This window comes from Polypterus senegalus, chromosome 4, assembly GCF_016835505.1.
Source record: "Polypterus senegalus isolate Bchr_013 chromosome 4, ASM1683550v1, whole genome shotgun sequence".
Taxonomy (NCBI): domain Eukaryota; kingdom Metazoa; phylum Chordata; class Cladistia; order Polypteriformes; family Polypteridae; genus Polypterus; species Polypterus senegalus.
This window is the reverse complement of record NC_053157.1, coordinates 217,891,765-218,035,831: the sequence shown is the minus strand read 5'-3', so window position 1 is coordinate 218,035,831 and position 144,067 is coordinate 217,891,765. Positions and strand designations below refer to the sequence as shown.

The 144,067-nt window shown below is 38.8% G+C and overlaps 5 gene segments (V, D, J or C); all 5 read right to left on the bottom strand.

Moving 5' to 3' along the window:
* Positions 1-12,648: 12,648 nt before the first annotated feature.
* Positions 12,649-13,128, bottom strand: LOC120528817. The segment is given in 2 exon segments: positions 12,649-12,956; positions 13,073-13,128. Coding segments are annotated over 2 exon segments (357 nt in total).
* Positions 13,129-52,066: 38,938 nt separating this feature from the next.
* Positions 52,067-52,790, bottom strand: LOC120527981. The segment is given in 2 exon segments: positions 52,067-52,509; positions 52,742-52,790. Coding segments are annotated over 2 exon segments (357 nt in total).
* Positions 52,791-62,882: 10,092 nt separating this feature from the next.
* LOC120528816 lies at positions 62,883-63,369 on the bottom strand. The segment is given in 2 exon segments: positions 62,883-63,190; positions 63,302-63,369. Coding segments are annotated over 2 exon segments (357 nt in total).
* A 26,053-nt stretch (positions 63,370-89,422) lies between these two features.
* Positions 89,423-90,313, bottom strand: LOC120527980. The segment is given in 3 exon segments: positions 89,423-89,745; positions 89,898-90,062; positions 90,209-90,313. Coding segments are annotated over 2 exon segments (354 nt in total).
* Positions 90,314-105,191: 14,878 nt separating this feature from the next.
* Positions 105,192-140,141, bottom strand: LOC120528815. The segment is given in 2 exon segments: positions 105,192-105,502; positions 140,071-140,141. Coding segments are annotated over 2 exon segments (357 nt in total).
* Positions 140,142-144,067: the final 3,926 nt, after the last annotated feature.

Below are 144,067 nucleotides of genomic sequence, written 5' to 3'. Positions count from 1 at the left end.
TGCCTCTCCATTTCCTTTTCACCAGATTGAACCGTGCATCATCTATAAAGATGTATTCATGGGACCTTTCCATAGACTCCAGTGGAAACACTTGCTATAGAAGTAGATAAGTAGCTTAGTACAGTAAGTGATACAAAAAGGCAGACCTCTGCAGTATATGCACTCCAGATTTACATACATTACAATATAGTTAACAGTACTGTAAAGGTAGCAACTGCAACTACTAGCCTACAGTAACAGTAGGCCTCTGAGCATAGAATTGGACTGGAAGTATCAATGCTGAAAGTGTGTGTAGGTTACACTCACTTGGACATACTAATATCTTAGATCTTTGACTCTTGCAGAGTTGTGCTCAAAGGTTACTATGTACACTTGTTTCATGCTAAGTCTGTTGCGTTGGAGGACACGGTCAATAGTTGAGAGAGACACACTGTTGATTCCATCAGAGTTGACATTGTCTTCAATCACTCTCTGCTGGATTTCACAATTTCACAATTTTCGGATAGCAATATTTTGAAGCACTATGTCAACAATGAGTGCTTCTTGTTGTTGGGAGAAAAGAGTAGTCCTTCCACCCTCATTTGATCATGCTTCAGTTCTACAGCGGTGACAATGCACTTACAAATGTAAACAGCCAGTAGAAACAGTATTGTAAAGAACCTTACAGTACTTACAGTATAGTATACTGTATGTCAAATGTTGCACAGCAAGGAACAATTACCTGTTCTCTTCTCTGAATGTCCTGATGATGAAGGCCACAGAGAACCTGCTCAAATTAGGTTGGACTCTTTGTCCAGCTTCCCTCATTGTCATCCCATGAACAAGGACATGGTGTACAACAGTTGCCCAAATTTCATCAGTAATGATTGTTCTTGGTCTTCCATATCCCCTTCCACCTTGTCCATCACCTCTCACACAAACTTTTCCCTCTCTGCCTCTGTATGTTTCTCTCCATTGTAAATGGATGCACATGTGCCACCTGTGCACCATGGACTGACTTTTACCCTGCCTAATTGGTCATTAGAAACATGCATGTTCAATTTTGAGTTCACATTTTGCTGCCAGTGTTTACAAATTTGCAACCCAAGTGTATCACAGTGTGGAATGTGTTTAGTGACTGGGAATATGTTTAAAGTTTAGTATAAAAGAACGGATGAGTTTTGCAAATTGTGTCTAAGTCTTAAGGTTTGATTCGAAAAATGAGTTCAGGCCATCGAAAATTTGGTTCAGAGAATGATGTTTAGTGTTTTACCAATTGAGAAAAACTGTATTAGCCTGCATAATTCAATTCCGTTTGGGATAAAGAAACACATTCACTCATTCATAAGAGACTTGAACTTGAACTTTAAAGTTTCTCTGACGCTCTATGTCACTCGATCGACTTCCTTTTGTTGTTTATACCACTGTTTAAACCAACAAATTGTACTTTTTCCTTGCCTCCACCTGGTATTTGCTGAAATTATTCTATTTTCCCCCGTGCTTTTGCCATTGTCTTTTCACAGAATGCTGAGCTTAAGGGCTATTTATACTGATTTGCATGTGCGTAATTCTGGGAGGAGTTGAGGAGTGGCGGCAGGTGCGGGCATGTGCGTTACTTTTCATGATGTCTGGGATTTATGTAGCGGAAGAAAGTGGAAGTTGGTGTACGCATACATTTATGCATCTGGATTTTTTTGTGCATACACACATTTCCGCTTTTTCCCATATGCCATGTTATAGTGTGAATTCTATGCACAGCATTATGTATGAAGCCCCTGGTGTTTCTGCTATCTCTCGATAGGTTTGTTTTGTTTTATCTGGCGAATGATTGCCTGTTTTTACTTCCATGGACATCTCTTTGGACTTCATATTGAGAATTCACAGTGACAGCTTCCAAATACAAATTCCCTACTTGGTATCAATGCGCGAAAGTGCAAAGAAAAATACTCAGTGGATGACATTCTGCGTATATTTTATTATTTTGACTTGGACACTGACATATCGGACTCCGAATTTGGTGCAAGTAATCTGGAAATGAAAGTGAGGTACCAGTAATTGCTGATCAGTAGTTGATGCGCCTACGGCAATGTTCACCTGGAAGAACTGCCGCATACAATGATAAGAGGTACAAACCAGATTGCATCGCACTAAAACCTTCGCCGCCACTGCAGATTTGACCAGATTTAGCGAACGCTCAGCAAGGGTGGCCATACAACCAATAACAGATATTGTATGTATGTTTAAGTACAAAATGATTGCTATGTGTACCTTTCAGAAAACAGCCTGACAGCTGCTCACCATACCCACGTGCAACTACGAACGCAGCAGCCAGAGGCAACTAACACATAACGACAGCACACTGCACACAGCAAACAACGCTTTAGATTCATTTTTGTGAGAAATTATTTCTTTACAATTATGTCTCGTGTATAATGTGCACCCTCATTTTCAGCAAACTAAACTGAGTAAAAATTGTGTGCATTATACACAAGACTTTACAGTATTAATTTTTAATAAAATAAACATATTCTGATTGTTAAAAGTTATTGTATGTTTAGTGAAGTGTAAGTCAGAAATTTGTTCTAAATGTACAATTTATCTATAGCCAAAATCTGAGCTAGTTTATCTATTTATGCAATGCCGCATCTTCTAACAGTGCTCAGAGGGGATTTAGTTTACATCTACTGGTTCAACTTAATGCATTTTTCATTAGCTAGTCAATAGCACTGAAAAGTACTAATTTAGGGAAATGAAGAGAACTCCCTTTTCCAATGGAGTAGAAAAGTGTACTTAAACACGTTCTGTTTTTATGAGAACAAAAAATGTATTGAGAAGAGCCAGTGGCAGATTTTACAAATTGGACTTTAATTCCCAGCAGTCAGCAGGAATACCCAGTGTCTGATTGTCGAAAGCCTTTGGCACACAGTTCATCAACATTCAGCAGAAGGCCAAGAGGCACCAAATGGCAGCAAAGAAAGCTGTTAGATCTGGGAATAATGTGGTTGTCAGTTCAACTAAAAGCATGTATATGATAAGGAGCGTCACCCTCTACAGTTAATGTGGAAACTTAGTTTAAAATGTTAATTGCTTTTACTTTTGTATGTTGTAAGTTGTGCTTATCTTTACTTTGGATATAAGAACAAAAAAATTGTTTCAGTTAATGAAGGTTTCATTTGTTGTGTAAATGGGAAGCTTACATTTTAATGAAGAGTCTTTGAAAGCAGAGAATGAAAGAAAGTCTGTGGCTTTCCAGCAGATTGTTAAAATAGATTTAGCAGCAATAGAGCCAAGGAAAAATAACCACTGTTGGAGAAGATTCAGTGACAGGTAAGAGCAAAAGAAAATGATGAGGCAAATAAGAATAGTAATAACAAGAATAGGAGACAGAAAAGAGGAAACCCTGAATGAAAAAGTAGCTATGGCAGAAAATTCTTAAAGCATTTGAAGAAAAGAGCCTACTGTTCCAGATAGAATGTCATAAAGGCCAGAGGCAAAATTCAAAACTAATCTTTTACATGGAGAGGAATATAAAATGTATACAGACTTAAACTGAATATTTTAGAGATTAGGTTTCTGCCAGAAATAGTAGTGTTTTTAAAAATAACAGACCATTAGAGAAGAGAGGCCATGGATGGATCAAATCACGAAACAGATTAGAAAGGCAGAGTATGATGTGAGGTATCTCACAAAACTTCATATCATGCTGGCACTGGATTCACAGACTGAGATATCCAAGTTTTTATTTTGGATAAAAAGAACAGTAAAGAAGGAATGTCATATGGAGCTTAAGGAGTTAAATGAACAAAAACCAGACTCATAAAGATGTCTCCAAAAGTGGAGAAACCTTTCTCAGACCACAGTGAGAAAGACATTGGGTTTCCTGTAATACACAGAGCTGGAATTTGAAAAATATGAGTTGGAAGATGCCAGGATGAGCATGAATCCACTTGCCTTTCCACCTTTTGTCAAATAATGCGTAAGAGCTTATTGGGCCAATGTGTAATTTCTAAAATTTGAATTTTAGTAAAATGGCAGACAGATTAGAAAGAGGTCTTAGAACAGCAATGCTGCATTCAGTGAAAAACCAAGTAGACAAATTACTAAGGAAAGATTCCCAAAACAGACTTAGACCATCCCATAGTAATAAATAAAAATCTGTACAAATGTCAAAGCTGCTCCACTCTACTCTTATATTAAAGAAAGTGTCATCTAAATCACATGCAGTATTTACACTTTTTCTGAGTAGAAATTCCCTTTCTTGCAGAAGGTAAGACTAACATTTATAATGTTAACTCTGCCATTTCCTGCTCCTTTCCATTTCAAATATACCTGACAAATAAATAAACAAATAAATGGCTGCTTGAAGTAGTATCTTATGTTTATATATAGTAGATTTCCTCCACATTGTTCATTTTCTGTTCATTGCTCCTCTTTGCTTTTCTCTTTTTCCTTTAGTTTCACACCTGCAGACATGAAAACAACTCAGTGAGGTTTTTGTACGACTCTCTGTCACTGTGTGAGTGGATAGCTGCTGCCCTGCAAACAGTAGTAGTGACCAGCGTCTTCAGGTTGGACTCCACTGATAGTCAAACTGAATGAAGTTCCTGACCCGCTGCCACTGAAGCAACTCGGGGTGTCACCATAGCGAGTGCTTGCACCAGTGATCAGCAGTTTAGGACGTTCTCCAGGTCTCTGCTGGTACCAGTACATGGAGCTACCCACATTACTCCCAGTGGTACAGCTGAAGGTGACTGACTTTGGTGCTGATGGTTGAGTCACAGAAATCTGACATCTCGAGTCTGTAGAAATTACGTGAAAAACAGAGATGAAATAAGACTGCTAATCATAAATACAAACTAGAACTTTGCATGAGGGTTTTAACTTCTTGTATCTTAATTCAAATAATGTAGAAATTCTCTTACCCTGAATACAAAATATGAGGAAACAAAGAAGAACCAGTGGTGTCATTGTGGCTGTGGCTGCCAGAGCATCTCAGTCAAGAAATTATAAAGTCTGTCAGAGTGCAGAACCGAGACAGACATCAAGAAGGGGCGTCTCTATGCAAACTAAACAGCTAACTGCACCTGCATGAACAAAAGAACTGATTGTAGAAAATGTAAAAAGTGACCTCCAGAAACTTGTCTCGTGCTGGACTCTCACACACCATCAGCCTGGGATGTTCATGGCTCTGTTAGTTTTCAGTGAAAATGAGCAGCTGATACAGGGTGCTATAAGGTGGCCTTGTGGTTAGCTTATTGACTCAAAGCTGCAGAAACTCGAGTTCATTCCTTTGTCTACCCTTTGTTTGTGTGGAGTTGTTGTATTCTCCTTGCGTCTTCATGTGTTTTCCTCCACAATTTAAAGATCTTTCTGTCAGGTTAATTGGAAACATTGCAAACATGGCATCTCATCTAAGCTGGTTTGAATTTTGCACTCAGTGCTTTGGAACACAGAATGTATTTCTGTGCAATTAAGAAACAGAATAAAAGTGGACAAAGTGCTCTTCAAATTTACAAACAAAAGATGTTAAAAAAGCAAGTGAAAGCAAATCTTCAAAATCATAAAAATGAATTACAAATGGTAATTATTAATACCTCTCAGAGTGTGAAGCAACAAAGGGTGAAATAATGATGGCAGATTCCTGATGGATTATAAAAACTGTGAGAGACTCCAGAACCAGAAATTTGGGGTGCCTACCCGGCCATCCACATTTACTTTAAGTCTCATTGCAAAAACAAATTCAAAAGCAAACAAAAATAGTTGTCACATAAAGTGAGGGGTAGCCATTAATCAGTCTCTGTAGTCTGGTTCAGCAAATTCATGGAGCTCCTTAGCTCTGTTCTACTCTTGCAGAAGTGACCAGAAGTGACCTAGGGACTGAAAGGGGCGGAGTCAGTTGCCCTCACTGGGCGGTTCCTGTGCGCATTGGAGGAAGAAATGGACAAGACAGTTAGCAGCAGTGCCCACTCTCAGCCCAGAGTGGTATTGCATACATGGGAAGAGCTTGCAGGGTGATGATCCTCAGACACGCACACGTGACAAACCTGAGAAATCTCGTAGCAAAATGCCAGGCAGCATTGCCATTTATATTAGGCACAGGGACCCAAAATACCAAATGAGTGTGTACAAAAAAGCAAACGATTTGAGTGGCGTTCTGAAATTCAATTCATCTTATTTTTGTATAGTGCTATAGACAAATTCAGTTAGATATAAATACATACTTTACAAATTACTAATTACACAATGAATACACATAAAGGCACAACTTTTTTAAACAGACAGAAAAATAAAACTACTTTGAAACATTAACCTAAATAGAACCTACCAACATCTGTGAATTAGTTAAATGTTAAAATATGACTTATACTTCATTATAAAGGGAAGACCAGCCAATGTGATTCTCATCAGTGTGCCGTTTTGGAAACTGAGCATGTGAGACAAGAAAATTACATTTGCATCAGCTCTGAACTTCTGTTTCCTCAGGTTATATAACTCTGGAACAAATGAAAGGGAATTCATCTGATGAGAACACAGCTGCCAAACGTCTGCACTCACTCAAATGGACAGTTGTTCAGTTTTAAATAACCAAAGATTATTGGAATCATTTGGCCTTAAATTAATTGCAAGGTTAGGATGAATTTCTTAGGCTTATTTTTAAAAAGATTTGCTTCTGATGTTTTCTGGATGTCTTTGTACACTGCAAAAAATGAAATCTAAGCAAGTGAAAAGTACTTACATCATGATGTTAAATCTTTTTTTTCTTATTGTAAGAATTATTGACTTGTCAAAAAACTTGTATTTACAATTATTTAGCATGTTTTGAGAAATCTTGTCAAGTAAATTTTGCTTACCCCATTGGCAGATTTTTTTGCTAAATAAAAGCAAAACAACTCTCATTTAAAGTTTTTTTGTCTAGTTTTTGCATATGCATTTTTTGCAGTGTAAAAATGTGCACATTAATGTAGCAGACCCCAGGTTTATTATCACAGGGGTAATATTGAATCTGATAAGAGATTGTGGGGTTTGCTGCCTGTCTTTTTTGTATTTCCTGACATTCACTTAAGTGATGACTAATCTGTTTAAGGGCCATATTTTGTCTCATTGGATGAAACTTCAACTCTGCCTTATGTTTTTGGCTCAAATTGTGTAGAAAAAAGAATAAATTTGATGGTGCAAGGAAAAGACTTGTTGCCAAACTTGTCTATGTTTCTTTTCTATGTATTACATAATTTGTATTTATTATTTTGTTATTATATATAACTTTAGTTCAACATTAATAAATTCTTAATTATTATAAGGTTTAACTTATTATTTTCATGCTATCATTGTAATAGATAATATTTATCCTCATGTTCTTAAGGAAGCTAGTGAGTACATATATAAACCCTTGACACATATTTTTAGGAAGTCACTGCACACTGGAGTGATTCTGAAGGATTGGAAAATGGCAAATATCATCCCATTATATAAAAAGGGTGACAGGGCAGATCCAATCAACTATAGGCCAGTAAGCTTAACATGCATCACAGGAAAATTAATGGAAGGAATTATTAAGGATAAGATTGAGCAATACATGGCAAGGACAGGAGTTATTCTGAACAGGCAGCATGGGTTCAGAAGAGGGAGGTCGTGTTTTACTAACATGCTGGAATTCTATGAGGAGGCAATAAAAGGATACTATCAAAGTGGAGCTTATGATATTATTTATCTGGACTTTCAGAAAGCATTTGATAAGGTGCCACATGAGAGGTTGAGCATCAGATTAAAAGAAGTGGGAGTTCAGGGTGATGTTTTCAGATGGGTGCAGAATTGACTCAGACACAGGAAGTAGAGGGTGATGGTGCGAGGAACCAAATGAGAATTGGCCGATGTTATGAGTGGTGTTCCACAGGGGTCAGTGCTAGGGCCGCTGCTATTTTTAATATATATAAATGATTTAGATAGGAATATAAGTAACAAGCTGGTTAAGTCTGCAGATGATACCAAGATAGGAGGATTAGCAGATAATTTGGAATCTGTTATATCATTACAGAAGGACTTGGAGAGAATACAGAATTGGGCATATATGTCGCAGATGACATTAATGTCAGTAAATGTGAAGTATTACACATAGGAAGTAAAAATGTTAGGTTTGAATACCCAATGGGCGGTCGGAAAATCAAGAGTACACCTTATGAGAAGGATTTAGGAGTCATAGTGAGCTCTAAGCTATCAACTTCCCAAAAGTGTTCAGAAGCCATTAAGAAAGCTAACAGAATTTTAGGATATATAGCACGATCTGTGGAGTACGAGTCCAAGGAGGTTATGCTCAACCTTTATAATGCACTGGTGAGGCCTCATCTTGAGTACTGTGTGCAGTTTAGGTCTCCAGGCTACACAAAGGACATAGCAGCACTAGAAAAGGTCCAGAGAAGAGCGATTAGGCTGATTCCAGGTCTACAGGGGTTGAATTATGAGGAAAGATTAAAAAAGCTGAGCCTTTGCAGTTTAAGGAAAAGAAGATTAAGAGGTGACATGATTGAAGTGTTTAAAATTATGAAGGGAATTAGTACAGTGGATCGAGACTGTTATTTTAAAATGAGTTCATCAAGAACACGGGGACACAGTTGGAAACTTGTTAAGGGTAAATTTCACACAAACATTAGGAAGTTTTTCTTTACACAAAGAATGATAGACAATTGGAATAAGCTACCAAGTAGTGTGGTAGACAGTAAGACGTTAGGGACATTCAAAATTCAACTTGATGTTTTCTTGGAGGAAATAAGTGGATAGGACTGGCGAGCTTTGCTGGGCTGAATGGCCTGTTCTTGTCTAGAGTGTTCTAATGTTCTAATTAATCTAATTAAGGCTGCAATGGTATAACACTGTTCTATGGACACTTTCTGGAATTCAGCCGCTGAAGTTCACAATCTGAATATTCACGGAGGAAAAGCTGAGGGACCAGATGGAGTTGGTCTCTGAGTGCCTAAGGCCTGTGTTGACCATCTTTGTGGTGTCCTTTGCTACCTGCTCAGTCTGCCACTAAGGCTTCCAATCATATCAAATCAAATTTTATCCCTCACATATAATTTATACAAATTTTTCCTATAGTACAAGATATACGGAAATGTTTAAGAAAATGCCGCTGCAGTAGAACATATTCAGTTTTATGCCAGTTTAAAGAAGGCAGACACTTCTCCACCTAATGACTATAGAACAGTAGACCTTATGTCACACTTCATGAAGACCTACATGAGGCTGGTCTGAGCTATTTGAGTCCTCTCGTGATAGACCACCTGGACCTACTGCAGTTTGCCTGTCATACAAAGACTGGAGTGGAGGATGCAATTGTCTACCTGCTCCACAAAGCTCATTATCACCTGGACAAATCTGGAAGCACTGTGAGGATTATGTGTTTTGGTTTCGCCAGTGCCTCAAAAGCCATGCAGCCATCACTCTAAAGATGTAAATTTGGGGATATGTGGGGTGGAAGTGACTATGGTGTCCTTGATAATGGACTAAGTGTCAGTTAGACTGCGGTCTGTGAGACTCAAGGACTGTGTTTCTGATATGGATGTGAGAAAAAATGGAGATCCACAAGGAAGAGTCCTGTTTCCTTTTTTCTCACTCTGTACACCTCTAACTATAAATATAATACCAGGTCATGTCACTTGCTAAAATTCTCTGATGATTCTTCACTTATGTGGTGTATTCCTAAGGGGAATGAGATAGAGTACATTGAGTCAAGTGAAGAAGTTTGTTTCTTGGTGCAGAAAGAATTGTCTGCAACCTAACATCAGCAAAACCAATGAATTGGTTATGGAATTTCACAGAAACCACAGAAGAACTACACCCGGTCACTATTCAGCAAGTGGATGTAGAGGTGGTGCACTCCTACAACTACTTGAGAGTCTACTTCAATGATAGCAAAGAGTGACCTCAGAGGACAAAGTCAGGCCAGAGCAGACACTTCTTTCAGGAGGGAGCATTCCTTTAATGTGAGTAGTGACATCCTTCACATCTTCTGCAACACTGTGGTCTGCTGAGCCAGTAACATCACTTCAAGTGAGATGCACCAAATCAACAACCTGCTTACAGGCAGGTTCAGGGGTGGGACACACTTTTGACCCCCTGGAGTTAGTAGTGGAGGAGCAAATAAAGATAAAACTGAGTGCCATTTTCAACAATGCTGCACATCCTCTCTCCAACACACTAACATTGAGGACTTTCAGTCAACAAATTATTTAGCAGAAGAGTGTCGGGAATCACTACTGGGGTTCCATTATACCAACAGCAATGTCTTTATAATGCCTCACTGTGTCTGGGACTGTTCTCTAATCTTTGGCAAAGCCAGAGGTTCTCTTTTGATTTGTAATTCTTGTGTTTTTTAGAGGGCTGTTGAAGTTATATTTTTTTATAATAAATTATTGTATTTCTTTGGAAAGATCTATCTATCTATCTATCTATCTATCTATCTATCTATCTATCTATCTATCTATCTATCTATCTATCTATCTATCTATCTACAGTATCTAATGTGTATTCCTTAATAGTAATGTCTTAGATTATCTATATCACACATGTTACATACATAATATTTTAAAAAAGTATTTTAGTATTAAAAAGTAGTACTAGAGTGTTGTACCGTGTTAGCCATTATGAATGTAGAGAAAAGCCAAGCAAAATGATACCTTTTATTGGCTAACTAAAAAGATTACAATATGCAAGTTTTCGAGGCAACTCAGGCTAGTTCTTCTATTAAAAAAGAAAAGAAAAGTAAAAGAAGAAGAAAAAAAAACTCTTAAAACTCATGCTAGGGAAATTTCATTTAGCTCTTCAGAGGTTGCATTATTTATTTATTAAGCTGTTCAGTCTCTGATGTTTCTTTAGAAAGCTCATTATGAAGCAAGTTCAGTAGTACTTAACCTCTGATGTGACATATTAAGAGCCAACTACTTGCCATTAATAATGCTAATAAGTTGAGCTAACTCAAATATTATTATAACTAGTAGCTTATTTCATAAATACATCATTATTCTATTAGACAAAACACAGTAATTTGGACTCATATCAATGGTACAAGCTCCTATTCAATTGCTGGCAATGAGATGTAAATTGTAATAAAGCTTGTTTAGCAGAAAAATGAACATCAGTTTAATCTCATAACCAGTAAAACACGTACAATCGCTGTACTGCCAAGATACGGTGGGACGACTTAGCATGAAGAGGTGTGGGGTACAGCTTTAGTTTTTCATGATGTCCTCCTAGTTGTAGAGTACTTGATATACAACATGGGTGACCAGTCACTGTCCACCAGCACAGAAATCTAGGAATGAAGTGATGACAAGGGATGACCTGAAAGGTGGAGAAGGCCAGTGTTAATAGAAAGGCTACTGTGCTAGGCGTGTTATGAACAACTGCTGGACTTTATTTTTTTAATATTTTATGTCACCCCAATTGTATTCCTTCATCTGTGTTTTTATTTTGCTTTAATAACTCTTTAGTTTGCTTTAGCCTCATGCTTTTCAGGATTTACTATCATCTTGTGAGCACCAGCACTGGCCACAACAAACATCATTCTTTATTCAATCTTTTAAGCATTGCCAGACACACTTGCCCGAAGATCACTTTATAAGTTCCTGACAACTAGCAACAAAAGAGAAGGGTGAGGGTGCAACACAGTTCTTAAATCCATTTCCTTTTATGTCTCCCAGTGGACAACAACTTTCAGTTGTTCCTCTTTATAGCGCAGATGGCTACCCTACATCAGGTTTCATTTTAGGACCAGCCTTAGGCAAGGATGAACCTCCTATTCAGACAGAAACCTTTTGAAGTTGGCACAAAACTCATTCCAGTGAGACTACTTATTTGTTGTGTGAATTGTGCAATAAACTGTCTTCTGTTAAATTGGGTTTTCCTAAGTCTACCCAAACTCTTTTTCTGACTCTTTCTGCTTTTATTACAATATCAACAACTTAAAAGATTATTTTTGTTAACTTTTGAAATTAGCAATATGTATTTTTCTTCTGATATGTTTTGTTTATTATAATTTCCCAAGAGAAATTAAAGGAGGTTCAAACAAACCTTTAAACAAATCAAAGTACTATTAAAATTAAAATATTTAAAATTATAAATGTGTGTTTTGTGACCTGACGTGACATAAAGAAAACAAATAATGCATTTTTGACTTTTTACCTGAGACTTGACATGAAGTTGCTTGTGCAGGATTTGGATTGAGATGTAATGACTTTAGTCTACTGTGCACATTTCAAGTCTATGAATTAAACCATTTTATTCTAGTAAGTGAATGCATAGTAATGTCACAGCTACCCCATTGTTCTCTTAAATTGAGAAAAATGTAATAAAAGTCACATGGAGAAAAGTATAATAGAAATCAATACATGCTGTATTCATTCTTCATGACACCATTTTTGAGCAGTTACTCCTATTCTTTCACTAAGATGAAAATTCTGTTGCATTTGAACCATTGACTCTGTAATTTCCTGCTCATTTCCTTTTGGAACAGGTCTTAATAAAAAAAATAACTGCTGGAGGTAGTTGCTTGTGTTTTTGTAACACAGATTTCCTCCACTCTGTCCATTTTCTATTCATTGTTCCTCTTTGGTCTTGTTTTAGTTTTACACCTGCAGACATAGCAACAGCTCAGTGAGGTTTTTGTACGAGTCTCTGTCACTGTGTGAAAAGGTAGCTGAAATCTTGCTGACAGTAGTAGTGACCTGCGTCTTCAGACTGGACTCCAGTGATAGTCAGACTGTATGAAGTTCCTGACCCACTGCCAGTGAATCGACTTGGGGTGTCACCAAAGCGATTGTTTGCAAAAGAGATGAGGAGTTTAGGTTTTTCTCCAGGTCTCTGCTGATACCAGTGCAAGTAGTTACTCACATCACTCCCAGTGGTACAGCTGAAGGTGACGCTCCCTCCAATAGAAACTGATTTTGGGGCTGATGGCTGAGTTACAGAAATCTGACATCTTGAGTCTGTAAAACAAATAAAAGAAATAAAGCTGTTAATGTATTCTGAAGTATAAAAAATACTTTATAGTACATTTTAAACTCATTTTGTCTTAATTCAATTAATGTAGAAATTCTATTACCATGAAGGCAGAAAACAAGTACAATAAGGAGGACATTGAAAGGAGTCATTGTGACTGTAGATTCTGAAAATGAGTCTCATTCAGAAAGTTTTAAACTCTGTCAGAGTACTGAACCAAGACGGGCGTCACAAAGGGGTGTCTCTATGCAAACTGCACAATCCTGTAGATGCAAAACAAACAAGAACAGCAGAATGTGTGTAGAAAAACTGAAAAGTGACCTCCATAAAGAAAATGTCTCTGACCTTGGCCTGTTCTGGCCATTGCTTTTGTTCCACTCACCATCAGAATTGGATGTTCAAGGCTTTGTTATGATATAAAGTGGTAAAATAGTTACATCATTCATGGTCTTCACTCCATTGTCTGCCCTTAGTCTCTGTGGAGTTGTTGTTTTTTTTTTTATGTTGTTCCCCAGGGGGCACATAAAGTTCTATCTATCTATCTATCTATCTATCTATCTATCTATCTATCTATCTATCTATCTATCTATCTATCTATCTATCTATCTATCTATCTATCTATAAGATCTTCATGTCAGTTTGACTGGAAATCTACAAGCATGGCATCTCATCTAGGTTGGATTCTTTACTGCACTTGATGCCTTGCAACACAGAAAAAAACAGTTTAGAAGACAAACTGCACTTCACATTTATAGACAAAACATCTGCAAAAGACAATTGGAAGCCATTTTTCAAAACAATAAAAATGATTTTAAAAATGTCAAATGTTAGTACCACTCACAGTATGAAGCAACAGATGATGAAAAAAGTAACAGCAAAAATTTGAATACAAAAATTGTTATATGAACTGTAACATCTTTATGGATGATTCCTGGTAGATTGCACAAACTGTGATACAGGTGAGAAACAGACTGTTCACAATCAGAGTTCAAGCTGGTTGTCCAGTGGGACTCAAAGTGTTCAGAGAGGTTTGTAGGACACTTTAAGCTGCAGATGAAGCTTCACTGTGACCCGAGTGTCAATAGTCTAAAAAAAACAGATCTTTTAGAGTGTTCAAGTCTTGTTAAAAGCTTACTGAAGAAGCAGCTATTCAATACTCTTTGCTCAGGTGATTAACCTAAAGAAAGCTTCATTATTTTAAAGTAGCTATTACAAATTAGTCTTTTCATATCAAGACAGATTTTTAAAAAATATTTTAAGATTATAAGGTCTGACAATCTCATATTTCAATAGTGTTGAAAAATGGTAAAGTGGGCAATGTTACTGCGTCAATGATCTGGTGTTTTACATTCATTATTTCATGCTAATTTGTTGTCTTAGTGGAGTTTGCATGTTCTTCTCATGCATACCTGGGATTTCATCCAACATCCCCATAAATATGCAAATGAAGTTAATTAGTTGTTCCAAATTGTCCCTGTTCAGGTGTGATTGTGCTTTGCACCCAATGCTACCTGGATAGGCTCCCTAAAGTTTTCATTAAAAACTGGATGAAGAATTTAAGATGACAGCCTCTTAAAGATTCCAAGGATTAATTACTTTTTTTCATTTTATTGATTTTATTATAATCATTCCATATAAATAGATCAATTTTTACAAAAAAAAAGATTGAAAACAAATCAACCCCACCCCAGAGAAAGAGAGCATGGCCAATGGAGTAAAACTTAAAGCTAGTAAAAATAAATAAATTGATGAGTTTAATAGGCGAATAAAGATAAATGGGGAAGAAAAAGAAAATGGGAAGAGAATCTGCTTCCTCAGTGCTTTAAGAGCTTATTCTAAAATGAGAATTAATTTTTTTCCAATTTCAAATAGTATAAAACATCAGTTACCCACTGAATTAAAAGAGGAGAGTTAGGATTCTTCCACTTTAGCAAAATAAGTCTGCATGCCAGCAGTATAGTAATGGCAATCACAATTTGTTTGTCCTTCTCCACTTTAAGACCATCTGGAAGAACATCAAACACAGCTGTTAATGGGTTAGGAGGTATTGTGACTCCAAGGCTGTCTGAAAGGCACTTAAAGATATTTGTCCTGAATGATGTTAATTTGGTGTAGGCCCAAAACATGTAATCCAGTGAGGCTGGGACTTGATTGCACCATTCACAGGTTGGATCTTGCCTTGGAAACATTCTGGACAGATTTAAGCGACACAGGTGTGCTCAATATATAATTTTGAGTTGAATAATTGCATGCTTTGCATATATGGAGCTCAAGTGAATTCTGTGCACGGCTACCTTCCACTCCTTTTCTGAGATGTTGAGTGAGAGATCCTTTTCCCATTGTCCTCTTGGATCTTTGAAAGGGAAAGACTGTAAAATAATTTTATATATTCCAGAAATGCTGTCTGAGTCCTCTAAACTGAGCAATATTTTTTCCAGCATAGAGGAGGTGGGACATGAGGAAAATTGGGCAGGTTCTGTTAAACAAAGTTTCTAATTTGAAGATAGTGAAAGACATGTGTTGTTGGAAAGTTCATTTTGGAATGTAATTGTTCGTAGGATGCAAAGATGTTGTCTATATAAAGATCTCTAAGTAATTTAATCTCAAATGTTTTCCAGATATAAAAAACTGCATATGTTTGCGAGGGTTTAAAGGTGGTTCTCATGCAGAGGCGCCACAGATAAAAGATTCTCCATCTTAAAATGCTTTCTACATTGGTTCCATAGTCTGAGTGAGTGAAACACAATTGGGTTATTAGTATATCGGAGATAACTTGCATTTATTGGGGCACAAATCAGGAAATATAAAGAAGTATTGCAGGATTTTATTTCTATTGCGCACCAAGCCTGTGTATGTTCATCTATTTGTGTCCTGGGGCCTCATGTATAACGCCGTGCGTAGAATTCGCACTATAACATGACGTAAGCACAAAAGCCGAAATCCAGATGCAGGAATCTGTGCGTACTCCAACTTCCACGTTCTTCCGCTACATAAATCCCGATCAGCGTGAAAAGTAACACTCGTGCACACGCATTATGTAACGCCCTAACTCCTCCTAGAATTACGCCTCTTTGAATATGCAAATCAATATAAATTGCCCTTAAGCTCAGCCTTCTGTGAAAAGACAATGGGAAAAGCACGGGGGAAAATATAAGAATTTCAGCGAATACCAAGTGGAGGCAAAGGAAAAACAAACTATTTGTTTAATTAAACCGTGGTATAATCAACAAAAGGAAGTTGATCGAGTGACATAGCGTGTTGGAGAAACTTGAAAGCTCACGTTCACAAAGTCGCACAGTGACGGAAATAAAAAAGAAGTCACATATCAAAGTCGCCGTGAAAAGCCGAGTTGTAGCCCACTGTCTGAGTGTCATATGAAAGCTTATTAGGGTACAGAGAAAAAAAGGCACACAGTGGGGAAAAAGCACGAAATGTCAACTTCAATCTCGACATTTCCACTTTAATCATGTAGTTTATTTTGTCATTAAAGTAGAACATCATAAACTTCATCTTAAAATCTTTAATTAACCAGTTTCTCAAATCACGTCGTAATTAAAGTAGCACGTTAAATGCTTTGTTTTGTATGTGATCTTCTATGTGCTCTGTGTGTGTGAATCACTACTTGCTTCTTAAACTGGATCTCTTCCTCCAACTGGACACAGAATCCATTACATTCGTGATATTACAGCTCTCTGAATAACTAAAATACTGAGATGTATACGTGATATCATTTTCATGATGATAGTTAAAGCACGTTATTAAACATGGGTTTCACGGCGCAGTGAATGTGTGCGACCTTCGATGAAATTATTTATTGCAGCAGTACTCAGGGGCGGCTCTAGGCTTGTGGCTTTGGGCAGAGGAAGAATCGGTGGCCCCTTCACCCGCCAATGTCAATATGGTATCTTATGCACGGTGGATGGCCACGTTCGTTGCGGACACTGCATAGCCACTTTGTGCTCATGACACAAGCATTTAACATTTGCCGAAATTTGTCGCTGCATTTTTAGCTGTGTCATTTTCTATTTCTGTTTTATATTCAAAATATATTGGCGTAGCTGCCCCTGCAGTCCTTGCTTTTCTTTCTCCAAGTAACCGATCGCCACACAATCAGCTCTGTAATAGACGTTAAGCCATCTGTAAGCTTAGAGCGCCGATTCTTCAAAACGTTTAAGGAACATTGAAATATCTTCGTAGTACATGTTTCATTATTCTATCTTTCATGACAGTCCCAGTGAAGAATATAGATTATTTAAATGAAGTTAAAGTTTTATCTGTATAATATAATAAACATATTTTGCTGCATTTCATCTTAAAAATGATATCGTCATCATATGTAAATACGCGCTTTATAAAGTGGCTCAGGTTGTGTAATATTATAACTGTAGTGCAAGTTTACAGTGAGGCAATTGTACTTATAAGTACAAACAGTTCTACAAGGAGCAATTGATTAAGTGCGTTTAAGGTTCTTGGGATGAAACTGTTTCTGAACCACAAGGTCCGTACAGGACAGGCTTTGAAACATTTTTCCATGGCTGAGACAGCGTGTGCTTGAAGCTGTGTACCGATAATTCTCTTTCCGATCAGCTGCTGCTGTGATTCACACTCAGATACAGTGATATAAATACTCCAAGTGGTGCAGTGAGAGTAATATGGAAAAAGATGATCCACTGTGGCAACTCTGAACGGGTGCAGTTGAAAGAAGAAGAAGAAGAAGGTGCAGTGAGAGTAACAACGCTAAAGCATTTATGGTATTTGGAATACTATGGCTATTCCCTGGACCATTATATTGTTACAAGTTAATTACAATCAGATGCATTACACTAATAAACAATATGCGGTTAGTTTCAGTGTATTTATAAAGCCGCGTCAGGGAAATAAGGTGTAACCACATAGGAACAGTAGCATTTCTTTGACGCTGGGTGCCGCCAGTCTGCAAAACAGAGCAGAGAACTTGTGTACGACAAGGTATGAGGTACCGTGGAAAAGTGCGTGGATTTACGCCAAGTGTAGGTTTTATACATCGTGATTTGAACGTGGAAAAGTTCTTACACAACATTTTTGTGCGTACGCACCATTTATACATGAGGCCCCAGGTTTTTATAGCTTGTATGTTTGCTGCCTAGTAATAAAACTGAAAGTTGGGTAGAGCCATGCCACCTTCTGCCTTAGGTCTTTGTAGGGTTGCTCTTTGAATATGTGGATGCTTTAAGTTACAAATAAATGAGGTTATGGTTGAATGTAATTGCTTAAAAAATGATTTATTGATATACTGTATATTGGAATGTTCTGAAATAAAAAGACAAGCTTAGGAAGGATATTCATCTTAACAACATTAATTCTTCCAGCTAGAGTGAGCTGAAGGGTTGACTATCTATGCAAGTCCTGCTAGGAAGGGTATCCGGTGTAAAATTTGCCAAATCAATATGTGGACAACAATACAAATTTCCATACTTGTTCAGTCGAACCCCAGGTTAACAACGACCGCCACCAGTACTGTTAGCCAACAGGGTGCTGGCGGAAATTGGGCTACTGTTGGCAGAAGAAGAAAAAGGAGAAGAAGAGGGGGGAGACGTTTTCCGCAGGCAGGAGGAGAGGAGGAAAGTAAAGAGAGTGGAACTGAGGGTAGGAACTTTGAATGTTGGCAGTATGACTGGTAAGGGGAGAGAGTTAGCAAATATGATGGAGAGAAGAAAGGCTGACATATTGTGCTTGCAAGAGACTAAATGGAAGGGGAGTAAGATCAAGTGGATCGGAGGTGGATTCAAATTATTCTATCATGGTATGAATGGCAGGAGAAATGATTAGGGGTTATTTTGAAGGAACAATATGTCAAGAGTGTTTTGGAGGTTTAAAGAGTGTCAAGAAGAGTAATGATTATGAAGCTGGAAAATGGAGGTGTGACGATGAATGTTGTTAGTGCATATGCACCGCAAGTTGGGTGTGCAGTGGGTGAGAAAGAAGATTTTTGGAGTGAGTTGGATGAAGTGATGAACAGTGTACCCAAGGGACAAAAAGTGGTGATTGAAGCAGATTTCAATGGACATATTGGTGAAGGGAACAGAGGTGACGAGAAGGTGTTGGGTAGTTATGGTGTCAAGGAGAGGAATGAAGAAGGTAAGAGGATAGTGGGTTTTGCCAAAAGGATGGACATGGCTGTAGTGAATACGTATTTTAAGAAGAGGGAGGAACATAGGGTTACATACAAGAGTGAAGGAAGATGCACACAGGTAGATTACATCATTTGCAGAAGAGATGATCCGAAGGAGATTGAAGACTGCAAAGTGGTGGCAGGGGCAAGTGTACAACAACAAAAACAACATTTATTTATATAGCACATTTTCATACAAACAGTAGCTCAAAGTGCTTTACATATTAAAGAATAGAAAAATGAAAGACATAATTATAAAAAATAAATCAACATTAACATCGAATAAGAGTAGGGTTCAATGGCCAGGGGACAGAAAAAACAAAAAAACTCCAGACGGCTGGAGAAAAATAAAATCTGTAGGGATTCCAGACCATGATACCCCCAGTCCCTCTGGGCATTCTACCTAACATAAATGAAACAGTCCTCTTTGGATTTAGGGTTCTCACGGAAGGGCTTGATGATGATGATGGTCACGTAGACTTCTTCCTTTTAATCCGTCCATCATTGTTGGAGCATCATGAAGCTTTGAGTAGGTGGAGGTGGCGCAGGCCACCACCACAAAGAAACCGGAAAAAGAAACAGAAAAGAGAGTAGGGGTCAGTACCGATTTTAGAGCCACCATGAATAGTTGTTATGATGAATTGAACATACAGAGTATCAGGATTAAGTTAAATTACGATTAAAATGAAGTTATAAAAAGGCCATGTTAAAGTAATGTGTTTTCAGCAGTGTTTTAAAGTGCTCTACTGTATCAGCCTGGCGAATTCCTATTGGCAGGCTATTCCAGATTTTAGGTGCATAACAGCAGAAGGCCGCCTCACCACTTCTTTTAAGTTTTGTTCTTGGAATTCTAAGGAGACACTCATTTGAGGATCTGAGGTTACGATTTGGAATATAAGGTGTCAGACATTCCGATATATAAGATGGGGCAGATTATTTAAGGCTTTATAAACCATAAGCAGAATTTTAAAGTCAATTCTGAATGACACAGGTAACCAGTGTAGTGACATAAAACTGGTGTGATGTGTTCTGATTTTCTTTTCCTAGTTAGGATTCTAGCAGCTGCATTCTGCACTAGTTGCAAACGATTTATATCTTTTTGGGTAGTCCTGAGAGGAGTGCATTACAGTAATCTAGTCGACTGAAAACAAACGCGTGAACTAATTTCTCAGCATCTTTCAGTGATATAAGAGGTCTAACTTTACTTATGTTTCTTAAGTGAAAAATGCTGTCCTAATGATCTGATTAATATGTGATTTAAAATTCAGATTACAGTCAACAATCACCCCTAAGCTTTTTACCTCCGTCTTGACTTTTAATCCTAATGTATCCAGTTTATTTCTAATAGCCTCATTGTATCCATTATTGCTGATCACTAAAATTTCAGTTTTCTTTATTTAACTTGAGAAAATTACTATTCATCCATTCTGAGATACTAGTCAGACATTGTGTTAGTGAATCAATAGAATCGGGTCATCAGGTGCTATTGATAAGTACAGCTGTGTGTCATCAGCATAGCTGTGGTAGCTCACGTTGTGCCCTGAGATAATCTGACCTAACGGAAGCATGTAGATTGAGAATAACAGCGGACCCAGGATAGAGCCTTGTGGAACACCATATTGGATATCATGTGTCTTCGAGTTGTAATTCCCACAACTAACAAAATATTTTCTCCCTGTCAGGTAGGATTCAAACCAATTTAAGACACTGCCAGAGAGGCCCACCCATTGACTAAGGCGATTTCTAAGAATGTTGTGATCAATGGTGTCAAATGCAGCACTCAGATCTAAGAGGATGAGAACAGATAAATGGCCTCTGTCTGCATTTACCCGCAAGTCATTTACTACTTTAACGAGTGCAGTTTCTGTGCTGTGATTTGTTCTAAAACCTGACTGAAATTTATCAAGAATAGCATGTTTATTTAGGTGGTCATTTAACTGCATAATGACTGCCTTCTCTAGAACTTTACTTAAGAAGGGCAGGTTAGAGATGGGTCTAAAATTTTCAAGAGCGAGGGGTCAAGATTATGTTTCTTAAGTAGGGGTTTAACTACAGCAGTCTTAAGACAGTCTGGGAAGACCCCAGTATCTAGTGACGAATTTACTATGTCAAGAACATTATCAATTAGCACGCCTGATACTTCTTTGAAAAACCTTGTTGGTATCGGGTCAAGGACAGGTGGAGGGTTTTAATTGAGATATTATTTTTGTAAATCAGGTAAATCTATCCTAGTGAAAGAGTTTAATTTGTTTATAACAGGATGTTGGGGTTTAGGGGATCCTTAGTGTTGGGGAGATATACTATGTTATTTCTAATATCATTAATTTTTGATTGAAAATACAGCGACAGCCTCACAGGTTTCACTGGAAGCACTTAGGAGGCATTCCTTTGAGCTACCTGGGTTTAGTAGGCGATCAATTGTTGAAAATAAGACTCTAGGATTACTAGCATTGTTATTTATAATCTTGAGAAATAGCAGCGTCTCTCAAGACGGACAGTGTTATTGTATTCTGTTATTTTGACTTTTAATATTTCGTGGTGGATAGTAAGTTTAGTCTTCCTCCATTGACGCCAGCTCTACGGCATGTTCTCTTTAAATCAGACACTCTTTGGGTCTTCCATGGTATACCAATGCTAGAAGATTTTTTCACTGTCTTTTCAGGTGCAACTATGTCAACAGCAGCTCTCACTTTAGAATTAAATCTTTCCACCTTACTATTTACATTGTCCTCGCTATTATAGCTGGCACTATAAACGGACTGATTGCTTAAAATGTTTGTAAGTTTTAAAGCTGCTGCCGAATCAAAGAAGCGTTTTTTAACAATATGCTTCTCATGAGTGTTTTTATCATTATTTCTATATTAAAAGTAGAAGAAAATGGTCTGATAGACCAATATCAATGATCTGTTTTATATCAACTTTCAGTCCTTTAGTAATCACTAAGTCTAACGTATGACCTGCTTTATGTGTAGGCTGATTTATGAGTTGTCTCAAATCAAAAGAATCCAGGAGGTTCATAAATTCTTTTACTTTTAGATCACACTGATTATCTATATGAAAATTAAAGTCGCCAACTATTAGGAGTGTGTCATAGTTAGTAATTAAAATTGACATTAAGTCAGAGAATTCCTCAAAAAACGACGCGTTATATTTAGGAGGTCTATACACGGATAGTACTAGAACTTGAGAATCTCCATGAATAACAACGGCGAGATACTCAAAGGACTTGAACTTACCAAAACTGACATCTTTACATTTTAATCGGCTCGAGTAAATGTTAGCCAATCCGCCCCCCCTTTTTCCCTGGCGGTTTGCATGAGTAAAACTGTAATCCGGAGGCGCAGATTCGATTAAAACTGACGCGGCATCTGAATTCAGTCACGTTTCATTTAGTGCAATAAGATCTATTTTTATCACTAATAAGATCGTTGATAAAAAACGTTTTGTTAGTTAAAGCTCTGACATTTAATAGTGCCATATTTAATGTTTCGGAGGTGCAGAGATGAGTACTATGTGCGTTATTGTTATTTGGAATAGGAACTAAATTATTCTTATTAGCGCCGCTCTGTGTGTATTTTTTGTTTAATCTGTGATCTGTTTTTATAGTTTTAATACATTGTTCCTCTAAAATAGTGATTTTAATTAGATTAAGTGTAGTTAAGCAGTTTAGGATGGTGGTCTGTAGGATGACATTGGTGATCAAGAAGAGGAAGAGAGTGAGGGCAGAGCCAAGGATCAAATGGTGGAAGTTGAAAATGGAAAACTACAAGGTTGAGTTTAGGGAGGAGGTGAGACAGGCACTGGGTGGCAGTGAAGAGTTACCAGACAGCTGGGAAAATACAGCAGATGTAAGGGTGACAGCAAGAAGGGTGCTTGGCGTCACATCTGGAAAGAGAAAAGAGGAAAAGGAAACCTGGTGGTGGAATGAGGAAATACAGGAAAGTATACAGAGGAAGAGGATGGCAAAGAAGAAGTGGGACAGTCAGAGAGATGCAGAAAGTAGACAAGAGTACAGAGATATAAGGCGCAAGGTGAAGAGAGATGTGGCGAAGGGTAAAGAAAAGGCGTATGATGAGTTGTATGAGAGGTTGGACACTAAGGAAGGAGAAAAGGACCTGTACTATTGGCTAGACAGAGGGACCGAGCTGGGAAACATGTGCAGCAGGTTAGGGTGATAAAGGATAAAGATGGAAAAGTACTCACAAGCGAGGAGAGTGTGTTGAGCAGATGGTAAGAGTACATTGAGAGACTGATGAATGAAGAGAACGAGAGAGAGAAGAGGTTGGATGATGTGGAGATAGTGAATCAGGAAGTGCAATGGATTAGCAAGGAGGAAGTAAGGACAGCTATGAAGAGGATGAAAAATGGAAAGGCCATTGGTCCAGATGACATACCTATGGAAGCATGGAGGTGTTTAAGAGAGATGGCAGTGGAGTTTTTAACCAGATTGTTTAATGGAATCTTGGAAAGTGAGAGGATGCCTGAGGAGTGGAGAAGAAGTGTACTGGTGCCGATATTTAAGAATCAGGAGGATGTGCAGGACTGCAGTAACTACAGGGGGATAAAATTGATGAGCCACAGCATGAAGTTACGGGAAAGAGTAGTGGAAGCTAGGTTAAGAAGCGAGGTGATGATTAGTGAGCAGCAGTATGGTTTCATGCCAAGAAAGAGCACCACAGATGCAATGTTTGCTCTTAAGATGTTGATGGAGAAGTTTAGAGAAGGAGTTGCATTGTGTCTTTGTGGACCTGGAGAAAGTATATGACAGGGTGCTTCAAGAGGAGCTGTGGTATTATATGAGGAAGTCGTGAGTGGCAGAGAAGTACGTAAGAGTTGTACAGGATATGTACAAGGGAAGTGTGACAGTGGTGAGGTCTGCGGTAGGAGCGACAGAATGCATTCAATGTGGAGGTGGGATTATATCAGGTATCAGCTCTGAGCCCTTTCCTATTTGCAATGGTGATGGACAGGTTGACAGATGAGATTAGAGAGGACTCTCTGTGGACTATGATGTTTGCTGATGACATTGTGATCTATAGCGATAGTAGGGAGCAGGGTGAGGAGACCCTGGAGAGGTGGAGATATGCTCTAGAGAAGAGAGGAATGAAGGTCAGTATAAACAAGACAGAATACATGTGTGTGAATGAGAGGGAGGTCAGTGGAATGGTGAGGATACAGGGACTAGAATAGGCCAAGGTGGATGAGTTTAAATACTTGGGATCAACAGTACAGAGTAATGGGGATTGTGGAAGAGCGGTGAAAAAGAGAGTGCAGGCAGGGTGGAATGGGTGGAGAAGAGTGTCAGGAGTAATTTGTGACAAACGGCTATCAGCAAGAGTGAAAGGGAAGGTCTACAGGACGGTAGTGAGACCAGCTATGTTATATGGGTTGGAGATGGTGGCACTGACCAGAAAGCAGGAGACAGACCTGGAGGTGGCAGAGTTAAAGACGCTAAGATTTGCACTGGGTGTGAAGAGGATGGATAGGATTAGAAATGAGTACATTAGAGGGTCAGCTCAAATTGGATGTTGGGGAGACAGAGGCAAGATTGCGTTGGTTTGGACATGAGCAGAAGAGAGATGCTAGGTATATTGGGAGAAGGATGCTAAGGATAGAGCTTCCAGGGAAGAGGAAAAGAGGAAGGCCTAAGCGAAGGTTTATGGATGTGGTGAGAGAGGACATGCTGGTGATGGGTGTAACAGAACAAGATGCAGAACAGAACAGAAAGATATGGAAGAAGATGATCCGCTGTGGCAACCCCTAACGGGAGCAGCTGAAAGAAGAAGATCATCTGCATATAGAGACATTTTCTGTTCAAGTCCTTCTCTGATAATCCCCTTTATCTGATAAGCATTTCAACAGTGAACTGCTAGTGGTTCAATAGCGATTGCAAATAGCAGTGGTGACAAGGGGCATCCTTGTCTGGTACCACATTCTAGTTTAAAGTATACTGCATTAATGGTGTTAATACAAACTGCAGCTTCTGTATTTCAACAATTAATCAAATAACTTTGCGAGGCCAACGTTTTAATTATAGCTGTGGAACTGTCTGCCTGCTTATATAAAAGAAACACCTTCAGTCTCAGCCTTTAAATCCATGCTGAAGGCATACCCTGACTAGAGCTGCTGATTAGCTGTGCATGCTGCATCTCAGTTTGTTAGTCTCTCCAAAAAAATCTAAGTACTACTATAACTTTAAATTGTTGATAATTCATCTTTAATCAAATGTTCTTTTTTTGAATCCTAACGGTGCCACTGCTCTACTTCTAAAATTTTGTTCGGGCCATAGGAAAGACACCAGAAATACTGGGAGCCCTAAAATCAAAGGATGAAAGAATTATTTCATCTTGCCCAGTGTGACGATGCCGGTCCCATACAGACTCCTTCTTCCCACATGGGAGTCGGCTGAACTAACACCGTCGATAGTTATGACCGAGATGAGCTGACAAATAAGGACAATTCTCTGATGATGCCAAAGGATGGTGGAAAAAGTGCCCAAGTGCTTTTATTAAAAAACAGTCAAAAACAAAAGTAAAACCAACAAAAGTGTCAATTGTGCAGTGTTCTAAAAACAGTACATAAATAAACCCATAAAAATCCAGTGAAACGTGGGGATAAAAAAAAAAATCAATAAATAAATCTGTTAATAATCTGAGGTTAAAAATTCAGGCTAACTCCTCTTGATCTCAGCCCACCTCCTTCTCATTGTCATTGTCCCTGGCTCACCCATTGCTCGCGCAGCCAGCGGAGATTCAGCAGCCACGAGCTCCATTATGCCGACCCCCATCTTGAATGCCTCCGGACATCGCAGCCAGACCCCCTCTGTGCCGGCCCGTATATATATATATATATATATATATATATATATATATATATATATATATATATATATATATATATATACACACACACACACGTCTCGCCACCGTGCCACCCTATTAAATTTATATTAAGGTTAATTTTTTTCTATTGTTGTGCGTATGGAAGCACATTTATGGAAAGGTCTGTTGACAAGATGTCTATAAAAAACTGAAAAGAAGACAATGCTAATAACAATGATAACAGTAAAAATACCAAGCCAACCCATAAAGTTTGCTCTGTTAAAAAAGTTAAGAATGGAAACTGTCTGAGCAATACATAGGAGGGAAATGCTGACTAGACCTCAGGCCCTGTTGAGGTAAAATTTAGGTAGAAAGAAGAAGAGAGCAAACGCAGTCACAAGCCATCCTGCTCCACAGAGGTTGCAAACAGAGTACACCATTTTGTAATGTATGAGAGAACAGCAGAAACCTAAACAAGGATACAGACTCACTGGACAGATAAACAGCCAATCAAGTCATTGATTGATTGATAAGTAAATAAATAAATAAACTTAACGGTTAAATTGGGTGGAAGCATTAAATTGCCTGATAGCGGTGGCCATAAAAGACCCTAGAGGTGCTTTCTAGCACTCCATGGTGGAATGAGCTTGTGGTTCAAACTTTTTTAAGATAGCACCACCTAGATGGGATTTTTCAATGTGGCATCCAATTTTGCCATTATCCTCTTTTCCACAACAGCTCCCAGTGTGCACAGGGTTTGGCCTTTAATGGTGCAGGCTTTCCTGGTATGTTTGTTCAGGCATTGTGCTTCTTCTGAGCTCAGGTTGCTTCCCCAGGAGACCACAGCATAGAACACCACACTGGCTACCGTTGACTGATTGAACATTTCTAGCAGCTTGCTGCACACATCAAAAGGTCTGAGTCTCCTGAAGGAGTCCATTCTGTTATGGTCCTTCTTGTACAGTATCATTATGTTGTCAGACCAGTCCAGTTTGGAGTTCATGTGAACCCCCAGGTACTTATAGCTCTGCATCACTTCCACATCGTCTCCCTGAATGGTGACTGGTCTCAGAGGCTCCTTCACATGCTGAAAGTCCACCACCAGCATTTTGGTCTTGCTGATGTTGAGTTATAGGTTGTTGCCCCTGCACCACAAGATAAAATCCTCCACAGCCAACCTGTACTCTGACTCATCTCCATTAGTAATCCAGCCCATGATGGATAAGTCATCTGAAAATTTCTGTAGATGCTGGTATTGTGCTGGAAGTCTTTTATGTAGAGTGAAAACAGGAAGGGAGACAGGAGAGTTCGCTGAAGTGCTCCAGTATTACACACTATCATTTCTAACACTCAGTCTCATAAACTGCTGTCTGTTGGTCAAGTAGCCCAGGATCCTGGAGGCTGTGGTGACATCGAGATGCAAAGCCTTGAGCTTTTTCCCCAGTCGATGAGGCAGAATGGTGTTAAAAGGACTCGAATGCTCAAAGAACATTCTCCTTGATCCTGCTTCTCTTTGATAGTAATGGGCACAACAAAAGCACATTTAATTGGTCAGGTCATCTGATCTTTTGGAGAGGTTGTTTTCCTTTTGAAGCTTAAATATTTTGAAGCACTTACTTCATCAGTACCTGTGCACTTTTCCTATTGTCTTCTTTACATTTTTGAGAATATTTAGCTTTTGTGCTCTTATCCTTTGTTTAGATCAGGTATTTTTTGTTTAAATAGACAGGTACTGACATTGACAGCACAGAATGAGGGTTGAAGCAAGCGGTTTGTTTTCCATAAATTCATGTGTAAAAGCAACCAAGAACTAGCCATACCAAGAAAAACTGATTGGCAATTTACCATTTGTAAATAAATAGACTTCTAGGGTGAAAAATGAAAGGATCGTAGATAAACATCTTTGGATTGGCTTGCTAGCCCAAATTAAAAAAAAATATTACAAAAAGCGGACTGCTCTCACACCGGTTACTGTTTACCTAAGTACATATAGTTAGGACTATCTATTTTGCTTTGACTTTATTTTTGTTTTTGTTATTTATTCCAAATTCTTTAAGATTTTTTTTGTCTTTTGTCTGTTACTTTATGTTTATTCACATTCCCGACCCCTTATTTTCTTTCTTTTGTATTTTATTAATTAAATTATTCATATTAGTGTGGCATGGTGGCGCAGTGGGTAGCGCTGCTGCCTCGCAGTTAGGAGACCCTGATTTGCTTCCCGGGTCCTCCCCGTGTCTGCATGGGTTTCCTCTCACAGTCCAAAGACATGCAGGTTAGGTGCATTGGCGGCCCAAAATTGTCCTTAGTGTGTGCGCGCCCTGCGGTGGGCTGGGATTGGCTGCATCAGACCCCGGTGACCCTGTAGTTAAGATATAGCAGGTTGGCTGATGGATGGGAAATTATTCATATTTTTTCAGAAACGTTGCAGTACTGCACTTGGTACCTTTCACTGAACTCAATGAGAAATTAAGAAAATCGGGGACAGAACAATCTGTTTTATAGAGTCAAAAAGTGAATTGCCTAAACTGCAATTCTCTTCAGAATAACAAGAGACTAGTTGTAACCATGCGGTCTACTCACTCGGAGGACAACATCCAAATGTGGGCTGATTTTGACTGGAAAGAAATGGCTAAGTGTGAAAGTCATTGTGGAGAAGAGGAGGTGAAAGGGGTCTTCTCAAAACTGTTGACTGTCCTTGTAGTTGGTCAATGGCTTCAAGGCCATTAAGTTAGCAGACTTGATGGCTTTTGGATGAACATTTCTGGCATCACTGAAGGTGTTGAAAATGGATTTAGCGTAATGACCACATTACATGATGCCTTAGTCTAAGGCAACTTACAACAAATTGAAATAGTTATGTTTTGTTCCAATTGAACCCCAGGAAGGTATGGACATCCAGTGTCAGTAATGGTATTCAAACCCACAACCTGAGGGCTTCAAGTCTAAAACCTTAACCACTACACCATAGCTTCCAGTGTGAGTACTAATGGCATTAAATAGCTCAGATAAAACGTCTAGTTTTTATTTCCTGCTTATGTGCAAATTACTAATAGCCACACAGTTTATAACTACAATTTACTGTAGAAACTTTTATTTGCTATCCTTCTGTTAAAATATCTGTGTGCAAAGTGAAAAAAATGACAACAGGGCATCTCAGTGGGGCAGTTTAGAATTAATTGGCTGGCAGCAAATGTCCACTTTATTAAAAAAAAAAATAAGTAGTAGCATAAGAGTAACATTTATTTTCATGTATTACAACATCAAAAGCTTTGTAAATTAAAAATTTTATTTTAGATTTTAAATTAAGTAAAACTGCAAGCATTTGGGTTAAAGTCCACACATTTGAGATTAGCTTAAATAAAGTTGCCCCTTTTAAATTGTTTTAATGTTGCCTCTGATTAATATTTCGTAATGCATTGTAATGATGTTTCATTTATCAATTGCCTTGTGATAACTGTTCTTCACTCACCAGCCTAAAACTACTGTAAATGGAAAAGACTCAGATATCTGGATGCTAATGATCCTCTCAAATAGATTTACGTACTTTACTTAATTGCTTCTATGTTTTGGGGTGTCAGTTGTGGTGAGGACTGTGCCATCAAGATAAACAGAGCTAAGGGAAACCATTGTGTCCATTTCTACAATTGCATCAAAATGCACTAGTTTTACAACAGAAGACTTCTGTGACTCTCTCAAATATGCAAATTAGCTAAAGTATGCAAATGAAGGTCAATGAACAGTTAAGGGGTGCAGAACGGAAATGTCACACAGTTGAGTTGAACCACAAAAGAGAAGATGTCCTAGACAGATACATTAAGGGTTTCTGTAAACAGGGAACTTTGGAAAAAATATTACATACAAATGTTTGAGATTAGAATTAGATTTTTTTTGGGGGGAATGAAATTATAAATAAGAGGAAACAGAAACTCATGCTGGCTAAAAAGCACTGCAATACTGTGTTTCATTGCCCTATGCCTTATATTATATTGATAAGTGATTGGTTTTTTAATTAGATTATGCATCTTTGTGATCAAATTATTTTAAAGTAAGCCATCATGTGGAAAGTTAAGATTGACAGGTGAGGTTTTTCTCTACTTTATTCGCTTTTATTCCTCTTTTCTCCTTATAAAGAAACTGTATCTCTTGGAGCAAAATAGAATTTTCAGATCATTGATTAGATAGATAGATAGATAGATAGATAGATAGATAGATAGATAGATAGATAGATAGATAGATAGATAGATAGATAGATAGATAGATAGAGGCATTGTAAAGATGTATTGGTGTTGGTATAAAGGAGCCTCAGTTTTGTTTCTTGACACACTTTTACTGAATATTGTGAAGAGGGAGGCTGAACGCACCCCTAGAAGATGCGGTTGCTCCTCCAAAACCCCCTGTTAATACGAGAATTACCAAAGCCTATGAAATAGCATAGAGAGAAGTGTGTACAATGCAACAGGTACACATGTCGTAAATGTAGGAAGGACGGTCCTTGGGTGTGTTGCATCTGTTAACATTTGAATCTGATGATTGCATATAGCGTTGAACTGACTTCTCTGTGCTATTCTTTCCTCTGCATGTCCTGGAGTACAAAAGAAACAGCACCATGCACCGAAAAGTGGAGACTGCATGGGCAAGATCGGAAAAACAAAAAAATAACACGTGGTTACTGATTACAACTGCAAGATGGTATGCAAATGAATATGAATAATATGAATAATGTTGCATCTGTGCCACAATGTTTTCCGAAATGTACTATACAGGTCATAAAATGAGTTATTCCAAATATCATATATATCTGTGTCTCTGTTTTTTGTCAGTGTGGCATTGGCATCATGAACCATAAGATGGATATTAATTCAGCGTAAGCAGGAACACTCAATAAAACTGAATAAAAAAAAAAATCAAGTGACAGTGAGATACGAAGAAGTCAGATTCACCAGCTTTTGTTTGTCAGCTTTTATCCATCCAGTTAAGAGAATGTCCAGTTCCATTGTCTCAAAACACCACTCACAGCTACTGTTATTCCCAGTTTCAAATAAAAACTAACAGCGTCAGATCCCTGGGGGGCCGGTAGTATGTATCGTGATCATGACTGAGAGAATAAAACTGAAAAATAAAACCACTAACTTTTATAAGTACTATAAATGTACACTGGCTGTTACAGATGCAAACCAAATGTATGTGCTTATTGTATAATATTAACATTAAGAGCAGCTCACTACTCAAAACGGTAAATATACCAGGCAGTCACTATTGATCCGGGAGACTCTTGATTACAAATCAGCAATTCTTACTGCTACGCCACTGAAGCTTTTGTCGCATCCTTGAACTTTTTGTGAAAGTGTTTATTTGATCTTTGGACTTCAGGCTTTACACATTATATAATTTATGTCTGCATTTTGTCATTTATTACTGAAAGTTAAGATAGATGGATAGCTCCAGAGGGGGCTTGGCGGTCTCATGATCTGGAACCCCTGCAGATTTTATTTTTTTCTCTCCAGCCGCCTGGAGTTTTTTTGTTTATTCTGTCCTCCCTGACTGTCGGACCTTACTCTTATTCTATGTTAATTAGTGTTGTCTTATTTTAATTCTTACTTTGTCTTTAATTTCTCTTTTCTTCATCATGTAAAGCACTCTGAGCTACGTTATTTGTATGAAAATGTGCTATATAAATAAATGTTGTTGTTGTTGAAATATGAAAAACTTTTCTGTTTTAACAATGTCTTTACACAGATTATTGTGGAAACGGAACACACATGAAATGTATGTATTCCAAAAATCGATCTATTATTTCTACTCTAAAACTCCAGCAATTCACTCCCAGATAATCAAGACTGGAACTGGAAGAACTTTGTGCCCGTTCTGCGGCAGTGGGGGGATGGAATAATAGGCTGCTTGCTGCTTGTCTTGATTGACACATTTACAAGACAAAATATGCCGACAGAGAGGTGTGAAGGGATTTCAGGTGGACTAGATTTGCGAGTTTTTTCAAAGGCTTTGGTAATTATAGTGTTAAAAGTGATACAATGGGAAACAAATATAGTTTTTTACCTCCTCTTTGCTCGATTAGCTGCTGTCTTGCTGCTGCTGTGACGCATGATCTGCATCTCGCGCACTGCTTTGAACATTTAAAAGCCTGTACAGCAGCTGTCCTTTTCTCTTATTGCCTTGTCTCTCTTCTCCCCCAGACATCCTCTGCTTTATTCTTTATGCTATATCATGCTGTTTGCAAATAAAGCTTCTGTTTTTTGATAACCCTGAATGAACCTGTGCAACTGTGTGACCCAAGCCTGACAATATTTTGTTGGCTGAAAGTTCTCAGTGTTAGTGAGTAAGAGAGAGGATGTGCAGCATTGTTCACAATGACACTCAGTTTTGTTTTAATTTTCTCCTTTCTCCTCCAGAGGGTCCAGATTGCTTCCCATAACTGTACCCTACTCTTTGAATTAGCTTGTTGATTAGGTGGCCCTCTCTTGAAGTGATGTTACTGGCCCAGCTGGCTTCATTTCCTGACAGAATGGTTTGGAGGCAGACCTGATACCCAGCAGCATTGGGTGAAAGGCACCCTAAACTGTGGAATGGTCTGCCTGCTACTATAAGAGATGCCCCATCAGTCTCAGCTTTCAAATCCCGGCTGAAGACTCACTACTTCAGTTTAGCATATCCTGACTAGAGCTGCTGATTAACTGTACAGACTGCATCTCCGTTGTTGGTCATTTGCACTAAGACATAAGTAACATGACAGTTCTAATTTGTTACTAACCCTCACCTATTCTGTTTCTCTTTTCAGTACACAAATGTGGCACTTGGTGCCACTGCGCACCTGCCAAGTTGTTTTGCCTGCCTAAGGTAAAGTCATCTCTGATGGAGGATTGTAGGAAGCAATTTGAGTGAAATTCTGAAATTAAATTCAAGTCATCTCATTTTTGTAAAGTGCTCTAGACAAATCCACAGTTAGATATAAATACAAACTTTACAAATTACTAATTACATAATGAGTATATATAAAGGCACAACTTGTTTAAATAGACAGAAAAAGAAAGTACTTTGAAACATTAACCTAAATAGAACCCAAAAATATCTAATAATTACTTAAATGTAACTATCTTATAGTTTATTATAAATGGAAGACCAGCCAATGTGATCCTCATCAGTGTACCTTTTTGGAAATTGAGCATGTGAGAGAAGGAAATTACATTTGCATCAGCTATAAACTTCTGTTTCCTCAGATTATATAATGCTGGAACAAATGAAAGGGAATTCATCTGATGAGAACACAGCTGCCAAACGTCTGTCCTCACTCAGATGGACAGTCGTTCAGTTTTAAATAACCAAAGAATATTGGAATCATTTGATCTTAAATTAATTGCAAGGTTATGATGAATTTCTTAGGGTTATTCTTAAAAAGATATGCTTCTGAAGTTTTCTGGATGTCTGTAAAATTGTGCACATTAATTAAGCAGACCCCAGGTTTATTATAACAGGGGTAATATTGAATCTTGATAAGAGATTGTGGGGTTTGCTGCCTGCCTTTATGTATTTCCTGACATTGAGTTGAGTGATGACTAATCTTTTTAAGGGCCAGATTTTGTCTCATGGGATGAAATTTGAATTCTGCCCTATGTTTTGGGCTCAAATTGTGTAGAAAAAAGAAAAACTTTGATGGTGTAAGGAAAAGACTTGTTGCCCTATCTTTCAGACTTGGCTATGTTTCTTATGTATTACATCATTTTTATTTATTTTTTTGTTATTGTATATAATTTTAGTTCAACATTAATAAATTCTTAATTAATATAACATTTAACTGATTATTTTCCTGCTATCATTGTAATTAATGCTGCAGTGGTATAGCACTGTTCTCTGGACACGTTCTGGAACTCTACCGCTGAAGTTCACAATCTGAATATTCACACAGGAAAAGCTGTGGGACCAGATGGAGTCGGTATCTGAGTGCCTAAGGCCTGTGCTGACCATCTTTGAGGTGTGCTTTGCTACCTGCTCAGTCTGCCACTAAGGCTTCAAATCATCTGAAATCAAATTTTATTTGTTACATATAATTTATACAGATTATTCATTCAGTACAAGATATACGGAAATGTATAAGAAAGTGCCGCTGCATTAGAAAATATCCAATATTATGCCATTTTATAGAAGGTAGACACCTCTCCACCTAATGACTACAGAACAGTAGACATTAGGTCACATATCATGACGACATACGAGAGGATGGTCCTTAGCTATTTGAGTCCCCTTGTGATAGATCACCTGGACCTGCTGCAGGTTGCCTATCAGACAAAGATTGGAGTGGAGGATACAATTGTCTACCTGCTCCACAAGGCTAATTTTAACTGGACAAATCTGGAAGCACTGTGAGGATTACATTTTTTGGTTTCCGAAATACCATCCAGCCATCACACTTAAGAGGTAAGTTCGGGGATATGCGGGAGAAAGTGACTATGGTGTCCTGGATGAAGGACTGGGTTTCTGATATGGATGTGAGCAGCAATGGAGATCCACAAGGAACAGTCCTGTTTCCTTTTTTCCTCACTCTGTACACCTTAGACTATAAATATAATACAAGGTTTATGTCACTTGTTAAAATTCTCTGATGATTCTTCACTTACATGGTGTATTGATAAGGAGTACAGGACTCAGGTAGAGAGGTTTGTTACTTGGTGCAGAAAGAATTGTCTTCAGTTAACATTAGAAAAACCAACAGACTGGACCAAACCTAAGAGGCTTTACACACCTATTCAGCAAATGGATGTAAAAGTGATGAACTCCTACTAGTACTTAAGGATCCACATCAATGACAGCTTAGATTGATCTCAGAAGACAAGTCAGGCCAGAGCAGACTTTCTTAGGATGGTGTATTCCTTTAATGTGAGTAGTGACATCCTTCACATCGTCTGCAGTGCTGTAGTGTGCTGAGCCAGTAACATCACTTCAAGTGAGACGCACCAAAATCAACAACCTGCTTACAGGTCGGCTCAGTTATGGGACACACTCGACTCCCTGGATTTAGTAGTGGAGGAGTGAATGAAGATAAACTGAGTGCCAGAGGTTATCTTCTGTTTTGTAATTCTATCTATCTATCTATCTATCTATCTATCTATCTATCTATCTATCTATCTATCTATCTATCTATCTATCTATCTATCTATCTATCTATCTATCTATCTATCTATCTATCTATCTATCTATCAGTCTGTCTGTTCATATTTGATGTGTATTCCTTAATAGTAAGGCCTTGATTATCTGTATCACACATAATGTTAGATACCAAATATTTAAAAGAGTATTTTAAGAAAGAAAAGAAAAAGAAGAAGAAAAAAAAACATTAAAACTCATGCTTGGAAAATATCACTTTGCTTCAGAGGTTGCTTTTTTAATTTATTTAACACAAGTTAAGCTGTTAAGCTGTTCAGGCTCTGATGTTTCATTATAATGCTCATTATGAAGCAAACTTAGCCTGAAGAGGTGTAGGGTGCAGCCTCACTCTTTCATGATGTCTTCCAGGTAATAGAGTACTAGATATACAACATGAATGACCAGTCACTGTCCACCAGCACAGAAAGCTTTGAATGAATTGATGACAAGGATGACCTCACAAGATGAGAATGTCAGTGTTAATAGAAAGAGACAGAGGTTGAAAAAATTGACTATTGTGCTAGGCATGTTATGAGCAACTGCTGGAAAAAAGCCATACATGGTCTTATTTTGGTGTAGTTATGCCTAGAGGGACTTTATTCTTTGTTATTTTCTGTTTCATTCTCATTGTACTCCTACATCTGTGTTTTACTTTGTTTTAATAACTGTTTCGTTTGTCTTAGCTTTATGCTTTACTGGGCTTAGGATCATCTTGTGAGTACCAGTACTGGCCACAACAGAGCATTCTTGATTCAATCTTTTATTTTAAGTATTGTCAGACACACTAGCCTGGAGATCACTTGAGGAGTTCCTGACAACTAGGAGCCAAAAGGAAAGGTGAAGGTGCAACACAGTTTTTAATTCCAATTCTTTTTATGTCTCCAGAATAGAGAAGGATGTCCCAGTGGTCCTCTGATATTACTTTCACCCCACAAATTTCAGTCCATTTTCGCTATAAAGCAGATGGTTACAATAAGTCAGGTTTAATTTCAGAACCAGCTTTGGACAAGGATTAAGCTCCAATTTAGAAAGCAAAACCTTTTGAAGTTGGCACAAGTATTAGTCCAGTTAGTTTACTTAATTTTTGTGTGAATTGTGCCTTCTGTTAAATTGGGTTTTCCTAAACTCTACCCAAACTCATTTTCTGAACTGTTTCTGCTTTTATTACAATATCAACAAGGTAAAGGATTATTTCATTAACTGTTCAAATTAGCAGTCTGTAGTTTTCATGGATAAAGAAACAGTAATGCTTGTGTATTCTAATTTTCTAAGGTGAAAAAAAATATGAAACAGAAAAATTAAAGGAGGTTCAAACAAACCTTCAGACAAACCAATTTCCTATTACAATTTAATATTTAAAATTATAAATGTGTGTTTTGTGACCTGACATGGTGTGAGAACTATACTTTATGAATAGGCTCAGATATTTTGTCATTTTTAGCAGAGACTTGACATTACTTTACTTGACAATGACTTTAGTTTATTGTGCACATTTCAATGCTAAACTATTTTATATTAGTAAGTGAAATACACACTAATGTCCAAGCTTCTCTTGAATTGAGAACAATGTTATAAAATTCACACAGTTAAAAGTATAATAGAAATCAATACATGCTGTATTCATTCTTTATGGCACCTTCTTTGAGCGGTTACTCCTATTCTTTCAGTAAGAGGGAAACTGTGCTGCATTTGAACCATTGACTCTGCAATTTCCTGCTCATTTCCTTTTCAAACAGGTCTGAGTAAAAAAAAATAACTTCTGAAGGTAGTTGCTTGTGTTTATGTAACACAGATTTCTTCTACTCTGTCCATTTTCTATTCATTGTTCCTCTTTGGTCTTGATTTAGTTTCACACCTGCAGACATCACAGCAGCTCAGTGAGGTTTTTGTACGAGTCTCAATCACTGTGTGACAGGGAATCTGTAATCTTGCTGACAGTAGTAGTGACCTGCATCTTCAGACTGGACTCCAGTGATAGTCAAACTGTATGAAGTTCCTGACCCACTGCCAGTGAATCGACTCGGGGTGTCACCAAAGCGATTGTTTGTTTTGTAGATGAGGAGTTTAGGTTTTTCTCCAGGTCTCTGCTGATACCAGTGCAAGTAGTTACTCACATCACTCCCAGTGGTACAGCTGAAGGTGACGCTCCCTCCAATGGAAACTGACTTTGGTGCTGATGGCTGAGTTACAGAAATCTGACATATTGAGTATGTAAGAAAAAAATAAAAGAAATAAAGCTGTTAATGTGTTCTGCAGTATAAAAAGAATAATTTATAGTACATTTTAGCTCTTTTTGTCTTAATTCAGTTAATGTAGAAATTCTATTACCATGAATGCTGAATACAAGTACAGTAAGGAGGACATTGAAAGGAGTCATTGTGACTGTAGATTCTGAAAGTGAGTCTCATTCAGGAAGTTTTAAACTCTGTCAGAGTGCTGAACCAAGACGGGCGTCACAAAGGGGCGTCTCTATGCAAACTTCACAATCCTGCAGATGCAAAACAGCAGAATTGGATGTTCAAAGTTCTGTTATGATATAAAGTGGTACAAAAGTTACATCATTTATTGCTTTCACTCCTTTGTCTGCCATTTGTCTCTGTGGACTTGTTGTATTTTATATGTTGTCCCCCAGGGGGGAAACTAAAGTTTCTACTATCTATCTATCTATCTATCTATCTATCTATCTATCTATCTATCTATCTATCTATCTATCTATCTATCTATCTATCTATCTATCTATCTAACTGTCTATCTATCTATCTATCTATCTATCACACCATAAAGATCTTCATGTCAGTTTGACTGGAAAGCTACAAGCATGGCATCTCATCTAGGTTGGATTCTTTACTGCACTTTGTGCCTTGCAACAAAGACTGTACCTCTAGCAATTATGAAGCAGATTAAAAGTAAAGAAAAAAAAAAAAGATTAGAAGACAAACTAGACTTTACATTTACAGACAAAGCACCTGTAAGAGACAATTGGAATCCATTTTTCAAAACAATAAAAATGATTTAAAAAATGTCAGTACCACTCACACTGTGAAGCAACAGATAATAAAAAAAGAAAAAGCAAAAACATTCAAAAAAAAAAAAAATGAAATTGTAACAACTTCATTGAGGATTCTTGGTAGATTGTAATAGCTGTGATATAGACGACAAACAGACTGTTCACAGTCAGAGTTCAAGCTGGTTCTCATTCTGGGACCAGTCCAGCGGGACTCAAAGTATTCAGTGAGGTTTGTAGGAGGCTTTTACTCCGGTTGAAGCTTCACTGTGACCTGAGCATCAATTGTCTGAAAAAGCTGAAGGTTTAGAGGTTTGAGGTCTTGTTAAAAGCGTACTAAAGGAGCTACTGTCAACTGTTCAGTAATGTCTGTTCAGCTGATAAACCTCAATGAAGTTTCATTATTCTAAAGTAGCTATTACAAATTAGTCTTTTTAGGTCAAGAAACATTTCTTTAAAACCTTATATTTCTAAAGTGCAGAACAATGGTAAAGTGGACAATGCTACCGCGTCAATGATCCGGAGCTCTGTGTTCATTATTCCATGCTGGCCTGGTGTCTTTGTGGAGTTTGCATGTTCTTATGATGTCTACCTGGGATTTTCTTCCCACATCCCCAGAGATAAGCAAATGAATTTAATTGGTTGTTCCAAATTGTGCCTGTTCAGGTGTGTTTGTGCTTTGCACCCATTGCTGCCTGGATAGACACCCTGGAGCCTTTCATTAAAAACTGGATGAAGAATCTAAGATGCCAGCCTAATAAAGATTCCAAGCATTAATAAAATAATAGTGGCAGGTCTGCATTTTAGCTGTACTGTAGCTGCTTATATAAGAGAGACACCTTCAGTCTCAGCCTTTAAATCTGGGCTTAGACTCACAACTTTACTTAGACATACCCTGACTAGATCTGCTGATATGTTATGCATGCTGTAACTCAGGTTGTCAGTCATTTCAACAAAAATACAAGTACTAATATAACTTTAACTTGTTGTTAATTCTTCCTTAATTAAATGTTCTTTTTTTGTATCCTGACGGTGCCACTGCTCTACTTCCAGACTGTTATTCTGCCCATAGGAAATACACCTGAAATAGTGGGAGCCCTGAAATCAAAGTATGAAAGAATTATTTCATGTTGCCCAGTGCTGGCTTATAATGCAGAATTCCTAGGAAGGTGTGAACAGCCTGTTGGCAAGGTGTCCAGGACTGTGACCATCTCTGACTCTGCCTTTGACTTTATAACCAAACATGGCCAAAGGGGGGTTATTTTCTATGTGGATACTCCTGACTGGAGCATTTGTTTCCTGTCTTCCATAGAAAAATGTCACTAATGAGCAATAAATGTATATTTAAAAGGAGTAGGAATTTGTGGACTGAGAACTGAAAATACCAAAAATGACTAATTAATGATTGTTGCTTAACACACAAACATCAGAATCAAGAATAAAAAATCACAAGCATAAAAAACTAATACATTATTCAAATATCAAAGGTCAGAAAATCAAAGCCAGAAGATTTCTGACTGTTTTATAATTCCGTTCCCTGACTATCTAGTCTTGATGTGTTATAATCTGTATACTTGGACAAAGTTTTTACCACAGCATCATCTTAAATAGAAGCATGGCGTCAGCATCACCCATCACATAAAGTAGAAAGGATAGAAACGGTTATAAAAAGCAGGAAAAGTGTTTTATGGGTGGAGAGTTACACAGTGAATACGTTTTGAGGTCTAACCATACAAGCAAAGACATTACAGTGCAGTGCCTTAGCCAAAAACAACATATGACACAATGCTTAGCATCAAACTGTAAGAGTAAGGCTCATTGACTTCTTTACAAATAAATTTCTTCAGTTCAGCTAGATGATTATTAGCTGCCAAAATGTTTTATGCCACATCCAACCCAAACATTGCTCCTCAGACATACAATATCCAGCTTTAATGTCCATGACAGGGACTGATAATGAAAAGTCAGCCTGCTCAGTTAAAGGGGCCTTCCTCTATGGCAGCCGTCAAGCCAATAATCTCATTGTCACTTGAGAAACTAACATAAAATCCTGCCATCCTAATATTGTTGGTCCTGTAATATTTGTCTCTGACGTTCTGTTGCTTGCTTAGCATGTGAATAATTTTACACACAAGTGTTTTGACTTTTTTTACATTATATTATTTCTCTTATACATCTCACCCAATTAATTTCTGAATTAAGTAATTTGGTATATCCAGCTGTCTAATGACAATAAAATCTCACCTCATAGTTTTAAAATGTAAAGTGCTGCATCAAAGTGCTCCTCATGTTAATTAAAATGGTTTAATGTACTAGCAGACTGGCTTCAAGATCTTTGTCTAATTTTCCTGTGTGTAATATTTATTTATTTCAAGTGTCTGTGTAGGTTCAGTATGGGTCACTAGAAACTACAAATTGACCTTCTAGTTGTGAAAGTTGTTCTCTAGTGTCCCATTTGGAAATGGTTCATTATTTGCTAATGAGATAGACTTTTACCACCACCACCACAGCCCTTTAAAGAAATCAATACACCCATTATAAATTAGAGAGTTCAGTAATCCATGTATGGATGGATGGATGGAAGGCTAGAAGGAAAAGTGTCTTGCTAGGTGGTTCACTCAGGGTCACAAGGACACATGAATAAGGGTGAAAACACCTTCTTTACAGTGCAATACATTAGCAACGATTTGGGCACACTGTTCAAGAGATATTGTGATACTTCCTACTGCAGAAAGACCAACAACTTCACCAAGTGATGTTTTGCAATGAAAAATGCTTTCAATTACAGTATAAGCTATAAATACACCCTTCCTATTGCCTTTTAATTTAATTATGATATTTTAAATATGTGGCTTAAATAGCAGCCTCCTTAGAAAGCATCAGCCTCCTTTTTGTGGGTTGTAGTCATACATACAGAAGGCAAATAGCATCTACTGAGTTTGCTGGTCGCTCTTTAAGTATGTAGTCTTGTAGTCTCAGTTTTGTCCACCCAGTAAACTTGGCCTGAGTGAGCTATGTGAATACTCCAGTTATGAATCCACGTCCTTATTAGGCCAGTCCTTTCCATTATATACCTAAATAAATTAGGACTCCACCATCAACGTTAATTTATGAACTATAAGAAACTTGTACTTAGTGAACACCTTCAGTGCTATCACTGACTGACATCTTCTCCCTTTTATTCACAATTGACATCATTTCCTCTGACGTTCTGAAAGCCCTGATCCTTCCACCCAGTACTCCATAGAGGCACACATAGAATTGAAAATTGACATTCATTATTGGACCAGTGCCTCACAGTAATGGAGCATTTCTATAAAAGTGCTAAATCCTGTAAAAATAACTGCCTTTTCTTTCCATTAATAGCACAGACCATTCTACCATTTTGTTCTTTAATTTAACACCCTCTTTACCTGGGGTTATATGATGGATGTACTCCACCCTTTATTTGTGCTCTGTTTCATCATTATAAAACATAAAGATGTTAGCAGCACAACAAACCACAATGTAAATGAATTTCTAGATATTTTATTTTCCAGTTCCTTAGCTTGCTGAGTGTTAAGGTAGCATTTAGATCACAACAGTCTGACTGCTTAAGCATTTTACATTGTGGAGGAGGAGGAGAAGAGGGCTTGTGCCTCCTCCAGACCGCGAGGGGGTGTCCGTCCTGGTTATGTTGGGGGTACCACGCCAGGGACCCGCCAGGCAGGCGGCGATGCCGGTTTACCCGCGGTGGTCTTTGGCGGGATGGAGCCCGGCCGGGACGCCTTGGAGGACCAGAGGAGGGCATGTGCCTCCTCCAGACCGAGAGAGGGCGTCCGTCCTGGTTATACAGGAGGCCTCGGGTAGAGGGCTTGGAAGCCCAGCCCTGTAGGGACCCATGGCCACCGCCAGGCGGCGCCCAGTGCCTATTGATCCCGGCGCCACTTCCGCCACACCAGGAAGTGCCGGGGGGAAGACGACAGGGGACACACGGACGGCTTCCGGGTGCGCAGCCGGCACTTCCGCCACACAGGGGTGTGGCCAACATTAAGTGCTGGGAAGCAGCTGGAGCCCATCCGGGTTCCCATTAAAGGGGCCGCCTCCCTCCAGTCATTGGTGGAAGTCGGGAGGCAGAAGGACGGAGCTTGAGAGAGGACAGGAGGCAGCCAAGAAGGAAGGCACAAAGACTGTGGGCCCTGGACTTTGGGGGATTCAGTGCCAGGGGCACTGGGGTTGTGTGAGTGCACGTGACTTTTTATATTGTAAATAGTGTAAATAAACAGTGTGTTGGGTGCAAAAATGTTGTCCGTCTGTCTGTGCCGGGGCTAGCGTTCACAACATCAATGCATCTATTTTCAAAGCAAAAATAAAACTGATGCATGTTATGTTGTTTTAATTAGGCATACTACTTTTTGGTCACGTTCTTTTTTAATGCACAAATTACACTTTTAGATTATGCTTATCTTGTGGAGGAGGCCTCTGTCAGAGTTTGAATAGTTAGAAGTGGTATAGAAGTAATAGAAAGATGGCAGAGATCACAACTGTTGTGTCAAATTTTTCCCAATTTTTAGTAAACCACAATAATGGACAGGAAACACTGGACTTGCCTGGATTTTTAACAAAGTTTCTGGTCTAGGGGTACAGACACACTGGAGCTGCTAGATGGAGCTCCTGCAGAACGGTCAATGGGTTTTCTGACCCCAGAAGTGAATCCTAGGAATCATCCTAATGATTTTGACTGGAATAAAAATGGCTAAGTGTGAATGTCATTTTGGAGAAGAGGACGTGAAAGGGGTCTCCTCAAAACTGTTGACTGTCCTTGTACTTGGTCAATGACTTCAAGGCCATTATTAGTTTATCAGGCTTGATAACATTTGGATGAACATTTCTGGTATCACTGAAGGTGTTGAAAATGGATTTAGTGTAATGATCACTTTGCATGATGCCTTAATGTAAGGCAGTTTACAACATCTAAGATAGAAATAGTTATGTTTTGTTCCACTTGAAGCCCAGGCAGGTATGGACATCCTATGTCAGTAATGTGTTCAAACCCACAACCTCAGGGCTTGAAGTCTAAAATCTTAACCACTTCACCATAGCTGCCAGTTTGAGTACTAGTGACATTAAATAGTTCAGAGAAAATGTCTAGTTTTTCTTTCCTGCTTATGTGCAAATTGCTAATAGCCACACAGTTTATAACTACAATTTACTGTATAAACTTTAATTTGCTATCCTTCTGTTAAAATATCTGTGTGCAAAGTGAAAAAAATGACAACAGGGCATCTCAGTAGGGCAGTTTAGAATTAATTGGCAGGCAGCAAATGTCCACTTTATTAAAAAAAAAACTTAACTACTAGCATAAGAGTAACATTTATTTTCATGATATATTATAACATCAAAAGCTTTGCATTTTATTCTGTATTTTAAATTAGGCAAAACTGCATGGATTTTGTTCAAAGAGCACATGTCTGAGCTGAGCTTAAAATAAGCACATTGAAATAGTTTGAATGTTGCATCTTATTAATTTTTGGTAATGTATTGTAATGATATTTCATTTATCAAGTACTTTGGGGTAACTGTGTTATCTAAAATAAAGATCATGTAACTTATTGTACGTACTGTAAGTATATTCTGTTCAGAACACCATCAAAAACAGCTGAGACCGATATTCATATTCATGTGACAATAATGACTCCATAACACTCTATTCTTAGATTAGCAGCACAGGCAGCTCAGATGAGTACCCGCCACTATTTGTACCCGTGACTGGTACTTTTATATCTTGTTATTTACTCACCAACCTAAAACTAAATGGAAAAGTCTAAGAAAATTTGAATGCTAATGTTCCTCTCAAATAGATTTACGTTCTTTACTTAATTGTTTCTGTGTTTTGGGGTGTCAGTTGCAGTGAGGACTGTGTAAAAGAGCCCACGTGATACTATTTCTAAATGTACTGTACCTGTAAATAAAAAAAAAATGTTTGTTTTGCAATACCATCTTTTTGTGTCTGTGCCTCTCTGTCTGACATCTCCCAACTCTGATCTCGATCGGTCCCAAACAACAAGATGGCCAAAATTTAGTCTGGTACCATCTTTCCCACTGCATGTGGTGTCACATGCTGTGCTGATTGCTTGTTGTAATTTTTCCCAGTAAGTATTCTCATCTTCAGTGCAATTTCATTGTGTTAGGTTTACACTTGCTGACATGACAAGAAGTTTTTGTGTGAGTATGGTAAGCTGCTGTAGTAATGACTGGTGTCTTCAGAATGAACTCCACTGATAGTCAAACTGTTATGATGTTCCTGACCCGCTGCCACTGAGGCGACTACTTACTTGGAATTTTGGGGATTCTCCAGGCCTGCCTTACTACAGTTTGATGCATTTGTATACATCACTCCCAGTGGTACAAATGAAGTGATACTCACTCTAATGAAAACTGTTTTCAGTGCTGATTGTTAATTCACAGAACTCGAATGTATAAAAAAATCTCAGTGTATTAATCATTTTGTCAGAGATATGAAACTGTTCGTTTTTTCTTTCTAAGTGTAAAAATGTAACATTAAATAGTAGTTCACATCTTTTTGTGTGTTATTTCACTTTAAATATTGTAAAGACACAAATAAGGCAGAAAAAGGACTGGGGAACTGCCCCCTATGTTGTACAGCATATAGTGCAACAAAATTCACAAATGCAATAAATGGCTCCAGAATAACGTCTGGTTCTGTAGTCAAGAAGGAAAGGTGCTGGGCTTTTATAGTAGCCAGGAAGGAAGAGGTGGGGTCCAGCAATTGAGGCTGGAAGTGACCTCGGTAGGAGGCGTGGTTAGGAAAGGAAGGCAAGGAAAGGAAGTGGGGATTTATGCTGGTTTCTCTTCGGGTGATCTGTAGGAGAAGGGGAAGAAAGGTTAGTGCATTTTGATAAAACCTTGTTTTCCACCCTCAGTTAAGCCCTTAGCCTGCCTCCCAAGCGCATGTGTGTGACAATATTAAGTCTTTTACACTGACTGAGGACTATGAGGACACACAGCGCGACCAATGCTGTTATTGTGGCTGTCAATTCTGTGAGTGAAACTCGTGCAAGACGTTTTAAACCTCCAGAATGTTAAATCAAGATGGCCATTTGCTAAATGATTCATGGCACAGACAGCACAAACATCCTGCCTCATTCATTAAACCTCTCAAGCTCCATTAGACTGGAAAGGAATTGTGTGTAAACTATCATCTTCAGGCCTTTTCACAGATGTTCTATGGTATTTTTGTGTAGGCTTTGACTGGGCCACTCAAGGACACTCAGAGACTTGTCCTGAAGCCACTCCAGTGTTCTCTTTGCTGCATGATTTGTTTCATTGTCATGCTAAAAGGTGAACCATCACCCAAGTTTGAGGTTTTGTGCACTCTTGTAAAATGTCCTTCAAGGACTTCTATGTATTTGACTGTATTCACCCTCCCTTCAATTCTGACCCGACCTTTTTGTGTCTGCTGTTGAAAATCATTCCCATAGCATGATATTAAAGAAATGGTATTAGGCAAATGGTGAGCAAAGAGTTCAATATTTGCCGCATTAGACCAGAGATTCTTCTCCTCATTCTCTAAGAGTCCATGAAGGCTGTTATATTCCTTTTTTTCAAGAGATGCGTCCGTTTAGCAGAAAAGCCTGAATGAAGGAGTGCTGCTAAGATGATTATGCTTCTGACAGGATCTTCACATCTCTGAAGCTCTGTTGGGGTGACCACTGGGTTGGTCACATCCTTTAATTGTGGGACCTGATATACATAGTGTGGACTGTAGGGCTCCTCAGGCACCCAACACAGACAGGCTCGGACACAACTATAAAATGAAAAAGATGATTTATTGTGGCAAACTCTTCACTGGTTCATGTATTTTTCACAGCGTTTACCACCACAGCCACAATACAGTACAAAGCACAAAACAATTCTTTGTTTTTGTCTTCCCCTTTTTGTCTCTCTCTCTCTCTCTCTCAGTCACTCCCTCCATTCCTCTCAGCAAACTTTCTCCTCCTTCCTCCTGGCTCTAGCTACCCAAGCAGTGGCAGACAGCTCCTTTTATATTGTGCTTGGAAGTGCTTCTGGTGTTCCAAAGACATGGCCAGGGAGAACTTCCAGGTAAGGATGGAGTCCCACGAAGTAGGTCCCCCCAGTCCCCATAGCACCATCTGGTGGAACACATGGATCTTAACAGGGTTGAGTTGAAGAACTCTCTGTGAATCTGGCACACGGCTGCAACCAAGGGAGGCTACAATCTAGCCATTTGGGGAAAACAATGCCCCATATATGCTGTCTTATTCTATCCTTCCATCTTGAGGGCATTTTGTCACAACTGATACACTTGTGTCTTTCTAAATGATGTCCAATCAATTCAGTATGTTATAGATGGACTCCTATCAAGTTCTAAACACATCCACAGCTTGAAAAATTACATACTTATTAAATCTGATCTTACTTCTGTAAAACATGCACAACACTAAAAGAACAAAATCTGAAGTTTAGAAGGGATAATAATATACAAATAATAATAATAATAATAATAATAATAATAATAATAATAATAACTTAAATAATGTTAATACCATAATACTGCCAAAATGTGTTGTTTATGTGGTGTATCTTGAAGCATGGTGAGATATATAATCCAATGTCACAGTTGGGACAATATTAGCATGATTCTTTGCAAATTTTCTTTCCAGACTGATCAGCTTTTGAACATTTGGATTTATCTGATTCACTTTTGATTTCACTGTCCGTTTCATTTTCACTGCCTGACGACAGATTCACTTCGTCATCACTGGATAAGGAAAAGACATGTATGCACCATTGCTGGGGTATGTCGTTTATACAAGACATGACCCTATTGTTTCCCGAGCAATGCTCGGCACTAACATTAATGGAACTTTTACAGCCCAAGTAATCCTCGGGTTTAACACTTGCGCGAGACGTGTCTATAAAGTTGCCCGAGTGACTCTCAGGACTAACACTTTCAGCACTGATTTTACAGCCTGAGTGGCGCTCAGGTCTAACGCTAAGGGGGTTAAATCAAACAGGATGCAGATGATCACAATCTGCAGTGCCACTGCAAAGGGTCTGAATGCTAATAGGAATGAGAGATTTCAGTTTTTGATTTTTAATAAATTTGTAAACCTTTATGAAACCATGCATTCATTTTGTCATTATGGGTTATTGAATGTAGATTGATGAGCAAAAATGGCAACTTTTTCTATTGAAAATTAAAGATTAAACACAAAGTTTTTAGAAAGTGAATTCTAGATAACTGCTGATTTGATTATTACTGTTTCAATATTAATTCTCAAATTCTCAATTTTTGAATTAGGCCTTTTGGATTAATTTTTTATTTTGGAAAAATGAAAATTAAATGGATGTATCACATTCAATTTAATTAATTTTTTTACAATATTAAAATACACTTCAGGTGCCATACACGTTAAATCAAATATGTAATGGGTATAATAGATGGGATGCTCAAGAGATTTGTGTTTTATTTTCTAGTGAGGTCTTCATATTTCTCATCTGACTTTTGAGGTTCTGTTTGACTTTCCAAATTGACTTACTGGCCTTGTGGAAGTGGAAGCAATAATACCCAGCATCCCATTGCCTGTTTCCAGTGTTGATAGAAAAGATGCTTACTAACACAGAGTTTTATTGAAATAATGATACCTTTAATGGAAGATAATACATACATATATGGATGGATGGATGGATTTAATGATTCTTTGGTAAAGGCTGTAACATGTGTTAACTTTGCAATGCATAGCAACTGCTTAAGAAATATTACGATAATGTCTTCTGCTGATAGTCTTGGGGTCTCAGGAAGGACTGTCTGACTTTGTTTTCTGGGAAGTAAGCAGATACTAGAACATTAAGTATGTTAGACCATTAAAAAACTTGAAGAAGACAGGCTCTTCAGCCAAACAAAGCTTGTTAATTCGATCCCCTAATTTCTCCAAAATAATATTTAGTCAATATTTGATGATCTTTAAAACCCTACTTTCCATGACACTAATTGGTAATTAAAGATAAACATTCTAAAATTAGTGCAAATGTAACTTTTACCAGCACCTGTATTTTTGTTGAACTCATTTTAAAGTAACAGTCTGGATCCACTGTAGTAATTCCTTTCATAATTTTAAACACTTCAATAATGTCACCACTTAATCTCTATTGTTCTATTTCAAGTATCTCCCAATTTTGTAATTCTTTGCATTTGCGTACATTAAATTTCATCTATCACAAATCTGTTCAAGTCTATATACTATCCAGGTCCCTCTGTAACAAGTTAGGTGATTTTATATTATATTCTTGTGCAGATCATTTACGTATATTTGACAGAGCAGTCGTCCCAGCATTGACTTCTGCTGGACACCACTTTTAACATCACCCAATTCAGATAACATTTCGTGGGCCATAAGCTTTTGCTACCTGTGTTTCTGCACTCATCTACACACTACTAGTCTCTCAAGTGGGATGTTAGCAAGAATTTTTTGAGGATGAGGATAAAATGAAAAGATGTTTTAATATCAATGACATTCATGTTACAAATTATTTTATGCTTATGCACTTACTCTTTTATGAAGTTGAATTATGGTCTTTGGAATCTGTGGACTACATGGTAGTAATATTTTCACAGTTTATCTGGTAACACTTGTCACAAGAATAGAGAGGAGACATAAAAATGGTTTGGGGCAGCCAGCCGTGTATTATACCCTGGCTGCAAGGGGTTAATTATTTAGTAGTTATGTCTGGAAGTGACGTCATCACAGGTGCCGGAAAGTGACGTCATTTGGCAGGAAGTGATGCCATCACGGCCGCCGGAACCCTGTGGAATTTGGATTAAAAGAAAAAGTCAGTGCACCTCGCCAGCCCCTGGTCAGACATGGAATTGCCACTAATCGAGCCGAACAGCTGCCTCCCAAGCACATGTGTGTGACACACTCTTTTGTGTTTTTTATTTGTGCATAAGTATAAAAAAAGGAAACTAAACACTGCTACTTGGTCCTGTGCCATTCAATTTTGAGGTCTTTTTTGCCCACCTACTCAACACAGCCCAGTTAAGCAAATTATAAAGCCAGCTATTAGAATATTCAAGCTACCAATCAGGTCTGGCTTATTACAAAAGCTGACTAACTGTGGTTGTTATTATCAGAGTGTATTTATCATTTAGGTTCAGAACGCATCATGCCACAATGAAAATACATTTCTGGACTTTTCAGTTTCCAACCCCTTGGTCAGGTGAGTGTCATATATCCAGCCATACTAGATGAAGGTAATTTCAACTGTCAAACATGCACACTTAGGGAGCAGCCAAAGGGGGTGAAATAGCAAGAAATAGGGAGTTGGAATACAGCACAAACGCCTTTTGTCTTCCAATAAACCAGAGGAAGAATATTCCTTTTCTTTCATCCCAGTCCCAGTCACCAGCAACATTTCTGGCTCCTTGTAAGAACACTGCTTACGACTCACCTGAGATAACATCACTTCCGGCTTCTCATGATGACGTTACTTCCGGCTCACATCGGTGACATCATTTCCTTCAACATCACTTCCACTTCCTTTCTGTTCCTGATTTCCTTCCTGTCACGATTGCATAAAAGACCCGTATGAACCGCTCATGATAGTCAAATGTATTTTTTTCATTTTTTGACCGACAAATTAGTCATCTTTACTTCTCTGTCTGCTGGACATTATGCATAAGTTTTCTGTGTTTGTTCGTCACATTACCTTCACTCTCAAACTCCTCCACTCTGAGCAGATGCTTCTACCTCAATTATATGACAGGTGTCTGGTCACACTTACAGGTAATCTAACTTAGACACCGTTAAAATATTCAACTATACCACCCAGTTTTATTAAGAGACTGGGAACTCCTGAAATTTACCAATAATAGCACACATGTTCCTTTAAATTGGGCGGTGAGCAAACACACAATGAAAGACACAACAGTAATTTCAGGAAAAGCAACTTCTATTACACCAGACAATAATAAGTACATGAAAAAGATAAATGCACATAAACCAAATCTTAAAATATCAAGAATGAATTTCTTTTTTTTTTTTTCAGTCAAAAACAAGGAATGGAGGGTACAACCTTTAGTGGTGCAGAGTCAAGTTTGTACACTGTGTTACCCCAACACTTAATCGTTCAACTGTCCATGGATGCACTCTGTTCACCAGACACTCATTACCCAACAGAAGTGTCAGCGTCTCTTCGTCGTTCCTTTTTTTCCACTCTGGGCTCCTTGTATTAATATTATTAATTAATTAATTAATAGTATTAATAAAGTATCTATCTATCTATCTATCTATCTATCTATCTATCTATCTATCTATCTATCTATCTATCTATCTTGTGTTGCTGTATTCTAAGCACGCCTCATTTATCGTCTGCCAGCTTTGTTCGGCCCTTTAATGCGGTTTCCCACTCTCGCTGGACCCACAACTGGCGTCTCCTTGTGGAGCAGTCTCTTCCTCCCTGGAAGTAAGTGTTGCCGTCCTTGTGCCTCACATCGTGCCAGCCACGTACCCTTGTCAGCCTGCGAGCCCCTGTGCTCTGTCCGAGTGTCTTGGCATCGTTCTCAGTGGACCGTCCCTCTCTCTGTCTTCTCCTGGCCAGAGCTTAAATCTCCTTCAGTCCCTGCAATTATCAGTTCTTGACAATCAGATTAAACAATGGCGCATCTAAATTTCCTGGGTTTAACAAATAATGAAACATAAGTTAACAAAATGTATTGTTACCAACCATTAATGAATACAGATCTGCTGTTTAGAAACCAATATTGTCCAACATGTTAATTGTCAAGTCAGGTAAATACAGACATCCTCCAAGAAAGGAGCAGTTCTGTTATCACAGCTTTGTATTCTTTGTAATATCAACCAGCCAAAAACTTCAAAGTGGTGACTCTTTTGCAAGACAGTAAATACCGATATCCTGAAGACAGCCATCACAATAATTAGTTACAGGATAACCCAGGAAATTTGCCTTTAACTTCTCGCCTCAGTCCAAGCAATGGGTGCCTATTGCCTGTTCAACTGCTAGGTTTTAAATGTAATATTGACATGCTTCTTTTCCTAAGAGAGAAATGGAATGACTCAGTGTACCCTCTGACACACCTGTAGACAGCAAGCTATTCTTTCATAAGGTTTAACTGAGACCTTTAATTTGGAGGGGTAAATCTCATCCCAGTCGTATCAGACTCAGACACAGTATGCCCCTTTCCAGTGAGCCAGAGATCTCAGTTTATTGATGCTTAGGAGGACAACATAATTCGCTAAAAGCAGTGAATTAACACTTTGATTCCCAAACTGGATACTGTCCATACCTCTGCTGTACCTTGAAATCTGGATATGAGTATGAACTTTATGGTGTTTGATTCTCATCACATACACTCATGCCTATGTGTCTTCTGCCACTACCATTCCATTACAGGCTTGGGGTGCCATTCAGAAAAAAAAATCTCTTCTTTTAGATAGAAATTGATACCTTTATTTATTGAAATACCATTAAATTATTTTAAGAATAATGCATTACTAACATTAGCTAAGGTATTACTAGTGTTGCTAATGGTTGTTACTGCTTAAAATGACATGATTTTTAATCTATTATTCTTAAACAATTCAAATCAGTTTGTTTACTTGGGCTTGCTGGGTACTGTCATTCAAAATTGTTCAGTTTTTTTTGGTTGTTTTTGCAGAATGCATGTTATTCCATAAGACAGATTGCCACGAAACTGAACATTTCATAGAAAGGTGTCTATCGCTGTCTTGAGACACAAGGTCAAACTGGATTGACCCAATGCAGAAAAGGAAACAAATGTCTTACACATCCTCAGTTGGCTTCAAATACAAGCCAAATACCAGCATTATCTATAAGAGTGAAGAGACGACTTCTGGAGAAAGGAAAATTTCAAGCCAATATCTCTCACCATTCTGTATTTAGAATATAATTAAGTAGAGACTGGAAGACTGCAAGTTTTGAGGTGAGGTCTGAAGATTGTCAAAAATGCTCATTTTTGAGTCAATTCAAGCAAAGGATTTCCTCTCCCTGAACACCTGCATGTTGACATTTATTTTGAGCAGGTTTTTGTACGACTGTGTATCACTGCGTGAAAGGAGAGCTATAGTCCTGCTGACAGTAATAATGTCCTGCATCTTCAGGCTGGAAGGAACTGATTGTTAGGGTGAAGCTGGTCCCAGAGTACTGGCCACTGAACCTTTCAGGAATCCCAGACTGCCGGTTAGTACCCTCCCATATTAGGAGCTGTGGAGTCTGGCCAGGTTTCTGAAGGTACCAGTTCACTTCATAGCTAACGTGGCTAGCCGCATTACAGTTGATGGATACTCTTTGTCCTAAACTCACAGACTGGGCTGATGGAGACTGAGTCAGAAAAATCTGACAGCTTGAGTCTGTGGACCAAAAACAGAGAAAGTTTCTGATAAAAAAACATTTCTGAATTAAGGTTTATTTTTACTGAAAATGGTACAATTAAAACTTTCTGTGCAATCTTTAAAATTCCTGTGATTTTCTTAATGATAATTTATTTTTTAAACTGGGTTAAATTTCCTCCTTTAATCAAGCATTATATTTAAGTTCTACAGCGCACTTCTTAGTATCCATATGTTTTCTTAGCAAACTCACCTTGTAAAAGGAGCAGTGCCATCCATATAAACAGAGCCAAGGAAACCATTGTGTCCATTTCTACAAGTGCAATGAACTGCACCGATTTTATAACAGAAGACTTCTGTGACTCTCCTCACATATGCAAGTTAGCTAAAGTATGCAAATGAAAGTCAGTGAAGAGTTATGGGTGTGGAACGGAAATCTCACGCAGTTGGGTGTAACCTAACGATATAATGTCCTGCACAGATTCACTAAGGGTTTCTATAAACAGAGAACTTTGGAAAAAATATTATGTACAAATGTTTGAAATTAGAATTAGATATTTTTTTGGGAGTGAAGTTATAAATATGATGAAACAGAAACCCATGTTGGCTAAAATGGTTCAAGATATTCACATGCTAAGCAGCACTGCAATATTGTATTTGATGGTCCTATGCCTTTTATTACACTGATAAGTGATTGTTTTTAATTCAGATTCTTGATTATGCATCTTTATGATCTAATCATTTAAAGTAAACCACCAAGTGGAAAGTTTTAAAGATGAGCTTCTTCTTCACTTTCTTCAATTTTATTGTGTTATTTTCTCCTTATAAAGAAACTGCATCTCTTGGAGCAAAATACAATTTTCAAATCATTGATTAGATAGATAGATAGATAGATAGATAGATAGATAGATAGATAGATAGATAGATAGATAGATAGATAGATAGATAGATAGATAGATAGATAGATAGGTACAAATACAGCAATCCCAGTCCCAGTGAGGCGTTGTAAAGGTGTATTGCTGTTGGTATAAAGGAGCCTCAGTTTTGGTTCTTGACACACTTTTACTGAATATTTTGAAGTGGGGGACTGAACGCACCCCTAGAAGATGTGGTCGCTCCTCCGAAACCCCTTTTTAAATGATGATACAATGGGAAACAAATACAGTTTTTTACCTCCTCTTTGCTCCATTAGCTGCTGGCTTGCTGCTGCTGTGTCACGTGATCTGCATCTCGCGCAGCGCTTGGAACATTTAAAAGCCTGTACAGCTGCTGTCCTTTTGTCTTATTGCTTTGTCTCTCTTCTCTCCCAGGCATCCTTTGCTCTATTCTTTATTTTTTATTATACTGTTTACGAATAAAGTTAATGTTTCTTGAAAACCCTGAATCAATCTGTGCAACTGTGTGATCCAAGCCTGACAATATTTTGTTGGCTGAAAGTTCTCAGTGTTAGTGTGTCAAAGAGAGAGGACGTGTAGCATTGTTCACAATGACACTCAGTTTTGTTTTAATTTTCTCCTTGACCTCCAGAGGGTCCAGATTGCATTCCATAATTGTTCCCTACTCTGTGAATTAGCTTGTTGATTAGGTGGGCCTCTCTTGAAGTAATGTTACTGGCCCAGCAGGCTTCATTTCCTGACAGAGTGGTTTTGGAGGCACACCTGATACCGAGCAGCACTGGGTGAAAGGCAGAAGTCTGCTCTTGACAGCATGAAACAAACATGCCCCATATTTGCCCAGCTTGGAATTCAAGATCCAGGAGTTGGAGACTTTGCCAATCCTGCTACTTTAGAATCATCTGAAGTGAGCTAATTAGTTAAGCTTCTTTCTACTGTAAATCACTTGAAAACCCTGCACTGGATTTTGAAGAGGACCAATTTAATTTTCACTTAATTTGAAACAATTTCCTTCCACCATAATCTTTAATTTTCTCTCTTTTAGACAACGTCTTTCATACAAACACTCTTTTAATTTCCATTAGTTTAATCTTAATCACTAGCCTTTCATAAAGTACCTTATCAAAAACTTTTTGAAAATTAAGATAAATAATTTCATATGCACCTCTATTATCCATCCATCCATTTTCCAACCCGCTGAATCCAAACACAGGGTCACAGGGGTCTGCTGGAGCCATTCCCAGCCAACACAGGTCACAAGGCAGGAACCAATCCCAGGCAGGGTGCCAACCCACCGCAGGACACACAAACACACCCACACACCAAGCATACACTAGGGCCAATTTAGAATCACCAATCCACCTAACCTGCATGTCTTTGGAACATGGGAGGAAACCGGAGCGCCTTTATTATCGAATATTTTAAATGCTTACTCATGAAATATTTTATTTTATATATATACTGGAGTTAGACACAGTATGTGCTTCTCTGCCTTCCCTTTAATAATAAATGCAGTATTAGTAAGGCAGAGCCAGTTAAGGTTCTCATCATGTCGTGCAAAAGCACGCACAGCATTGTGGGATGTCTCTTTAGTTTACATAAACACGTGCAGTTATTTCTATGTGGTGTTTATATTTAATTTGTCTTTATACTGTGCAGATATTCAGTAGAACTGTACACTAATGACAAAATATTACGTTTATTTATATTTTTATTCCCTTATTACCCTTCTGATAACACTTTAATGGTTTAAATAGTAATTTTTTTGAAGTGTAAGACTTAGCATTTAAGTAGTAGATACAGATAATACTGTTAACACAATGCCTTACTTTTTGTAACTATGAAGTAATTTACATTATCCTTAATTTGTATTTATTCATTTAACTTCATTGCAGGCACAATTGGTAACTAAATTCATTTGTAATACAATGCTGACCTCTGTAATTGCTGATGTTTCTGTAATTTACTAATGTCATTTGGTATCATTGCTTTGTTTGGCAGACAACACAGATATGACCCTACTATATATATATATATATATATATATATATATATATATATATATATATAGTGGAGGTTGACCCGGACACAGACAGGCAGACACATTCATGTCACCCACAAACACGTTTATTTACAAATATATACAATAATAATTGGTCACTCAGACCCCAAATTAGTGCACAAACCCCAAAGTCACAGTCCTGGCCACAATGCCTTACTTGGGGCTTCCTCCACTCTCCTCTCTTGCCTCGTCCTTCTTCCACCCGACTCTAGCCTCGAATGAAGGGAGACGGCCCCTTTTATACAGACCCCGGATGAGCCCCAGGTGTTCCCGGCATTCCTCTTCTGGCCGCGCCCCAGCATGGCGGAAGTGCCGGCTGTCCTCCCGGCAGCTCTCCGGGCGCCGTCCTAATTCTTCCCCCCAGCACTTCCTGATGTGGCGGAAGTGCTGGGGTAACAGGTCCCCAAAGCATTGGGGCGCCTCCTGGCGGTGACCACGGGCCCCTACAGGGTGGAGCTTCCATGCCCTGTACCTGTGGCCCCCAAAGCAACCAGGAAGGCGACCCCCACGTGATCCAGGGTGGGCACAGACCCACATCCGGTCCCTCATGGCGTCCCGGCGGGTCATGGCCCCTGGCATCCCTGACAATATATATATATACTACCACCTTAAAATCAGATATATCTCTGCATGTTCTACCAGTCCACCTTCCAATAAGCCATTCTAAAATCGCTACTGTGCCACTGCATGAAGTGCTCTGAATTGTCTGCAGTGTCTTCACTGGCACTCAGGTTCAAACACTACTTTTTGTTCTGGACTTGCCTTACAGTCCTACAGTCCCCCACATTTCTATTAAATTATTAATGATGCACATTAAGCTTACAAGGCCTGTATTTCGCTAGAGCAGACCATAACATTTTTGATTCTTGCAAACGTTTCTGAAAGTATACATTAATCATGTACAACAGCAGGCACAAAACATTTCGTCTGATGTCAAGAAGGATCATCCATATCTCAGATGTCTGAGATTTCTCTGTCTGTTCTGATTAACCTCTAGAGGAGCACAGTGCAGTCTGTCCTAACTGGCTCTATAATGTCTCAGAATTGTTAAGAACTGTAGAGGGTGGCGCCAAATTTTACAAGCAATGATCTGCATTCTGTCCAGGACATAAATAACACACACTACCTTAAAACAATAAGCACTATTATTAAAGATTTAATTTTTCACCACTGCTTTTCTCACTCCTCACTTTTAGTAACTTCGACAGGACCACTGGCACTTGTACCTGGAGATTCAAAGACAAGTTCTATCCACAGATAGTCAGGTTACCAAACAGACAGACAAAGTATATCTCCCTTAGGGTTGAATATACAAATATGTCTGTCTGCACTCTGATGTTTTAGTGAGACAACTGAAAAAACGAAGTGTCCACAAGGTGGAATATCGAGTAGAGAAGACTATCAGGTACAGAAGAAAGGAGCACAAACCAAGCAGGGAATCAATATGGGAATAACAAAAGATACCAGCATTTAAGTCAAAGCATAGTCAAAAAACTGAATATGAATTTGATCCCAGCAGACCAAAGTCATAAATCATTATAATGTTCTCCTGTCACTTTGAAATGACTTTAGATCTCTGTCTACTCTTTCATCCTCAGACACTACTATTGCCCTAAGAGTTTCCTGTCGACTCATCATTTGTTCAATCTCACATGCCCTTCTGCATTCACTGCCCGATCATCTACAACTGCCCATCTTTCCATCTTCTCTCAGATACTCATCAGGTCTTCCTATCTAAATGAGAAGTGCTGCACAAGCTCCTGTACTCCAATGAATGCCAAAAGCCTAAAAGTCATTAACTTCAGTGGCATTAGAAACCATCTGAATTCTCAATTCACAGACAAATCCCATTTTAGAACCTCCAACACTACAGGGAATCAGTTCACAAGCCAAGGGATTTCTTTTATCTAGAAAATGATCAGAAAGGCAGTCCTCAAGATCCTGTTCAAAACTATCAACTGTACACCCTGAAAAAAAAAGAAAATTCTTCTTATGGTGTTATGCTGTGGTTAATCATTAATGCGATATTGCAGTTTATAAGCATTATGTAATTTTTATACAAACACTGAAACCGTTTTTTTTAGAAATACTACTACTATATATAATTAAATGCCGCTCCCTGCATGTGTTTGACTGGTTTCTTAGCAATCTGATTGGTTGGTTTTCTTTGTACTGATTGGTTAATTTGGATTTGGTTGCTCAGTGGTCGGCTTGATAACATAATACTTTAGTGTTACAAAGTTTAATTCCTGATTGTGACAAATTTATCTTTTTTTTTTTTTTCAAAAAAGGAGTTAAAGTGGAGCATTTCAATGACAACAAAATAGGAGTTAATGTAACACATGAATAACATAAAGAGCAATGTTGGGTCTCTAAACTCTAATGAGGTCAAAGTGAACTTTATTGTCATTTCAACCATATACAAGTATACAGATAGACAAAATTGCGAAGCTCAGGGTCTACAGAGTAACAACATGAGGTGTAAATAATAAATAAAAAATAGAATTAAAATTAAAATGTAAAATTAAAATACAAACAAGACATTGTTCAAAGACAAGACAAAGAAGTAGCAGCAATATTGACGTATAGTTTGTAATATGAACATTGATGCAATGTTATGGTATTTGCAACCTCGATACATAAATATAGTCAATAGGTATGTAATATAATAAATAATAGATATAGATAATAAAGAAATGATCAGTGTATTATAATAGTTGTTTAAGACACGTGTAAACAATGACAGATCAGAATGTTTCACAGCAGAAGGATATCAAGAGTGTCCAAATACTTAAAGGTCAGTATGAGATTTTCAGCTCTTTTCTACACGCCCACTCGTCTTTGCAGGAAAGTGGCTTGCATGTACTGTATAAAGGTTCTGTTTTTAGAGGTGGTTGAAGTAGTGTGGAAGATCCCAGGGGGTAGCATGGTGTTAAGGAGTCTGATAGCTTGGGGGTAAAAACTCTCCTGCAGCCTGGCATATCTGGCTTTGATGCTGCAGTATCTTCTCTTGGATGGCAGAAGTGTGAAAAGTCCATGTGAGGGGTGTAAGGGGTCCTGTACAATGCTGCAGGCCTTGTGGACGCTGTGTTTGTAAAATATGTCCTGTAGTGAATGGAGAGGCACCCCAATAATGTTCTCTGCTGTCTTCACTATCCTTTGCAGGTGCTTGCGGTCGGATATGTTGCAGTTGCCATACCAGACAGTGGTGCTGCTGGTCAGAACACTCTCAATGGTGCCTCTGTAGAACATGGTGAGGATGGAAGGGGGAAGACTTACTCAGGAAGTGTAGTCTCTGCTGGGCGTTCTCGATTAGTGATGAGGTGTTATGTGTCCACGTAAGTTCCTCAGTTATGTGCACACCGAGGAACTTGGTACTCTTAATAGTCTCCACATCTAAAACGTTGATGCTGAGTGTGATGTGAGCAGGATGTGATTTTCTGAAGTCCACGATTATCTCTTTCATCTTGTCAAAATTGCGAGATAGATGGTTGTCTTCACAACATTGAGACATCCGTTCCACCTCATCTCTGTATGCAGTTTCATAATCCCTGCTTATCAGTCCCAGCACCGTCGAATCATCCGCAAACTTGATGATGTGGTTGGTGTTGTGCATGTCTGTGCAGTTGTGAGTCAGCAGGGTGAACAACAGTGGACTAAGCACGCAGCCCTGTGGTGCTCCAGTGCTCAGGGTGATGTTGCTGGAGGTGTTGCAGCCCATCCGATCTGACCCTGGCCTCTCTGTCAAGAAGTCCAGGATCCAATTGCAGAGGGTGGTGTTCAGGCCTAACCCGCTCAGTTTTACAACCAGCTTTTGAGGGATGATTGATTTGAAGGCGGAGCTAAAGTCTATGACTAGCATCCTGACATATGTGTATTTTTTATCCAGATGTGTCAGGGAGAGGTGAAGGGCAGAGCATATGGTATCCTCAGTTGACCTATTTGAGCAGTATGCAAACTGAAGAGGGTCAAGGGGCGCAGGGAGATTAGTCTTTATGTGTGACATGACTAACCTTTCGAAGCACTTCATTATGATTGGCGTGCAACTGGTCGGTAGTCATTCAGGCATGTCACTGATGACTTCTTCGGCACTGGTATAATGGTGGTCAACCTGAAGCATGCTGGGACTGATGACTGGCTCAGAGATGTGTTGAAGATGTCTGTGAGGACACTAGCCAGTTGACTGGCACATTCTTTGAGCACACGACCAGGTATGTTGTCAGGTCCTGCAGCCTTGCTGGATTGACTCTGAATAGTGTCTCTTCACGTCAGTTATGGAGAGACGGAGTACCTGGTCAGTGCGGGGAGGTGTTGCTTTTCTCTCAGGCTCTTTGTTCTACACCTCAAACCTTGCGAAGAAGTTGTTCAGCTCATCCGGAAAGGAGGCATCACCATCGCTGCTGTGTGCTTTGTAATTGTTTGAACTCCCTGCCACATATGACGTGTGTCTCTGGTGCTTCTGAATTATTTGTTGATCCTCTGCACGTACGCTCACTTAGCTCTCCTTATAGCGCGAGACAGATTGGCTCTGGTTACCCTGAGGGCAGCCTTGTCTCCAGATCTGAAGGCTACATTTCTGATCTTGAGCAGCTTGAGCACTTCTCTCGTCATTAAGGGCTTTTGGTTGTCTCTTGTGGTAACATTCTTGATAACAGTAATATCCTCTGTGCATTTGGAGATGTAGCCAGTCACAGAGTTTGTGTACTCCTCCAGATTGATGGAGTCACCATCCATAGCAGCCTCCCTGAAAATGTCCCAGTCTGTCAATTTGAAGCAGTCTTGGAGAGCTGAAACAGCACCAACCTGCCACACTCTGATGTTTTTGCAGGCTTGTTTAGTGCACTTCAGCAGGGACTTGTATGCAGGAACCATAAAAATGCTGATATGGTCTTCGCAGCCGAGCTGGTGTCAGGGTATGGCCTTGTAGACGTCAGGAGCACTTGTGTAAACATTGTCCAGACAGCTTCCCCCTCTAGTAACAAAGTTCACATTCTGGAAGAATTTTGGGAGAACTGACTTCAAGTTGGCATGATTGAAGTCTCCAGAAATAATGAAAAATGCCTCAGGGTGCGTCATTTGCAGTTTGCTGATGATCTCATAGAGTTCCACCAGCGCCTGGATAGCATTTGCGAGGACTTGGGAGCTCTGTAAGCCGCAGCCTTCATGGGCACCGCCATATTGTCACCCAAGTTGCCTTCCAAATGGAAAGTAATTTCAATGATGTTTACACAGTGGGTAATGGGGGGCATCTACCATTGATAGCTGTCAAAAAGCGGACAGGAGGTGAGCGAGGAACCTCAGAATGACAAAGTCTGTCAAGCAGGCTTTATGGGAATGCAATCAAAAGAAGAAGTGTTGGGCTGCCTAGAAGAGGCATAGGAAGACAGCTTTTTTTGCATTGATTCTGTTACTTTGACAGGTAAATGTCGCTTGTAAGATATAAGTATTGTTTTGATTTATTTTTTGGTTTATTTTATGTTTTATTCTGCTGTTAATTAGTGTTCTTTTCTCTAATGTGTGGAGCCCAAGGAGGCAGGGCCACATGATTAGACAACTGGCATTCGTCAGTACTTAATTAAGCATGGCATCTCGGTTTTTGGACTCCAGATTTTAATTAATGATTTTTCCATTATTGGAATTCCAGGTTTTGACCACCTCTTTGCTGTTAAGGTGCTATTAGTGGTTTGCTGATTCCTGGATTTGTGTTTGTCTTCTTTTTTATTTAAATAAATCTTGTACTCAAGGCACTTGGGTTTTGTTTTTGTTATATTTTGTTTTTTATTTTGTTTTATTTTGTTGGGCTAAAGGGTTTGTCCATTTCTGCAATCTATCCATTGGATATTTGCAATTTTAAAAAAGAAATTTTATTTTGAGTACATACAGAACAGAAAGCCTGCCTTTTGAGTTTGGGATTGGGCTGCCTGGGCTGTAGCCATTTTCTGGAGCCCAGACACGTTGGAGTACTGTCCTGAATTTTGTAAATTTGTGGTTTAAAACTCTTCTTTGTCATTTTTTGGTGCTAAATTAAAAAAACAAACAAAAAAAAAAACATGTACAGCTACTAAAATGTTAAAGGAAAGCACCATAGAAAACATTAGGAAAATAAAGAGCTGCAATAAGTCTGGAAATTTATTTGAAGGTTTTAAAATGTAAAGATTATACAATATGACATAAAACTGGAAATCTTTGCGTATAATTTGAATACACTGTATATATGGTAGTTCAGCTTAATATAAATTCTGCTTCACCACACATACTTACTTCATTAGTTAATTTCAGACAAAAACTATCAGAGAGTAATAATGAGATCCTAAGGACAAGAAGCCTACTAGAGAACAATAGCAATATGAAGACAATGTGATTCCACTCATTGCTTTAATTTATAAGGGGGTTTCTCAGTAAAGTCAACTAAAGGAAACAGAGACTTCAAACTTTTTCATCAGCATCTGTTTACCAATTGGCTTCTTTTGGTTGTTATTCCTGTAATCAGCATTAAAAGTGCAATTCCTTGTTTGGCTGCATAGAGATTTATTTTGTGTTTATGTAATTGTATTTTCTCTTTTACATGTTGAAGGCATGTTGGATTGCTTGTTTATTGGTTATTCTCTAACAGTCCTAAGCACCCCTACTGTGAACAATTGTACTGACTGCAAAGGGCTACGTTAATTAGATCCAGGAGATGGAACAAAGGCAAAAAACTAGCTGAGGATATCAATAAGAAGTTAAAAATCCTTTCAATAATATCAAAATTGTTGAAAGCTAAAGTGAGAGCTTGAGAGACCAGAAAAGTTTCATATACAGTGCATCCAAAAAGTATTCACAGCGCATGTTAGGCTGTAACATAACAAAATGTGGAAAAAGTGACTATTGTTAAGTTGTAACATAAGTAATTTTCTTCGGGATTAATAAAGTTTTTTTTAATTCTGATTTATGAATAGGCTCAGATATTTTGCCATTTTAAGCAGAGACTTGACATGAAGTTGCTAGTGCAGGATTTGGATTGAGATGTCGTGACTTTAGTGTATTGTACACATTTCACAAACTAAACGATTTTATTATAGTAAGTGAAATACATACTAATGTCCGTAGTTCTCCTGAATTGAGAACAATGTAATAAAATTCACACAGTTAAAAGTATAATAGAAATCAATACATGCTCTATTCATTCTTCATGGCACCTTTTTGAGCAGTGACTCGTATTCTTTCAGTAAGAGGGAAATTACGCTGCATTTGAACCATTGACTCTGCAATTTCCTGCTCATTTCTTTTTCAAACAGGTCAGAATAAAAAATAATTGCTGGAGGTATTTGCTTGTGTTTATGTAAGCTAGATTTCCTCCACTCTGTCCATTTTCTATTCATTGTTCCTCTTTAGTCTTGATTTAGTTTCACAACTGCAGACATAGCAGCAGCTCAGTGAGGTTTTTGTACGAGTCTCAGTCACTGTGTGACAGGGAATCTGTAATCTTGCTGACAGTAGTAGTGACCTGCGTCTTCAGACTGGACTCCAGTGATGGTCATACTGTATGAAGTTCCTGACCCACTGCCAGTGAATCGACTCGGGGTGTCAGTGTAGCGATTGCTTGTATAGTAGATGAGGAGTTTAGGTTTTTCTCCAGGTCTCTGCTGATACCAGTTCAAGCTGTTACTCACATCACTCCCAGTGGTACAGCTGAAGGTGACGCTCGCTCCAATGGAAACTGACTTTGGTGATGATGGCTGAGTTACAGAAATCTGACATCTTGAGTCTGTAAGAAAAATGTAAATGAAATAAAGCTGTTAATATGTTCTGCACGTATAAAAAGAATACATTTTTAACTCTTTTTGTCTTAATTCAATTAATGTAGAAATTCTATTACCATGAATGCAGAATACAAGTACAGTAAGGAGGACATTGAAAGGAGTCATTGTGACTGTAGATTCTGTAAGTGAGTCTCATTCAGGAAGTTTTAAACTCTGTCAGAGTGCTGAACCAAGACGGGCGTCACAAAGGGGCGTCTCCATGCAAACTGCACAATCCTAGAGATGCAAAACAAACAAAAACAGCAGTATGTGTGTAGAAAAACTGAAAGTGACCTCCATAAAGACCATAGATTGTTCTGGCTGTTGCTTTTGTTCCACTCACCATCAGAATTGGATATTCAAGGCTCTGTTATGATATAAAGTGGTAAAAAAGTTACATCATTTATGGCCTTCACTCCTTTGTCTGCCATTAGTCTGTGTGGAGTTCTATCTATCTATCTAAAAATAAAAATCTAAAAATACAAGTACTACTGTAACTTTAAATTGTTGTTAATTCTTCTTTAATCAGCTGTTGTTTTTTGTATCCTGACGGTGCCACTGCTCTACTTCCAAACTGTTGTTCTGCCCATGGGAAAGATGCCTGAAATACTGAGAGCCCTGAAATCAAAGTATGAAAAAATTATTTCATGTTGTCCAGTACAGGTTTATAATGTAGAATTCCCAGGAGGGTGTGAACAGTCTGTTGGCGAGGTGTCCAGGACTGTGACCATCTCTGACTCTACCTTTGACTTTGTTTGTTTAAACCAAACATGGCCAAATGGGGTTTATTTTCTACATGGATACTGCTGACTGGAGCTTTTGTTTCCTGTCCTCCATTGGAAAATGTCTATAATAAGCAATAAATATGTATCTAGAAGAATTAGGAATTTGTGGACTGAGAATTGAAAATACCAAAAAGAATTAATTAATGATTGTTGCTTAAGCTTTTCAGAATAAAGAATAAAAAATTACAAACCTCAAAACCTAATACATTATTCAAACATCAAAGTTCAGAAAATCAAAGCCAGAAGATTCCTGACTGTCTTATAATCCGTTCCCTAACAATCTAGTCTTGATGTATTTTTATCTGTATACTTGGAGTTTTTACCACAGCATCATCTTAAATTGAAGCATGGCATCAGCATCACCCATCAAATAAAGTAGAAAGGATAGAGCACTGAAACCATTATGAAAAGCAGAAAAAGTGTTTTATGGGTGGAGAGTTACACAGTGAATAAGTTTTGAGGCCTAACCATACAAGCAAGGACATTACAGTGCAGTGCCTTAGCCAAACACAATATACGACACATTGCTTAGCAGCAAACTGTAAGACTAAGGCTCATTGACTCCTTTCTTAATACATTTCTTCAGTTCAGCTAGATGATTATCAGCTGCCAAAGGTTTTATGCCACATCCAGCCCAAAACATTGCTCCTCAGACATACAAGATCCTGCTTTAATGTCCATGACAGGGACTGATAATGAAAAGTCAGTCTGCTCAGTTAAAGGAGCCTTCCTCTATGGCAGCCGTCAAGCAAATAATCTCATTGCCACTTGAGAAACTAACATTAAATCCTGCCATATTGCATGAGATTTTAACTTGTTGGTCCTATAATATTTGTCTCTGACTTTCTGTTGCTTGCTTAGCATGTAAATAATTTTACACACAAGTGTTTTGACTTTTTTACATTATACTATTTCTCTTATACATCTCACCCAATTAATTTCTGAATTAAGTAATTTGGTATATCCAGCTGTCTAATGACAATAAAATCTCACCTCATAGTTTTGAAAAGTAAAGTGTTGCATCAAAGTGCTCTTCATGTTAATTAAAACTGTTTAATAGTACGCACCAGCGGAGTGCCTTCAAGGTCTTTGTCTGATTTTCCTGTGTGTGATATTTATTTATTTCAAGTGTCTGTGTAGGTTCAGTATGGGTCAATGGAAAGTACAAATTGACCTTCTAGGTGTGAAACTGATTGTTCTCCAGTGTCACGTCTTGAGATTGTTCATTATTTGCTGATGAGATAGACTTTTACAATGACAGCCCTTTAATAGAATCAATAAACTCTGTAACAAAAGAGAGTTCTTCCATCATGGATGGATGGATGGATGGACGGATGGATGGATGGATGGATGGAAAAGTGGCTGGTTAGGAGGTTCACCCAGGGTCACAAGGATACATGGATAAGGGTGAAAACAGTTGCTTTACAGTGCAATTCATTAGCAATGATTTGAGCACACTGTTCAAGAGATATTGTGATACTTCCTACTGCTGAAAGACCAACGACTTCACCAAGTGATGTTTTATAATGACAAATGCTTTCAATTACAGTATAAGCTATAAATACACTCTTCCTATTGCCTGTTAGCTGGATTCTGAAATTCGAAATATGTGGCTTAAACAGCAGCCTCAGAAAGCATATGCCTCCTTTTTGTTGGTTGTAGTCATACAAACAGAAGGCAAATAGCATCTCACAGGTTTGCTGCTCGCTCTTTAAGTATGTAGTCTTGTAGTCTCAGTTTTGTCCACCCAGTAAACTTGGCCTGAGTGAGCTATGTGAATATTCCAGTTATGAATCATGTCATTATTAGGCCAGTCCTTTCCATTATATACCTAAATAAATTGGGACTCCACCATCAAAGTTAATTTATGAACTATAAGACACTTGTACTTAGTGGACACCTTCAGTGTGATCACTGACTGACATCTTCTCCCTATTATTCACAATTGACGTCATTTCCTCTGATGTTCTGAAAGCCCTGATCCTTCCACCCAGTACTCCATACAGGCACACATAGAATTGAAAATTGACATTCATTATTGGACCAGTGCCTCACAGTAATGGAGTATTTCTATAAAAGTGCTAAATCCTGTAAAAATAACTGTCTTTTCTTTCCATTAATAGCACAGACCATTCTACCATTTTGTTCTTTAATTTAACACCCTCTTTACCTGGGGTTATATGATGGATGTACTCCACTCTATATTTGTGCTCTGCTCCCTCATTATACAGCATAAAGATGTTAGCAGCACAACAAACCACAATGGAAATGAATTTCTAGATATTTTATTTTCCAGTTCCTTAGCTTGCTGAGTGTCAAAGTAGCATTTAAATCATAACAAACTAACTGCTTAAGCTTTTTACATCAATGCATCTATTTTCAAAGCAAAAATAAAACTGATGCATGTTACGTTGTTTTAGTTAGGCATATTACTTTTTGATTACATTCTTTTTTAATGCATAAATTACACTTTTAGATTATGCTTATCTTGTGGAGGAGGCCTCTGTCAGAGTTTGGATAGTTAAAGTGGTATAGAGCTACAGAAATGTTGTAATAGAAAGATGTCAGAGATCATAACTATTGTGTCAAATGTTTCCCAAGTTTTGGTAAACCATAATAATGGATAGGAAAAACTGGACTTGCCTAAATTTTTTAACAAAGGTTTCTTCTCTAGGGGTACAGACACACTGTAATAATCAGTCTCAGTGTAATAATCAGTTTATCAGAGATATGAAACTGTTCATTTTTTGTTTCTTAGTGTAAAAATGTAAATGTAAAAAAAGTGTTTAAATGATAGTTCACATCTCTTTGTGTTTTATTTCACTTTATATATTGTAAAGACATAAAGAAGGCAGAAAAAGGACTGGGGAACTGTCCCCTATATTGTATAGCATGCAATGCAACAAAATTTACAAATGCAATAAATGGCTCCAGAATAACGTCTGGTTCCATGTCCAAGAAGGAAAGGTGCTGGGCTTTTATAGTAGCCAGGAAGGAAGATGTGGGGTCCAGCAATTGAGGCCGGATGTGATCTTGGTAGGAGGCATGGTTAGGAAAGGGAAGCCGGCAGTGGAGCTTTATGCTGGTTTCTCTTCTGGGTGATCTGTAGAAGAGGGAGAGGAAAGGTTAGAGCACTTTGAAAAAACCTGCTCTTGTTTTCTGCCCTCAGTTAAGCCCTTAGCCTGCCTCCCAAGCGCATGTGTGTGACAATATTAAGTCTTTTACACTGAGTGAGGCTATGAGGACACACAGTCGACCAATGCTGTTATTGTGGCTGTCAATTCTGTCAGTGAACCTCGTGCAAGACGTTTTAAACCTTCAGAGTGTTGAATCAAGATGGTTATTTGCTAAATGATTCATGGCACAGACAGCATAAACATCCTGCCTCATTCATTAAACCTCTCAAGCTCTATTAGACTGGAAAGGAATCGTCTGTAAACTATCATCTTCAGGCCTTTTAACAGATGTTCTATGGTATTTTGGTGTAGGCTTTGGCTTGGCCACTCAAGGACACTCAGATACTTGTCCTGAAGCCACTCCAGTGTTCTCTTTGCTGTTTGATTTGTTTCATTGTCATGCTAAAAGGTGAACCATCACCCAAGTTTGAGGTTCTGTGCACTCTTGTGAAATTTCCTTCAAGGACTTCTGTGTATTTGACTGTATTCACCCTCCCTTCAATTCTAACCTGACTCCTGGTGTCTGCTGCTGAAAATCACCCCCATAGCATGACATTGCAGAAATGGTATTAGGCAAATGGTGAGAAAAGAGTTCAATATTTGCCACACTAGACCAGAGATTCTTCTCCTCATTCTCTAAGAGTCCATGACGGCTGTGATATTCCTTTTATTCAAGAGATGCTTCTGTCTAGCAGAAAAGCCTGAATGATGGAGTGCTGCTGAGATGATTGTGCTTCTCACAGGTTGTTCACATCTCTGAAGCTCTGTTGGGGTGACCACTGGGTTGGTCACATCCTTGAATTGCAGGACCTGATATACACAGTATGGACTATAGGGGGGCACTTCAGCTCCCGAAGCACCCAACACAGACAGGCTTGGACACAAGTATAAAATAAACAAAATGATTTATTGTGGCAAACTCTTCACTGATTAGCGTTTACCACCACAGCCACAATACAGTACAAAGCACACAACAATTCTTTGTTTTTGTCTTCCTCTTTTTGTCTCTCTCAGTCACTCCTTCCACTCCTCTCAGCAAACTTTCCCCTCCTTCCTCCTGACTGGCTTCCCAAGCAGTGGCAGGCAGCTCCTTTTATATTGTCCCTGGAAGTGCTTCTGTTGTTCTGATGGGTTGGCCTGGAAGAACATCCAGGTAAAGATGAAGTCCCACGAAGTAGGTCCACCCAGTCCCCGTAGCACCCCTTGGTGGAACCCACGGAACCTAACAGGGTTGATTTGAAGAACAGTCTGTGAATCTGGCACACTGCTGCAACCAAGGGAGGCTACCATCTAGCAGTTCAGACAAAACAATGCCCCGTATATGCTGTCTCACCCTATCCTTCCATCTTGAGGGCATCCCGGCACAGCAGATAAACTTGTGCCTTTCTAAATGATGTCCAATCAACTCAGTATGTTATAGATGGACTCCAATCAAGTTCTAAACACATCCCAAGGAGAATTAACCTCCTTAGTGTTACATTATGTAAAAAGTGTTGCACTTTTTTGCTTGAAAAATTACATACTTATTAAATCTGATCTTACTTCTGTAAAATGTGCAAAACACTAAAAGTACAAAATCTGAAGTGTAGAAAGTATAATAATGATACAAATAATAACAATAATAATAATAATGCTAATACCGTAATACTGCCAAAATGTGTTGTTTATGTGGTGTAACTTGAAGCATGGTGAAATACACAATCCAACATCACAGTTGGGACAATATTAACGTGATTCTTTGTGGATTTTCTTTCCAGACTGATCAGCTTTTGAACGCCACACTAATCATGTGCAATTGACACAAGCTTCACAATTTAGATTCATCTGAGTCATTTTTGATTTCACTGTCCGTTTCATTTTCACTGCCTAAAGACAGATTCACTTCGTCATCACTGGATAAGGAGAAGACATGTATGCACCGTTGCCCGGGAATGTCGCTTACACAAGACATGACCATATTGTTTCCCGTGCAATGCTCGGCACTAACACCAATGGCACTTTTACAGCCTGAATAACCCTCAGGTTTAACGCTTACACGTCTATACAGTTGCCCGAGTGACTGTCAGGACTAACACTTTCAGCACTGTTTTTACAGCCTGAGTGGCTCTCAGGTCTAACGCTTACAAGGTTAAACCAAACAGGGTGCAGCTGATAACAATCTGGAGTGTCACTGCAAATGGTCTGAATGCTAATATGAATGAGAGATTTCAGTTTTGATTTTTAATAAATTTGTAAACCTTCATGAAACCATGCTTTCACTTTGTCATTATGGGTTATTGAATGTAGATTGATGAGCAAAAATGGCAACTTTATCTATTAAAAATTAAATCTTTAACACAAAGTTTTTAGAAAGTGAATGATGAAATTTTAAAGATGGCACTGTTGTCCAGTTAACTCAGTCTGTTATAGATGGGCTCCTATCAAGTTCTAAACACATCCCATGAGAATTAACCTCCTTAGTGTTACATTATGTAAAAAGTGTTGCTTGAAAAATTACATACTTATTAAATCTGATCTTACTTCTGTAAAATATGCACAACACTAAAAGAACAAAATTTGAAGTTTAGAAGGGATAATAATATACAAATAATAATAATAATAACTTAAATAATGTTAATACCATAATACTGCCAAAATGTGTTGTTTATGTGGTGTATCTTGAAGCATGGTGAGATATATAATCCAACGTTACAGTTGGGACAATATTAGCATGATTCTTTGCAAATTTTCTTTGCAGACTGATCAGCTTTTGAACATTTGGATTTATCTGATTCAATTTTGATTTTACTGTCCATTTCATTTTCACTGCCTGACGACAGATTCACTTCGTCATCACTGGATAAGGAAAAGACATGTGTGCACCATTGCTGGGGTATGTCGTTTATACAAGACATGACCCTATTGTTTCCCGAGCAATGCTCGGCACTAACATTAATGGAACTTTTACAGCCCAAGTAATCCTCAGGTTTAACACTTGCGCGAGACGTGTCTATAAAGTTGCCCGAGTGACTCTCAGGACTAACACTTTCAGCACTGATTTTACAGCCTGAGTGGCGCTCAGGTCTAACGCTAAGGGGGTTAAATCAAACAGGATGCAGATGATCACAATCTGCAGTGCCACTGCAAAGGTTCTGAATGCTAATATGAATGAGAGATTTCAGTTTTTGATTTTTAATAAATTTGTAAACCTTTATGAAACCATGCTTTCATTTTGTCATTATGGGTTATTGAATGTAGATTGATGAGCAAAAATGGCAACTTTTTCTATTGAAAAGAAAAGATTTAACACAAAGTTTTTAGAAAGTGAATTCTAGATAACTGCAGATTTGATTATTACTGTTTCAATATTAATTCCCAAATTCTCAATTTTTGAATTAGGCCTTTTGGATTAATTTTTTATTTAAAAAAATGTAACTTAAATGGATGTATCATTCAATTTAGTTTATTTTTTTTACAAAATTAAAATACAATTCACATGCCATACACATTAAATCAAATATGTAATAGGTATAATAGATGGGTTGCTCAAGAGACCCGTGTTTGATTTTCTAGAGTGAGGTCTTTATATTTTTCATCTGACTTTTGAGGTTCTGTTTGACCCTCGGAAATTGACTTTGGAAGTGGAAGTGATAATACCCAGCATCCCATTGCCTGTTTCCAGTGTTGGTAGAAAAGATGCTTACTATCACAGACTTTTATTGGAAAAAAGATACCTTTAATGTAAGATAATACATATATGGATGAATCGATGGATCGATGAATGGATTCAATTATTCTTTGGTAAAGGCTAAAACATGTGTTTTACTTTGCAATGCATAAGCAACTGCTTAAGAAATATTACGATAATGGCTTCTGCTGACAGTCCTGGGGTCTCAGAAAGGACTGTCTGACTTTGTTTTCTGGGAAGTAAGCAGATACTAGAACATTAAGTATGTTAGACCATTAAAAAAATTGAAGAAGACAGGTTTGTTTATTCGATCCCCTAATTTCTCCAAAATAACATCAAGTCAATATTTGATTATCTCTAAAACCCTACTTTCCATGACACTACTTGGTAATTAAAGATAAACATTTTAAAATGAGTGCAAAATGTACCTTTTACCAGCACCTGTATTTTTGTTGAACTCATTTTAAATGGATCCACTGTAGTAATTCCTTTCATAATTTTAAACACTTCAATAATGTCACCACTTAAACTCTATTTGCTTAAACTGAAAATGCTCAATTTTTTTAATCTCTTCTCAGACCTTACAGAACTTAAATCATTTAGTTCAGCTAGCTGCTCCCCTCTGGACTTTCTCAAGTGCTGCTATGCTTTTTGTTTTTGTAATATGGAGACTAAAACTGCACGCAGAACTCCATGGGGGTATTTTTCGTACGTCGCTTAAATCATCCAAGGTCAGATGCCTCATCTTGGTTGAGTTAATGCTAGTGAAACTCATCCGGGATAAGTCGGTTTTTCAAACACAGCCGTGTAGTAAATTAGTTTAGTTGGATCTAATCATCCGAGATGATTGCGCGCGCCCACACTGAATGAAAACCCATATATAATGAGTCTAGAAGACATGATGGGCAAGTCTTTGATAGGCTGCAACAAAATGACAAAAGACCGGGCGCATTTTTTCCACACAAGTTGTGTGTGTGTGTGTTACTCAAAGGATTTCAAGATTTAATATGCACAATGGGTAACACTGCAATAGCAGCCAAAACCAGAAAAGATGGCTGGCAAAAAGTGACCGACAGGTACAGGATGGTCATTGCATATATTTGTCCTCAATGTGTGCCTTAGGTATGTTCCATATAGCCCTCTTTTTTTTTTTGTTGGGTTAGTTGAAGGGAATGTCATATCCCTAGAACCTGTGTCTGACCAACGAGATATTGACGAAGGTCAAATATTTGATGAAGACACTGTGTCTGATTATTCATCAGGAGGAGAGGTACATTTTACAAATAATGTTTGATTAAACTCCACTCTGATCAGTCCCATGTGCCCCAATCACATTTGGAAATCCTGGGTAATGAGATTGTTAAGCTGATTGTGAGATTCTTTATGGAACTGTGGGTGTTTTTGCCTGTGTATTACCTACCTGCAATGGCATGAAACGCCTCTTTTGTCTGCACACGCAGGTGTCCAGGAAACACTATGAAAACCCGAAGGAAATATTTCAGAGCCAAACAGACTTTATGAATTGCCTCGCAAACTGCACTTTTAGATAGATTTTTCACATCGCCTACAGTATATAAAAAAAAGTACCGCTTGCAAAAAACCTCAAAGCAAATCTGTGTGGTTGTGAGAGCCCAACTTCGCCTAGTTTGACTTTGAATATAAGGTTCTAATAAATCTTTTAGGTACAATATCCCCCTCCCCTCCGACTAAAGCGGTATCTTTCGAAAAGAATTTCCTCCGGGAGCAATAAAGGATCTTGCCGATTGCGCAAAACCCTTTCTATATGAAATTTTTATAATTTGCGCACCGATATCAATTGGTCGCTCATTTATGAACGGCGAAGCTATGACTGAATGAATTCCATGCACGGACACTGATTAAGTATGTGAGCTAATCCTTGTTTACATAGAACAAACCTTCTCCATTAAGAGTTTCGATAAAACCGACAGATCCAGGATCATGCCAAATCGTCAACAATTACATTCGGCTAAACGAGTAATCCACGTACGAAAAATACCCTCCATGTGTGGCCTCACAAGTGTGTCATAAAGCTTTGACTTGTACTCTGCATATCAGGGCACTGTTTAACTTGTCATCCTATTAGTCTTCTTGATTGCTTCTGTACTTTGTCTGGATGAAGACAGTGGCAAATCAATTTGACTCTTATGTCCTTCTTTTAAGGGCCACTTTCAAGTTTCAGAACTTTCAATAGTGTAATTCTTTGCATTTGTGTACATTAAATTTAATCTATCACAAATCTGTCCAAGTCTGTATGCTATCCAGGTACCTCTGTAACAAGTTAGGTGATTTTATATTATCTACCCTTCCACCTAGTTTGGCATCATGTGCAAACTTTATAATAATATTCTTGTGCAGATCCATCCATCCGTCCATTATCCAACTCACTATATCCTAACCACTTTACATATATTTGAAAGCAGTGATCCCAGCATTGAACTCTGCTGGACACCACTTTTAACATCACCCAATACTGATAACATTTCGTGGGCCATAACCTTTTGCTACCTATGTTTTTGCACTCATCTACACACTAGTAGCCTCTCATGTGGGACCTTATCAAGAACTTTTGGAGGATGAAGATAAATTGAAAAAAATTTTCAATGTCAATGACAATCACATTTTATTGTATGTTACAAATAATTTCATGCATATGCACTTTTTTATGAAGTTGAATTATGGTCTTTGAAATCTGTGGACTACATGGGAGTAAATAACATTTACACGGTTTATCTGCTAACACTTTTCACAAGAATGGACAGGAGTCATAAGAAGCTTATTATACCCTGGCTGCAAAGGGGTTAATTATTTTGGAGTTGTGACTGGCTCAATGTCCAAAACAGAACTTATGACATGTGGCAAAGATGTTGGCCTTAAAGGTCTGGACAGGAAGTGACGTCATCATGGGCAGAAAGTGATATTTTTGCGGGTGCCAGAACCCTGAGGAATTTGGAAGAATTTGGAAAAATATTCCTTTAGAATAGAAAGGTGTCTATTGCTGTCTTAAAACACGAGGGCAAACTGGATCAAACCAATGCATAAAAGAAAACAAATGTCTTACACATCCTCAGCTGGCTTCAAATACAAGACAAATATCAACATTATCTGCAACAGTGAAGAGACAACTTCTGAACTTCTTTATTTAGAATATCATTAAGTAGAGGCTGGAAGGCTGCAAGTTTTGAGGTGAGGTCTGAAGATTGTCAAAAATGCTAATTTTTGAGTCAATTCAAGCAAAGAATTTCCTCTCCCTGAACACCTGCATGTTGACATTTATTTTGAGCAGGTTTTTGTACGACTTTCTATCACTGTGTGAAAGGAGAGCTATAGTCCTGCTGACAGTAATAATGTCCTGCATCTTCAGGCTGGAAGGAACTGATTGACAGGGTGAAGCTGGTACCAAAGTGCTGGCCACTGAACCTTATTGGAATCTCAGACAACCGGACATTATTAAGAGCTGTGGAGCCTGGCCAGGTTTCTGAAGGTACCAGTGCACATCATCACTAACAGAGCTAGACGCCTTACAGTTGATGGACACTCTTTGTCCTAAACTCACAGACTGGGCTGATGGAGAATCTGACAGCTCAAGTCTGTGAACCAAAAACAGAGAAAGTTTTTTATAAAAAAAGCAACATTGATGAATTAAGGTTTATTTTTACTGAAAATGGTACAATTAAAACTTTCAGTGCCATCTTTAAAATTTCAGTGATTTCTTAATGATAATATATTTTACATTGGGTTAAATTTCCTCCTTTAATCGAACAAGTATTATATTTAAATTATACAGAGCACTTCTTGGAATCCTAATGTTTTCTCAGCAAACTCACCTTGTAAAAAGAGCAGTGCCATCCAGATAAAAAGAGCCAAGGAAATCATTGTGTCCATTTCTACAAATGCAATGAACTGCACCGATTTTATAACAGAAGACTTCTGTGACTCTCCTCACATATGCAAGTTAGTTAAAGTATGCAAATGAAGGTCAGTGAAGAGTTAGGGTGTGGAACGGAGATCTCACGCAGTTGAGTGTAACCTAAACAGATGATGTCCTGCACAGATTCACTAAGGGTTTCTGTAAACAGGGAACTTTGGAAAAAATATTATGTACAAATGTTTGAGATTCAAATTAGATTTTTTTTTTGGGAGTGAAAGTTATAAATGTGATGAAGCAGAAACCTATGCTGGGCTTAAATGGTTCAAGATATTCACACACTAGCAGCACTGCAATATTGTGTTTCATTGTCCTATGCCTTATATTACACTGATAAGTGATTGTTTTTAATTGAGATTCTTGATTATGCATCTTTACGTTTTTTTCTCCTTATAAAGAAACTGTATCTCTTAGAGCAAAATACAATTTTCAAATCACTGATTAGATAGATAGATAGATAGATAGATAGATAGATAGATAGATAGATAGATAGATAGATAGATAGATAGATAGATAGATACAAATACAGCAATCCCAGTCCATGTGAGGCATTGTAAAGGTGTATTTCTGTTGGATTAAAGGTGCCTCAGTTTTTTTTCTTTACACACTTTTACTGAAAATTGTGAAGAAGGGGGCTGAACGCACCAATAGAAGACACGGTCACTCCTCCGAAACCCCCTCTTAAATGGTGATACAATGGGAAACAAATACAGTTATTTACCTCCTTTTTGCTAGATTAGCTGCTGCTGTGCCACGTGATCTGCATCTCGCTCAGCGCTTCGAACATTTAAAAGCCTGCACAGCAGCTGTCCTTTATTGCCTTGTCTCTCTTCTCCCCCAGACATCCTCTGCTTTATTCTTTATGCTTTATTATGCTGTTTACAAATAAAGTTTATGTTTCTTGAAAACCCTGAATGAATCTGTACAACTGTGTGACCCAAGTCTAACAATATTTTGTTGGCTGAAAGTTCTCAGTGTTAGTGAGTCAGAGACAGGATGTGCAGCATTGTTCAGAATGGTCCAGATTTCATCCCATAACTATACCCTACTCTTTGAATTAGCTTGTTGATTAGGTGGGCCTAATGATGTTTCCAGCACAGCAGGCTTTATTTCCTGACAGAGTGGTTTGGAGGCACAGCTGATACCGAGCAGCACTGGGTGAAAGGCAGAAGTCCGCTCATGACAGCATGAAACAAACATGCCACATATTTGCCCAGCTTGGAATTCAAGATCTAGGAGTGGTGACTTTTCCAATCCTGCTACTTTCGAATCATCTGAAGTGAGCTAATTAGTTAAGCTTCTTTGTACTGTAGATAACTTAATTACCCTGTACTGGATTTTGAAGAAAACCACTTTTATTTTCACTTAATTTTAAACCATTTCCTTCCACGATAACCTGTTGTTTTCCGTCTTTTAGACTTCTATACAAACACTGTTTTAGTTTACATTAGTTTGATCTTGATCACTAGCCTTTCATAAAGTACCTTATCAAAAACTTTTTGAATATTAAGATAAAGAATTTCATATGCACCTCTATAATTGAATATTTTAAATGCTTACTCATGAAACATATTCACAACATGATATTTCATAATATACTGTAATTAGACGCAGTATGTGCTTCTCTGCCTTCCCTTTAGTAAGAAATGTAGCATTAGAAAGGCAGAGCCAATTAAGGTGTTCATCACAGCTTGCAATAGCACACGTAACAATCTGGGATGTTTCTTTAGTTTACATAAAAACGTGCAGTTATTTCTATGTCTATGTCTTCTTCTTCTTTCTGCTGCTCTCATTAGGGGTTGCCACAGTGGATTATCTTCTTCTATATCTTTCTGTCCTCTGCATCTTGTTCTGTTACACCCATCACCTGCATGTTCTCTCTCACCACATCCAAAAACCTTCTCTTAGGCCTTCCTCTTTTCCTCTTCCCTGGCAGCTCTATCCTTAACATCCTTCTCCCAATATACTCAGCATCTCTCCTCTTTACATGTCCAAACCAACACCTCTCTGTCTTTGTCTCCCAACCGTCCAACTTAAGCCGACTCTCTAATGCATGCATTTCTAATCCTATCCATCCTCTTCACACCCAATGCAAATCTTAGCATCTTTAACTCTGCCACCTCCAGCTCTGTCTCCTGCTTTCTGGTCAGTGCCACCGTCTCCAACCCATATAACATAGTTGGTCTCACTACCGTCCTGTAGACCTTCTCTTTCACTCTTGCTGACATCTGTCTGTCACAAATCACTCCTGACACTCTTCTCCACCCATTCCACCCTGCCTGCACTCTCTTTTTCACCTCTCTTCCACAATCCCATTACTCTTTACTGTTGATCCCAAGTATTTAAACTCATCCATCTTTACCAACTCTTCTCCTTGCATTCTCACCATTCCACTGACCTCCCTCTCATTTACACACATGCATTCTGTCTTGTTCCTACTGACCTTCATTCCTCTCCTCTCTAGAGCATATCTCCACCTCCCCAGGGTCTCCTCAACCTGCTCCCTACTATCGCTACAGATCACAATGTCATCAGCAAACATCATAGTCCACGGGACTCCTGTCTAATCTCGTCTGTCAACCTGTCCATCACCATTGCAAATAAGAAAGGGCTCAGAGCCGATCCCTGATGTAATCCCACCTCCAACTTGAATGCATCCATCACTCCTACCGCAGACCTCACCACTGTCACACTTCCCTCATACATATCCTGTACAATGCGTACATACGTCTCTCTGCCACTCCTGACTTCCTCATACAATACCACAGCTCCTGTTGAAGCACCCTGTCATATGCTTTCTCCAGGTCCACAAAGACGCAATGCAACTCCTTCTGGCCTTCTCTAAACTTCTCCATCAACATCCTCAGAGCAAACATTGCATCTGTGGTGCTCTTTCTTGGCATGAAACCATACTGCTGCTCACTAATCATCACCTCACTTCTTAACCTAGCTTCCACTACTCTTTCCCATAACTTCATGCTGTGGCTCATCAATTTTATCTCCCTGTAGTTACTACAGTCCTGCACATCCCCCTTATTCTTAAATATCGGCACCAGTACACTTCTTCTCCACTCCTCAGGCATCCTCTCACTTTCCAAGATTCCATTAAACAATCTGGTTAAAACTCCACTGCCATCTCTCCTAAACACCTCCATGCTTCCACAGGTATGTCATCTGGACCAACGGCCTTTCCATTTTCATCCTCTTCATAGCTGTCCTTACTTCCTCTTTGGTAATCCATTGCACTTCCTGAGTCACTATCTCAACATCATCCAACCTCTTCTCTTGCTCGTTCTCTTCATTCATCATCCTCTCAAAGTACTCTTTCCATCTGCTCAACACACTCTCCTCGCTTGTGAGTACGTTTCCATCTTTATCCTTTATCACCCTAACCTGCTGCACATCTTTCCCAGCTCGGTCCTTCTGTGTAGCCAATTGGTACAGGTCCTTTTCTCCCTCCTTAGTGTTCAACCTCTCATACAACACATCATATGCCTTTTCTTTAGCCTAAGCCACCTCTCTCTTCACCTTGTGCCTTGTCTCCTTGTATTCTTGTCTACGTTCTGCACCTCTCTAACTATCCCACTTCTTCTTTGCCATCCTCTTCCTCTGTATACTCTCCTGTACTTCCCCATTCCACCACCAGGTTTCCTTTTCCTCCTTCCTCTGTCCAGATGTCACACCAAGCACCCTTCTTGCTGTCACCCTTACTACATCTGCTGTAGTTTCCCAGCTGTCTAGTAACTCTTCACTACCACCCAGTGCCAGTCTCACCTTCTCCATAAACTCAACCTTGCTGTCTTCCTTTTTCAACTTCCACCATTTGATCCTTGGCTCTGCCCTCACTCTCTTCCTCTTCTTGATCTCCAACGTCATCCTACAGACCACCATCCTATGCTGCTTAACTACACTTTCCCCTGCCACTACTTTGCAGTCTTCAATCTCCTTCAGATTGACTCTTCTGCATAGGATGTAATCTACCTGTGTGCATCTTCCTCCACTCTTGTATGTAACCCTATATTCCTTCCTCTTCTTAAAATACATATTTACCACAGCCATGTCCATCCTTTTGGCAAAATCCACTATCCTCTGACCTTCTTCATTCCTCTCCTTGACACCATACCTACCCATCACCTCCTTGTCTCCTCTGTTCCCTTCACCAACATGTCCATTGAAATCTGCTTCAATCACCACTTTCTGTCCATTAGGCACACTGCTCATCACTTCATTCAGCTCACTCCAAAAATCTTCTTTCTCCTCCATCGCACACCCAACTTGCGGGGTATATGCACTAACAACATTCACATAATTATTACTCTGTCTGACACTCTTTTCACCTCCAAAACACTCTTGATATGCTGTTCCTTCAGAATAACCCCTACTCCATTTCTCCTCTTATCCGCACCATGATAGAACAATTTGAATCCACCTCCAATCCACCTGGCCTTACTCCCCTTCCAATTTAGTCTCTTGCACGCAGAATATATCAACCTTCCTTCTCTCCATCATATCTGCTAACTTTCTCCCCTTACCAGTCATACTGCCAACATTCAAAGTTCCTGCCCTCAGTTCCACTCTCTTTACTTTCATCCTCTCCTCCTGCCTCTGTCTCCCCCCTCTTCTTCTCCTTTTTCTTCGGCCAACAGTAGCCCAATTTCCGCCAGCACCTTGTTGGCTAACAGTACTGGTGGCGGCTGTTGTTAACCCTGGGCTTGACTGATCCGGTATGGAAACTTGTATTGTTGTCCACATTGATATGGTAAAATTTTACACCAGATGCCCTTCCTGACGTAACCCTCCCCATTTATCTGGGCTTGTGATCAGCACGAAGAAACACACTGATTTGTGCATCCACTATGGCTGGGTTAGTTATTTCTATGTGGTGTTTGCGTTTATCCATCCATTATCCAACCCTCTATATCCTAACTACTGGGTCATGGGGGTCTGCCAATCCCATTGTTTAAATTGTCTTTATGCTGTATGATATTTAGTAGAACTGTTCACTTAATGACAAATTATTATGTTTATTTAAATTTATATTCCCTTATTACTCATCTGATAACACTTTAATTGTTTATTATTTTTTTTTTTTGAAGTGTAAGACCTAGCATTTAAGTAATAGATACAGATAATACTGTGAACAATGATGCCTTACTTTTTGTAACTATGAAGTAATTTACATTATCCTTAATTTTTATTTATTCATTTAACTTCACTGTAGGCACAATTGGTAACTAAATTCATTTGTTATGCAGTGCTGACCTCTGGTGGAATTTTCTGCAATTTACTAATGTCATTTGGTATCATTGCTTTGTTTTGCTGACAACACAAATATGTCCCTACTCATACTGTATATATACTATGTGACAGATAGAGACTATACGCCAGACACCAGATAAAAGGCCAAAATAATGACTTTTTATTAATACACAGTGCACAAAGCACCCTCCTCTCCACAATGCTCATAAATCACAATAATAATCAATAAACAATCCACCACTCCCAGATGTGTTGTCACCCCTCCACCCAGCTCAGCTTGTCGTCTGGGGATTTCCCACAATCCTTTATAGTCCTGGACCCGGAAGTGTTTCTGTCACTATCCATGTGACTAGGAACACTTCCGGGTCAGATAAAAAGTCCTTCTTCTTCAACCCGGAAGCACATCATTCCTCTTGTCCATGTGACTCGGATATATTTCCAGGGTATAGGGCAAATAGTTGCCTCTCCTCCCTGCAGCGCCTTCTAGCGGTCCCCGTGGCATCCAGCAGGGCTGTGGATAAATACTCCATTGTCCATAATTCCCTGCTGGCATTCGGGGCCCCTCCATGCTGCAAAGAGGGCTCCACCTGGTGGCCTGGGGGTATTGGCCGGGATGACTGATCGGCCATATTCCACAACTATCAGAGTAAAACCAGATATATCTCTGCATGCCCCACAAGTCCACCTTCCACTAAACCATTCTAAAATCGCTACTGTGTACTCAGGTTCAAACACTACTTTTTGTTCTGGACTTGCTTTATAGTTCTACAGTCCACCACATTTCCATTAAATTAGCAATGATGCATGTTAAACGCACAGGGCCTGTATTTCGCTAGAGCAGACACTAACATTTTTGATCCTTGCAAACATTTCTGAAAGTATACATTAATCATCTGCAATAGCAGGCACAAAACATTTCGTCTGATGTCAAGAAGGATCACTCATATCTCAGATGTCTGAGATTTCTCTGTCTGTTCTGATTAACCTCTAGAGGAGCACAGTGCTGTCTATCCTAACTGGCTCTATAATGTTTTAAAATTGTTAAGAACTGCAGAGGGTGGCACAACATTTTACAAGCAATGATCAGCATTCTGTCCAGGACATAAATAACACACACTAACTTAAAACAATAAGCACTCTTATTAAAAACTTTCAGACATTCTGCACCACTGCTTTTCTCCCTCCTCACTTTTAGTAACTAGGACAAGACCATTGACACTTGTACCTGGAGATTCAAAGACAAGTTCTATCCACAGATAGTCAGGTTACTAATCAGATAGTCAAAGTATATATATACAGTGCATCCGGAAAGTATTCACAGCACATCACTTTTTCTACATTTTGTTATGTTACAGCCTTATTCCAAAATGGATTAAATTCATTTTTTCCTCAGAATTCTACACATAACACCCCATAATGACAACATGAAAAACGTTTACTTGAGATTTTTGCAAATTTATTAAAAATAAAATGACTGAGAAAGCACATGTATATAAGTATTCACAGCCTTTGCCATGAAGCTCAAAATTGAGCTCAGGTGCATCCTGTCTCCCCTGATCATCCTTGAGATGTTTCTGCAGCTTAATTGGAGTTCATCTCTGGTAAATTCAGTTGATTGGACATGATTTGGAAAGACACACACCTGTCCATATAAGGACCCACAGTTGACAGTTCATGTCAGAGCACAAACCAAGCATGAAGTCAAAGGAATTGTCTGTAGACCTCCAAGACAGGATTGTCTCAAGGCACAAATCTGGGGAAGGTTACAGAAAAATTTCTGCTGCTTTGAAATTCCTAATGAGCACAGTGGCCTCCATCATCCGTATGTGGAAGAAGTTCGAAACCATCAGGACTCTTTCTAGAGCTGGCCAACCATCTAAACTGAGCGATCGGGGGAGAAGGGCCTTAGGCAGGGAGGTGACCAAGAATCCGATGGTCACTCTGTCAGAGCTCCAGAGGTCCTCTGTGGAGAGAGGAAAACCTTCCAGAAGGACAACCATCTCTGCAGCAATCCATCAATCAGGCCTGTATGGTAGAGTGGCCAGACGGAAGCCACTCCTTAGTAAAAGGCACATGGCAGCCCGCCTGGAGTTTGCCAAAAGGCACCTGAAGGACTCTCAGACCATGAGAAACAAAATTCTTGAACTCTTTAGTGTGAATGCCAGGTGTCACGTTTGGAGGAAACCAGGCACTACTCATCACCAGGCCAATACAATCCCTACAGTGAAGCATGGTGTTGGTAGCATCATGCTGTGGGGATGTTTTTCAGCGGCAGGAACTGGGAGACTAGTCAGGATAAAGGGAAAGATGACTGAATCAATGTACAGAGACATCCTGGATAAAAACCTGCTCCACAGCGCTCCTGACCTCAGACTGGGGCGACGGTTCATCTCTCAGCAGGACAAAGACCCTAAGCACACAGCCAAGATATCAAAGGAGTGGCTTCAGGACAACTCTGAATGTCCTTGAGTGGCCCAGCCAGAGCCCAGACTTGAATCCGATTGAACATCTCTGGAGAGATCTTAAAATGGCTGTGCACCGACGCTTCCCATCCAACCTGATGGAGCTTGAGAGGTGCTGCAACACTGTCTGAAGGTGGTTGTGCAAAGTCTACTATGAGTCCTAAATCCTTCTTATAAGGTGTAGTTTTGATTTTCAGACCTCCCATTGTGTATTCAAACCTAACATTTTTAATTCGTCCATGCAATACTTCATATTTACAGACAGTAAATTTCATCTACCACAAATCTGCCCAATCTGTCCAAGTCCTTCTCTAATGATTCGATTATTCCAGATTATCTGCCAATCCACCTAGATTGGTATCATCTGCAAATTTAACCAGATTGTTACTTATATTCTTATCCAAATCATTTCTATATTAAAAATAGCAGCGACCCTAGAATTGACCCCAGTGGAACATCACTCTTAACATCAGCCATTTCTGACACGGGGTTCCTCACACAATAACCCTCTGCTTCCTGTGTCTGAGGAAATTTTGCACCCATCTACAAACAATATCCAGAACTCCCACTTCTTTTAGTTGGATGCCCAGCCTGTCGTGGTATTTTGAAATTCTAGATAAATAACATCATATGCTCCACTTCGATCATGCCCTTTTGTTGGGTCATTGGGTGTTCAACACTCAGGAAGAAGTACTTCAGGCAATTGCTACCTTCTCCTTCATTGGCACGTTCTCAATGTAGCCAGTCCTTCATTGGTTTAATATGCTATTATGCAACAAAGCTCCTTTTGAGAAATGTTCACTCAGGTTAGTCCTTCTATTTAGGACACATTTCTCTCATGTCTTATGTTATTGTATTTCTGAGTGACTGATCTTTGAGCGTGAAATGCTTTTTTGTTTTACAGTTGACAGTGGGCTGATCTCTTTGTGCTTTGTTTTCTGTAGCATTTACAGCACCAGGGGCCTCATGTATAAACGGTGCATACGCACAGAAATGTTGCGTAAGAACTTTTCCACGTTCATATCGCGATGTATAAAACCTACACTTGGCGTAAAGCCACGCACTTTTCCACGGTACCTCATGCCTTGTCGTACGCAAGTTCTCCGCTCGGTTTTGCAAACTGGCGGCACCCAGCGTCAAAGCAATGGTACTGTCCTTGTGTGATTACTCATTATTTTCATGACGCGGCTTTATAAATACACAGAAACTAACCGCATATTGTTTATTAGTGTAATGCATCTGATTGTAATTAACTCGTAACAATATAATGGTCCAGGGAACAGCCATAGTATTCCAAATACCATAACTGCTTTAGCGTTGTTACTCTCACTTCTCCTTCTTTTTCTTCTTCTTCTTCTTCTTTCAGCTCCTCCCGTTAGGAGTTGCCACAGCGGATCATCTTTTTCCATATTTCTCTCACTGCACGACTCGGAGTATTTATATCACTGTATCTGAGTGTGAATCACAGCAGCAGCTGATCGGAAAGAGAATTATCGGTATACAGCATTAAGCACACGCTGTCTCTGCCACTGCAAAATGTTTTAAAGCCTTTCCTGTACGGACCTCGCGGTTCAGAAACAGTTTAATCCCAAGAACTTTAAATGCACTCAATCAATTGCTCCTTGTAGAACGGTTTGTACTTATAAGTACAATCACCCCACTGTAAACTTGCACTACAGTTATAATATCTCACAACCTGAGCCACTTTATAAAGCGTATTTACATATGATGACGATATCATTTTAAGGTGAAATGCAGCAAAATATGTTTGTTAAATTATACACATAAAACTTTAACTTCATTTAAATAATCTATATTCTTCACTGGGAGTGTCGTGAAGGATAGAATAATTAAACATGTACTACAAAGATATTTCAATGTTCTTTAAACGTTTTGAAGAATCGGCGCTAAGCTTACAGATGGCTTAACGTCTATTACAGAGCTGATTGTGTGGCGTCGGTTACTTGGGGAAAGAAAAGCAAGGACTCTTGGGCGCGCAATATATATTGAATATAAAACAGAAAGAAAAATAACAACACAGCTAAAAATGCAGCGACAAATTTCGACAAAAGATAAATGCTTGTCATGAGCACGAGGCTCATGAAACACATGTTTAATAACGTGCTTTAGCTCCTATCATCATGAAAATGACATCATATACATCTCAGTATTTTAGTTATTCAGAGAGCTGTAATATCACAAATGTAATGGACTCTGTGTCCAGTTGGAGGAAGAGAGCCAGTTTAAGAAGCAAGTAGTGATTCACACGCACAGAGCACATAGAAGATCAAATACAAAACAAAGCATTTAACGTGCTACTTTAATTACGATGTGATTTTGAGAAACTGGTTAATTAAACGATTTTAAGATGAAGTTTATAATGTTCTACTAAATGACAAAATAAACTACGTGATTAAAGTGGAAAATTCGAGATTAAAGTTGACATTTCGTGCTTTTTCCCCACCGTGTGCCTTTTTTCTCTGTACCCTAATAAAGTTTCATATGACACTCAGACAGTGGGCTTACAACTCTTCTTTTCACGGCAACTTTGATATGTGACTTCTTTTTTCTTTCCGGCACTGTGCGATTTTGTGAATGTGAGCTTTCAAGTTTCTCCAACACGCTATGTCACTCGATCAACTTCATTTTGTTGATTATACCACGGTTTATTTGAACAAATAGTATGTTTTTCCTTTGCCTCCACTTGGTATTCGCTGAAATTCTTATATTTTCCCCGTGCTTTTCCCATTGTCTTTTCACAGAAGGCTGCACTTAAGGGCGATTTATATTGATTTGCATATTCAAAGAGGCGTAATTCTGGGAGGATTTGGGGCGTTACATAATGCGGCGTGCAGCGTTAGTTTTCACGCTGATCGGGATTTATGTAACGGAAGGACGTGGAAGTTGGAGTACGCACAGATTCCTGCATCTGGATTTTTCTGTGCGTAAGCACATTTTGGCTTTTGTGTTTATGCCATGTTATAGTGCGAGTTCTACGCACGGCGTTATACATGAGGCCCCAGGTGATAACTCCAATCTCCTCCTTCATGGATTTTGAGTAAAATCATATCACACATTTGTAACTGCACTCATTTCTTTTTCTATTTCCGTATGTGTGCTTGTCCATGGAAAATGATAGGGATGGCAAGGGATGGATATTCCAAGGTTGTCTTCTGTTTTGGTTTTCCATCATCCACTTGCTCCGGGCTGTTATGGAAAGGGTTCTGAGAAGTACCTCATGTCATTTTTTTTAATTGTCTATTGTGGTGACTGTAAGCTGCCTTTACAGTGTTCTCGTTTGCTCTGTCATGGAAGTTTCTGGGCCTGGGGCTAAATGTTAAGAAAAGGAGCATCCTCAATTATCTTTCACACAAAAAAGTGGATGTTGCTTTTTTTGCAAGAATCAGTAACTTAACTTGGTTTGTCTTTTTTATTCAATATACTCTTTAAGAGCTCTACAAATATACAAATGAGTTGTGAGTGGTTTTACACCTGAAAATCCTCAGTTCTGCCTAAAGAGGTGAGATGTGCAGTGAACTGTGATGATTCTAGCTTTGTACATGATGCTATGGAAAGCAGGCTTCCATAGTTATTATGCAACAGAAGTAGAAGAAAAGAAGAATCAGAAAATATATCAATGGGCAAACTGATCTTTTTTACATTGAAGAGCAATAAAATATGTAAAGGCTTGCTGGAAACAAAACCCTCAAGTAATAAGATTTGATATATTAAAATGAAGGTTTAAAATACACTTGAAGAATGACATTTAAAAAATCAAGAATCATAAAAGAAAAAATGTCTGACAATTATTATTATTAAAAAAAATGTGTTGATGCTGGGGGATCTTGTCCTGCTGACCAAGCAACAGAATTGTATGAAGTACCATAAACAGTTCAGTGGGCTTCTTTGTCACCATTGCTGTCTGGAAAGGCTTGCTGGAGGGTCAGCTAAAGATCCTCTGTGATATCACTGTCTCACCTTCTTTAAACATAAACTACACGAGATATGACTTAAGCTTTTCATGGATCTTGACTGTTCGGTGCTCTACTCTAATAAGTCATGGAACCCTGTTCAGTTTAACATGTCACAATTATATAAGTAAAAATATCCTGTAACCCAACATAATGTAACGTAATATAATATACCATAATGTCCAAGTAGCACTAGACACAGGCTAGGAAACAAACCTGGATATAGCATCAGTTTATTGGAGGGCCTATAAAAATAACATATTAAAGCATTCCTGCTGGATTTCACTTAAATAATTAAATTTATTATCGGTTTGTGATGGAATCCAACTGTACCCATCACAATTATCCCTCCTCAGAGATTCAAACTCAAAAACATTCAGTCAAGACTTCACAACAAAGTTTACAAATGACAACAGCGCTTCTGAGGGGACCCCAGTATGACGGGTGGCTTCCACCGCTGATGACTTTGGGCTGATTGGCTCTCTTACAATAAACAGCAAAGAATCAGATGTTATCTGTGTGGAGTTTTATTGGGATCAAAACCTTTGTCTGTTGCTGGGATTTGTTTCTGGGTTTTGGCATTTAGGATTACATAATTAAATGCTGGATTTTTTGGATTTTGAGGCTTGACCATGCCTTCAGTTCTAAGTTATTTTTTGCTTTTGAAATTTTTATTATTATTATTATTATTATTATTATTATTATTATTATTACTATTAAAGCCCTTAAAATGCTTTTGTTATTGATTACATTCTGTTTTGATAACTAATGTTCTTTCATGTTTTTCTTTTCATTGATTAAATTATTTATTAATATTTTCATTTGTTATTCTGTATAAATGGAACTTTAATTATATCCTTAATGAAATAAGACAGACAGAAAAAGATTTTGGGTCCAAAGGGAAACCTTGTTTACAGGCCAGAAGCCACATGACTTGTTCTGCATGGCCAGAAATCACATTGTGTTTATTAAACGTATTGCTCAATAAATATATAAAGAAGTTATGTATTTTTTTTTTGTTTTTTACTAAGCTTTTCACCTTCCTATTTAAGTTAATCACATTGCTGGTATTGGCTAGTGCTTCGTTTGATTTCAATTTCTTGTGATGCTTTTACTGTGTAGTTTAATTATTAAGACCTGATAATATTTTAGAAACTTGTTAGTTCTGAACAGCACCTTGTGAATGCACACACTGTTAATGCTGCTAATTAAAATAAGATTGTATAATTGACCCCCTGTAATGGACTAGTTGCCTGTCTTTGACTGTTTTTTATCTGTTTTCAGTGTTGCAGAGATCTTCTCCAGCTCACCCACGACCCTCATCTGGTTTGATTGTATTTGAAATTGAGGATGAATAGAGATTAGGTGGGTTTAAGGGTGAATTAATAAATAAATGGAAAATGATTCCACTAAACTCCACATGGCCAGAGTCCATCTAAGGAACATAAACTCTGAGGCAGTAGCACTAAGAACTAAATGTATCCATTTTAAAATGATAATCTATCCGTTTGCTTCATTTTTATTAATTTTCAATGTATTGTTAATTAAATGTAATACAATAAAAATATGTAATTGGTGTGTCATTGCCTGATTAAATCATTGTTACATTTGCTTTTATTCCTGTCAGTTAAGTTAATTCGTGTGAATAATTTGACTGTGACTGTTAACCAGTGAGTTTAACTTTCAGATTTATTCATGAAGTTTCAATATAAAAAAATGAGCACTTAACAAAGAATTCTGTCATTCATTGTTTTATGAGATAATGAGGAAAAATTATTCAAACTGGCAGCTTGCTCTTCAACACGGGTTCTCCACAGGGTAGTGTGCTGTGCCCACTTTTTTACTCAATGTTCACGTCTGAATTTGTGGCCAGTCACAGCTCCAACTCCGTCATTAAATGCACTGATGACACCACACAACAATAAGACGGTTTACAGAGAAAAGGTGCCCTGCTGACTCAGAGGTGTCAGATCAATAATCTCACCCTTAATGTCATTAAAGCTAAGGAGCTGCTCAGAGACTTGAGGAAACAGGAGACGGACCACACATCTCAGAGGATGCTGGCAACATGGTGAACAGTTTTAAATATCTTGAAATAACCATAACGGATGAAATGGAGAAGACAGAACAATTTGTCTCCTGTCAGTAAGGATGAGCAGTGCCTCTACATCACCAGATATCTGATGGCAGTTTGCATTTCTCCATCTGTCCTCATTTCAGTTGGACAGTGGAGTCTGAATTGTAATACAGATACATGACAATAAACTTCACTTGACTTGACTGAAATAAGTTGGGATTCACAGCTTAATTTACATCTCATTATTTCTTATCCTGATCTTAATATTATTTTTCACTAACTTTTCAACCACATTTATTTTTGTTAAATGTTCAGTCAAATATACTGATCCTTTTACCTTTATACAATTAGCAGCCAGTTTTTAATAAAAAAAGATTTGTGTGAAAAAAAAATCTACCAATTTTTGCTTTTTACTTTCCTGTAGTAGTCCCTGTATGTTCCAAAATTAAAAAAAAAACTTTAAACCAAAAAGCTTTGCGGAGACTGCAAAGAATCACAAATGCTGCTGTCCTACTTGGTCTGACTTATGGACACTCATATTGTTACATGAGGAGTGCAGGGAGCACAAGTGACACCAGGCCACCATCTGAACCTGTGACTGTGCAGCTGATTCCTTATTCAGTTGATCACACTAAACAAAATTAATCTAAAAAGAGGAATCACAGATTTCTCTAAGGTAGATTTTCTCTGTTCTGCTATGTTTTTTTTTTTTTCATTTTAATTTTTCAGTAAGGATGTTCTTCTTTGGTTTTGCTGTCAACTCACATTCAGTTGTTTCAGTTCACTGGTTTTTGCATTAAGTCTCATCTCAGTGTTTCATTTTCACACCTGCAGACATCACAGCAGCTCAGTGAGGTTTTTGTACGAGTCTCAATCACTGTGTGGTAAGTTGCTATACTGCTGACAGTAGTAGTGACCGGTGTCTTCAGACTGGACTCCACTGATAGTCAAACTGAATGAAGTTCCTGACCCGCTGCCACTGAAGCGACTTGGGGTGTCACCGTAGCGAGTGCTTGCACTACGGATCAGAAGTTTAGGAGTTTGTCCAGGTCTCTGCTGGTACCAGGCCATGCTGCTACCCACGCTACTCCCAGTAGTACAAGTGAAGGTGACGCTCCCTCCAGGGGGAACTGACTTTGGTGCTGATGGTTGATTCACAGAAATCTGACATACTGAATCTACAGAAAAAAGAAAAAAAAAATCAGATATATAATCAGGTAAGTCAAGAATACAAAAATAGTAATTATATGTTTTTAACTGTAAAACTTAGATTTAAAACTTCTAATTCCTTTTCTTGTTGTTTTTTTCACTTAATATAAAAGTTGTTTACCCTGAATGAAGACCAAGAAGACAGAAAGCAGAACCAGTGCAGTCATGGTGGCTGTAGATTCTGAGTGCGTTTCCTTCAGGAAATTATAAATGCAGTCAGAGGGCTGAACTGAGACGGGCGTCACTAAGGGGGGCGTCTTTATGCAAACTGACCACCGCACTGCACCTGCAGACAGACAAGAGAGGAAAACGGTTGCTGAGCTTTGATGAATGTGCTCACTTGACCAACATATATATTACAAATTGACATTAAGGTTCAGCTCAAAGTCCACACACAACCTTGTTAGTTGTCAATGAAAATTAAAAACAAACCCTGAATGCTTTTAGTTCTCTAGGTGGCCCAGATGTGAGTGTGCTGATTCACAACTTGAAGGACTCGAGTTCCATTTCCAGGTGGTCTGTGTTAAGTTTTCACTTTCTCCTTGTGTTCTATTAGTTTTCCCCAAGCAGCTGAGGTTTACACCGACTGCCCAGTTACACTGACTGCCAAGTGTAAATCGGCTGACATCTTGATAGAGGCTTGTTACTTCTTTAATGTATTGCATTAGGAAGCAGACTTCAGCTCCTTGAAAACAAGAAACAGACAACGGAATTGGGAAATGGATAGACTGGTAAAGTGCAGGGGATACAAAAAGGTGACAAAAAGCTAATCTCTTAAATTATAAATAATAATTATACAAATGTTGGTATATTTCACAGCCTGCAGCAGCAGCAGTAGGCAAACATAAATAATAAAAAAATGTCACAATGATTCTAAGCAAAGTCAGGGAACAACCACAATAAAAGTGTAAAAGAGGTCAGTCAGAGATCAGACGTGACACAAGGATAATTAAGTTTGTTCGATCTCATCAGCCTGATGAAACAACCGAAATGGGTGAAATACAGCGACTAGTGCAGTGGAGCTCTTTGTGACTGTCACTGTTAACTCATTTCTGTAGGAGGGTCTCGGGTCCAGTCAAAATTCTGGAACAAGTTTATATTCTTGGCATGAGCTTTAGTCATTTATTCATTATCCATAGAATTTGTGTTTGTTGCTGACTTTTTCTCACTTGCGTGTGTTATTGACCTTACATGTAAACACTGAGACACTGAACAGTTTAATGTTAGTGTTAAAATGTTTGTTCTGTATGTTTGAATTAGATATGTGAAATGATCTAACATCTACTGAAATTACATTTCACCATATACTGTAAAGCTAAAAATTATATTTTCTTAACTGGTAGAAATTTTCTATGCTCAAAAACATCTCAGTTTGCTACATGAGCTACAGCGCAATTGTTTGTTTATCATGAACAACAGAGGGCAGCAGAGTGGCACCTATGAAATGTTTAGTTAATATATAATCCTTTACAATTTATTAAAAGTATATACAGTACGTATATGAATCTGTAATAATAAATTATTACAAGTAAGGAAAATGACTGAAAGTAACTCAAGTGTCAACTAAATGTGGCTTAAAGCTTAAGCACGTGAAGTCTCTGATACATCTTAGAGAAACCAGCAGCTTGATCATCTAAAGTTAGAATGAGGTAAATGAGTAATTCAACACCCTCCTAGAATGCAAGGTTAAACTAATGGGAAGTCCAAACACCCCTCCTATGAAGCAGTGCTAAGATCAATAGGAGAACATCCTTATCAATGACACAGCATTCAGATTAATGGGAGAGTCGATAGTATTCTGAAAATACTAGCGGCAGTAGTTGATTGGATGGGATAATAAAGTTGTGCAAATTAAGAGTCAGATGATGTGATGTATGAGATGAGGTTATGGTAATAGTAAAGTATTGAAGAAGATGAATTGTTTAATTGATTGCTCAATCCATGGACTGAAACATTTGCTCATACTCTGTGCAAATAAAGAAAATTTCTGCATTCTCAACTGAGCTCCATGATTGTCTTCTTTAAATATGGAGGGAGGTTTTCACTACAACACACAGCAGACAGCGAAACCGCCACACTGCTCCTGGGGTCTGTTTGTTTTTTTACCAACATTAAACGTTCCTTCCACAATCTAAAGATGTTCAAACTAGGCAAAATTGCAGCATTTAAGCCAACTGTTGGGGTGTCAGTAAGTGCTTCCAGTGTCCCAATCAAGATGTATTTATATCTTGTATGCAGTTGTGCTCAGATAGGCTGAACTATCACAGTCTTATAATTGATTAAATCAGTTCAGACAAGAATGGGTGAAAGAAATCATTTTTCACTGAAACACATGGTATCCAATAATTAAGACTGAAAGACTTTCACCCTCAACAAGAGATGTTTAATCTCATAAACAAATCAACAATGTACTGGAGCTCTGGCAGATCTTTGAAAGGAGAAACCAAATTGTTTCAGTATTTTTGGAAGATATCTGTGCACTTAGGGTGTCCATGGCCAGTTTAAGCAAATCCTGTGCTACAGGGAAAGACATCTCTGTGCCTCCTACCCCTGACCGTGTTTGGTAAAATAACATAAATTAGGGAATAACTACTGTATATAATAGGATTAAAAAATCAAGCCAGTAACAGCGATATTACAAATGAAACCAATAAACAGAGAGTGCAGAGCCAAAATCTAAACAAAACTAAACATGAAGGCCTGTTTCATGTTGTCTGTGATGGCATTTTGGTACTTCTGCTCTGAACACTCCATTCTTTTCAACCCATCCTTCTATTTAATTCTCAAAGATAACTACTTTATTATTGTAATGGAATATATTACTTATCTGACAGCTGTGCAAAATGCCGTATTCGGCATACAGAAGTCATTCAGATACTTTCGAATCACAAAAAAAGTCCTCACAGTTTCCAGCAGATGTCATTGAGTCCTGTTCTTCATATTGGGAGATAATGAAAGATCTCCTTATGGATCATATAATCTCACTGAATTACTCAAAATAATCTAATTTTACAGGAATGTAAGTAAAAATCTCCAGTATTAAATCAGATCAATCTCAAGTCAAAAAGGAACTATACTGTCTTCACTCCACCTATTTTCATCATGGTAACAAAATCAGAGCATTCTGCAAAGAAATTGCAGCATTTAAATTAAATGTAATGGACCAAGGAGATAATGGGAGGCACAAAAATTTATGAAGGTAGGTATGCCTCAAAACTCATAGAAAAACTATATAATTACTTTATTTATTGAAAAGTATGCCCAAAATTCCAGGTTTAATTAGCACTACTTTTAGAATCAAAAGAGTCCAAAGAATCTTCTTGGCATATGCCAACATGATCAAACCCCACATTCTCGTCAACCAGTACTTAAGGTAAATGAATAACAACAACAATAACAACATTTATTTATATAGCACATTTTCATACAAATAATGTACCTCAAAGAGAATAAAAGCAAAATAAATAAGAATTAAAATTAGGGAACACTAATTAACATAGAATAAAAGTAAGGTCCAATGGCCAGGGAGGACAGAAAAAAAAAAAAACTCCAGACGGCTGGAGGAAAAAAATAAAATCTGCAGGGGTTCCAGGCCATAAGACTGCCCAGCCCCCTCTAGTCATTCTACCTCACATAAATGGCCTCAATCAGTCCTTATTTTATTCAGGGTTCACATAGAAGAATTTGATGATGATGGTCATTTGGACTTCTGGCCTTTAATCCATCAATGTAGGAACATCATGGTGCTTTCATCAGGTGGTGGTGGTGCAGATTGCCACCAAAGAAAAACAGAAAAAGAACAGAAGAGAAAGTAGAGGTTAGTTCCGATTTTGTAGCCACCATGAATAATAATGATAATTAATAGAATATACAGAGCATCAGGATTAAACTAAAATGAAGTTATGAGAAAGCCATGTTAAGTGATGTGTTTTCAGCAGTGTTTTAAAGTGCTCCACCGTATTAGCCTGGCGAATTCCTATTGGCAAGTGTAATAAAAAGACAAATACGATTATAAAGGTTTGCGGTTTCCGGCCCCATATACTGTAGAGTTCAGGCAACAGGTCAATGTTTTGCATTCAAGCGGTACAACAGATAACAGCAATGGCAGAAGGGAAGAATTTATTGAGTGGGACCGGAAATAAACAGATGGAATGTTGGGAAGGAACCGAGGTGATGTATGATGTCATCAGAGATGGACCAGAGGGAAGGAAAGAATGTGGAAGTGGTAGTGCATGGTTATGGAGTCCGGATGTTTTCATGACGGCATTGCTTTGGTCTTTCTGTAGAGATAAAGAAAGAGAGGGTAGTACCCCGCCTTTGTCCCTTGGCATGAAATACTGTGCTGTGCGTCGGGTCTTTACGTGGCTCCCTATGCGCGCGTGCGTAACATGTCCCCCCACCAGCCCAGACACATCGGGTAAGGGTAGACCGAACTGAGAGTTCGTGAACCCGGGAGAGAGCATTAGCGTTGGCTTGTAGGTTACCTCAGCGATAAGTGACAGCAAACTTATACAACTGAAAGGTCTAAAAACCACCTGGTGACTCGGGGGTTCGACTCCTTGTGAACAGCCATCCACTGGAGGGCGGCATGGTCCGTCACCTGGGTCAATTCTCATCCCAACAGGTAGTACCACAGATGTGTTACCACCCACTTGATAGCCAAAGCTTCCCATTCCACAGCTGCATACCTTGTTTCCAAGTCAAGCAGTTTCCGGCTTAGATAGATCACAGGGTGTCCGAAGCATCGGTCTGGATGATAAAGGAAGAGAAAAATCAGGAGTTATCAATATCAGTGCCGTTGTCAGGGTCGATTTAAGGTCACTGAATGCCTGTTCTGCTTAGTCATCCCATACCACATATAAAGGAGCCCTTTTCTTTGTTAGATTCATCAAGGGTGCGGCCCTCTCAGTCAACCTAGGTACGAACAGGCTGTAGTAAATCGCTTACCCCAAGAAAGCCTGTCTCTTGGTTATCGAATGGAGCCATTCAAGGATGTCTTTAATTTTAGAACATTGTGGTTTCACCAGTCCTCCCCCCACCAGGTAGCCTAAATATTTGGCCTTGTTAAATACAAAGAAACATTTTCTCGGATTAATTCAGAAGCCTGCCTTCACTAGCGTTAAGAGGACGGTGGAAACCTCCAAGATATGTTCCTTCCATGTGCTAGAATAGATGACCACGTCATCAAGGTAGGCGGCACAATAGGACTGGTGGGGCTTTAGCACTCTGTCTTCCAGATGCTGAAAGGTCGCTGGCGCCAAATGCAGCCCAAATGGGAGAACCTTAAATTGAAAATGTATGCTAGAGGTACTGAAGGCTGTTTTAGGGAATTTGCCAATATCCCTTAGTCATGTCAAGAGTAGTCAAGTAACGGGCCGTCCCCAGGCTCTCAATGAGCTTGTCCACATGGGACATGGGGAAAGCATTAAATTTGGAGACTTGATTCAGAAGTCTAAAGTCATTATAAATTCTCCAAGAGCCATCTGGCTTAGAAACAATGATGATGAGACTGGACCACGGGCTGTGGCTCTCTTCTATGATATCCATATCCAGCATTTGTTGGATTTCCAGCTCCACCTTCGCACGTTTTGCCTCCGGGAGGCGATTGGGCCGTTCCCTAACTACCACCCTGGGATCTGTTATTATCCATCCATCCATCCATTTTCTAACCTGCAGAATCCGAATACAGGGTCAACGGGGGTCTGCTGGAGCCAATCCCAGCCAACACAGGGCACAAGGCAGGAACCAATCCTGGGCAGATTGCCAACCCACTGCAGGATCTGTTACTAGGTCGTGTTCAATCAGTGAGGTGCGGCCAGGTGTGTCACTGACTACCTTCGGAATTGACAGGATCACATTTTCTAGCTCCTGTTGCTGGGGGGATGTCAAATTGGGGCCAAGGTTAAGATCCAATTTTGCAGAGAAAAGGGAGAGGGTTGTGTTGGTGCAAGGGCGGTCCTCCCGTTTCCTCTACAGTTTCAACAAGTTCACGTGATAAACCCTCTCACTCGGTCAATGATTCGGCTACTTCACCAAATAGTCGACGAGCCCTTTTCTCTCCTTAACCTCGTATGGGCCCCGCCAATGGGCTAATAACTTTAAGTGGGAAGTAAGCACAAGCACCATCACATGGTCCCCTGGCTGGAATTCCCGGTGGGAGGTGTTCTGGTTATAATTCCGCACCTGCGCTGCGTGAGCTTGCGACATGTGTTCTTTTAGGAGGGGTCAAATTTTATCTAGTCTATCATGTCATTGCGCGATGTACTCCAAAATATTGGTGGAGGGAAGAGCCTCCCCTTCCCAGCCTTCTTTGAGAATGTCCAAGATGCCCCAGGGTTGGCAGCTGTAGAGAAGCTCGAAAAGGGAAAAACCCATGAAGGCTTGTGGCACCTCCCGATAGGCAAAAAGCATGAAGGGTAAAAGCTGGTGTCAGTTCCTACCATCCTCGCTGACTACCTTGTGGAGCATCTGTTTAAGGGTTTGGTTAAAATGTTCCACTAACCAATCCATCTTAGGGTGGTAAACAGGTGTCTTTAGGTACTTAATACAGAGTACCTTGGCAACCTCCCTGAAAATATCCAAAGTAAAGGAAGTACCTTGGTCCATAAGGACTTATTTAGGTATTCCCACTCGGGGGAAAAAAGGCCTACCAATTCCCGTGCGATATTTTTCTGGGTATTGAGTTGCGTAATCTACCATAACTAATATGTATTTATGGTCACGATTCGAAGTTTCCAGGGGTCCTACAACATCGATACTAATCCTTTCAAAGGGTTAGGATTAGGGTAGGGGATATCACCAAGGTGATACGCACGGGTTCACTGTTTACAGTCTTTTTATCAATTATTTTTATTTTAATTTTAATCCCATAATTCCTCACAATAACATTTAATATTTAAACTGCCCGGATCATCAATTATCTTTCATTTAGTCCATTAGGAAAAATTGTATCCAATGCAGTAATCCACTCACACTCCTTCTTAAGCCTTAGGGTTAGGGTTACCACCTGGATAAGAGGGGGGCTTGCTTATTAGTTCCTCTCTTCGCACTTGACATCGACTCAGGAAATGTTGGTAGTTTTCCAATTTGTTAAGAAATAATAAAAAAAAAAGGCACAAGCCTTTTTATGATTTAACCTTTGCTATACTAACGTGCATTAAGACATAAAATGCTTGCTCTCATACATACATTATGATTCTCTTTGAGTATATGTAAATCATCAATTTTTAAAATATGGTTTTAATATACGTTTCTGTACTGCATGAGGCCCATAAATACCCCCAAGATAATCCATGAGGAAGTTTATACTAAGTTTTTTTCAAACTTCTTGACACCCCTCTAAAAATGGCAATGAATCTAGTAATTAGGAGAGCAAAACACGTTGGTTTACAGCCATATTTGCTTTATCCTGAACCCTTAAAGTTCTGCTTTGGTAACTCTCATCGGGTGTTTAGCTCTCAGGAAGTAGTGCTTCAGGCAGTCGATACATTCTCCTTCATCGGAACATTCCAATGTAGCCGTACTTCATTGTTTTCATATAGCCTTATGCAACAAAGCTTTTCTTTAGAAACATTCAGTCAGATTAATTCTTCTATTCAGGTCACATTGTTTTCATTACTTCTGTTATATTTTTCACTTAAGAAACATAAGTAAAGTTAGACCTCTTATATCACTGAAAGATGCTGAGAAATTAGTTCACGCGTTTGTTTTCAGTCGACTAGATTACTGTAACGCACTCCTCTCTGGACTACCCAAAAAAGATATAAATCATTTGCAACGAGTGCAGAATGCAGCTGCTAGAATCCTAACTGGGAAAAGAAAATCAGAACACATCACACCAGTCTTAGCGTCACTACACTGGTTACCTGTGTCATTCAGAATTGACTTTAAAATTCTGCTTATGGTTTATAAAGCCTTAAATAATCTCGCCCCATCTTATATATCAGAATGTCTGACACCTTATATTCCAAATCGTAACCTCAGATCTTCAAATGAGTGTCTCCTTAGAATTCCAAAAGCTAAACTTAAAAGAAGTGGTGTGGCGGCCTTCTGCTGTTATGCACCTAAAATCTGGAATAGCCTGCCAATAGGAATTCGCCAGGCTGATACAGTAGAGCACTTTAAAAACTGCTGAAAACACATTACTTTAACATGGCCTTTTTATAACTTCATTTTAATCGTAATTTAACTTAATCCTGATACTCTGTATGTTCAATTCATCATAACAACTATTCATGGTGGCTCTAAAATCGGTACTGACCCCTACTCTTTCTGTTTCTTTTCCGGTTTCTTTGTGGTGGTGGCCTGCGCCACCTCCACCTACTCAAAGCTTCATGATGCTCCAACAATGATGGACGGATTAAAAGGAAGAAGTCTACGTGACCATCATCATCATCAAGCCCTTCCGTGAGAACCCTAAATCCAAAGAGGACTGTTTCATTCATGTTAGGTAGAATGCCCAGAGGGGACTGGGCGGTCTCATGGTCTGGAATCCCTACAGATTTTATTTTTTCTCCAGTCGTCTGGAGTTTTTTGTTTTTCTGTCCCCTGGCCATTGAACCTTACTCTTATTCGATGTTAATGTTGATTTATTTTGTTTTATAATTATGTCTTTCATTTTTCTATTCTTTAATCTGTTATTGTATTACTGAGTGATTGCACTTTGAACGTGAAATGCTTTTTGTTTTTCAGCCCTACTTCTTCAGGTGATTATTGTGAGGATTTACTGACACAGTGGGGTGTTTTTTGTGCTTTGTGTTTCATCACATTAATAGCTATAGATGATAACTCTACTTTATGCCTTCATGGATTTTGAGTTAAATTATTTCACACTTTTGTAATTGCCCGCATTTCCTTTTTTGTTTCTGTATGTGTATGATTGTCCATGTAGTATATTAAGGAGGGCAAAGGTATGGATTTTCCAGGGTTGTTTTCTGTTCTCTTTTTTTATGATCCCCTTCCTCTAGTGCTATTAAAACCCCTTATCAAGCGGGGTCATTTTTGCTAAATCGCTTGTAATTCGACCTCTCCAAATTAGAATCATTGCTGTTATTGAACTATCTGGAGTATAAACACATGTTTGGTCTCTTTGTAAAGGTAACATTCTCTAGTTTCACCCTTAGTAGTCAGAATCACTGTAGGTGTGACTGATCAAAAGTTATGCACATTAGAACTCACAAAAAACAGAATTTTTTTATTCTTAAGTTTTTTTATGAAAATAAAGGAAAATAAAGCTGCAGTAGGTAGGTGGGGACAGAAACACACTATGTACCAACAGAATAACTTGTTGACTACTCACATTTCAAATTTGAAAGGAATACCTGTAAAAATGACATTTTTTACACCAGTTTTTATGTGGGCATGCCCAGGGGCTTTTTAGAGGGACCATTATCCACATTTTGGAACATATGGAAAAAGTGTAATAACTTTTGAATGCTTCAACCCACATATATCAATGAGGGCTCTACTGAAAGCTTACACCTAAAGGAATCTATATCTACACACAGTGTCACTCTATTAGTTATAAAAATAATAAAAACAATAAAAAATACACATTTCTATGTAAAAATAGTCAATACAAGTCTTATGGGCCAAAAATATATTTATATTTTTTTTTTACTTTTTTTTTTATAAAATGCACACAAACTATATACATTTCTTTTACAAACTGTTACAACACAGCTCAGCGATTTTCCATGTGCCACTTGATGGCAGCAATCACTAGCAAGCAGAAAGCACAAGAGCGTGGCACATGTCGCTCTCTGCCATTAGAGGTCTCCTGGGCCGATTGAATACTTTCACGCCGCGTACATGCATCTATTATTTAATCGAGAGTGTATTTACGTTTAAACTTCTACTTTTATTCATATTTAAAATGCGAAAAAACTTGGCGAAATCACAATAAACAACCACGCACCAACTCTGCAGACTGGCACAAATGCCACCTTCGCAGCTCCGATCGTTTGTTTACAAGTTAGTATGGCAAGTTACATATCAAAATGCTCGGCTGCTCATTGGCTGTAAGTTTTGAGTGTCAGTCACAGTGTCCAATCAAACTGGTAGATTCTACCAGGGTTTGGAGTTGTGCGTCATCGTTCAGCTGTCTGTGACACTCGTTGGCTATACGAGGTGCCAGTCAACCCCAGACCCGTCGTAATTGGCCAACTTAGGTGTCGATCAGAAGCTAACACTTCCGTGTTACATGCGGTAGCATGGTTATCGCCGACAGAAACAAATTACGTCTGATATGATCAATAGAAATGAAAAAAAATTACGTAGCTAGTCTCAAGTTATGAAACGTTTTCTGGAGTTTTTGTCCCTTTGAGGATATATCGTGTGTTTTGGACCTAATCGTTTTACTGGATTATATTCGCTGGAGCCTTACGGACAGAATGGGATCAATACTGCTCGGAAATATTGATGTTTGACTTGCAGGGGGTCTTCAAAGGTAGGGAAAGTCAACTCTTAAAAGTATGTACTTCTCTGTAAAAAAGGCTTTAGTGTCAGTGCTGTGGTTGTTGTGTGTCAAAATGGTTTATATCATCGGTAAGACGAGACTTTGAAGTTTCATTTGATGGGTAGTATGTTGAGATGCATGGCAGATGGGCATGCACACATTACTGTAACGTTTTTAAAACGCTGTTATGTCCCAGGACCGGTACGTGTGCGCGTTAAGGGGAAAGGGTTCTTGGAGGTAACCGATGTAATGTTTCTTTTACTTGCCTGGGTCTCCCCAGGTTTGTGTGGTGGCCATAAACTGCCTTTGCAATGCTCTGGTTTGTTCCCATATAAAGTTTCTTTTGTCAACCTTATATTCTTGTATTGTATAATCTCTATATATAATCTTCATTTGGATCTTGATCTTTGTTTGTCCGTGAATGAATTAGAAGAAGAAGCACTAGATGGCAGTAGAGAGACAGCTAAAACATAGGCATTGCATTAGGCTTATACTACTGAAGACTGTAGTACGCCAGTCACACCTCAAAACACAGACATTCAAACTAAACAAATTGTTGTGCTATAAATTGACTAAAGAGATCTTGATCTTTGTTTGTCCGTGAATGAATTAGAAGAAGAAACACTAGAATTCCACGCATGCATAGACCACCTTCCAGTTTAGTACGTTGTTGTTACTCACGGATGTCAACAATGTACCGGAATAATGAAAGGGGTGGTGGACAGTGTTACGCTGGTTAGCTCCTGAGGCCTGGTTAGAGAATGAAATTGCCGAAGATAAAAGGTACAAGCCAGCATTCGGGTTTTCTTTTGTAATTTTGTTTCCCTTATAAAAAATCATAACATAGTTGGGCGCACATGGCTAGTATATTATATTATTATTATATTCTTATATTCTTTTTCTTTTGTCAACCTTATACACGATAGACACTTGGAATAAGCTACCAAGTAGTGTTGTAGGCAGTAAGACTTTAGGGACTTTCAAAACATGACAATGTTTTTTCGGAAGAAATAAGTGGATAGAACTGGCGAGCTTTGTTGGGCTGAATGGCCTGTTCTAATCTATAATGTCCTAATGTACTATTGTTCTATTTTTATTTTTGGGGCATGGGTTTATATTTTTAAAAGAAAGAGCATTCTTGATGGCTGTTACATTTTTGTAAAAATCAATAACTTAACTTAGTATTTATTTATTTTATTTTATTTTATTCAAACTGCTCTAATAGAGATCTGCAAAAAATATTAAATGACTTATGAGTACTTTGACACTTCAGAATCTTCAGTCCTGCCTGAAGTGGTGCAAAACAGCGAGTGGACTTCTACAAGATGTATAAATATCCCCACCATGGACTGTCTTTCCATCCTGTGATGAGTCTAACTTTGTTCCCAATGCTTTGGAAAACAGGTTTCCATAATCATATAACTGAAGAAGAAAAAGAAGAATCAGAAAATAGTTCAATGCGCAAAACGTTCTTTTCTATTTACAACAACAACATTTATTTATATAGCAAATTTTCATACAAATAATGTAGCTCAAACTGCCAATTCCAATAGAATTTATAAATGCAATTGGAAGCAAATCCTTCAAGTGATAAGTATTGATACTAAAAATGGTGGTTTAAAGCACACTTGAAGAATAACCTTTAAAAAATGAAGAAACATTAAACAAAAAAATTCTGACAGTTCTAAACAAGTGCCAGTGATAAAAATGTGTTAATGTTGGTAGATCTTGTCATGCTGACCAAGCAACAGAATTGGATGAAATTCCATAAACAGTCCAGTGGGTCTCTTTGTCACCATTGCTGTCTTGATATGCTTGTTGGAAGGTCAGCTAAAGATCCTCTGTGATATCAGTGTGTAAAAGTGACATCACACTACATTCAAACTTTATGCACTCTGTTAAGCATAAACTACTCAAGATATGACTGAAACTCTTCACGGATCTTGGCTTTTATGTGCTGTTCTCTCTAAGTCATAGAACCCTGATTGGTTTAACATATCACAATTATGCAAGTAAAAATATTCTAACCCAACATAATATAATATAACATACCATAATGTCCAACCAGCACTAGAGACAGGGTAGGAAACAATGCTGGCCGTGGCATCAGTTTATTGCAGAGCCTATAAAAATAACAACATGTTAAACCAATCCTGCTGGATTTCACTTAATATAATTAATTTATTATTGTTTTTGGTAGACTCCAACAGTGCAAATTAAAACAATTACAGGTTAGACCTGACGATCCAGTGTGAAAATTAGAACATCCCTTCTGAGGGGACTCCAGTATGACTGGTGGCTTCCATCGCTGATGACTTTGGGCTGATTGGCTCTCTTGCAACAAACAGCAGAGAATAAAATGTTGTCTGTGTGGGGTTTTACTGGGATCAAAACCTTTGTGTACTTCTGGTATAAGTTTCTATTTCTGAGTTTTGGCATTTAGGACTGCATAATTAAGTGCTGGATATTTTGGATTGTGAGGCTTGACCACTCCTTCAGTTCTAAGTTATTTTTTGAATTTTTTTGTATTATTAAAGCCCTTAAAATGCTTTTGTTGTTGATTATGGTCTGTTTTGAGAACTAATATTCTCTTTGATGTTTTTGTTTCTATTGATTAAATTATTTATTAATATTTTCACTTGTTCTGTATAAATGATTCTTTAATTATATCCTTAATGAAATAAGACAGACAAATAAAGAGTTGGGGTCCAAAGGGATACCTTGTTTACAGGCCAGAAGGCGCATGACTTGTTCCACTGGGGCAGAAAATCATATTGTTATGTATTATGTTATGTATTTTGTAATATTTTTACTTTTTTTCTTAAGCTTTTGGCCTTCATATATAATTTAATCGCTGAACAGCACCTTGTGATGGCACACGCCCTTAATGCTGCTATTTAAAATAGGTTTGTGTGATTGACTCCCTGTGATGGACTAGTTGCCTGTCTTTGACTGTTTTTTACCTGTTTCCAGTGTTGCAGGTATCTTCTCCAGCTCACCTGAGACCCTCATCTGGTTTAATTGTGCCTGAAAATAAGAATGACATGAGATTAGGTGGGTTTAAGGATGATTTAATAATTAATGGAAAATTATTCCACTGGACTCCATATAGTCAGTGACTGTGTAAGGAACAGAAACTTTGAGTTGCAATAAGGATTAAGTGTGTTCATTTTAAAATGATAACCTTTCATCTGTTTGCTTCATTTTAATTTATTTTCAATGCATTGTTAATTAAATGTAATACAATAAAAAATATGTTATTGGTGTGTCATTGCCTGATTAAATAATTGATAAAACTGTGTTTATTCCTGTCAGTTAAGTTTGGGAAGACAATATAAATGTGAATACTTTGACTCTGAGTGTTGACCAGTGAGTTTAAGTTATAGGTTTATTCATGAAGTTTCAATATAAACAAATGAGCACTTAACAAACACACCTGTTGTTCAATGTTTTATGAGAGGTAGTGAGGAAAAAATTGTGATTTCAAAAGACTTGTTCAAATTGGCAGCTTCGCATCCTCCACGCAGACTCTCAACACAGGCACTCCACAAGGTATTGTGCTGAGCCCCCATTTGTACAACATGCCAGTCATTTTCCAACCTGCTATATCCTAACACAGGGGTCTGCTGGAGCCAATCCCAGCCAACACAGGGTACAAGGCAGGAACAAATCCCGGGCAGGGCGCCAGCCCACCGCAGGGCACACACACACCAATCACACACTAGGGACAATTTATAATTGCCAATGCAGCTAACCTGCATGTCTTTGGACTGCGGGAGGAAACCGGAGCACCTGAAGGAAACCCACACAGACACGGGGAGAACATGCAAACTCCATGCGGGGAGGATGTGGGAAGCGAACCCAGGTCTCCTTACTGCGAGGCAGCAGCGCTACCCACTGCACCATCATGTCTCCCTCTACAACATGTTCACATCTGAATTTGTGGCCAGTCACAGCTCCAACTCTATCATCAAATGCACTGATGACACCAGCATCATCAGCCTGATTACCAACAACAATAATATGGTTTACAGAGAAAAGGTGTCCTGCTGAATCAGTGGTGCCAGGGCAATAATGTCACACTTAATGTTGTCAAAGCTCAGAGACTTGAGGAAACAGGAGACGAACCACACATCTCAGAGGATGCTGGCAACATGGTGAACAGTTTTAAATATCATGAAATTACATAAAGAATGAAATGAGTAAGTAAGGATGAGAAGTGCCTCTACTTCACCAGATATCTGAGGGCAGTAAGCATTTCTCCATTTGTCCTCATTTCAGTTGGACAGTGGAGATTGAATTGTAATACAAAAACGTGACAATAAACTTCACTTGACTTGGCCTGACTTAAGTTGGGTTTCAATGATTAATTTAAATCTCATTATTTCTTATCCTCACTTAATATTATTGCTAACTAACTTTTGAACCACGTCTATTTTTGTTAAATGTTCAGTCAAATATATTAACCCTTTTTACTTTATACAATCAACAGCCAGATTTACAAAAACCTTTCAAATTTTTCTTTTTAGTTTCCTGTAGTAGTCTGACTCAAACCAAAGAGTGTGCAGAGAGTGTAAAGAATCACAAATGCTGCTGTCCTACTTGGTCTGACTTATGGACACTCATATTGTTACATGAGGAGTGCAGGCAGCACAATTGACACCAGGCCACCATCTGAACCTGTGACTGTGCAGCTGATTCCTTATTCAGTTGGTCACACTAAACATAATTAATCCAAAAAGTGGAATCACAAATTTCTCTAAGGTAGGTTTTCTTTGCTCTGCTATGTTTTTTTTTTTTATTATTTTAAATTTTCAGTAAGGTTGCTCCTTTTTGGTTTTGCTGTCAACTCACATTCAATTGTTTCAGTTCATTGGTTTTTGCATTAAGTCTCATCTCAGTGTTTCAGTTTTACATCTGCAGATATGACAGCAGCTCAGTGAGGTTTTTGTACGAGTCTCAATCACTGTGTGAGAGGGTGTCTGTATACTGCTGACAGTAGTAGTGACCAGCGTCTTCAGGTTGCACTCCACTGATAGTCAAACTGAATGAAGTTCCTGACCCGCTGCCACTGAAGCGACTCGGGGTGTCACCGTAGCGAGTGCTTGCACTATAGATCAGGAGTTTAGGAGTTTGTCCAGGTCTCTGCTGGTACCAGGCCATGTAGCTATACACGGTACTCCCAGTAGTACAGCTGAAGGTGACGCTCCCTCCGGCAGACACTGACTTTGGTGCTGATGGTTGATTCACAGAAATCTGACATACTGAATCTACAGAAAAAAGAAAAGAAATCAGAGATATAATGAGGTAAGTCAAGAATGCAAAACCAATAATCATTTGTTTGTAACTGTAAAACTTAGATTTAAAAATTCCAATTCTTTTTCTCCTTCTTTTTTCACTTAATATAAAAGTTGTTTACTCTGAATGAAGACTATGAAGACAGAAAGCAGAACCACTGCAGTCATGGTGGCTGTAGATTCTGAGTGTGCTTCCTTCAGGAAATTATAAATGCAGTCAGAGTGCTGAACTGAGACGGGCGTCACTAAGGGGGGCGTCTTTATGCAAACTGACCAGCACTGCACCTGCAGACAGACGAGAGAGGAAGATGATTGCTGAGCTTTGATGAATGTGCTCACTTGACCAACATATATATTACAAATTGACATTAAGGTTCAGCTCAAAGTCCACAACCTTGTTAGTTGTCAATGAAAATTAAAAACAAACCCTGAATGCTTTTAGTTCTCTTGCTGGCCCAGAGGTGAGTGTGCTGCTTCACAGCTTGAAGGACTCGAGTTCCATTTTCAGGCCGTCTGTGTTAAGTTTTAACTTTCTCCTTGTGTTCTCTTAGTTTTCAAACCAAGCACTGAGGTTTCCACCAACTTCCCAGTTACACTGACTGCCAAGTGTAAATGGGCTGACATCTTGACAGAGGCTCATTACTTCTTTAATGTATTACACAGACAGACAAAGGAATTGGGAAATGGATAGACAGGTAAAGTGCAGCGGATACAAAAGGGCGACAAAAAGCTAATCTCTTTAATGATAAATAATGATTGTACAAATGTTGGTATATTTCACAGCCTGCAGCAGCAGTGGACAAACATACTGTATATAATAAAAAAAATCTCACAACGCTGCTAAGCCAAGTCAGGGAACAACTACAATAAAAGTGTAATAGAGGCCAATTAGAGATCATACTTGGCACAAGGAGACTTAAGTTTGGTGGATCTCATCAGCCTGATGAAACAACACAAATGGGTGAAATACAGCGACTAGTGCAGTGGGCAGTGGCACAGTGGTAGCGCTGCTGCCTCCCATTTAGGAGACCCGGGTTTGCTTCTCGGGTCCTCCCTGTGTGGAGTTTGCATGTTCTCCCTGTGTCTGTGTGGGTTTCCTCCGGGTACTCCTCTTTCCTCCCAAAGACAAGCAGGTTAGGTGCATTGGCAATTCTAAATTGCTTGGTGTGTGCACCCTGCCTGGGGTTTGTTTCCTGCCTTGTGCCCTGGGATTGGCTCCAGCAGACCTCTGTGGCCCTATAGTGGGTTGGATAATGGATGAATAGTGCAATGGAGCTCTTTGTGACTGTCACTGTTAACTCAGATCTGTAGGAGGGTCTTGGGTCCAGTCAAAATTCTGGAACAAGTTTATATGCTTGGCACGAGCTTTAGTCATTTATTCATCATCTACAGACTGTGTGTTTGCTGGTGACTTTTTCTCGCTTGCTGTGTGTGTTATTGACTTTACATGTAAACTGTGAGACACTGAACAGTTTAATGATAGTGTTAAAATGTTTGTTCTGTATGTTTGAATTAGATATTATATATATAGATATTACTCTTATTCTATGTTAATTAATGTTGACTTATGTTTATCTTTTATTGTGTCTTCTATGTTAAATTCATTTTGTAAAGCACTTTGAGCTACATTTTTTTTGTATGAATATGTGCTATATAAATAAATGTTGATTGATTGATTGATTGATTGATATGTAAAATGATCTAGCATCTCCTGAATTACCATTTACTGTAAAGCTAAAAACAATATTTTCCTAAATGTTAAAAATTTTCTAAGCTCAAAAACATCTCAGTTTGCTATACGAGCTACAGTAAAATTTTGTGTTTTTACTATGAACACCAGGAGGGTGGCAAAGTGGCACATATGAAAGTTTTACTTAATACACAATCCTTTACAATGTATTACATGTATATACAGTAATTTTAATGCTAAATTGAGAGCTGCTGCTGACATAGTCACTCCTGAAAAGACTTAAAGTTAAAGATTCTCCAGCACTGTTACACATTGGAAGACCAAAAGAGTGTGTGATCTAAAGAAATCACGCCAGGCAGCTGTGTAAATGAAGAAAAAGTAAATTGATTGTTCACTATGAAATACTGAAGGTAAAATAACAGAATACAACAACATAATCCGTCTTGAGAGGTGGTGTTACTTTTCTAAAATTATAAGTAACAATGCTGGTAATCCAAGATTTTTATTCTCTACTATTGATTATTTGGTAAATACAGGTCACTCAATGGAATGCCTCAAAAAAAAACTTCCTGGAAAATTAATGATATTAGAAATAATATAGTACATCCCCCCAAATTATGATCCTATTAAATCCCGGTATTCCATTTTAAACAAATAAAATTCTTTCACCAGGATCAATTTACCCAATCTATGTAGAATAATTTCTCAAATGAAACCCTCCACCTGCATCCTTGACCCAATACCAACAAGCTTTTTCAAAGAAATATCTGGCATGCTAATTGATAGTGTGCTTGACATTGTAAACTCATCATTAGATACGGATGTCTTCCCAGACTGTCTTAAGACTGCTGTTGTTAAACCCCTGCTTAAGATAAATAATCTTGTCATCTCTGTTTTTGACGATTTTAGACCTATTTCTAACCTGTATTTCTTAAGTAAAATCCTAGAAAAGGCAGTCATTACACAGCTAAATGATCACCTCAATAAACATGCTATTCTTGATAAGGTTTAGTCGGCTTTTAGAAACAGAACCTGCACTCGTTAAAGTAGTAAATGACTTGCGGGTAAATGCAGACAGAGGCCATTTATCTGTTCTCATCCTCTTAGATCTGAGTGCCGCATTTGACGCAATTGATCAGAATATTCTTATGAATCGACTCAGTCAGTGGTGGGTCTCTCTGGCAGTGTCTTAATTTGGTTTGAGTCTTACTTAACAAGTAGAAGAATCTTTGTTAGTTGTGGTAATTATATCTCAAAGACACATGATATTCTATATGGTGTTCCACAAGGCTCTATCCTGGGTCTGCTGCTCTTTTCGATCTCCATGCTTCTGTTAGGTCAGATTATCTCAAGGCATAAAGTGAGTTACGACGGCTATGCTGACGACACAACTGTATTTATCACTAGCACCTGATGACGCCGACTCTCTTGGTTCACTGACCAAATATCTTACTTGACTTTCTGAGTGGATGAGTAGTAATTTTCTCAAACTACATAAGGAGAAAACAGAAATCTTAATAATTGGCAAAAATGGATATAGCGAGGGTATTAGAAATAAACTTGACGCATTAGAATTAAAAGTCAAGTAAAGACTTTAGGGGTTACTATTGACTGTGATCTGAATTTTAAATCACACATTAATCAGGTTACTAGGACAGCATTTTTTCACCTAACAAAGCACAGCAAAAGTTAGATCTCATATAACCTTGCAAAATGCTGAAAATGGGCTCACGCTTTTGTTTTCAGTCAACTAGATTACTGTAATGCACTCCTCTCAGAGCTACCCAAAAAAAACATCAATCGATTGCAACTTGTGCAGAATGCATCTGCCAGAATCCCAACTAGGAAAAGAAAGTTCTAGCACATCTCTCCAGTTATATTGTCATTACAATGGTTACCCATGCCATTCAGAATTGACTTTAAAATACTGCTTATGGTTTACAAAGCCCTAAATAATCTCGCTCCATCCTATATTTTGAAAAGCCTTTCACCTTACACTCCAAATCTGCCATGTTCTCCTATCTCTGTGTGGCCAGTCACAATTCTAACTCCATCATCAAATGCATTCATGACAACACAATCATTGTCCTGATTCCCAACAATGATGAGGTGAAAAGTGTCCTGCTGACTCTCGTGCCAGGTCAGTAATCTCACCCTTAATGTCGGTAAAACTATGGAGCTGTTTAGAGACTTGAGGAAACAGGAGACGAAACAAAGTGACACCTACATCTCAGTGGATGGTGATGAAATGGTGAAAATCTTTAAATATCTTGAAGTGACCACAACACATGAAGTGAAGTAAGCAGAATAATTTGTCTCCTGTCAGTAAGGATGAGCAGTGTCCGTACTTTACCAGATATCTGAGTACAGTTTGAATTTCTCCATCTGTCCTCAGTGACTTCTACAGGTGCACAATGGAGTCTATCCTCACCGGCTGAATTGTAATACAAAAACATGACAATAAACTTCACTTTACTTGACCTAAAATGATGACTTTTTAAGAGTTAGTTCAAATCTCATTATTTCTTATCCTGATCTTAGTATTATTTATAACTACGTTTGCACCCGCATTTCATTTTTGCCGGCGGTGGGTTGGCGCCCTGCCCAGGATTGGTCCCTGCCTTGCGCCCTGTGTTGGCTGGGATTGGCTCCAGCAGACCCACGTGACCCTGTGTTCGGATTCAACGGGTTGGAAAATGGATGGATGGATTTCAGTTTTGTTAAAATGTTCATTCAAATATAATCGTCTTTTAATTTTTATATAACAAATAGCATTTAAAACCAAATAGATTGCCTGTACAAAAATATTTGTACAAAAAAACTACTCGTTTTTGCTTTTTAGCTTCCTGTATTAGTGCCTGAATGTTCCAATGTTAAAAAAAAATGATTTAAACCAAAGAGTATGCAGATTGCAAAGAATCTCAAATTCAGTAGTCCTTCTTGGTCATAATTAATGACATACAAATTTTTATGTGAGGAGTGAAGGGAGCACAAGTGACACCAGTCTGACATTTGGACCTCATTCTTTATTCAGTTGGTCACATTAAATCAAATAAATCTAAAAGGTGGAATCCTGTAGAAAAGATTTTCCCTGCTCTGCTATGTTTTTTTGTTTCCTTTAATTATTTAGTAATGTTGTTCCTAATTGGTTTTCCTGTCACTTCACATTCAGTTGTTTCAGTTCACACGTTTCTGCTTTAAGACTCATTTCAGTGTTTAAGTTTCACACCACCAGACATGACAGCAGCTCAGTGCGGTTTTTGTACGAGTCTCTGTCACTTTGTGAAAGTGTAGCTGCTATACTGCTGACAGTAGTAGTGACCGGCGTCTCCAGGCTGGACTCCACTGATAGTCAAACTGAATGAAGTTCCTGATCCACTGCCAGTGAAGCGACTCGGGGTGTCACCGTAGCGAGAGCTCGCATTATAGATCAGGAGTTTAGGAGTTTGTCCAGGTTTCTGCTGATACCAGTTTATGGCGTTACCCACATTACTGGCAGTAGTACAGCTGAAGGTGACGCTCCCTCCATGAGGAACTGACTTTGGTGCTGATGGTTGATTTACAGAAATCTGACATCTTGAGTCTACAGAAAAAAAAAAAATCAGAGATATGATCAGGCAAGACAGGATTACAAAATTGGTAATAATATGTTTCTAAGTGTAAAATTTATACTTTGAATTTTCAATTCCTTATTTTTACCTCAATAAATGTAGAAAGTCAGTTACCCTGAATGAAGGCTATGAAGACAGAGAGCAGCACCAGTGCAGTCATGGTGGCTGTAGATTTTGTCAGTGCATTTCGTTTAGGAAATTATAAATGCAATCAGAGTGTTGAACTGAGATGGACGTCACTAAGGGGTGTCTTTATGCAAACTGAGCACTGCAGACAGATAAGAGAGGAAGAGCTTTGGTGGGGCTTGAAGAATGTGCTTGGTTGACCGACATATTTATTACAAATTGAAACTGAAGTTCAGGTGTAAAGGCCCCAACTTTATTAGTTTTCACTGAAAATTAAATGCAAACTCTGAAGGTTTAGGCCTCTCAGTGGGTCATGGGTGAGTGTACTGCCTGCCCTTGTCTGTGTGCTTTTACTTTCTTCTTGTTTTCTCATAGATTTCTACCAAGCACTTTGATTTCCTTCTCCTTTCCAGTTACATTAACTCCCAAGTTTAAACTGGCCGATTGGAGGAAAACATACAATACAATACAATATATTACAATACAATTTATTTTTGTATAGCCCAAAATCACACAAGGAGTGCCACAATGGGCTTTAACAGGCCCTGCCTCTTGATAGCCCCCCAGCCTTGACTCTCTAAGAAGAAAAGGAACAACTCCCAAAAAAACCTTGTAGGGAAAATGGAAGAATCCTCAGTAAAGGCAGTTCAAAGAGAGACCCCTTTCCAGGTAGGTTGGGCGTGCAGTGGGTGTCAAAAAGAAGGGGGTCAATACAATACAATACACAGAACAGAACAAATCCTCAATACAGTATAAAAATAAAAATTTTAGAAGTACGTAGCAGAATTTAACAATGGATGACATCACATAATATGATTTCGATTTGTTTATAGTCCTGGAGACCTCATCCATCAAGCTGCCTCCCCCGTTTGGTCCTTCCACAGCTGAAACAGTGCTGGGCCAGGCAATCCGATGAAAGGACCCCTCTTTCCCATGATTCCAGCAATCCTCCATCAGGGATGACCATAAGCAGCTTCACCATAAGCAGGCACAACAACTTGGCAGGTGGGCCATGGCACCAAGTGCCACATTTGAGTACCGAGAAGAGAAACAGAATTGGTGAGGCTTAGTATCAAATTATAACAATCATGTTACTTATATTTTAGTGCTAATGACTAACAACAGAGATGCAGTATGTACAGTTAATCAGCAGCTCTAGTCAGGATATGCTAAACTGAAGTAATGAGTCTTCAGCCGAGATTTAAAAGCTGAGGCCAAAAGGGCTTCTCTTATAGTAGCAGGCAGACCATTGTTGTTTTATTAATCCTTGGAATCATAAGCAGACCGGCATCTTGAGATCTTAATGTGCGCTCAGGTTTGTAAGTCATGATAAGTTCAGACAAGTAAGCCGGACCTTGGCCATTTAATGCTTTATATGTTAAAAGGAGGATTTTGAAATCTGCCCTAAACTTAACCGGGAGCCAGTGTAAGGATTTAAGAACTGGAGTTATGTGTTCGTATTTTCTTGTTCTTGTAATAATTCTTGCAGCGGCATTTTGGATTAACTGGAGGCTGTATAGAGAACAGTTTGAACAGCCAGTGAACACCGCATTGCAGTAGTCAATCCTACTAGAGATTAATGCATGAATTAATTTCTCAGAATCCTGTTTATTTAGAAAGCGCCTTAATTTCCTAACATTTTTAAGATGGAAGAAACATGATTTGGACAACTTTGTAATATGTGCTTTAAATGACATGCTAGAGTCAAAGATAACTCCTAGATTGTGGGCTGATTCAGTAAAATTAATGGTGATTCCAACTGAGTTAAACAATGACAGAATATTGCTGTGATCAGCGTCATTCCTTCCACTAATAAAAATCTCTGTTTTATTTGTGTTTAAAAATAAGTAGTTCTCATCCATCCATTCCTTTAATTCACTAACACAACTAATTAAGGACAACATTGGAGAAACTTCATTTGATTTAAATGAAAGGTATAACTGGGTGTCATCTGCATACGAGTGAAAATTAACATTATGTTTCCTAATGAGAGATCCCAGTGGAAGCATGTAAAGCGAAAACAGTAAAGGTCCCAGTACTGAGCCCTGCGGGACACCATATTGAACTTATGTATATAATGATGGAGTACGGTCAGCACATTTCTGTACATATTGGAATCGATTTGATAAATAAAAACTAAACCAAGCGAGCACGGGGCCTGTAAGCCCAACATCGTTTTCTAGCCTGTGCAGTAAAATAGAATGGTCAATGGTGTCAAATGCTGCACTTAAGTCTAAGAACATAATTACAGTGGAGTTTCCTTCATCAGAGGGTATCAGAATGTCGTTTACAACCCACATTAGTGCCGTTTCTGTACTATGACCAGTGCGGAAACCAGACTGGAATTTCTCATATAAATTGTAATGCTTAAGGTGTGACTGAAGCTGATTGGCGACTACTTTTTCTAGTATTTTAGAGAGAAAAATCAATCTGACTAACATCAATTAGTGATCAGTGACTAACATCCTGCTCAGGACTGGTTTCTGCTTTGTCCCCATTGCTTTTGGAAGCAGATTCCAGTTCTTTAAAATCAGGTAACAGACAGAGGAATTTAAAAAGTGTATGGATAGACAAAATGTAGGGGATAAACAATACACATGGGCAAGAAGAAGCTAATCTCTTAAGTGATAATTAATGTTTATAGAAATGCTGTGAGCAAAGTGAGAGATCAACTAAAAGTGTAAAATAAAACCAGCCAGAAATCTGAGTTGTCGCGAGAAGAGTTCATTTTGGTGGATCTCATCACCCTGATGGAGCAACAGAGACAGGTGACTTGTTGTGAACAGTCAAGTGAAGTTTTTTGTCATCATTATTGTTTGCACAGACCTGTAGCAGGGTCTCAAACCCATTCAAACGTCCAGAACATTTTAATATTCTTGGTCTGAGGTTTTATTATTTATTCATAATCCACAATCTTTTTGTCACTGACTGTGTATGTTATTGGCTCTCTACATAAACACAAACACTTTAATATTAGTCTCAAAATCTTTGTTTATTGTGTGTGAATTCGGCAATTCAAGTGATCTTTCACCTCATATGAATTACACATACTGTAATGGTGAGAAACAATTTACTGTTAAATTCAGCTTTTCTATTGTCAAATATATCTGTGTGCTATGCGAACAAATTACTAAGGAACAATTTCCAAAACAGACTTTGACCATCCCACAGTAATAAGTAAAAATCTGTACAAATGTCAAAGCTTCTCTACTGTACTCTTTCATTGAAGAAAGTGTAATCGAAATCACATGCAGTATTTACACTTTTTCTGAGTAGAAATTCCCTTTTTAACACAAGGAAAGACACTGTGCCTGTATTTATATTGGTAACTCTGTCATTTCCTGCTCCTTTCCTTTTCAAATATACCTGACAAATAAATTAACAAATAAATGACTTCCTGAGATGGGCTGGTGCCCTGCTCAGGGTTTGTTTCCTGCCTTGTGCCCTGTGTTGGCTGGGTTTGGCTCCAGCAGACCCCCGTTGCCCTGTAGTTAGGATATAGCAGGTTGGATAATGGATGGATGGATAGATAAATGACTGCTTAAACTAGTATCTTATGTTTATATATAGTAGCTTACCTCCACATTGTTCATTTTCTGTTCATTGTTCCTCTTTGGTCTTCTCTGTTTCTTTTAGTTTCATACCTGCAGACATGAAAACAACTCATTGAGGTTTTTGTCACTGTGTGATAGGATAGCTGCTATACTGCATACAATAGTAGTGACCGGCGTCTTCAGGCTGGACTCCACTCATAGTTAAACTGAATGAAGTTCCTTTCCCGCTGCCACTGAAGTTACTTGGGATGTCACCATAGCAAGAGCTTGCGCCAGTGATCAGGAGTTTAGGACGTTCTCCAGGTCTCTGCTGGTACCAGTACATGGAGCTATCCACATTACTCCCAGTGGTACAGCTGAAGGTGACGCTCCCTCCAGGGGGAACTGACTTTGGTGCTGATGGTTGAGTCACAGAAATCTGACATCTTAAGTCTGTATAAATTACGTGAAAAACAGAGATGAAATAAAACTGATAATCATAAATACAAACTAGAACTTTTCATGAGGGGTTTAACTCCTTGTATCCTTATTCAAATAATGTAGAAATTCTCTTTCCCTGAAAACAAAATATGAGGAAACAAAGAAGGACCAGTGGAGTTATTGTGGCTGTGGCTGCCACAGCGTCTCGGTCAAGAAATTTTAAAGTCTGTAAGAGTGCCGTAACGAGACGGACATCAAGAAGGGACGTCTCTATGCAAACTGAACAGCGAACTGCACCTGAAGACAAACACAAACAAAAATACTAATTGTAGAAAAAACTTAAAGTGACTTCCAGTAAGATACGGGACCTAAACTTGTCTTGTGCTGGCCTCTCACTCAACATCAGCTTGGGATGTTCATGGCTCTGTTAGTTTTTAGTGAAAATGAGCACCTGATACAGGGTGCTATTAGATGGAATAGTGGTTAGCTTATTGACTCAAAGCTGCAGAAACTCAAGTTCCTTCTTTTGTCTACTCTTTGTTTAGGTGGAGTTGTTGTGTTTCCATGTATCCTCAGCTGTTTACCTCCACAATGTAAAGATCTTTTTGTCAGATTAATTGGAAACATTGTAAACATGGCATCTGATCTAGGATGGTTTTGATTTTGCACTCAGTGCTTTGCAACACAGAACGTGTCTCTGTGCAATTAATAACCAGAATAAAAGTAAAAAAAAATGATAAGTGGACAAAGTGCTCTTCAAATTTACAAACAAAAGATCTGAAAATAGTAAGAGAAAGCAAATCTTCAAAATCATAAAATAGAATTACAAATGGTAATTATTAATACAGGGTGAAATAATGATGGCGGATTCCTTTAAAAACTGTGATAGACACCAGAACCAGATCAGAGTGCCACTGACCATTTAGAGAGTTCAGGTTATTGGATGGTAAATGTTTCTCACAGCTTGACCTTCAGGGGACTGTATTTGTTTCTTTCTTGTCAAGTTTTCATTACCTTTAAACTGTGCTCGTCCAATATAGTAGCAGGTCTTGCAACAAAAGAATCTTCAGGGTGCCTACCTGACCATCCCTATTTACTTTAAGTATCATTGCAAAAATAAATGCATGATGGCGTAAAAGGCAAAACAAAAATAATTGTCACGTAAATTGAGGGGTAGCCATTAATCAGTCTCTGTAGTCTGGTTCAGCAAATTCGTGGAGCTCTTAGCTCCATTCTACTCTTGCAGAAGTGACCAGAAGTTACCTAAGGACTGAAGGGGCGGAGTGAGTTGCCCTCACTGGGCAGTTCCTCTGGACTTTGGAGGAAGAAATGGACAAGACAGTTAGTGGCAGTGCCCTCTTTCAGCCCAGAGTGGTATTGCATACATGGGAAGAGCTTGGAGGTTGATGATCCTCCAACACACACGGTGACAAACTTGAGAAATTTCATAACAAAATGGCAGGCAGCATCGCCATTTATATTAAATAGAAGGAGCCAAAAATACCAAATCAGTTTGTACAAAAGAGCAAACAATTTGAGTGGACTTCTGAAATTGAATTCAAGTCATCTCATTTTTGTACAGCGCTCTAGACAACTTCACAGTTATTTATAAATAAATACTTTGCAGATTACTAATTACTTAATGAGTACACATAACGGCACAACTTGCTTAAACAGGCATAAAAACAAACTACTTTCAAATATTAACCTAAATAGAACCTTACAACATCTGTGAATTAATTAAATGTTGTACTTTATTATAAAGGGAAGACCAGCCAATGTGATTCTCATCAGTGTGCTGTTTTGGAAACTGAGAATGTGAGATAAGAAAATTACATTTACATCAGCTATTAACTTCTGTTTCCTCAGATTATATAACTCTGGAACAAATGAAAGGGAAATTCATCTGATGAGAACACACCTGCCAAATGTCTGCCCTCAGTAAGATGGACAGTCGTTCAGTTTTAAATTACCAAACATTATTGGAATCATTTGGCCTTAAATTAATTGCAAGGTTATGATGAAAAAAGATATGATTCTGATGTTTTCTGGTTGTCTTCGTAAAAACTGAACATTAATGAAGCAGACCCCAGGTTTATTATCACAGGGGTAACATTGAATTCGACAAGAGATTATGGGTGTGCTGCCTGCCCCTTTGTATTTCCTGACATTGAGTTGAGTGATGACTAATCTTTTTAAGTTTATAAGGGCCAGATTTTGTCTCATTGGATGAAATTTGAACTCTGACCTATGTTTTGTCTCATGTTGTGTAGAAAAAAAAATAAATTTGATGGTACAAGCAAAAGACTTGTAGACCTATCTTTCGGACCTGTCTATGTTTCTTGCCTATGTATTGCATCATTTCTATTGATGTTTTTGTTATTTTATATAATTTTAGTTCAACATTAATAAATTATTATAAAGTTAAACAGGTTATTTTACTGCTATCATTGCAAATTAATGCTGCAATGGTATAGCATGACAATCTGAATATTCACACAGGAAAAGCTGCGGGAACCAGATTGGAGTCAGTCTCTGAGTGCCTAAGGCCTGTGCTGACCAACTTTGTGGTGTCTTTTGCTACCTGCTCAGTCTGCCTAAAAGGCTTCCAATCATTTCAAATTAAATTTTATTTGTCACGTATAATTTATACAAATTATTCCTACAGTACAAGATATACAGAAATGTTTAAGAAAGTGCCGCTGCAGTAGAAAATATTTAATATTATGCCAGTTTAAAGAAGGCAGACACTTCTCCACCTAATGACTACAGAACAGTAGGCACACATCATGAAGACTTACGAGAAGCTGGTCCCGGACTATATGATTCCTCTTGTGATAGACCACCTGGACCTACTGCAGTTTGCCTATCAGACAGCGACTGGAGTGGAGGATGCAATTGTCTACCTGCTCCACAAAGCTCATTATCACCTGGACAAATCTGGAAGCACTGTGAGTATTATGTTTTTTGGTTTCTCTAGTGCCTTAAATACCATCCAGCCATCACTCTTAAGAGGTAAGTTCGGGGATATGCGGGTGCAAGTGACTATGGTGTCCTTGATAATGGAGTAAGTGTCAGTCAGACTGCAGTCTGTGAGACTTAAGGACTGTGTTTCTGATATGGATGTGAGCAACAGTGCAGTTCCAAAAGGAACAGTCCTGTTTCCTTTTTTTCCTCACTCTGTACACCTCTATAAATATAATACCAGGTCATGTCATTTGCTAAAATTCTCTGATGATTCTTCACTTATGTGGTGTATTGCTAAGGGGGATGAGACAGAGTATAGGAGTCAGGAGGAGAAGTTTGTTTCTTGGGTGCAGAAAGAATTGTTTGTAACCTAGCATCAGCAAAACCAAAGAACTGGTTATGGAATTTCACAGAAACCAAAGAAGGACTACACCTGGTCACTATTCAGCAAGTGGATGAAGAGGTGGTGCACTCCTACAACTACTTGAGAGTCCACATCAATGACAGCATAGAGTGATCTCAGAGGACAAAGTCAGGCCAGAGCAGACTCTTCTTTCATAGGAGGTGGTATTCCTTTAATGTGAGTAGTGACATCCTTCACATCTTCTGCAACACTGTGGTCTGCTGAGCCAGTATCATCAATTCAAGTGAGACGCACCAAATTAACAACCTGCTTACGGGCACGTTCAGTGATGGGACACACTTTTGACCACCTGGAGTTAGTAGCGGAGGAGCGAATAAAGATAAAAATGAGTGCCATTTTCAACAATGCTGCACATCCTCTCTCCAACACACTAACACTGAGGACTTTCAGTCAACAAAATATTTAGCAGAAGAGTGTCGGGAATCACTACTGGGGTTCCATTATACCAACAGCAATGTCTTTATAATGCCTCACTGTGTCTGGGACTGTTTTGTAATCTTTGGCAAAGCCAGAGGTTCTCTTTTGATTTGTAATTCTTGTGTGTTTTTGAGAGGGCTGTTGTAGTTATATTTTTTTATAAGAATTTATTTGTATTTCTTTGAAAAGATCTATCTATCTATTGTGATATGTGGCTGGCAGTGTATCTGGCCAATACCCCCACGCCGCTAGGTGGAGTCTTCCAATATGGAGGTGCCCCGAATTCCTGCAGGGCATCATGGATGTTGGAGTTTTCCTTCACAGCCCTGCTGGATACCATGTGGGCCGCCAAGGGACGCTGCAGGGACCCACAAGGATTTATATTTTCAATATAGCTGAGAAGTACTCCCTCGTCATGAGGACGGAAGAAATAAAGGGCTGAAGAAAAGAAGTCTGACCCGTGCTAGAAGTGAGGGACTGAGGGACAGAGGCACATCCGGGTCAAGGACTTTAAAAGGACTGTGGGAGATCCCAGCAGAGAGCCGAGTTGGGAGGAAGGTTGACTGAGCTGCTGGGAGATGTGGAGGATTGATTATTGTTATTATTGTATTATTATTATTATTGAAGTATAGTGGAGGTGGAGGTGCTTTGTGCACTTTATTGTACAAATAAATCAATGTATTTATTGGACTTTTACCTGGTGTCTGACGCATTGTCTGAGGGTTCAAGGGGACGACAGCGCCCCCTGTCTATCTATCTATCTATCTATCTATCTATCTATCTATCTATCTATCTATCTATCTATCTATCTATCTATCTGTTCATGTTTGATGTGTATTCCTTAATAATAATGCCTTAGATTATCTATTTCACACATAATGTTGCATACAAAATATTTTAAAAAGTATTTTAGTAATAAAAAAGAAAAGAAAAAAAAAAGAAGATGAAGAAAAAAAACCCTTAAAACTCATGTTAGGGAAATTTCATTTAGCTCTTCAGAGGTTGAATTGTTTTTTCATTTATTTAATAGAAGTTAAGCTGTTCAGTCTCTGATTTTTCTTTATAAAGCTCATTATGAAGCAAGCTCAGTAGTGCTTAACCTCTGAGCTGACATATTAAGAGCCAACTACTTGCAAATATTAATGCTAATAAGTTGGCCTACCTCAAATATTATAAGAACTTGTAAGTAGTTTATTTCATAAATACAAATTTATTCTGTTAGACAAAAAGCAGTCATTTGGAGTCATATTAATGGTACAAGCTCCTATTCATTTGCTGGATTATGAGATGTAAAGTTGTAATAAAGTTTGTGTAGTAGAAAAATAAACATCAGTAAAACCTCATAACCAGGAAAACACCTACAACCTCTGTACTGCCAAGACAGGGTAGAAAGACATAGCCTGAAGAGGTGTAGGGTACAGCCTCAGTCTTTCATGATGTCCTCCAAGTTGTTGAGTACTGGATATACAACATGAGTCACCAGTCACTGTCCACCAGCACAGAAAGCTTTGAATGAAGTGATGACAAGGGATTACCTGAAAGGAGGAGAAGGTCAGTGTTAATAGAAAGGCTACTGTGCTAGGCGTGTTATGAACAACTGCTGGACTTTTTTTTTTTGTTATTTTTTGTGTCACCCCCATTGTATTCCTTCATCTGTGGTTTTAGTTTGCTTTAATAACTCTTTAGTTTGCTTTAGCCTCATGCTTTTCTGGTTTTACTATCATCTTGTGAGTACCAGTACTGGCCACAACAAACATCATTCTTTATTCAGTCTTTTAAGTATTGTCAGACACACTTGCCCAAAGATCATTTGATGAGTTCCTGACAACTAGCAACAGAAGAGAAGGGTGAGGGTGCAACACAGTTCTTAACTCCATTTAACTTTTATGCCTCCCACTGATTTCACTTCCACCCCACAACTTTCAGTTGTTCCTCTTTAGTATAGGCACTATTAAATGTTAGAGCTTTAACTAACAAAACGTTTTTATCAACGATCTTATTAGTGATAAAAATAGATTTATTGCACTAAATGAAACATGGCTTGGACTTACAGTTTTACTCGCACCCCTAATAGTTGGCGACTTTAATTTTCATATAGATAATCAGTGTGATCTACATTATAGTGCCAGCTATAATAGCGAGGATAATGTAAATAGTAAGGTGGAAAGATTTAATACTAAAGTGAGAGCTGCTGTTGACATAGTTGCACCTGAAAAGACAGTGAAAAAATCTTCTAGCATTGTTATACCATGGAAGACCCAAAGAGTGTCTGATTTAAAGAGAACATGCCGTAGAGCTGAGCGTCAATGGAGGAAGACTAAACTTACTATCCACCATGAAATATTAAAAGTCAAAATAACAGAATACAATAACACTGTCCGTCTTGAGAGACGCTGCTATTTCTCAAGATTATAAATAACAATGCTAGTAATCCCAGAGTCTTATTTTCAACAATTGATCGCCTACTAAACCCAGGTAGCTCAAAGGAATGCCTCCTAAGTGCTTCCAGTGAAACCTGTGAGGCTATCGCTGTATTTTCAATCAAAAATTAATGATATTAGAAATAACATAGTATATCCCTCCAACACTAAGGATCCTCCTAAACCCCAGCATCCTGTTATAAACAAATTAAACAGGTTTCATTTTAGGACCAGCCTTTCTATTGATTCACTAACACAATGTCTGACTAGTATCTCAGAATGCAAGGATGAACCTCCTATCCAGACAGAAAACTTTTGAAGTTGGCACAAAACTCAGTCCAGTGAGACTACTTATTTGTTGTGTGAATTGTGCAGTAAACTGTCTTCTGTTAAACTGGGTTTTCCTAAGTCTACCCAAACTCTTTTTCTGACTCTTTCTGCTTTTATTACAATATTAACAACTTAAAAGATTATTTTTATTAACTTTTGAAATTAGCAATATGTATTTTTCTTCTGATAGGTTTTGTGGATAAATATTTGTTTATTCTAATTTCCCAAGGTGAATAGAGAAATTAAAGGAGGTTCAAAAAAACCAAATTACTAATAAAATTTGAAGACTTAAAATAAGATGTTAAAATCATGAAAGTGTGTTTTGTGATCTGATATGAAATAAAAACTATAAATAATGAATAGGCTCAGATATTTTGTCATTTTTACCTGAGACTTGACATGAAGTTGCTTGTGCAGGATTTGGATTGAGATGTAATGACTTTAGTCTACTGTGCACATTTCAAGTCTATGAATTAAACCATTTTATTCTAGTAAGTGAAATGCATAATAATGTCGAAGCTGCTCCATAGTTCTCTTAAACTGAGAAAAATATAATAAAAGTCACATGGAGAAAAGTATAATAGAAATCAATACATGCTGTATTCATTCTTCATAAAACCATTTTTGAGCAGTGACTCCTATTCTTTCAGTAAGATGGAAATTATGCTGCATTTGAACCGTTGACTCTGTAATTTCCTGCTCATTTCCTTTTGGAATAGGTCTGAATAAAAAAAATAACTACTGAAGGCAGTTGATTGTGTTTATGTTACACATATTTCCTCCACACTGTCCATTTTCATTTCATTGTTCCTCTTTGGTCTTGATTTAGTTTCACAACTGCAGATATAGAAGCAGCTCAGTGAGGTTTTTGTACGAGTCTCTGTCACTGTGAGGAGGAGAGCTGTAGCCCTGCTGACAGTAGTAGTGACCTGCGTCTTCAGACTGGACTCCACTGATGGTCATACTGTATGAAGTTCCTGACCCACTGCCAGTGAATCGACTTGGGGTGTCACCAAAGCGATTGTTTGTATAGTAGATGAGGAGTTTAGGTTTTTCTCCAGGTCTCTGCTGATACCAGTGCAAGTAGTTACTCACATCACTCCCAGTGGTACAGCTGAAGGTGACGCTCCCTCCAATGGAAACTGACTTTGGTGTTGATGGTTGAGTTACAGAAATCTGACATCTTGAGTCTGTAAAACAAATAAAAGAAATAAAGCTGTTAATGTATTCTGAAGTATAAAAAATACTTTATACTACATTTTTAACTCTTTTTGTCTTAATTCAATTAATGTAGAAATTCCTTTACCATGAATGCAGAATACAAGTACAATAAGGAGGACATTGAAAGGAGTCATTGTGACTGTAGACTCTGAAAGTGAGTCTCATTCAGGAAGTTTTAAACTCTGTCAGAGTGCTGAACCAAGACGGGCGTCACAAAGGGGCGTCTCTATGCAAACTGCTCCTTCCTGCAGATGCAAAACAAACAAGAACAGCAGTATATAAATGTAATGAATTATTATTATTATTATTATTATTATTATTATTATTATTATTATTATTATTATTATTATTATTATGTATCTATCTATCACACCATAAAGATCTTCATGTTAGTTTAACTGGAAAGCTACAAGCATGGTATCTCATCTAGGCTGGATTCTTTACTGCACTTGATGCCTTGCGACACGTACTGTACCTGTGCAATTATGAATCAGATTAAAAGTAAAGAGAGAAAACAGATTAGAAGTCAAAGTGCACTTCACATTTACAGACAAACATTTGCAAGAGGCAAGTGGAAGCGATTCTTCAAAACAATAAAAAAAATGTAAAAATGTAAAATGCTACTACCACTCATAGTATGAAGCAACAGATGATGAAAAAAGAAAAAGCAAAAAATCTGAAAACCAAACATTTTATATGAACTGTAATAACTTTATTAAGGATTCCTGGTAGATAGGACAAACTGCTATACAGGTGAGAAACTGTTCATAATCAGTGTTCAGAGAGGATTGTCGAAGACTTTAAGTTTCAGAAGAAGCTTTACAATGACCCGAGCGTCAATAGTCTGAAAAAGTTGAAGGTTTAAAGGGTTCAAATCTTGTTAAAAGCTTACTGAAGAAGCAACTGTTCAATACTCTCTACTCAGGTGATAAACCTCAAGAAAGTTTCACTATTCCAAAGTAGCTATTATAAATTAGTCTTAGTTCATTTCAAGATAACTTTAATTAAAATATTTTAAGACCTGACAACCTCATAGTTGAAAAGTGTAGAAAAATGGTACAGTGGGCAATGTTGCTGTGTCAATAATCAGGGGCCTCATGCATAATGCCGTGCATAGAATTCACACTATAACATGGCATACAGAAAACAGTGGAAGTTTGCGTACCCACAAAAAATTCAGATGCATAAATCTGTGCATACGTCAGCTTCCACGTTTTTCTGCTACATAAATCCTAGTCAGCGTGAAAAGTAACACACATGTACACACCTGCTGCCACCCCTCAACTCCTCCCAGAATTATGCCTCTTTGAATATGCAAATCAATATAGCCCTTAAGCTCAGCATTCTGTGAAAAGACAATGGCAAAAGCACGGGGGGGAATAGAAGAATTTCAGTAAATACCAAGTGGAGGAAAGGAAAAATGTACTATTTGTTGGTTTAAACAGTGGTATAAACAACAAAAGGAAGGTGATCGAGTGACATAGTGTTGGAGAAAGTCGAAAGCTCAAGTTCACAAAGTCGCACAGTGCCCAAAATAAAAAAGAAGTGTCAGATATCAAAGTCGCCATGAAAAACCGAGTCATAGCCCACCATCTGAGTGTCATATGAAAGCTTATTAGAGTACAGAGACAAAAAAAGGCACACAGTGGGATAAAGCACAAAATGTCAACTTCAATCTTGAAATCCATCCATTTTCTAACCCACTGAACCCAAATACAGGGTCACAGGGGTCTGCTGGAGCCAATACAGGGCACAAGGCAGGAACCAATCCTGGGCAGGGTGCCAACCCACCACAGGACACACACAAACGGGACAATTTAGAATTGCCAATCCACCTAACCTGCATGTCTTTGGATTGTGGGAGGAAACTGGAGCACCCGGAGGAAACCCATGCAGACAACATGCAAACTCCACGCAGGGAGGGCCCGGGAAGCGAACCCGGGTCTCCTAACTGCGAGGCAGAAGCGCTACCACTGCACCACCGTGCCACCTCAATCTTGAAATTTCCACTTTAATCATGTAGTTTATTTTGTCATTAAAGTAGAACATCAGAAACATCATCTTAAAATCATTTAATTAACCAGTTTCTCAAATCACATCGTAAGTAAAGTAGCACGTTAAATGCTTTGTTTTGTATTTGATCTTCTATGTGCTCTGTGTGTGTGAATCACTATGTGCTTCTTAAACCGGCTCTCTTCCTCCAACTGGGCACAGAATCCATTACATTCGTGATATTACAGCTCTCTGAATAACTAAAATACTGAGATGTATACGTGATATAATTTTCATGATGATAGGAGTTAAATCACATTATTAAACATTGGTTTCACGACGCAGTGATTGTGCGCGACCTTCGATAAAATGATTTATTGCAGCAGTACTCATGGGTGGCTCTAGGCTCATGGCGGCCCTGGTCAGAGAAAGAATCGGTGGCCCCGCCAATGTCAATATAGTATCTTATGCATGGCGGATGGCCACATCCGTTCCAGACACTGTATAGCCGCCTCGTGTTCATGACACAAACTTTTGTCAAAATTTGCTGCTGCATTTTTAACTATGTCGTTATTATGTTCAATATATATTGGCATGGCAGCCCCTGCAGTACTGTCTCTTTCAAACATACTAACCTCCAATTCCTGTCCTTGCTTTTCTTTCTCCAAGTAACCGATCGCCACATAATCAGCTCTGTAATAGACGTTAAGCCATCTGTAAGATTAGAGTGCTGAGTCTTCAAAACGTTTAAGGAACATTGAAATATCTTCGTAGTACATGTTTAATTATTCTATCCTTCACGCCAGTCCCAGTGAAACATACATTGCGAGGCAGGAACAACCTTTAATTATTAACAATATAGATTATTTAAATTAAGTTAAAGTTTTATCTGTATAATATAATAAACATATTTTGCTGCATTTCATCTTAAAAATTATATCGTCATCATATGTACATACGCGCTTTATAAAGTGGCTCAGGTTGTGCAATATTATAACTGTAGTGCAAGTTTACAGTGAGGTAATTCTAGTTATAAGTACAGATAGTTCTACAAGGAGCACTTGATTGAGTGTGTTTAGAGCTCTTGTGATGAAACTCTGAACTGTGACGTCCGTACAGGAAGCATTTGCCGTTTGTGAAATAGTTCAAATAGGAAGCATGGCTGAGGCAGCGTGCGCTTGATGCTGTATACCGATAATTCTCTTTCCGATCAGCTGCTCCGAGTGGTGCAGTTAGAGCAATATGGAAAAAGATGATCTGCTGTGGCAACCCCTAACGGGAGCAGCTGAAGGAAGAAAAATAAGGTGCAGTGAGAGTAACAATGCTAAAGCAGCTATGGTATTTGGAATAGTTTGACCATTCCGTGGACCATTATATTGTTACTGGTTAATTACAATCAGATGCATTAAACTAATAAACAATATGCGGTTAATTTCAGTGTATTTATAAAGCCGCAACAGGAAAAGAAAAGATAGGAACAGTAACACTGCTGCCAGTATGCAAAACCAAGTGGAGAAATTGCGTACGACGGGATATGAGGTACCGTGGAAATGTGCGTGGCTTCACACCAAGTTTAGGTTTTATACATCACGATTTGAAAGTGAAAATGTTCTTACACATTTATGTGCGTACGCACCGTTTATACATGAGGCCCCAGGAGAGGAGGAGACAAGATGGCCATGGACCGGAAGTCCCGCCCCGAGACAGGCACGGGACTGGACGGTGTGTCTTGCGTTCCCGCCGATGATTGGTTGGAGGAGGGACCAAGGAATGTCCGTCTCGTGCCGGGGAAGGACCCGATAGGCCGGAGGAAAGGCCCCTCAGAGGGACTTTCTGTGCTTGCCGGTGGCTCTGCATGAGCTGGAGGAGTGCCTTTAGCCCGCAGAGTCGCTATTGCAGATAATGCGCGTCCTCCGTAGAGGATTGAAGGAGCAGGAGGTGAAAGCGGTCACGTCCGTGATGACGATGTGACAGTAGGCAGATTGGAGCAATGCTGGAGTCTTCAACCAGATTGACGTGGAGGGGAAGGTAAGTGAAGCCATCCCTGTAAAGGGAGATCCCACCAAAAAGGCCTGGGATATGAGTGAACGGAACCAAGTAGGGGGGTCTCCAAAAGTAGATGCAGCGCTGAAAGCTGTACGCGCAGCAAAGGGAGAGATAGCGAGAGGGCTGGCAGGACGCGGGCTGATGTATGCCCCATAGCGCCCTATGCCCCGAGTGAGCGGCGGCCTCGCGTCATTCTACAGGGACGCAGACGAGAAGGGGTCTCTTTCTTAGCCATAAGGAGACTCAGACCGTCAAGGCGTCCAAGGGGAAAGCGAGGAACCGAGGGAGGAATACCGGTTCCTCTGACAAGGGAGGACATGAGACAGGCCGCTCACGTCCATTGGATGATCGCCCTCTGTGGAGGCAGAGGAGTGCCCCGGAATAGGCTGAGTCTACGGGGGTGCGGGAGGCTCCAACAAGAGGTGCATGGAACCCACGGAGGGGGTGCCTAAGAAGAAAGTTGTGGGGTGCCAGTTGGAGGGGGGAGTGCTGCCTGTGCGTGGCACAGAGGTGTCCAGGCAGCGGTTCTGCCCCTGTTTTTCTGTATGTTGCAGGATCGGTCCCCGGACATGCAGTAGAACCCACTTCTTTAGGGACCTGCCCTTGTGGGACGTGCCGTTCCATCCAACGGGTCTTCGCTGGCGATGGTGGCGAGTGGCTGGGGCTGCTACCCAGCCGGGACGCCCAGGAGGACCGGAGGAGAGCTTGCGCCTCCTCCAGACAATGAGGGGGCAACCGCACTGGTTGCTTTGGGGACCATGGGTAGAGAGCTTGGAAGCTGAACTCTGTAGGCGCCCACGGTCACCAACAGGGGGCGCCCCAATGCCTGGCGAGCCCAGGACCTCAGCACTTCCGCCACACCCGGAAGTGATGGGGAAGAGGATCGGAGACAGTCGGAGTGCTTCCGGGTATACAGCCAGTGCTTCCGCCACACAGGGGAGTGCCAGCGGAAGACTACTGGAGGACGCCTGGGGCACACCCAGGTGGATATAAACGGGGCCGCCTCCCTCCATTCGATGGCTGAAGTCAGGTGGAAGAGGACAGAGCTCGGAGGAGAGGAGTGGAGGCGGACCAGAGAAGAGTAAAGGCATTGTGAGAAGGCCAGAACTTAAGGGGTGATTGGTGCTGCGGCACTGGGTTTGTGCTCACTTTGATTATTGTATATAGTGTAAAATAAACGTGTGTGGTGAAAACTTTATGTCTACCTGTCTGTGTCAGGGCTGTACCCCACAGCGGTTAATTCCAGTGTATTTGATAAAGCCGCGTCAGGGATGTGGATCTAAAAAAAGAAAGGGAAACCACACTGGAACAAAAGCACAGCTTGGACGCTGGGTGTCGCCAGTTTGCAAAACCAAGCAGAGAACTTGCATATGCCAGGGATTGAGGTAGCATGAAAATGTGAGTGGCTTTACGCCAAGTTTAGTTTTTATACATGGCTCCTGGTGTTTTACATTCATTATTCCATGCTGGTTTGTTGTCTTTGTGGAGTTTGCATGTTCTTTCCATATCTACCTGGGAATTCCTCCAATATCCCCAGAGATATGCAAATAAAGTTAATTGGTTGTTCCAAATTGTTCCTGTTCAGGTGTGTTTGTGCTTTGCACCCAGTGCTGCTCAGATAGGCTTCCTGGAGCCTTTCATTTAAAAGCTGGATGAAGAATTTAAGATGACAGCCTCTTAAAGATTGCAAGGATTAATAAAAGAACAGTGTGAGCTCAACTATATAGTTACAGCTTTGGAACAGTCTGCCTGCTTACAGTCTGCCTTTAAATCCAGGCTCACAACTTTATTTAGGTATACCCTGACTAGTGCTGCTGATTAGCTGTGCATGCTGCATCTCAGTTTGTTAGTCACTTCAACAAAAGTATAAGTACTACTATACCTTTATTTCACTTTATATATTGTAAAGACACAAAGAAGGCAGAAAAAGGACCGGGGAACTGCCCCCTATATTGTACAGCATGCAATGCAACAAAATTCACAAATGCAACAAATGGCTCCAGAATAACGTCTGGTTCCATGTCCAAGAAGGAAAGGTGCTGGGCTGCAACAAATGGCTCCAGAATAATGTCTGGTTCCATGTCCAAGAAGAAAAGGTGCTGGGCTTTTATAGTAGCCAGGAAGGAAGATGTGGGGTCAAGCAATTGAGGCTGGAAGTGACCTTGGTAGGAGGCATGGTTAGGAAAGGGAAGCAGGAAGTGGGGATTTATGCTGGTTTCTCTTCGGGTGATCTGTAGGAGAAGGAGAGAAAAGGTTAGTGCATTTTGATAAAACCTTGTTTTCCACCCTCAGTTAAACCCTTAGCCAGCCTCCCAAGCGCATGTGTGTGACAATATTAAGTCTTTTAAACTGACTGAGGACTATGAGGACACACAGTGCGACCAATGCTGTTATTGTGGCTGTCAATTCTGTGAGTGAAACTCGTGCAAGACGTTTTAAACCTCCAGAATGTTGAATCAAGATGGCCATTTGCTAAATGATTCATGGCACAGACAGCATAAACATCCTGCCTCATTCATTAAACCTCTCAAGCTCCATTAGACTGGAAAGGAATTGTGTGTAAACTATCATCTTCAGGCCTTTTCACAGATGTTCTATGGTATTTTTGTGTAGGCTTTGACTGGGCCACTCAAGGACACTCAGAGACTTGTCCTGAAGCCACTCCAGTGTTCTCTTTGCTGCATGATTTGTTTCATTGTCATGCTAAAAGGTGAACCATCACCCAAGTTTGAGGTTTTGTGCACTCTTGTAAAATGTCCTTCAAGGACTTCTATGTATTTGGCTGTATTCACCCTCCCTTCAATTCTGACCCGACTTTTTGTGTCTGCTGTTAAAAATCATTCCCCTAGCATGATATTAAAGAAATGGTATTAGGCAAATGGTGAGCAAAGAGTTCAATATTTGCCGCATTAGACCAGAGATTCTTCTCCTCATTCTCTAAGAGTCCATGAAGGCTGTTATATTCCTTTTTTTCAAGAGATGCATCCGTTTAGCAGAAAAGCCTGAATGAAGGAGTGCTGCTAAGATGATTATGCTTCTGACAGGATCTTCACATCTCTGAAGCTCTGTTGGGGTGACCACTGGGTTGGTCACATCCGTGAATTGTGGGACCTGATATACACAGTGTGGACTGTAGGAGGGCACTTCAACTCCCCAAGCACCCAGCACAGAAAGCCTCGGACACAAGTATAAAATAAAAAGGATGATTTATTGTGGCAAACTCTTCACTGGTAAGTGTTTACCACCACAGCCACAATACAGTACAAAGCACACAACAATTCTTTGTTTTTGTCTTCCTCTTTTTGTCTCTCTCAGTCACTGCCTCCACTCCTCTCAGCAAACTTTCTCCTCTTTCCTCCTGACTCTGGCTTCCCAAGCAGTGGCAGGCAGCTCCTTTTATATTGTCCCTGGAAGTGCTTCTGGTGATCGGAAGGCTTGGCCTGGGAGAACTTCAAGGTAAAGATGGAGTCCCATCAAGTAGGTCCTCCCAGTCCCTGTAGCACCCCCTGGTGGAACCCATGGAACTTAACAGGGTTGAGTCAAAGAACACTCTGTGAATCTGGCACACGGCTACAACCAAGGGAGGCTACCATCTAGCAGTTTGAGGAAAACAATGCCCCATATATGTTGTCTCACCCTATCCTTCCATCTTGAGGGCATCCCGGAACAACCGATACATTTGCACTTTTCTAAATGATGTTCAATCAACTCAGTATGTTATAGATGGACTCCAATCAAGTTCTAAACAGATCCTTAGTGTTACATTATGTAAAAAGTGTTGCACTTTTTTGCTTGAAAAATTCCATACTTTTTAAATCTGATCTTACTTCTATAAAACATGTAAAATACTAAAAGTACAAAATCTGAAGTGTAGAAAGTATAATAATGAAACAAATAATAATAATAATAATAATAATAATAATAATAATAATAATAATAATAAAAATAATGCTAATACCGTAATACTGCCAAAATGCGTCATTTATGTGGTGTATCTTGAAGCATGGTGAAATACACAATCCAATGTCACAGTTGGGACAACATTAGCGTGATTCTTTGCAAATTTTCTTTCCAGACTGATCAGCTTTTGAACATCACACTGTACATGTGCAATTGACAGAAGCTACACGTTTGGATTCATCTGCATCACTTTTGAATTTCACTGTCCGTTTCATTTTCACTGCCTGACGACAGATTCACTTCGTCATCACTGGATAAGGAGAAGACATGTATGCACTGTTGCCTCGGTATGTCGCTTACACAAGACATGACCATATTGTTTTACGAGCAATGCTTGGCACTAACAATAATGGCACTTTTGCAGCCCGAGGAATCCTCAGGTTTAACGCTTGCACAAGACGTGTCTATAGAGTTGCCTGAGTGACACTCAGGACTAACACTTTCAGCACTGATTGTACAGCCTGAGTGGCGTTCAGGTCTAACGTTAAGGAGGTTAAACCAAACAGGATGCAGCTGATCACAAAAGGAAGAAAGGAAAATTTCAAGCCAATATCTCTCACCATTCTGTATTTAGAATATTATTAATTAGAGACTGGAAGGCATGGAAGTATGCAAATGAAAGTTAGTGAAGAGTTTAGAGTTTGGAACGGAAATCTCACTCATTTGTGTGGAACCTAACGAGATGATGTCCTGCACAGATTCACTAAGGGTTTCTGTAAACAGGCATATTTGGAAAAATATTATGTACAAATGTTTGAGATTAGAATTAGATGTTTTTTTGTGAGTCAAGTTATAAATATGATGAAACAAAAAAACTAGCTATAATGCTGGCTAAAATGGTTCAATATATTAACACACTAAGCAGCACTGCAATATTGTATTTGATTGTCCTATGCCTTTTATTACACTGATAAGTGATTGTTTTTAATTCAGATTCTTGATTATGCAGCTTTATGATCTAATCATTTAAAGTAAGCCACCAAGTGGAAAGTTTTAAAGGTGAGCTTTATGTTATTTTCTCCTTATAAAGAAACTGCATCTCTTTGAGCAATTTTTAAATCATAGATAGATAGATAGATAGATAGATAGATAGATAGATAGATAGATAGATAGATAGATAGATAGATAGATAGATAGATAGATAGATAGATAGATAGATAGATAGATAGATAGATAGAAAAACAGCAATCCCAGTCCCTGTGAGGCATTGTAAAGGTGTATTTCTGTTGGTATAAAGGAGCCTCAGTTTTTTTCCTTCACACACTTTTACTGAATATTGTGAAGAGGGGGGCTGAACGCATCCCTAGAAAAGGCGGTCTCTCCTCCGAAACCCACTCTTAAACAGTGATACAATGAGAAGCAAATGCAGTTCTTTACCTCCTCTTTGCTCGATTAGCTGCTGGGTTGCTGCTATGCTGTGTGAACTGCATCTCGTGCAGCGCTTCAAAGATTTAAAAGCCTGCACAGCAGCTGTCCTTTTGTCTTATTGCCTTGTCTCTCTTCTCCACCAGACATCCTTTGCTTTATTTCTTTATGCTTTATTATGCTGTTTACGAATAAAGTGTACGTTTTTGAAAACTCTGAATGAATCTGTGCAACTGTGTGACCCAAGCCTGAAAATATTTTGTTGGCTGAAGGTTCTCAGTGTTAGTGTGTCAGAGAGAGGATGTGCAGCACTCAGTTTTGTTTTAATTTTCTCCTTCTCTGTGACCTCCAGGGGGTCCAGATTGCATTCCATAACTGTTCCCTACTCTTTGAATTAGCTTGTTGATTAGGTGGGCCTCTCTTGAAGTGATGTTACCGGTCCAGCAGGGTTCATTTCCTGACAGAGTGGTTCGGAGGCAGACCTGATACCCAGCAGCATTGTATGAAAGGCAGAAGTCCGCTCTTGACAGCATGAAACAAACATGCCACATATTTGCCCAGCTTGGAATTTTCTCAAGATCCAGGAGTGGTGACTTTGCTAATCCTGCTGCTTTAGCATCATCTGAAGTGAGCTAATTAGTTAATCTTCTTTGTACTGTAGATCACTTAAATACCCTGTACTGGTTTATGAAGAGCACCACTTTTATTTTCACTTAACTTTAAACAATTTCATTCCACCATAACCTTTTGTTTTCTCTCTTTTAGACAAAGTCTTCCATATAAACACTTGTTTAATTTCCATTAGTTTAATCTTGATCATTAGCCTTTCATAAAGTACCTTATCATAAACTTTTTGAAAATCAAGATAAATAATTTCATATGCACCTCTATTATAGAATATTTTAAATGCTTACTCATGAAATATTTCCACAGCATGATATTTCCTAATATACTGGAGTTAGACACAGTATGTGCTTCTCTGCCTTCCGTTTAATAATAAATGCCATATTAGTAAGACAGAGCCAGTTAAAGTGCTCTTCACAGTGTGCAAGAGCACGCACAGCATTGTGGGATGTTTCTTTAGTTTACATAAACATGTGCAGGTATTTCTATATGGTGTTTGTGTTTAATTTGTCTTTATACTGTACAGATATTCAGTAGAACTGTACACTTAATAATAAAATATTATGTTTATTTATATTTTTGTTCCCTTCTTACCCATCTGATAACACTTTAATGGTTTAAATACTTATTTTTTTAAAGTATAAGACCTAGCATTTAAGTAGTAGATACAGATAATACTGTTAACAGAATGCCTTACGTTTTGTAAATATGAAGTAATTTACATTATCCTTAATTTGTATTTATTCATTTAACTTCACTGCAGGCACAATTGGTAACTAAATTCATTTGTAATACAATGCTGACCTCTGGTGGATGTTTCTGTAATTTATTAATGTCATTTTATATCATTGCTTTGTTTTGCAGACAACAGAGATATGTCCATACTCATATATATACTACCACAGTAAAACCAGATATATCTCTGCATGCCCTACCAGTCCATCACCAATAAGCCATTCTAAAATCGCTACTGGGCCACTGCATGAAGTGCTCTGAATCGTCTGCAGTGTATTCACTGACAATCAGGTTCAAATGCTACTTTTTGCTTTGGACTTGCCTCACAGTCCTACGGTCCACCACATTTCCATTTAATTAGCAATGATGCACGTTAAGCTTACAGGCCCTGTATTTCGCTAGAGCAGACAATAACATTTTTGATCCTTGCAAACATTTCTGAAAGTCTACATTAATCATCTTCAATAGCAGGCACAAAACATTTAGTCTGATGTTAAGAAGGATCACCCATATCTCAGATGTCAGAGATTTCTCTGTCTATTCTGATTAACCTCTAGAGGAGCACAGTGCTGTCTATCCTAACTGGCTATATAATGTCTCAGAATTGTTAAAAGACTGTAGAGGGTGGCACCAAATATATAGTATATAGTATATATATACTAGACATTAAGCCCGTTACAATAATGGCCACTAGAACAGTATGCTGTGAACGCTGGCCCCGGCACAGACAGACGGACAGCATAGTTTTACCACACACCATTTATTTACAATATTTACAAAGTTTGTGCTCACGTGCACCCCCAGTGCCTTCTCGCACCGATTTCCCCAAAGTCCAGGCCCACAGTCCTTTGTGCCTTCCTGGCCGCCTCCAGTCCTTCCTTCCGTTCAGTCCACTTCCTCCCGACTTCCTCCCATGACTGGAGGGAGGCGGCCCCTTAAATAATGCCCCCGGATCAGCCCCAGGTGTTTCCGGCCTCTTCTCCTTAGCCACGCCCCAGCGTGGCGGAAGTGTCGGCTGCCTTCCTGGCGGCTCTCCGGGCGCCACACAAAGTCTTCCCCCCGGCACTTCCTGTTGTGGCGGAAGTGCCGGACTCCCGGGATAAACCGGCATCGGGGCGCCGCCTGGAGGTGACCACGGGCCCCTACAGGGTAGGGTTTCCATGCCCTCGACCCGTGGCTCCCAACAGAACCAGGACGGACGCCTCGTGGTGTGGAGGAGGCACAAGCCCTCCTCTCGTCCTCCTGGGCGTCGGACCACAATGCATAAACATTAGTAGGAACAGTCTATATTAAATGGCAAGGGACCTTGTATGTGGCTGCAATACATCATTGTATTGTATGCCTTTAATTTTCTCTCTCAGTAATACTGGTTTGTATTTCCGTAAAATGCCTGTAATTTTGTCTGACAGTAATACAGTGGAGCCTCGGTTCACGACCATAATTCATCCAAAACTCTGGTCGTAAACCGATTTGGTCGTGAACCGAAGTAATTTCCCCATAGGATTGTATGTAAATACAATTAATCCATTCCAGACCAACAGAGAAAACTAACACTACAAGAGTTTGCGCTATAGTGCTACGACCCGCTCGCTAAAAACACTTTTTTTAATGAGTTTTAAGCACAGGGAAAAAAAAAGAACATTTGAAAAATCCGTAATTTAATAAACAACCATGAAAAGTAACATTGCAACAATGCACGCGTGCGCCTGTGTGTGTGTGTGTGTGTGTGTGCGAGTGTGTCTCTGTCGCGGGCCTGCGTGCGTGTGTGCTTGCCTGTGCGTGCGTGTCTGTCTCTCGCGCAGGCCTGCCTGTCTGCCAGTGTGCGTGCGTGTGTGTATGCGTGCATGCGTGTCTGTCTCTCGCACGGGACTGCGTGCGTGCGTGTATGTGTGTGTGTGCGTACGTGCGTGTCTGTCTGTCACGCGGGCCTGCGTGCGTGTGTATGTGTCTGTCTCTTGTGCAGGCCTGCCTGCGCGCGTATGTGTGTGTGTGCGTGCATGCGTGTCTGTCTCTCGTGTGGGCCTGCGTGTCTGTCTGTCTGTCTCTCATGCGCACACACCTGTGTGTGTGTCTCTCTCTCTCTCTGCACACACAGTGAATGCACAGGAAGAGACTGAACACATGGACACCTGGACGCACAGGGTTTTATTAAAGAGGATATATATATATATATATATATATATATATATATATATATATATATATATATATATATATATATTATTATTTATTTATTATTTTTTCTTTGGGTCCCCTAATCTCCCTAAGAGATGAATAAACAAATATGTCCAACTGCACTCTGATGTTTTAGTGAGACAACTAATCAAACGAAGTGTCCACAAGGTGGAATATTGAGGGGAAGAGAATAGCATTACAGAAAAAAGGAGCAGAAACCAAGCAGGGAATCAATATGAGAATAACAAAAGATACCAGCATTTAAGTCAAAGCATAATCAATAAACTGAATATGAATTTGATCCCAGCAGACCAAAGTCATAAATCATAACAATATTCTCTTGTCACTTTCAAATGTCTTTAGATCTCTGTCTGCGCTTTCATCCTCAGACACTACTATTGCCCTAAGAGTTGCCAGTCGACTCATCATTTGTCCAATCTCACATGCCATTTTCCAATTACTGCCCGCTCATCTACAACTGCCCATCTTTCCATCTTCTCTCAGATTCTCATCAGGTCTTCCTGTCTAAATGAGAAGTGCTGTACAAGCTCCTGTACTCCAATGAATGCCAAAAGCCTAAAAGTCATTAACTTCAGTGGCATTAGAAACCATCTGGATTCTCAATTCACAGACAAATCCCATTTTAGAACCTCCAACACTACAGGGAATCAGTTCACAAGCCAAGGGATTTCTTTTATCTAGAAAATGATCAGAAAGGCAGTCCTAAAGATCCTATTCAAAACTATCAAATTTTAAGACCTGATAAATGTTTTAGAAACTTGTTAGTTCTGAACAGCACCTTGTGATGGCCCACACTGTTAATGCTGCTATTTAGAATAAGTTTGTGTGATTGATGCCCTGTGATGGACTAGTTGCCTGTCAGTGACTGTTTTTTATCTGTTTTCAGTGTTGCAGGAATCTTCTCCAGCTCATCCGAGACCCTCATCTGGTTTAATTGTGTTTGAAAATGAAGAATGAAATGAGATTAGGTGGGTTTAAGGATGAATTAACAATTACTGGAAAATTATTCCACTGAACTCCATATAGCTAGTGACTGTTTAAGAAACAGGAATTTTGAGGCAGTTGCACTAAGGATTAAATGTGTTCATTTTAAAATGATAACCTTTTATCTGTTTGCTTCATTTTTATTTATTTTCAATGTATTGATACTTAAATGTAATACAATAAAAATATGTCATTGGCGTGTCATTGCCTGATTAAATAAAAAATAAAGTAAAAAATTTAGGGGTAACCGTTGACTGTAATCTGAATTTTAAATCGCATATTCATCAGACCACTAGGACAGCATTTTTTCACTTAAGAAACATAGCTAAAGTTAGACCTCTTATATCATTGAAAGATGCTGAGAAATTAATTCACGCTTTTGTTTTCAGTCGACTAGATTACTGTAACGCACTCCTCTCAGGACTACCCAAAAAAGACATAAATCATTTGCAACGAGTGCAGAATGCAGCTGCTAGAATCCTAACTGGGAAAAGAAAATCCGAACACATTTCTCCAGTTTTGATGTCACTACACTGGTTGCCTGTGTCATTCAGGATTGACTTTAAAATACTGCTTATGGTTTATAAAGCCTTAAATAATCTCGCTCCATCTTATATATCGGAATGCCTGACACGTTATATTCCAAATCGTAACCTTAGATCTTCAAATGAGTGTCTCCTTATAATTCCAAAAGCTAAACTTAAAAGAAGTGGTGAGGCTGCCTTCTGCTGTTATGCACCCAAAATCTGGAATAGCCTGCCAATAGGAATTCGCCAGGCAAATACAGTAGAGCACTTTAAAACACTGCTGAAAACACATTACTTTAACATGGCCTTTTTATAACTTCACTTTAACTTAATACTGATACTCTGTATGTTCAATTCTTCATAATAGCTTTTCATGGTGGCTCTAAAATCCGTACTGACCCCTACTCTCTCTTCTGTTTCTTTTTCCGGTTTCTTTGTGGTGGCCCTGCGCCACCACCACCTACTCAAAGCATCATGATGCACCAACATTGATGGACTGAAAGCCAGAAGTCTACGTGACCATCATCATCAGGTCCTTCCATGAAAACCCTAAATACAAAGAGGACTGTTTGACTTATGTTAGGTAGATTGCCCAGAGGGGACTGGGCGGTCTCTTGGTCTGGAACCCCTACAGATTTTATTTTTTCTCCAGCCTTTGGAGTTTTTTTGTTTTTTCTGTCCACCCTGGCCATCGGACCTTACTCTTATTCTATGTTAATTAATGTTGACTTATGTTTATCTTTTATTGTGTCTTCTATTACTCTATTCATTTTGTAAAGCACTTTGAGCTACATTTTTTTGTATGAATATGTGCTATATAAATAAATGTTGATTGATTGATTGATTGATTAAATCATTGATAAAGCTGCTTTTATTTCTGTCAGTTAAGTTTGGGAAGAATATATCAGTGTGAATACTTTGACTGTGAATGTTAACCAGTGAGTTTAAGTTTAAGATTTATTCATGAAGGTTTAATATAAACAAATTAGCTCTTAACAAACACATCTGTTGTTCATTGTTTTATGAAAGGTAGTGAGGAAAAAATTGTGTTTTCAAAAGACTTGTTCAAATTGGCAGCTTCACATCCTCCATGCTGACCCTCAAGACAGGCGCTCCACAGGGTATTTTGCTGAGCCCCTATTTGTACTCCTTCTTCACCTTTGAATCTGAGGCCAGTCACAGCTCCAATTCCATCATCAAATTTGCTAAAACACCACCATCATCAGCCTGATTACCAACAACAACAAGACGGTTTACAGAGTAAAGGTGTCCTGCTGACTCGGTGGCGCCAGGGCAATAATCTCACCCTTTAATGTCGTCAAAGCTAAGGAGCTGCTCGTGGACTTGAGGAAACAGGAGACGAACCACACATCTCAGAGGATGCTGGAAACATAGTGAACAGTTTTAAATATCTTGAAATAACCATAACGGATTAAATGAAGAAGACAGAACAATTTGTCTCCTGTCAGTAAGGATTAGCAGTGCCCCTACATCACCAGATATCTGACAGCAGGTTGCATTTCTCCATCTGTCTTCAGTGACTTCTACAGGTGCACAGTGGAGTCTGAATTGTAATACAAATACATGACAATAAACTTCACTTGACTTGACTTAAATAAGTTGGGTTTCAGGGCTTAATTTACATCTCATTATTTCTTATCCTGTATTGTTAACTAACTTTTCAACCACATTTATTTTTGTTAAATGTTCAGTCAAATATACTGATCCTTTTAACTTTATACAATTAGCAGCCAGTTTTTAATAAAAAAAGATTTGTGCGGATAAACATCTACCAGTTTTTGCTTTTTACTTTCCTGTAGTAGTCCCTGTATGTTCCAACACACAAAAAAAAATGATTTAAACTAAAGATTGTGCAGAGAGTGCAAAGAATCACAAATCCTGCTGTCCTACTTGGTCCGACTTATGGACACTCATATTGTTACATGAGGAGTGCAGGGAGCACAAGTGACACCAGGCCACCATCTGAACCTGTGACTGTGCAGCTGATTCCTTATTCAGTTGATCACACTAAACAAAATTAATCTAAAAAGAGGAATCACAGATTTCTCTAAGGTAGATTTTCTCTGTTCTGCTATGTTTTTTTTTTTTTTCATTTTAATTTTTCAGTAAGGTTGTTCTTCTTTGGTTTTGCTGTCAACTCACATTCAATTGTTTCAGTTCATTGGTTTTTGCATTAAGTCTCATCTCAGTGTTTTCACCATCTGTGCAGCTGATTCCTTATTCAGTTGGTCACACTAAACAAAATTAATCTAAAAAGTGTAATCCCAGATTTCTCTAAGGTACTTTTTCTTTGCTTTGGTATTTTTTTTTTAATTTTGAAATTTTTAGTAAGGTTGCTCCTTTTTGGTTTTGCTGTCAATTGTTTCAGCTCATTGGTTTCTGCTTTAAGTCTCTTCTCAGTGTTTCAGTTTCACACCTGCAGACATGACAGCAGCTCAGTGAGGTTTTTGTACGAGTCTCAATCACCGTGTGACAGGTTGTAGTCCTGCTGACAGTAGTAATAGCCAGTGTCTTCAGGCTGGACTCCAGTGATAGTCAAACTGAATGAAGTTCCTGACCCGCTGCCAGTGAAGCGACTCGGGGTGTCACCATAGAGATTGCTTGCTTTGTAGATCAGGAGTTTAGGAGTTTGTCCAGGTTTCTGCTGATACCAGTTCAACCAGCTACCCACGCTACTCCCAGTAGTACAGCTGAAAGTGACGCTCCCTCCAGGGGGAACTGACTTTGGTGCTGATGGTTGATTCACAGAAATCTGACATACTGAATCTATAGAAAAAAAAAAATATATATATATATAATCAGGTAAGTCAAGAATACAAAAACAGTCATATGTTTGTAACTGTAACACTTAGATTTAAAACTTCTAATTCCTTTTCTTCTTCTTTTTTAACTTAATAATACAGTTGGTTACCCTGAATGAAGGCTATGAAGACAGAAAGCAGAACCAGTGCAGTCATGGTGGCTGTAGATTCTGAGTTTGTTTCCTTCAGGAAATTATAAATGCAGCCGGAGTGCTGAACTGAGACGGGTGTCACTAAAGGGGGGCGTCTTTATGCAAACTGACCACCGCACTGCACCTGCAGACAGACAAGAGGGGAAGATGATTGCTGTGCTTTAATGAATGTGCTCACTTCACCAACATTTACATTACAAATTGACATTAAGGTTCAGCTCAAAGTCAACAACCTTGATAATTTTCAATGATAATTAAAAACAAACTCTGAATGCGTCTAGTTCTCTAGTGGCCCAGAGGTAAGTGTGCTGCTTCACAGCTTTTAGAACTCGAGTTCAATTTCCAGGCTCTCTGTGTTAAGTTTTCACTTTCTCCTTGTGATCTATTAGTTTTGAGGTTTCCATCGACTGCCCAGTTACACTGACTGCCAAGTGTAAATGGGCTGACATTTTGAAACAGGCTCACTCCTTCTTTAATTTATTACATTGGGAAGCAGACTTCAGCTCTTTGAAACCAAGAAACAGATGAAGAAATTGGGAAATGGAAACACAAAGTGCAGAGGATACAAAAGGATGACAAAAAGCTAATCGCTAAAATGATAAATAATAATTATAAAAATGTTGGTTTATTTCACAGCTTGCAGTAGCAGTGGACAAACATAAATAATAAAAAATTCTAAGCAAAGTCAGGGAACAACTACAATAAAAGTGTAAAAGAGGTCAGTCAGAGATCAGATTTGGCACAAGGAGAGTTATACTTGTTGGATCTCATTAGACTGATGAAATGACAGAAATGGGTGACGTACTGCGACTAGTGCAGTGGAGCTCTCTGTGACTGTCACTCTATACTCAGATCTATAGGAGGATCTCTGGTCCAGTCAAAATTCTGAAACAAGTTTATATTCCTGGCATGAGCTTCAGTCATTAATTTATCGTCTACAGAATGTATGTTTGCTGGTGACTTTTTCTCACTTGCTGTGTGTTTTATTAACTTTACATGTAAAACGTGAGACACTGAAGTTTAATGTTACTGTTAAAATGTTAATTCTGTATGTTTGAATTAGATGTCATATTAGTTTTTACCAGAAATATTAGGAAGTCACCGCACACTGGAGAGATTCTGAAGGACTGGAAAATGATAAATATCATCCCATTATATAAAAAGGGTGACAGGGCAGATCCAAGCAACTATAGGCCAGTAAGCTTAACAAGCATCACAGGAAAATTAATGGAAGGAATTATTAAGGATAAGATTGAGCAACACATGGCAAGGACAGGAGTTATTCTGAACAGTCAGCATGGGTTCACAAGAGGGAGGTCGTGTTTTACTAACATGCTGGAAAAGGATACGATCAAAGTGGAGCTTATGATATTATTCATCTGGACTTTCAGAAAGCATTTGATGACATGAGAGGTTGGACATCAAGTTAAAAGATGTGGAAGTTCAGGGTGATGTTTTAGATGGGTGCAGAACTGGCTCAGACACAGGATGCAGAGGTTGACGGTGTGAGGAACCAAATGAGAATTGGCTGACGTTAAGAGTGGTGACCACAGGGGTCAGTGCTAGGGCTGCTGCTATTTTTAATATATATAAATGATTTAGATAGGAATATAAGTAACAAGCTGGTTAAGTTTGCAGATGATACCAAGATAGGTGGATAAGCAGATAATTTGGAATCCGTTATATCATTATAGAAGGACTTGGATAGCATACAGGCTGGGGCAGATTTGTGGCAGATGAAATTTAATGTCAGTAAATGTAAAGTATTACACATAGGAAGTAAAAATGTTAGGTTTGAATACACAATGGGCAGTCAGAAAATCGAGAGTACACCTTATGAGAAGAATTTAGGAGTCATAGTGGACTCTAAGCTATCGACTTTCCGACAGTGTTCAGAAGCCATTAAGAAGGCTAACAGAATGTTAGGTTATATAGAACAATGTGTGGAGTACAAGTCCAAGGAGGTTCTGCTCAACCTTTATAATGCACTGGTGAGGCCTCATCTTGAGTACTGTGTGCAGTTTTGGTCTCCAGGCTACAAAAAGGACATAGCAGCACTAGAAAAGGTCCAGAGAAGAGCGACTAGGCTGATTCCAGGTCTACAGGGGTTGAATTATGAGGAAAGATTAAAAGAGCTGAGCCTTTACAGTTTAAGCAAAAGAAGATTAAGAGGAGACATGATTGAAGTGTTTCAAATTATGAAGGGAATTAGTACAGTGGATCGAGACTGTTATTTTAAAATGAGTTCATCAAGAACACGGGGACACAGTTGGAAACTTGTTAAGGGTAGATTTCGCACAAACATTAGGAAGTTTTTCTTTACACAAAGAATGATAGACACTTGGAATAAGCTACCAAGTAGTGTGGTAGACAGTAAGATGATAGGGACTTTCAAATCTAGGCTTGATGGTTTTTTGGAAGAAATAACTGGATGGGACTGGTGAGCTTTGTTGGGCTGAATGGCCCGTTCTCGTCTAGAGTGTTCTAATTCTAATTCTAATTTAGTAATGTGAAATGACCTTACATCTACTGAAATTACATTTCACCATATACTGTAAAGCTAAAAATAACATTTTCATAACTGGTAAAAATTTTCTATGGTCAAAAACATCTCAGTTTGCTATTCGAGCTACAGTGCTTGTGTTTATTATGAAAACTAAGATGGTGGCAAAGTGGCACATATAAAAATTTTTGCTTAATATATAATCCTTTACAATGTATTGCAAGTATATGCAGTAATTTTAATGCTAAATTGAGAGCTGCCACTAACATAGTCGCTCCTAAAAAGACAGTTAAAATCCTCCAGCACTGTTACACCTTGGAAGGGCCAAAGAGTGTCTGATCTAAAGAAAACACGCCGGAGAGCTGAGCGTAAATGGAGAAAAACTAAATTGGTTGTTCACTATGAAATACTGAAGGCAAAATAACAGAATACAACAACATAGTTCGCCTTGAGAGGCGGTGCTACTTCTCTAAAATAATAAACAACAATGCTGGTAATCTGAAAGTTTTATTCTCTACTATTGATTGTTTGCTAAACCCAGGTCGCTCAATGGAATGCCTCCAAAAAAAACGTCCAGGGAAACTTTATCTATAGTTTTTAATCACAAAATTAATGATATTAGAAATAATATAGTACACAAAATGAGCCTATTAAATCCTGTTCAGTTTTAAAATAAAATTTGTTCACCAGGATAGATTAAACCAATCTATGTAGAATCATTTCTTAAATGAAACCCTCCACCTGTATCCTTGACCCTGTACCAACAAGCTTTTTCAAAGAACTATCCGGCGTGCTAACTGATAGTATTCTTGACATAGTAAACTCATCATTAGATACAGTGGTCTTCCCAAACTGTCTTAAGACTGCTGTTGTTAAACCCCTGCTCAAGAAAAATAATCTTGACTCTTCTGTTTTTGACAATTTTAGACGCGTTTCTAACCTGCCTGGTGACTATGTGGGTTCCACTCCATGCTCCCATCTTTCATTTGGGAGCTCTTGAACCTGACACCGTCGGTAATGTTACCAATGAGCTGAACAGTGAGGCACAAACAATGAACCAAGGGTATGGTGCAAAAAGTGCAAAATACTTTTATTAAAACCAACAAAGTCAAAATCAAAATGTCCATAATAAAGTGCAGTGCTTTAAAAATCTTCAAATAAATAATCCAATAAAATGCTGTGACTTGAAGGTTAAAAACACACTAGAAAAAATCCTTTAAAAACAACGAGGTTAAAACAATGGCAGGAAGCCATCCTTTTAAAAAACAGATCCCATTGCCTTTCTACTGGTGACTCCACTGCTTCTCCTGTCCAGACTGTGCACCAGGGGGGCCACCCCACCTGCAGCTGACCTTTTTGCCTTCTCCTGCTGGTCTGTTCGCCTCGTCGATCCCTGGCTCCAGTGGGCTTCACCAGACGTGACTTGGGCTCCCCAGCGATCATGGCTCTCAC